Source organism: Hypanus sabinus, chromosome 30 (genome assembly GCF_030144855.1).
Source record: "Hypanus sabinus isolate sHypSab1 chromosome 30, sHypSab1.hap1, whole genome shotgun sequence".
Classification (NCBI taxonomy): Eukaryota; Metazoa; Chordata; class Chondrichthyes; order Myliobatiformes; family Dasyatidae; genus Hypanus; species Hypanus sabinus.
In genome coordinates this window covers 9,304,484-9,448,662 of record NC_082735.1, presented here as the reverse complement: position 1 = coordinate 9,448,662, position 144,179 = coordinate 9,304,484, and the positions used below count along the sequence as shown (strand labels likewise).

General features: G+C 39.6%; 1 protein-coding gene across 6 annotated transcripts; it reads left to right on the top strand.

Moving 5' to 3' along the window:
* The first annotated feature begins 38,969 nt into the window (after nt 1-38,969).
* Nucleotides 38,970-136,342, top strand: LOC132383395 (protein tyrosine phosphatase type IVA 2-like). 6 transcript variants are annotated; one of them, XM_059954290.1, is made up of 6 exons: nt 38,970-39,128; nt 100,073-100,606; nt 104,417-104,509; nt 129,931-130,061; nt 131,306-131,380; nt 132,101-136,342. In XM_059954290.1, exons 2-6 carry the CDS (start codon nt 100,511-100,513, stop codon nt 132,210-132,212), a joined length of 507 nt encoding a protein of 168 aa, XP_059810273.1. In that variant the 5' UTR covers nt 38,970-39,128; nt 100,073-100,510; the 3' UTR covers nt 132,213-136,342. The 6 variants fall into 6 exon arrangements, with proteins under 6 accessions (XP_059810273.1, XP_059810276.1, XP_059810274.1 ...); XM_059954293.1 differs by lacking the exon at nt 38,970-39,128 and adding an exon at nt 39,208-39,226; XM_059954291.1 differs by lacking the exon at nt 38,970-39,128 and adding an exon at nt 39,275-39,452.
* The last annotated feature ends 7,837 nt before the right edge of the window (nt 136,343-144,179 follow it).

Below are 144,179 nucleotides of genomic sequence, written 5' to 3'. Positions count from 1 at the left end.
CACTTCATGAAGAACTACAGATTCTGCCTGACCTGCTGAGTTCCTCCAGTATTTTGTGTGTGTTACTCTAGATTTTCAACATCTGCAGCTTCTCTTGAGTTTGTTAAGCAATTTTTTGGGGTTTATCTTTGTTTTTGAGGTGTATGGATTTGTCAGAACTCCTATAAGATCTTTACTTCTTTAAAAAGAATCATAGAATTTGTAATATCAGGTCAGACAGATCATTGTTTTAAGTCCAGTTCAAAGTTGGGCACCTGAAACAAGTACGGGCCTGTAGTGGAAGATGAACCCAGATTCCCTGAACACAAAGGGACGACTGGGCAGCTGGAGCAAAATCAGACTCCTGGGGAAACTCAACAGCTCAGGCAACATCTGTAGAGGCAAAAGGATGTTGGGCTGGAACCCCGTATCAGGCTGAGTACAAGGAGGCGGGTGGGAGGGCAGAGGTAGGAGCTAGCAGGTGATAGGTGTAACCAGGTGTGGAAGATGATGGCCAGATGGGGCTAGTGGGGGTGGGGGGGAGAGGGAGGGGGGGTTGAGTGGTAAGTGGAAACTCAAGGAGCTGCAGATGCTGAATCTTTTAAATAAGGAAGGTGGTAGTTGGACCCAGCTAAGGGAGGGATGGGAGCCAATGGAACCAGCATGAAGGAGAACCAGAAGGCATTATGAGCGGGTGACAGGAGGTTGGACACTGGTGGAATGAGAGGCTAGCCACAAAATCCTGGGAACTACTGTGACTGCTCTCCTGAGATGAACAGGTGGCCACCTCACCACTCCCAGGCCTGGGGGCACAGGTATGCAATAATCTTTTTCTTTCTGCCTCCTTTACCCAGGCTGTTTCACAAGGCCATTTTACAGATCACCCTAGTCACTTCGAGCCATTTAAGAGTTAACAGAAGTTCTGCTGCGGCTGATAATCCCAGTGTTTCTTGCCTTTACAGCATGAAGTTTGCTCAGTTCAGACCAGAGGCACACACATGCCCAAGTAGCAGAGATCATGAGGTCCACGCCAACTTCTTGACTTGATTGATGAATACATACATACACAGAATCCCCAGACAGGCTAATAACATAGAATTTATGTAACTATTTGATCTAGGTGCTGCTCATTATAGTCAATAATACGGTATGGAGACAGTGATGGGGGAAAAAGCTCTCAACAACAATTAGTAACTTTATTGGTTGCTATATAATTTGAGTAAAAATCTTTCTGGGTATCCATTCTAACCTGGTCCAACTTGGAAAAAGCTGATCTTCGCATAATTACTTAGAGCTGAGAATTAATATAATACACATACTAGAGCAAATGGTGCCTTGCCTCAGTGTGTCTATCACACCCATACATTACCATGGTTACAATTATGATACTAGTAATTGAGTTCAAATCCCACCACGGGTGTTTGAATACTTAAATTCAGTTTATACGAGCTGGTAAAAGTGACCTTAAAGTGGCCTTAAGTGATCTTGAAAGAGATAATTCTGTATTACCAATTTATTCTATTCCTTAACCTTCTTTTTACCCTCCTTTCCCCCCAACATGGCGAACTTCAACCATAGGAATCTTCATCTGCACAATTTGATTAGACGTCAGTCATGAATTCAAGGATGGAGTGGGTTGCAAGGGTAAGATGAAACCTGTGTGGGGACAAGAGATCAGTTACTTGCTGGCAGCAAGGCCAGTGTAGTCGCTGTCCCTGGCTGTTAACAGCTTAATTTTACAAATATGGCTGGTTGCGTTGGCAGGGTTGCCCGCATTTTACCTGTCCAAGAGCAAGAAGCTGGAAATCTGAAAAAAGAACAGGAAATTCTCAGCAGATCTGGGGTAAAGAGTTGATCTTTCACCAGACTGGAAAGAGTAAGAAATTAAACAGGTTCAAACTGGAAAGGGATGGAAAGAACAAAAGAGAAGGTCACTGATCGGGTGGAAACCTGGAGAGATTTAATCTTCTCTTGAATCTACACAGACAGAGCTAACCTATTTCAATTTTATGAATGCATTTGGTGTTGATTTTGTTTTTCTTTCAGGTTGTGGGCTTTACTGGGAACCCTAGTTACCAAGAGAAGGTGAAAGTGGGTTTTTATTCTAAATTACTGCAATTTATTTAAGAGGAAAATTGGGAATTAATTGTGTTGGTATAGGGCTGGAATTATACATAGACAGAATCAGTGACAACAGGAGGTTTCCTAAAGGGAGTTAGACAATCAATTTGACAGCCTGACAATTCCATGGAGCAACATGCAATCTGCTGGAGGAACTCAGCATCTGAAAGAAGAAAGGAATTGTCAACACTTCAGGTTGAAAACTGGCATCGGGATATTTTTCTACACAGGCAACTGTATTGCTGCTGAAAGCGGGTGGTGAACGCGTGTTAAGAGGATTCATGAACAAATGAAATGTGAAGTATTACAAGAGGAAAAATTGCCACATATTTCAGTCTCTAGAGTTAATCTTTCAGAGTTCGAATTCAGATTATACATATCATTCATTTTTGTGGAGAAATATTGTTTAATATTATACTTTGCCTAATTTACCACTGTGATATGCAGTTAAATATGAATAAACTCCTGAATTCTTTTTAAAATCTGGCTAATAGAAGGGACAATTGTGAATACACACATTCCAACCTTTCATTCTTCAATCAAAAGAAGCATAGGGTGTTCATCATCACACTGAGCCTTTTAATTACTTTTAAAAGTGTTCAGCTACAGAAAAAAATGGCTTCGAGTATTCTCCTTCTTCGAGTACACTTTGAGTATTCAAGGAAGTGGAGAGTGCAATAACATCCATGCTGGGTCAGTTGAGTGACAAGAAAGGTAATATTTTCTCCACATCACTGATGAATGTTGGCAAGTTGTTAGCAGTTAGACAATGACACATCTGTTGTTCAAAGTTCAAAATAAATTGATTATCAAAGCATGTATGTGTCACCATATACTCTGCTAATGCTCTCGCAAGTATTCACAGTAAGACCATAAGATATAGGAGCAGAAATAGGCCATTCAGCCCATTGAGTCTGCTCTGCCATTCAATCATGGGCTGATCCAATTCTTCCAGCCATCTCCACTCCCCTGTCTTCTCCCCATACCCTTTGATGCCCTGGTCAATCAAGAACCTATCTGAAATGCACCCAATGACGGCCTCCACAGCCACTCATGGCAACAAATTCCACAGATTTACCACCCTCTGACTAAAGTAATTTCTCTGCATCTCTGTTCTAAATGGATGTCCTTCAATCCTCATGTTGTGCCCTCTTGTCCTAGACTCCCCTACCATGGGAAATCTAATCTGTTCAGAACTTTTAACATTCAGAATGTTTCCATGAGATCCCCCCTCATTCTCCTGAACTCCAGGGAATACAGCCCAAGAGCTGCCAGACATTCCTCATTGGTAAGCCTTTCATTCCTGGAATCATTCTCGTGAATCTTCTCTGAACCCTGTAGAACAAAGAAATACAATAGAATCAATGAAAAACTACACACAAGGACTAACAAGTAACCAATGTGCAAAAAATTTATTTATTTATTCCACCCCCCCTCCTTTTTTTCCTCTCTCTGCTCATCACTCGTTGCCTGTTCTCCATCTCCCTCTGGTGCTCCCCTCCCACTTTCTTTCTCCCTAGGCCTCCCGCCCCATGATCCTTTCCCTTCTCCAGCTCTGTATCCCTTTTGCCAATCACCTTTCCAGCTCTGAGCTTCACCTTCTCCTTTCATTTCGGATTTCTACCTCCCCCTCCTACTTTCAAATCTCTTACCATCTATTTTTCAGTTAGTCCTGACGAAGGGTCTTGGCCCGAAACGTTGACAGTGCTTCTCCCTATAGATGCTGCCTGGCCTGCTGTGTTCCACCAGCATTTTGTGTGTGTTGCTTGAATTTCCAGCATCACCAGATTTCCTCATGTTTGCAAAAAAGACAAGCTGTGTAAGTACAAAATACAACAAATAGTGAGAGTAAATGATTGAGTCAATGAATAATACCCAGAACATGAGTCACAGGGACCTAAGGCTCCCATACCGTCTTCCTAAATACAGCAGCGAGAAGAGAGCATGGTTCACTACATTGAGCATCCTTGAAAATAAAGTTGTTTTCTAAGGTATATTTCTTTGTCAAAGCCAGACTGTTAATCAGTTGGCACACAATTACATAGAAAACCTACAGCACAATACAGGTCCTTCGACCCACAAGGTTGTGCTGAACATGTCCCTACCCTAGAAATTACTAGGCTTACATATAACCCTCTATTTTTCTAAGCTCCATGTACCTGTCTAAAAGTCTCTTAAAAGATCCTATCGTATCAGCCTTCACCACCTTTGCCGGCAGCCCATTCCACGCACTCACCACTCTCTGACTGAAAAACTTACCCCTGACATCTGCTCTGTACCTACTCCCCAGCACCTTAAACCTGTGACCTCTTGTGGCAACCGCTTCAGCCCTGGGAAAAAGCCTCTGACTATCCACATGATCAATGTCTCTATCATCTTATACACCTCTATCAGGTCACCTCTCATCCTCTGTTGCTCCGAGGAGAAAAGGCTGAATTCACTCAGCCTACCCTCAAAAGGCATGCTCCCCAATCCAGGCAACATCCTTGTTATTTGATTTCTTCCAAGAAAGAAAGGGTTCCTTATTTTTGAGTGAGTTAATCTAGGCAGTTATTTAATCTGTACCTCAGTGTATTTTAGATTGTGTTGGACAAAGGAATATTGCAAACCCTTGCAATATTGTTCAACTGTCAGTTAAAAGATGAACATGACCAAAACAATATAAAAATGCTAAAATCTAATGATCTTTTTAACTAATACATTGTAATACACGAGAGATTATCCCACAACTACTTTTCTAATTACAAATACTGCTCTATTACCTTCTTGCCAACTTCTCCCCTTTTCTTAGAGTCCCTTACCTTCATTAGGGCTTTGCTCCACACTTAATAGAGATTACTGTCCACCTACTTAATCTAAGGATCCATTGTTTACGTGGAGCTGAGAGATTAAAGCATTTATGATGGTCAAAATGTGATCCTCTTTAACCCAACAGCCATGTGCACGAACTATTAGGCAAAGAAAAGTCCACCTTTTCCACCCTAGCAGTCACCTATTCACCAAACTACCATCAGGGAGATGCTACAAGTCCATCACCACCAGAACTTCACATTACCTCTGAAGTTTCCTTCCAGTAGCTCTCCAGCTTCTTAACAGAACTCACTCAGGTGGAATACTCTCTGTTCCTGCACAACATCAGTGAAACAGTCTTTTCTGATTTCCTTGTTCTGTCTATAATTATCTCCTCTGTTCATATGTTCACGCTTTTTGAATATCACAGATGACCTGACTTGGTCTAACCAAGCAGAGTCCACTGCCAAGGAGGTCCACCAGCGCCTTTGCTTCCAGAGAAAGCTGAAGAAATTTGGCCTGTCCCCTAAAACCCTCACTAATTTTTATAGGTGCACTGTAGAAAGCATTACGTGCTTTCAGGTGCATCACAACCTAGTATGGAAGTTGTCCTGTCCAAGACCGGAAGAAGCTGCAGAAGATCGTGAACATAACCCAGCACATCACACAAACCAATTTTCCATCCTTGGACTCACTTTACACCGCACGCTGTCGGAGCAGTGCTGCCAGGATAATCAAGGACACGACCCACCCAGCCAACCACCTTTTATCCGTCTTCCCTCTGGGAGAAAGTTCAGGAGCATGAAGATTGGTACGGCCAGATTTGGGAACAGCTTCTTTCCAACTGTGATAAGACTGCTGAATGGATCCTGACCCGGATCTGGGCCGTACCTTCCAAATTTCTGGACCTGACTTGTACTACCTTACTCTCCCTTTTCTATTTTCTAATTATGATTTATAATTTAAATTTTTATTATATTTACTTCGATTTGTACTTCAGCGAGCACAAAGCGCAGAATCAAATATCACTGTGATGATTGTACACTCTAGTAAAAATTGTTCAGTGACAATAAAGTAAATATTAGTATTAGTGAGAATAGAAATAAAGCCATGCGGTAAAGTATTAGTATTGAGATTTGCACTAATTGTTGACTGCTCGTGGCTGTTTGCACTATTGTCTTGTAAGTTGTTGGTTGCTGTTGTGCTGTTTTTTATGGTATTATCCTGTTTTTTATGATTGGCGCCGAACCACATTCAATTCCGGAATGTTCCACTATCTGGCAATAAAGTGATTCTGATCCTGGGAGAAAGTTCTAGAGAATGTGACTAGATGCAAAGTCACATTTTTTTTTCACATGCCCACAATGTTGCTGGCATTGTGTAGGTAGACACAATTGATAAGGAAACAGAATAGGACTGATTTTTTTTCTCTTCCCAGATAGCAGGCACAAGGATTGGTGCCAGGGCCCCAGCTGTTCTCAAAACACCGACAGTATAGTAATTAGTTGGATAAGGAAACTAGAAACAGGTGGGATGTAAGCAATGTAGAAGTTCCAATGTGAGTTGGACAAGTTGCATGAATTGGGCAGGTACATCACAGGTGAAGTACAATATTAGGTTCTCCGTTTTGGTTCAAGAAACAGATCTGCAGATTACTGTCCCGAAGATGATAGACTGGGACAGGAACATTGGGTATCCTTGTATCCAGGTGCATGAAGGCATCTGTTCAGGTGAAACATGAAGCTCACATGCTTTGTGGCAGGAGTTGCATATGGGAACAGCATCAAGGACATGGCGATGCTTCAAGAAGGTGGCAAGGACCCCCATTACCCGGACCTGCTCTCTTCATATCGCTACCATCGGGGAACAGGTACAGGAGGTGAAGACACACACTCAACGTTTTAGGAACAGCTTCTTCCCCTTTGCCATCAGATTTCTGATCAGACGATGAACCATCCCATGACACTACCTTCCTCTTTTTGAACTACTTATTTAATATTTTATATGCATTAAAATGTCTTATTGTAATTTATAATATACTTCATGTATTGCCACAGAACAAATTTCATGCCATGTGCCAGTGGTATCACGCCATGCTGCAGCTGCACAAGGCCCTGATGAATGCCCACCCAGTTCCTTGTGTGCAGGTTGGATGCTCTCATTTGGGGAAGGACTCACCTGCCACGGAGGGAGTGCAAGGGAAGCATGCTGGACAGATTCCTCAGATAACACAAACACGAGAAAGCCTGTAGAAACACGAGAAAGCCTGTAGAAACACGAGAAAGCCTGTAGAAACACGAGAAAGCCTGTAGAAACACGAGAAAGCCTGTAGATGCCAGATGCCTGCAGTGTGTGTTCCTCAGATAGCAGTCTTGATGTTGGTGGACCAACTGGGTTCATTAGGCTCATATTTATTGGTGTTAGTGAGGGGAATTACACGGTACCCTATAGAATTCCAATTGGAGGACCTGGCTGGAGAGTCCCAGGGTTATGGCATATGAGGATGCCACTTAGAATGGAGATCAGGTTAAATCTCTCCACCTTAGACATGTTATTTTCTCGCTCCATCTGTTTCCAGCTAACAGGGGTGGCACAGTAGTGTAGTGGCTAGCACATTGCTTTACAGTACCAGTGACCCTGGTTCAATGCCCACTTCTGCCTGCAAGGAGATTGTACATTCTCCTTGTGACCATGTGGGTGTCCTCCCACAGTCCAAGGATGTACCAGTTGGTAGGTTAATTGGTCATTGTAAATTGTCTGTGATTAGCCTCGGATTAAATGGGGAGTTTGTTGGGCAGCGCAGCTCGAAGGGCCAGAAGGACCTACTCCAAACTGTATTTCAATAAACAAATAAACTTTGCACCATAGCCAGCCCAAATTTACCCTTGGAGGGATATACCCACTTCCACCCACCCTGCAGTATAACAAGCTACTTGCCTCCTTTCCAGATGCGATGAAGGATCTTGTCCTCTTTGTATTTTAGTTCTTTGTGCAGATTCACCCTGACTCTCTGAGCATTAGGTTCACTTAGTGTGTTTCATTTCAGATTTGAAGCATCTGCTGATTGTTTTTTTTTCCATTTTGACCTTATATCAGGACGGGCCTGATCTGATACAAACAAGAAAATCCAGTTCTCCGAATGGTTGGATTCAATATTGTCCCAAGGGGTGGCAGCAGTTTTGAAGGAATATGAAATCATTTCCCTCAAGTTTTTGCTTAGCCTGGTTGGGTGGTTCAGGAGCCCAAAAGTACAAAGTTAGAGTGCGAGTGGTTTGTGGAATTGACAAGTGGATGCTCCCAGTAAATCTCACATGCCGAGTGGAAGTGTTTCAAAGTGGTCATTCAATACACATTTGGTATTGTTGTCAAAGTTACTTCAACCATTACCCAACACGGCCCTTTGCTAAGAGAAATAGGTCCTTTCTACTTATAATTTCAGGGAAGTCTCTCCGTAGACTTCTATTCCAAAGAAAACAACTCCACATAACCAAAATCTTTACTAGACTCACAGATTCAGGCTCAGAGTTATTTAGTACTTGTACCGTACATCAAAGCTCACAACAAATGGGTTGTTTGCGTTAGCTAGGGTTGTGCTGGGGCAACCCACAAGTGTCACCACACATTCCGTGCCAGCATAACACACCCCGCATGCTTGACAAAGCCACTATCAACACAACAAGCAACAGAACATCAATCCCCTTTCCTTCCTCTCACCCAGCCGCACGCACAGACGGTCCTCCAACTGCAGGGCAGTCCTCTAGTCTCCAGTCTTTGGCCATCAGGCTTTGACTTCTAGGCTTTCGATCAATGTCCAGGCTCTGATTTCCAGTATCTCCCGGACGGGCCGATGATGGGACCCCAAAACTCCAGGTACACAGACTGACCGGCTCCTGTGTCTCCTTGTACCGCCTGCTCGCGTGGACCCTTCCGGTCCTGGGACCCACTGACCTGGGACAGTCTGACCTCAGATGTTCTTTGTCACCCGGCCACATCATTGACCTTTGTGTGTGAAACAGGGTCCCGGACTCCTTCATCCATGTCCACATCAGAGAACTGAAACTGGCCAAGCCGAGTAGAAAAAGAACCAGCCATTCCATACACAGTCAAATCATGGCAGCCAAACTTCTGAAGTCATGTAGGAACTTCCTCGTTATAACACTGGCAGTAAACTCCACAGATAGCAGGTATGGGATATATTTTGGCCTTGCTGCCAACATGCATTGTTGACAAGAGAGTTCAAACACCTGAAAACCCTAAACCAGCTCCATTCCACTGCTGTGGAAATATTCCACCAGACCTGAGACATGAAGCCCCAGAAAGAGGCAGCCCACCCAGCACCTCTCCACAAGGATGGCCCCTCATGGTGCCAGAGCATCCCAGGGTCAACTTGAAGCGTCAAAATGCATTTGACGTTAGAGGCAAGTATGATTTTGCTGGATGGAAATGGAGGGATCTAATCTGATGGAGGTGAACTGTACAATGCTAAACAGGCACCAGCTTGCAGCTTTACAAGCAACATTGACTCCATTTTTAGAGGCACTGTGTACCGTATGGAGAGCAATGACCCTCCATCACCCCTCGGTTAGTACTACGTATTGACCTGTTGTCTGCAGGTGCGCTGTTGACCATGGATGCACTTTGCTCTCTCTCTTGTTGCAAGGTGAATTCACCAGTTAACGCCATCTCCTGCGTGCTTTTGTTTAATTGATATTTAGTTGTGTACAGACACAACAAATTGGCAACAAGTACGAACCTGAATGTCAGAGGATATCACGAACTGCACTGACAGTTACGGGACGAAACAGCGAGAGTTAAACCGCACGAGAAGGCCGTCAACAGACGCCAACAAATCTGCGAGTAACAGTGAATGACGCACTGAATTTAAAGTGAAAATAATGTGGCAATGGTTTGAGTCAGGAAAGCTGACGAATTTGATAGCACTAATGAAGGTTGAGAGTTGTATATTGAGAGGATAGAACTGTATTGTTACATGAACAATGTGGAGGAGCAAAAGAGAGTCCCCATGTTTCTTAACTCAATAGGCCCAAGAACATACAATCTCTTACACAACTTAGTAGCCCCTGAAAAGCCAGCAAGCAAGACATCCAACAAAATTGTTACAATTTTACAAAATCACGTGCCCTGAACCACTGGTAATAGCTGGGGATGTAGATTTTACAAGAGGAACCAGTCAAAGGATGAAAGCATTTCTGAATACATTGCAGAACAGTACAAACTTTCCCAGCACTGTGACTTTGGAGATGGACTTTCTGATGCATTAAGGGATAGGCTTGTATGTGGTATGCATAGTCAAAGCACTCAAACAAGGATACTGTCCGAAAAAGACCTAAACTTAGAATGGGCATTGACAATTGCAATATCATTAGAGACTGCAGCAAAGGATGCTGCACAACAATGGAAATTAAGGTTAGAATGTGAAATGCACAAAATTTGCCTGAATGGTGCAAAAAGCCAAAAATGTTATCAATGTGGCAAATGACTGTTGGTTCAAAGAAAAGGTTTGCAGAAAGTATCACATAGAAAGATTGTGCAAGGCAGACAAAAAGCACATCCAAGTGAAAATTCTCAAACACAAAACTAAGCAAATGCATTAAGTTACGGAATGTAAAACAGAATCAGACAACATAGAGTCTGACAGAGGTGAACTGTCATGCCTAGAACTGCATAGTATTACTGAAACAGTAATATGAATCATAATAGATGTGTCTGGTGTGGAGCTGGATACAGGGTCAGACTTGTCTATAATTCCAGTGACTGGCTACAACAAACTGCTTTCTGATACCATTAGAGAAGACCTCAGTGATGCTGAAGGCTTACACAGGTGAAAAAGTGCCCTCCACAGGCAAACTGAAAGTGAAGGTGACATACAGAGACCAAACACAGCAGTTAGAGCTTCATGTATTGGAAAGTGGAGAACGTGAATATTTGAGAAAAATCCAACTAGACTGGCACTCAATCAATGCTCTCAGTGTGTCATCAGCAGGCAATTGCAGCCCAAATGGTAGCACTAACTGTCACCGCTGCTTAATGCTAATGAGAAGGTGTTTGAGAAGCGAATAGGTAAACAGATTGAAGAATTGGCCAAAAGCTGTTCGAAATGCCAAAAAGTTCAAAATGCACCCCCCGTAGGATCATTACACCATGGCAAAGAGTGGCTGTCTTCACCATGGCAAAAATTACACATTGACTTTGCTGGGCCATTCATGGACTCCTTGTTCCTGATTCAAAGTGGCCGGAGGTTACACCGATGAAACCAACCACCTCAGCAAAGATGGTCTCCACCCTGAGACCATCTTCACCAGAAATGGCTTACCAGAAAAAATAGTGAGTGACAACAGACCACAATACCCATCAGTAAAATCAGACCGTTCATGAAGAAAAAAGGCATCAGACATTTCAAGACAGCTTCTCACCATGCTGCAACAAATGGGACAGCTGAAAGGTTAATCCAAACCTTCAGGAATTCCATTAAAATGATGGACAAGGAGGATATTTCTGCACAGCACAAGGTGGGCAACTTCCTTTTAGTATATTGGAACTCTGTTCATGCGACAATAAATCAAACATCTGCAATAGTGTTCGTGAGCAGGGATCTGAGATCTTGCATTGACTTCCTAAAACCAGACTTCCGGAGGGAAGTACAGAATAAGCAGTTCAGCCAGTTGCCAAGTGAAACAGCAAGGAGCTCCAAGATTGGACAGGAAGCCCGAGCGTGTGATTACCGAGAAGACAAGTGGACACTGGGTAGGATAGCTACAAGAAATGGACCACTGATGTACTCAGTGGATGCTGGAGATTGGACACGGAGATTGGATGCTCAACCGAAGAATACACCTGAGTCGATTGCATCTACCAAGACGGACACATTACAGTCACCAGGCTCACTTCTCAGTAATGATCATGTCACTGACAGCAACGGGACACTGGAAACCGAGAACAAGACAGCTACAAAACCTGATGCCACTTCACAGGTCCAGAGGCACCAACCAAAAGACTGAAACTTTTGAATTGTGAAATTAGTTATGGACTGTTATTGTGAAAGCATGTTAATTTGGAATATGGATTATGAAAAAGAAATTGAATGTTTTGTACATATACAGTTTTATGTTGTATTGAGGGGGTGTGTAATAGAAACATAGAAAACCTACAGCACAATACAAGCCCTTCAGTCCACAAAGATGTTCCAAACATGTCCCTGCCTTAGAAATTACTAGGCTTACCTATAGCCCCCTATTTTACTAAGCTCCATGTACATAGAATAGTACAGCGCATTACAGGCCCTTCAGCCCACAATGTTGTGCCGACCCTCAAACCCTGCCTCCCATATAACCCCCCACCTTAAATTCCTCCATATACCTGTATAGTAGTCCCTTAAATTTCACTAGTGTATCTGCCTCCACCATTGACTCAGGCGGTGCATTCCACGCACCAACCACTCTCTGAGTAAAAAACCTTCCTCCCCTTACCTTAAAGCCATGTCCCCTTGTACTGAGCAGTGCTGCCCTGGGGAAGAGGCGCTAGCTATCTGCTCTGTCTATTCCTCTTAATATCTTGTACACTTCTATCATGTCTCCTCTCATCCTCCTTCTCTCCAAAGAGTAAAGCCCTAGCTCCCTTAATCTCTGATCATAATCCATACTCTCTAAACCAGGTAGCATCCTGGTAAATCTCCTCTGTACCCTTTCCAATGCTTCCACATCCTTCCTACAGTGAGGCGACCAGAACTGGACACAGTACTCCAAGTGTGGTCTAACCAGAGTTTTATAGAGATGCATCATTACATCGTGACTCTTAAACTCTATCCCTTGACTTATGAAAGCTAACACCCCATAAGCTTTCTTAACTACCCTATCTACCTGTGAGACAACTTTCAGGGATCTGTCACATTTACCCCCCCCCCCGATCCCTCTGCTCCTCCACACGCCCAAGTATCCTGCCATTTACTTTGTACTCTGTCTTGGAGTTTGTCCTTCCAAAGTGTACCACCTCGCACTTCTCCGGGTTGAATTCCATCTGCCACTTCTCAGCCCACTTCTGCATCCTATCAATGTCTCTCTGCAATCTTTGACAATCCTCTACACTATCCACACCACCACCAACCGTTGTGTCATCTGCAAACTTGCCAACCTACCTTTCTACCCTCACATCCAGGTTGTTAATTCACGATAAGTAGGGGAACCAGAACAGATCCCTGTGGGACCACTTGTCACCCTTTGCCTTCTGCAGACAAGCCAATTCTGAATCCTATCCAAAAGTCTCTTAAAAGACCCGATCGTATCCACCTCCACCACTGTTGCCGGCAGCCCATTCCACACACTCACCACTCTCTGAGTAAAAAGCTTACCCCTGACATCTCCTCTGTACCTACTCCCCAGCACCTTAAACCTGTGTCCTCTTGTGGCAACCATTTCAGACCTGGGAAAAAGCCTCAGACTATCCACAAGATCAATACCTCTCATCATCTTGTACACCTCTATCAGGTCACCTCTCATCCTCCTTCACTCCAAGGAGAAACGGCCGAGATCACTCAACCTATTCTTATAAGACATGCTCCCCAATCCAGGCAACATCCTAACATCCCTGTAAATCTCCTCTGCACCCTTTCTGTGGCTTTCACATCCTTCCTGTAGTGAAGCAACCAGAACTGAGCACAGTACTCCAAGTGGGGTCTGACCAGGGTCCTATATAGCTGCAACATTACCTCTCGGCTCCTAAATTCAATTTCACGATTGAAGTCCAATACACCATATGCCTTCTTAACCATAGAGTCAACCTGCACAGCTGCTTTGAGTGTCCTATGGACTCGGACCCCAAGATCCCTCTGATCTTCCACACTGCCAAGAGTCTTACCATTAACACTATATTCTGCCATCATATTTGACCTACCAAAGTGAACCACTTCACACTTATCTGGGTTGAACTCCATCTGTCACTTCTCAGCCCAGTTTTGCATCCTATCAATGTCCTGCTGTAACCTCTGACAGCCCTCCACACTATCCGCAGCACCTCTAACCTTTGTTTCATCAGCAAACTTACCAACCCATCCCTCCACTTCCTCATCCAGGTCATTTATAAAAATCACGAAGAGTAAGGGTCCCAGAACAGATCCCTGAGGCACTCCACTGGTCACCGACCTCCATGCAGAACATGACCCATCTACAACCACTCTTTGCCTTCTGTGAGCAAGCCAGTTCTGGATCCACAAAGCAATGTCCTCGTGGATCCCATGCCTCCTTACTTTCTCAGTAAGCCTTGCATGGGATACCTTATCAAACGTTTTGCTGAAATCCATATACATTACATCTACTGCTCTTCCTTCATCAATGTGTTTAGTCACATCCTCAAAAAATGCAAGCAGGCTCGTAAGGCATGACCTGCCCTTGATGAAACCATGCTGACTATTCCTAATCATATTATACCTTTCCAACTGTTCATAAATCCTGCCTCTCAGGATCTTCTCCATCAACTTACCAACCACTGAGGTAAGACTCACTGGTGTATAATTTCCTGGGCTATCTCTACTCCCTTTCTTAAATAAAGGAACAACATCCGCAACCCTCCAATCCTTGGGAACCTCTCCTGTCCCCATAGATGATGCAAAGATCATCGCCACAGGCTCAGCCATCTCCTTCCTCACCTTCCACAGTAGCCTAGGGTACATTTTGTCCTGTCCCGGCGACTTATCCAACTTGATGCTTTTAAAAAGCTCCAGCACATCCTCTTTCTTAATATCTGCATGCTCAAGCTTTTCAGTCTGCTGCAAGTCATCACTACAATCAGTAAAATCCTCTTCCATAGTGAATACTGAAGTAAAGTGTTTATTAAGTACCTCTGCCATTTCCTCCGGTTCCATACACACTTCCCCATTGTCACATTTGATAGGTCCTATTCTTTCACGTCTTATCCTCCTGCTCTTCACATACTTGTAGAATGCCTTGGGGTTTTCCCTAATTCTGCCCACCAAGACCTTCTCATGGCCCCTTCTGACTCTCCTAGTTTCCTTCTTAAGCTCCTTCCTAGTAGCCTTATAATCTTCTAGATTTCTAACATTACCTAGCTCTCTGAACCTTTTGTAAGCTTTTCTTTTCTTATTGGCTAGATTTATTACAGCCTTTGTACACCATGGTTCCAGTACTCTACCATAACTTCCCTGTCTCATTGGAATGTACCTATACAGAACTCTACACAAATTTCCCCTGAATATTTGCCATATTTCTTCCGTACAGTCCCCTGAGAACATCTGTTTCCAATTTAAGCCTCCAATTTCCTGCTTGATAGCCTCATAAAACCATCTGCCATGTGCATGCTTTTATTTAATTGATATGTAGCTGTGCACATACACAACACACAGGACACATTATGAATATACAGCTACGCTGCAGCATTGTATACAATAGACCAGATGACAGTCTGATGGTGATATGCATTCCACTGTGCTGGTGTAAGGGTTGGAAGGAATGCTGTGTGAGGCGATGGCAAAGATCTGGTGATGTAACTTCAGGGGCAAAACCAGGTCAGAATCTGTAAACTCAATTATAGCAATTAATTTTGACTCATGTTTCATATCTTTAAACCGTGCAGCAAACATGAAACAAGAATATTGAAAGGATTGTCCAGAACAAGTACTGGATGATGGATATGGATCAATGCCAGAGCCTTATTGCAATTAAAGTGAACAGGTTTTGTTAATAAAGTTACCGCCTAAAGTTACTTGTGCCATTACCTTCACCTCCTGATGGGTGAATCAGGACTTGTGTATGCATAACTTAACAGTTTTCTTCTGAAGTGGTTACAGGCCTAACTTGTCCAACCATTCCAAATAAGACAATCTTCCCATTCCGGGTATCAGTCAGGTGAACCTTTTCCAAACTGTTTCCAACATATTTATACTGTTCCTTAAAAAGGATTTCAGTATTATACATAGTAGTGCAGATACTATCCCACTGTTATCCAACATATCTCCCTATTTTTTGTATTCAAGGGAGGCAGGGAACAAGAATGTGTGTGTGTGTGTGTGTGTGTGTGAGAGAGAGAGAGAATGTGTGTGAGAGGGAGTAAAGGATTCAGAGAGGGTATGGTATACAAAGAATAAGTGGAAGTGAGTGAAAAGAAGTCCAAGAGAGAAAGAGAGCATATAACAAGAGGGAGAGATAGAAAGGGGGGAAAAACAAAGAGAGAGTAGGAGAGTTACACAGATGCAGAGGAGGGGTGAAAGGCAGACGACAGAGAGGAGAAAAGGCAGTAGAAAAACTCTACTCCTCATTTAAAGTCCAGCAATGTGGATGGGTGATGACTGACATTCTCAGTCCAGGCCTCTGCTCCGTGGCCGGAGGCCAGTGACCACAAGCAAAAGGCCCGAGGGCCCATCGGCTGGTGTGTCCAGAGTTCGGTCTCCCACCATCCGCTGGTCCAGGGTTGATACTGAAGATCAGAGCCCAATGTTCAATCAGCAGTTTGGAAACAGAAGCCGGGAGACCGGAGGAGTGTGGATGGATAGGAGGGAGGAGGGAGACTTGTTCTATTGCATGTTGCGTTCTGTGCTGTCTGCCAAGCCCTGTGGACATGCGACATTGGCACTGGAATGTGGACAACAGTTGCAGGCTGTCTCCAGCACATCCCTAGGTAGTGTTGGCTGTTAACACAAAAAATGCATTTCACTGTAAGCTTCAATATACATGTGATAAATACATAAATCTAAGTCTAACTAGTAAAGTTATTATTAACAGAAACTGAAGTTACAATATAAAGAAAGGATGATAAGGAGGATTCTGTTAAAATTTTTGACAGTAGGAGCTAGACTGAAGTGGATGGACCCTTTGGTGAACTGTTATGCAACAACACTAGCAGTGAGAATCTTCTGTACAAATGTCACCTGTACGGCAAATATTCGGCAGTTTTTGAAAATGACTTGTTAGTACACTGAGTAATGGAAGAAAGATATTAATCATCCAGGTTGAAAGCCCTCGAGTAAATGGCAAACCATCTGCACAAAAATGGGAAGAATGCTGTAACGAGCATCATGGAAATTATGTGAGTGTGTAACTCCTTCTCTGCAGCTTGGATTAGTCCTCAGCACTTTCGAAACGTTGTGGACTAATTCTGCCAGCTGCATGCTGAAGCTCTTCTGTGTTTTGAAAGAATTGAGAAAATGATTGGAGGTTTGATTGTTTTATTAGCAATTAAAACTAACACCTGTTGATAAATACTGTACTGCTGAAAATGGAAAAACACTGAGAACTGCACAAAGCAGAAAATAGAAGAAAAATGGGAAATATCTTGAAGTTAAAGCTTTGATGAAATCTATGAGGTTATAAATAATGGGTAAGGCACCCAGAGATTGGATGATTGCTAAGTAGGGTTGTTAACATGTGCATGCTAACTGGGGTACAGCTCAGATACTCCTCTAGGATGCAACTGTGTTGTGACAGGTTGCACAAGTCATGGCAATAATACCTAAATTTAGTGCAGCTCATACTTAAAAGAGGAGCTGTGGACAGGATGTTTCCTATAGTGGGGGAGTCTCGGACCAGAGAGCACAGCCTCAGAATAGAGGGACGTCCCTTTAGAACAGAGATGGGGAAGAATTTACTTAATAGAGTGTGGTGCCATAGGTGGCTGTGGAGAACAAGTCATTTGGTATATTTAAAGCATAGATTGATAGGTTCTTGATTAGAAGAGGCGTCAAAGGTCTTGTTGGAGAAAGCAGGAGAATGGGGCTGAGAAGGATAATAAATCAGCCATGATGGAACAGACTCGATGGGCCAAATGGTCTAATTTGGTCCTATGTCTTGTGGTTCAGTGGCCTACTTTCTTGCATTAATTTACATGCTTTCTAATCCTTAGTGGGCACTTTCCCTTAATTAAACCACATAATCTCTGCACTGCTTAATTCTGATCAGAAGCTTGACACGGGGGGATTAAAGGGCAGGCAGCCCTCTCCACTGCCCATGACTTAGCCATCACTGTGAATGGAGAAGGAATGTCCTCCATACCTGGGTTGCCAGGTGGCCACTCAGAGCCAACACCAAGAGGAGCAGACAGAAAGTGGGCTCTGAACTTTCAAATGCAAAAGCTTCACGATGGCGCACAGTGGAAACTGGTTACACAATGTGAAAAGATACATCGTGATAGATGGTCTACACTCCTCACTTCACTTCAGCAGCAACTATCAATCCCCTCAGAGATCAAGCACAGACACAGATATCCATCTCTTTGTCTCATGTTCCCAATATTTATTCTCAATGTTTGCAGTTTGTTGAGGTTTTTATTTTGCACATTGCTTGTTGTCAACCCTGTTGAGTATAGTCCTTCATTGATTCTATTCTGTTGATTCTTGTACTTCTTGTGATTGCCTGCAAGAAAAGGAATCTCAGGGCTATATATGTTGAGATATACTGAAAGTACTTTGATAACAAATTTACTTTAAACTTTGAACTATTATAATGGCCATATCATCATGGGGCTTTCAAACTATTATTTCCCATTGTCTTCCTGGATAAAATCACTGAACACTAATACCTTGCCCAATATGAAAGGACTTTTCCATAGCCACAGATTTACCTGACTGGATGAGGGTCTCCTCTCCCTGATACTCTGTGGCACTACATACTCTGTAAGAGGACTGGCTTGGTAAAGGGCAGCATGGCAAGTGTAAGACGAACGCAACACTTTACAGATTGGGTCCAATTCCCACTGCTGTCTGTAGGGCACTTGTACGTTCTCCCTGTGGCCACATGGGCTTCTTGTGGGAGATCTGGTTTCATTCCACATTCCAAATACATACAGTGAGTTGAAGGCATGCAGTGTTGGCACCAAACGCATGGTGATATTTGTGGGCTTCCCAGCACGATCCTCACTGTTCTGATTTCATGCAAGTGGTGCATTTCACTCTATGTTTCCATGCACATGCGACCAATAAAGCTGATCTTAATCTATATTAATCTGCATGTCTGAGCAGTTGAAGAGATATAGCCAATCTTAGCAATAACATGGATCTGTGGTTCGAAGATTAGCGTAGATACGGTCTAAGCAGTTAGAGATCAGAAAGATATCAATTTTGCCCTCCTAGTGATTTGGTTTGGAACCGAGAGAAATATCTCACAAAACCTCACAATTATCACTGGAACAAATAAATATCCTATCTACCAGATAAGGAACCAAGTGTGAAAAGCAATTGGAAACCGAAGAGACTGCAGATGCTGGAATCCGGTGCAACAAAATGCTGGGACCAATGACGTGGGTAGGAAGAGTGAGGAGGTCCTGAAAGGTGAGTTTAGGGAGTTAGGTGCCAAGTTAAAGGTCAGGACCTCCAGGATAGCAATCTCAGAATTGCTACCAGTGCCACGTGCAGACAGGTTTAGAAATAGTAAGATAGCGTAGATCAATACGTGGTTGAAGACATGGTGCAGGAGGGAGGGCTTCAGATTTATAGATAAGTGGGCAGTTTTCCAAGGTGGGACCTGTTCCAGTGGGATGGTTTACATTTGAACTGGAGGGGGACAAATATTCTTGCAGGTAGGTTTGCTAGAGAGGCTCCAGTGGATTTAAACTAGATACAAGGGGGGAAGGGAACCAGAGTGTGGGAACAGATGTATGGGAGAAGGAAGAAAAAGAAGATAGTAAAGTTGTTTGCACCGTTAGTGATAAACATAGAGTAAGAAGTGGAGAATTTCTTAAATGCATCTATTTTAATGCTAGGAGGATTGTAAGAAAGGTGGATGAGCTTAGAGCATGGATTGATACCTGGAAATATGATGTTGTAGCTATTAGTGAAACATGGTTGCAGGAGGGGTGTGATTGGCAGCTAAATATTCCTGGATTTCATTGCTTCAGGTGTGATAGAATCAGAGGGACAAGAGGGGGAGGTGTTGCATTGCTTGCCAGAGAAAATATTACGGTGGTGCTCTGGCAGGATAGATTAGAGGGTTCAACTAGGGAGACTATTTGGGTGGAATTGAGGAATGGGAAATGAGTAGTAATACTTACAGGGGTGTATTATAGACCACCTAATGGTCTATAATGGGAGGAGCAAACTTGTAAGGAGATAGCAGATATTTGTAGAAAGCACAGGGTTGTGATTGTGTGAGATTTTAATTTTCCACACATAGACTGGGAAGCCCATTCTGTAAAAGGGATAGATGGTTTGGAGTTTGTAAAATGTTGCAGGGTAGTTTTTTGCAGCAATACATAAAGGTACCAACTAGAGGAGGGGCGGTGTTAGATCTCCTGTTAGGGAAAGAGATAGGTCAGGTGACGGAGGTATGTGTTGGGGAGCACTTTGGGTCCAGTGATCACAATGCCATTAGTTTCAATATAATTATAGAGAAGGACAGGACTGGACCCAGGGTTGGGATTTTTGATTGGAGAAAGGTGAACTTTGAGGAGATGTGAAAGGATTTAGTAGGAATGGATTGGGCCAACTTGTTTTATGGGAAGGATGTAATAGAGAAATGGAGGTCATTTAAAGGCGAAATTTTGAGGGTACAGAATCTTTATGTTCCTGTTAGGTTGAAAGGAAAGGTAAAAAGTTTGAGAGAGTCATGGTTTTCAAGGGATATAGGAAACTTGGTTCAGAAAAAGAGAGAGATCTACAATAAATATTGGCAGCATGGAGTAAATGAGGTGCTCGAGGAATATGAAGAATGTAAAAAGAATCTTAAGAAAGAAATTAGAAAAGCTAAAAGAAGATATGTGGTTGCTTTGGCAAGTAAGGTGAAAGTAAATCCAAAGGGTTTCTACAGTTATATTAATAGCAAAAGGATAGTGAGGGATAAAGTTAGTCCCTTAGGGAATCAGAGTGGAGCTAAAAGAGATGGGGGAGATTTTGAACAATTTATTTTCTTCGGTATTCAGTAAGGAGAAGGATAATGAATTGTGTAAGGGAAACAAGTAGGGAAGTTATGGAAACTATGATGATTAAAGAAGAGGAAGTCCTGGTGCTTTTAAGGAATATAAAAGTGGATAAGTCTCTGGGTCCTGACAGGATATTCCCTAGGGCCTTGAGGAAAGTTAGTGTAGAAATAGCAGGGGCTCTGACAGAAATATTTTAAATGTCATTAGAAACAGGGATGGTGCTGGAGCATCGGCGTATTGCTCATGTTGTTCCATTGTTTAAAAAGGGTTCTAAGAGTAAACCTAGCAATTATCAGCCCATAAGTTTGACCTCAGTGGTGGGTAAATTAATGGAAAGTATTCTTAGAGATGGTATATATAATTATCTGGATAGACAGTCAACATGGATTTGTGCATGGAAGGTCATGTTTGACAAATCTGATTGAATTTTTTGAAGTGGTTACTAGGAAAGTTGACAAGGGTAAAGTAGTGGATGTTGCCTATATGGACTTCAGTAAGGCCTTTGACAGGGTTCCACATGGAAGGTTAGTTAGGAAGGTTCAATCATTAGGTATTAATATTGAAGTAGTAAAATGGATTCAACAGTGGCTGGATGGGAGATGCCAGAGAGTAGTGGTGGATAACTGTTTGTCAGGTTGGAGGCCAGTGACTAGTGGTGTGCCTCAGGGATTTGTATTGGGTCCAATGTTATTTGGCATCTACATTAATGATCTGGATGATGGGGTGGTAAATTGGATTAGAAAGTATGCAGATGATACTAAGATAGGTGGCGTTGTGGATAACGAAGTAGGTTTTCAAAACTTGCAGAGAGATTTAGGCCGGTTAGAAGAGTGGGCTGAACAATGGCAGATGGAGTTCAATGCTGATAAGTGTGAGGTGCTACATTTTGATAGGACTAATCAAATTAGGACATACATGGTAAATGGTAGGGCATTGAGGAATGCAGTAGAACGGAGTGATCTAGGAATAATGGTGCATAGTTCCTTGAAGGTGGAATCTCATGTGGATAGGGTGGTGAAGAAAGCTTTTGGTATGCTGGCCTTTATAAATCAGAGCATTGAGTATAGGAGTTGGGATGTAATGTTAAAATTGTACAAGGCATTGGTGAGACTAAATTTGGAGTGTTGTGTACAGTCCTGGTCACCGAATTATAGGAAAGATGACAGCAAAATAGAGAGAGTACAGAGGAGATTTACTAGAATGTTACCTGGGTTTCAGCACCTAAGTTACAGAGAAAGGTTGAACAAGTTAGGTCTTTATTCTTTGGAGCGTAGAAGGTTGAGGGGGGTCTTGATAGAGGTATTTAAAATTATGAGGGGGATAGATAGAGTTGATGTGGATAGGCTTTTTCTGTTGAGAGTAGGGGAGATTCAAACAAGAGTAACTGATTTGAGAGTTAGGGGGCAAAAGTTTAGGGGTAACACGAGGGGGAACTTCTTTACTCAGAGAGTGGTAGCTGTGTGGAACGAGCTTCCAGTAGAAGTGGTAGAGGCAGGTTCGGTATTGTCATTTAAAGTAAAATAGAATAGGTATATGGACAGGAAAGGAATGGAGGTTTATGGGCTGAGCGCAGGTCGGTGGGACTAGGTGAGAGTAAGCGTTCGGCACCGACTAGAAGGGCCGAGATGGCCTGTTTCCATGCTGTAATTGTTATATGGTTATATGGAAGAACTTAGTGGGTCAAGTAGCATCTTTGGGGGGGAGACATTGAAGCCCTGCTAACCTGCAAAGTTCATCCAGTAGATTGTTTGTTACAAAAAACAATTAGTTATTTACAGGAAAATGTGATATTAATGCAGAGCCTGATCTTGCACTTGGATGATCAATTCTCCTTTAGTGCAAGTGAGTGTTGGCATGTCACGTAAAGTGGTATATTTAATGTCCCTGTGCAGGAAGCACAGAGTATCTAATGTATGCACACACACTTTTAACTGTGGCCCTGAGGCTTCTAGTAAGTTTCCACAATACAAGTAGTTTATTTACAATCGCAACCACAGGAATGGAGCTTGTTGGAAGCTGTTCTACCTAAATGTTTGATCAACCATATTTGGCAAGTGTTGTCATGGTGAATAATCGTAAAGCTCTATTTGACCCATATTCTTACAGTTCCCTCATTACTGAAGCTGCTATGTAGTTAAAACTTACAAAGGAAAGCAAATGTCATTGAAAAAAAAAGCCTGCAGTATTAATCAGGCTACTTAAAATCTTGCTGTTAATCTAAGTGCAAGTTTAAGATTAAAGATTAGCTTTATTTGTCACCTGTACCCTGTACATCAAAACATACAATGAAATGCGTCACTTGGGTCAAATCAAATCAGCAAAGATTGTGCTGAGCAGCCTGAAAAGTGCTACCTCATTTCCAGTGCCACAAGTTGTTAACACTAACCATAGGTCTTTGGACTGTGGGAGGAAACCAGAGCACCCAGAGGAAACTCACGCAGTCATGGAGAGAACGTGCAAACTCCTAAAAAAACAGTAGTAAGAATCAACACCCAAGCTTACAGCCGGCATTGTAAATCATTGTGCTAACCGCGACGCAAAACCTAACACATCAGTATTATTCACGATTGATAATGAGCACGAAGTCCTGCTTTGTTGTTAAGTTTTAGTTATTTATGTATAGTCTTCTTCTAAATGTTAATCATGAGGTAAACACTCAAGAGGATGGTTGCAAATCAAAAACAAAGCAGATGAAAAATGTGAATGCTTCGACATTTTTATGAATTGATACATTTTGGAAGGAAAGACAAGGAAAGAAAATTGAATCGTATAATTTTAAGGGGAATACTACATTATAATCTGAAATTCATTTTGATAAGGAAGTTCAGTTGAAAAGTAGAGTTCTGAATTTAAATAAGACAAAATAAAAGTATGATGAGGTTAAATAGGCTAAGAAAAATTGGAAAATTACATTAAAATCTTTGCCAATCAATGAAAATGATAAACTTTTAAAGGAATATTTCATCATAGTCAGCAACTATAAATTTTACTGACAAATAAAAACTTCAGAAGAAACGTCTATGGGTACAGGGTAATATTGGGACTAAAATCAGTGTACCATGTGCCCAGTTGAGAGAATTTTAGAAACCACGACATATATCCAAAATTGTAAACATACATCAGAAGATTTAAAGCAGCTGTGAAAGAAGTACTTTAGAAAGGATTTTCAGAATCACTGCAAGTATATAAGAAGAAATGGAGTACAAATGTAAGACTGAGTTTCTCAGAGGCAAGAAAAGTTATTATGGTAAATAAATAAATGACTGGGGAATTAAACAATTATTTTGCATTTGACTTTTGTAAAATAAGGGGGAGGGTGGAATTAAGGGTCAATAACAACGAGGAAAAGCCAAAAATTTTCTGCCCATGATAGGCAGTAGCCTAGGATTCTAGGATTGGTAGATGCATGACATTTGCATGATCTTCCTACATTCCAGACCAACATCAGCAGATTAGAGGAAAACAAATACAAAATTCCTACTCCAGAAAGCAGAGAGAAATTATAAAACAAAGGCCTGGACTTTTCATCAGGAGACAAGAATTCATATCCCTTTATAACAGTTGAAGAATTAATATTCACGTACTTGAATAGATCAGGAGTAAATAGCTACATTAATCGTGAAGGCTAGTTGTAAAAATTCAACTGTTTCACTGATGACCTTCAGGGAAGGAAATGTGCTATTTTTTTCCCTACCTACTCCGGCCCACCTTTGATCCTTGACACTCCGGTGTGCTCCACTTGAAGCAGCAATTTGTTCAGGTGGCAATTTGAAATGTGTAAGTAATACTAGCCTTGTCAATGTTAATCACATACCAGAAATGTTTGCAGACCAGATACCCATCCTGAAAATACTAGATTTCATTGTTATGGATATAAATCCTAAAGGCTTTGGAGCACCTTGACAATAGCAATACTTGTGTCTTATTGCTGTTTATCGATTACAGCTTGGCATTTAACACGATCATTCCCTCACTGCTAATCAATGGGCTTTATAATCTGGGCCTCTGTATCTCCCTCCACAACTGGATCCTTTACTTCCTCATCGGGAGATTACAACAGTTAGTGTTAAATGGTAATAACATCTCCTCCTCAACAATAATTATCATAGGTGCACGTCAAGGATGTGTGCTTAGTCCACTGCTCTACTTCTTCCACACTTGTGAGTGTGTGGCTAGGCGCAGCTTGAGTGTCATCAAAAATTTTCCAATGACACCAGTGCTGTAGGCAAAATCTCGGAAGGCGATGAGGGGATGTACGGGAGTGAGATAGTCTGCTGGCTGAGTAGAGTCACAACAACAACCTTGCACTCAATGTCAGCATAACCAAGGAATTGACTGTGGATTTCAGGAAGGGGAAGTCAATAAACACTCACACCAGAGAAAGCTCTGCTTTACTACATTCAGTGCTGAGATTGAAAACATTTTGAAGAATAATAAAACTAGAAAAAATGGACATTAGATGGTAGGCATAATTAAGTAGATGAGTAGTCTCTAGTGTCCGTACAACCTTGTCCTGTTTCTACTTTTTGTATTTTAGACCATAAGACAGGAGCAGAATCAAACCACCCAGCCAATTGAGTCCACTCTGTTGACTCTTCTTACTTGTTTATTGTTAACTGAAGACAAAGCGCTCTCCTGTAGGGAATAATTAAATGTGGTCAAAGATATTGTGTATAATTGCTACTGAATTGCAGTCTTCCTGAGGGTCTAGGAAGTATAATCAGGTCTCCATCAATTTGAGTGATGACTTAGATGTGACAATGGGAAATTTTCCATTGAGATGGGTAAGCAAGTGCATAAGAAGATAATCATTAGTGGCAGGAGTAAAACCATTTGGCTTTTCAAACCTGCTCCGCCATTTATCATGATGATGGCTGAGCTTCTATATCAACATCATTTTTCTGTACTACCTCTATCGCCTTCATTTTCTTTGTGAGCAAATTTCTTCTCATCTCAGTCCTAAATAGCCCCATGCTTTAGTCTGGGACAATGATCATTATTCTAGGTTCATCGACCATCTTCCCAGCCTGTCGAACTCAAGTGTACTGGTACAAGGCAGGGAAAGACAGAGGGGAATGGTATTATTACCAAGAATCTAACAACAGTAAAATTTCAGGTTTATATTTAGCAAGGTACTAATGTCTTTTTCTGCCTGTAGCTCAGTTCTATAAAGTGTATGCAGCATCATTCATTCAAATTAGTCAATTACTACTTTCTCTTGGCATATAATGAGACCATTTAGACCTACACATCACTACTGGCTCTCAACGCATTCACAGAAAACCTAATCATCCATTTATTTTCCCATAACCTATTCTCATCAACTCCCACCTAATTCTACAACTCCCCACCTACACTATGGGTAATTTATAGTAACTAATTGACCTACCAGTCAGCACATTTTCGGGAGGTGGGAGAAAACTGGAGCACTTGAGGGTAACCCACGTAGTCACAGGGAGAGCATGCAAAATCTGCACGGACCCTAGTCAAGATCAGAATGGAACTGAGGTCAATGGAGCTCTGAGACAACAATGTGCTGACCCACTTTAAACTTGCACATACATCTTATTTGATGACAAATGTGTGATAATCCAGAAACTTTTTTTTTGCATTTATTTTTATACTAAGACTGTCATTGTTTAAAAAGAAAATAACAAGTTAATAATCTCCTCCATAACATCTGTGTCAACATAAAGAAGATCAATTTAAAAGTTGTCAATTGCAAAATCAGGTTGTGAACCTACTAAAATATTCTGGAATAGGAAAACAATTTAATCCATGAAATCTGCTGCTTCAACTTTTGTCTGTATTTTCCATCATGACAGGCCATCCATACCTTTAGACAAATAGGGAGAAATAATCTCAATATTATCTTCTGTGGTTTGCTGAATAACACAGCATTTAGAAAAGCTGCATTCTTGTCAAGGTATAATATTCATCTGTGCCAGAGTATAAACAAAGAATGTCTGACCAAATGTAATACAGATTTTAATTTTCAAAATGATTAATGATTTTGAACTAATTTATGACCAAAATAGTGTAATTCTTGAGAAACTCTCTAATTAAGTATCAGAACTATTTCAATGCCTAGAGGATGTGGTTCTTCCGAACCTTACTGACACTCTTCAACAATCTTCTTGTTCAAGAACACACTCTTCATCTTTCTTCACTTCAGTTTTTATCGCTTCGCTATTTAATTTCACAGATAGTTTCATTATTTCCATTTTTATGTTAGTTTAGCTTGCTCTGTTTATTTGTTTTAGAGAATGCTAACATATTTCATGTTGAATGCCTGAAAAGTAATTGGCAATATTTAGAGAAAGGTTGAATGGCTCTTAATCCAAGCTATAAACACAGCAGCTCAACTAAAGCTGGATAAAATTTAAAAATCACTTGTTTTAGAACCTACTATACATTTTGTAGATGATAGGTTCCATGTACCAATTTACCTGCTAGCTTCAAAGGATACTTCAATCAACATCTCAACCTGCACAAAACTCAACTGCCAGGACATGACATAATGGGCAATTTTATAAGTTATTAACTTGTGCCAATTGGAAACAGGCCAATCTTAAATAATTTATAGTCATTGCACCTTCTGTTGAAATATATTAGATGTTTAGATGTTTAGACTCATTCCTCATCCTGTAATGTTTAGACTTTCATTTCAATACTAATACTGGTTAAATCAGATGTACTCTTTTCAAACACACCTTTTTTAATATATTTAATGCTGGGTGAAAATGTTAGTACTCACACCTTTCAATAATAAACATTTCATTTTTAGATAAGAAGATATTACATTGTGTTTAATGAATTAATTCACACTGAGCTTTTGCTACATTCAAAAGTGATTACCAAAGAAAATCTCAAGATAAAGAAAAAAAAGGTGATAAATGTTAGCTTGTCGCATGTACGTCAAAACATACAGTGAAATGCATCGTTTGCATGAGAGCTGTGCTGGACATCCTGCATGTGGCAGTATGATTCTGGCGCCAACGTAGAATGTCTACAACCTGTGTGTGTCTGGAATGTGAGAGGAATCCTGAGCACTGGGAGGAAACCCATGCAGTCATGGGGAGAAGGTACATACTTCTTACAGACAGCGGTGGGAGTTGAACCCGACCTTACAGTGGTGCTATAAAGCATTGCACTAACCACTGTGCCATCATGCTGCCTTAATCTCACAAATTATTGGATATTATTAGATTAAATATTCTATAAGAATATTAAGTATTTGAGCATAAAGGATGAGTGTGCTTGCAGACTAGAAGCTTCACATCAGAAGATTCATAAAAATATGGAGGTGCTACCACAGAAGTGCAAAGAGCAAATTTGCAAGGTAAGACCTTTACTAACAGATCCTTAACATTCAGGCAAAATGAAGTACTGGACTGTGGGACTTAAATGATCAAGAAAATATGCTATTTGCACATTTACAGGACGACAAAAGTAGACTTTTTGCACATTTATATTTTTAGGACAAACTGAATTTGGACCAATCTGATTGTTAGAGCAGATAGTCAAGAACAGACTATGACCAGCATCTCTGATCAGGTGAAACTAAGCATCAAATTATGTGGAAAACTTACAGTATTTGCCTCCAATTAGAAAACCATGTGCAGAGCAAAAGTACAGGGAAGATTTGTTACATAAAGGTATGGTTAAAATATTGATCTCTATGATTGTACAGAAGGGTTATCCAATAGTAAAATGTTCAGTTGTGTGATCATACCATCCATGGCATATAATTACTTCCAGTGTATTGTTTTCATTATATAAGCTGGATGGTTTTCAATGTGACACATGTTCAAAGTAGAGAAGATTATATTCTAATGCAAATCAATTGGCCTAATGTTAGTTGTTGATAAACTCTCAAGAATGCATGATCTGAGAGTATTTACTGATTAATAGAATAATCAAAGATAGCCAGATTGTCTGGGTAAATATAAATCAAAGTTCTTTCTACTATTAAAAGAGGCCAGTACACCTGGTTGTTAATGCAAATATCTAATCATCAACTCAATGCAAAAAAAGCATGCAGACATGGTCAAAAGGTTCAGTTGTTGTTCAGACCAAACATCTGATTTGGAAAAAAATTTGATCTAAGTGACTTTGACCATGCAATGATTGTTGGTGCTGGATGGAATGGTTTGAGTATCTCAGAAACTGCTGGTCTGGAACTTTCACACACAACAGTCATGAGATTACAGAGGATGGTACATAAAACAAAAAACAAAATCCAGTGAATTGCAGTTCTGTGGGTGAAAATGCCTTGTTAATAAGAGAAATCAGAGGAGAACGGCCAGACTGGTTCAAGCTGATAGGAAGGCGACAGTAACTCAAATAACCACACACTAAAACAGTGGTGTGCAGTAAAGCATCTCTGAGTGCACAACACATCAAACTTTGAGAAGACCATCAACATACACTCAGTGGCCACTTTATTTGGTACATTCGTTTGTTATTTGCCATGTCATGCATTTGCCATTGCCTTCTTCTGGGCAGTGTCTTTACAAGACAGGTGACCTTTGCGATTATCAGTACTCTTCAGAGATTGTCTGCCTGACATCAGTGGTTGTATAACCAGGACTTGTGATATGCACCAGCTGCTCATATGACCATCCACCATCTGCTCCCAAGGCTCCACGTGACCCTGCTTGGGGGTGTGGGGCTAAGCAGATGCCACATCTTGCCCAAGAGTGACCTGCAGGCTAGCAAAGGGAAAGAGTGCCTTACACCTCCTTTAGTAGAGATGTACCTCCACCCTGCCAACCTGCTATACTTTTATCAGGTATAGCAGGTACCTAATAAAGTGATCACTGAGTGTAGATAAAATATATCCTAAAACATGGTGCATAAAAAAAGTATCTCATGGAAATAAATTACAACAATTCAAGTATACTGTATGAAATAAAATCTAAAAGAAACATAGTAAGTAAAGCGATCAAAATAGTGGAGATAATGTAAATGTGTTAATAGAATATGCTGGCAACCCTCAGCAGATCAGGCAACATCTCACAAAGGCATACAGTATAGAAACAGATCCTTCTGTTTCATGCCAACCATCACACATCTACTAATCCCATTTATCAGTACTTGGCCATTGCTTTCAAATGACTGATGATTCAGGTGTTCTTCTAAGTACTTTTTAAATGTTGTGAGATCACTTGCATCCACCACCCGTTCAGACAGAATGTTCCACATTCCAACGACCCCTTGGATGAAAAAGTTCTTCCTTTGATTCCATCTAAACTTCTTATTCCTTAATCCTTACTCAAAGCATATTTCCTGCAGTAGTAGATAGCTCAGCCACAGGAATAAGCTTCCTACTATCTACACTATCTATGCTCTTCATAATTTTGTATACCTCTGTCAGATTTATCTTTAGCTCTTTACAGTCTTTTATCAAAAAGACCTTTTCAGTCTTGCTTCATAACTGAAATGTTCCTTCGCAAGCAATATCCTTGTAAATTTCCTCAGTCATCTCTCCAGTCCTCCCTATGGTGGGTAGCAACCAGAACACAATACTCCAGCTGGAGCCTGACCTGATATGTTTTATCAAATTGTACCATGAAGTCCATGTAGATATTCTATGGTCTGACTACAGAAGCCCAGCATTCTGCTTTTCTTTGCCAATGTACCCATCTGTGCGTCCACCTTTAAGGTCCTATGGACTTGTAAACCAAGGGCCCTGTCATAGGGATAAGCCTAGTAATCATACCTCTTACATTCATATTCAAAATGTTGATGTACATAATAAACAGAAAAGGTCTCAGAATTGATTATTGTCATACTATAATGGTCACAGGTTTCCAATCAAAAAACAACTATGTAAATCAATCACACTTTGCCTCCTATTACCAAGTCAATTTTGATCCACTTTGCCTACTTACTCTGGATCCAAAGGGTGATCATGTGTGATTTTATCAAAGATTTTACTGAAATTCATGTAGATTAAATCAATCATACTGCCTTCATCAATACATTTTGCTATCTGATACATCACAAAAACGTACAGCACAGAAACAGATCGATTCAGCCAACTCAACTATGCCAACTATGATGCTTATTCATGCATCAATTGGGTTTATTATCATCTGCTCTAGTACATGAATGCACAGGTGTATTGAAAAATTTACTTGCAGCAGCATCACAGGTACATCAAACAATATGAGCAGCACAGATGAAAAAAAACTAATGAATGTAAATTAAAACACAAGAAAATATGCAGGTGCTGGAAATGCAAACAACACACAAAATGCTGGAGGAACTCAGCAGGCCAGGCAGCATCTATGGAAAAAAGTAAATAGTTGAAGTTTTGGGCCAAGATCCTTTATCAGGACTGGATCCCCTCATCAGTAATGTAACTTATACACAAGACAAGAAAGAACACAATGAGAACAAAAAAAAAACGTCGACTTTAGTGCAGTGATAAAAGTGGTATGGTGTTGCTAAACTGTACTGATTAGAGTTGTGCTCTCTGGTTCAAGAAACACATTGCTGAAGGGAAGTGGCTCAGAATCAGAATCAAGTTTAATATCACCAGCATATGTCGTGAAATTTGTTAACCTTGTGGCAGCACTACAATGCAATATATGTTAATTATAGAAAAAAATGAATTACAGTAAGTATATACAGTAAATTACAGAATGAAGTTACCATAACTAGAGAGAAGGTTCTTGGGAAATTGTAAGTCTGAAGGTAGGTAAATCACCTGGACTAGATGATGCACACCCCAGAGTTCTGAAAGAGGTGGCTGAAGAGATTGTGGAGGCATTAGTAATGGTCTTTCAAGAATCACTAGATTCTTGAATGGTTCCGGAAGACTGGAAAATTGCAAATGTCACTCCACTCTTCAAGAAGGGAGAGAGGCAGAAGAAGGGAAATTATAGGCCAGTTAATCCGACCTCAGTGGTTGGGCAGATGTTGGAGTTGATTATTAAGGCTGAGGTCTCAGGATACTAGGAAGTACATGATAAAATAGGCGATAGTCAGCAGGTTTCCTCAAGGGAAAATCTTGCTTGACAATTCTGCTGGAATTTTTTGAAGAAATATCAAGCAGGGTAGACAAAAAAGATTCGGTGGATGTTGTGTACTTAGATTTTCAGAAGGCCTTTGACAAGGTGCCACACATGAAGCTGCTTAACAAGCTATGAGCCTATGGTTTACAGGAAAGATTCTAGCATGGATAAAGCAGTGGCTGATTGGCAGCAGCCAAGAGAGGGAATAAAAGGAGCCTTTTCTGGCCGGCTGCCAGTGACTAGTGGTGTTCCATATTGGTCTGTGTTTGGACCAATTCTTTTTACATTATATGTCAATGATTTGGATGTTGCAATTGATGGCTTTGTTGCAGGGTTTGCAGGCGATATGAAGAAATGTGGAAGAGCATGTAGTTTTGAGGAAGTAGAGAGACTACAGAAGGACTTAGACAGATTAGGAAAATGGGTAAAGAAATGGCATATTTACAGTGCTGGGAAGTGTATGCTTATGCACTTTGACGGAAGGAATAAAGTCATAGACTATTTTATAATGGGGAGAAAATTCAAAAATCAGAGGTACAAGGGGACCTGGGAGTTGTTGTGCAGGATTCCCTAAAAGTTAATTTGGAGGTTGAGTCTGTGGTGAGGAAGACAAATGCAATATTAAAAGAGGTAGAATATAAAAGAAAGGATATAATGTTGAGACTTTATAAAGCACTGGTCAGGCCTCACTTGGAGCAGTTTTGGGCCCTTTAGCTTAGAAAGAATATGTTAAAACTGAATAGGGTTCAAAGTGGGTTCACAAAAATGATTCCAGGATTGAATGGCTTGTCATATGAAGAGTATTTGATAGTTCTGGGCCTGTATTCACTGGAATTCAGAAGAATGAGAGGTGACCTCATTGAAACCCATCAAATAGTGAAAGGCCTTGATAGAGTGGATGTGGAGAAGATGTTTCCTATGGTGGGAGAATCTAACACTAGAGGACACAACCTCAAAATAGAGGGTGTCTTTTTAGAACAGAGATGAGGAATTTCTTTAGTCAGAAAGTGGTAAATCTGTGGAATTCTTTGCCACAGGCAGCTGTGGAGGCCAAGTCTTTATGTATGTTTAAGGAAGATATTGATAGATTCTTGGTTAGTCGGGGCGTGAAGGAATATGGGGAGGGGAAGCACGATACTGGAGCTGAGAGAAAAATTGTATCAGCCATATGAAATGGCGGAGCAGAGCTGATGGGCTAAATGGCCTAATTCTGCCCCTATATCTTATGATCATATATGTATATTAAACAGTTAAACTAAGATAAGTAGCTCAAAAACAGAAATTTAGAAAAAAGTAGTAAGGTAGTGCTCATGGGTTCAACGTCCATTTAGAAATCAGATGGCAGAGGGGAAGAGGCTGTTCCTGAATTGCTGACTGTGTGCCTTCAGACTTCTGTACCTTCTTTCTGATGATAACAATGAGAAGAGGGCGTGTCCTGGGTGGTGGGAACCACTTATCCGAGGCTCCATTTCTTGAGGTGCCTTGGATTCTACAGAGGCTACTATCCATGATGGAGCTGACTAATTTTATGTCTCTGCAGCTTATGTCAATCCTGTGCATTAGCAAGCACCTCCCCCCCCCCATACCAGACAGTGATGCAACCAGTCAAAATGCTCTCCACAGTACATCTGTACAAGTTTTTGAGTGTCCTAGGTGACAAACGAAATCTCCTCAAACTCCTGATGAAATATAGCCACTGTCTTGCCTTCTTCATAGCTGTATTGATATGTTAGGAGAGGCTAGATCCTCAGAGAAATTGACACCCAGGAGCTTGAAATTGCTCATTCTTGCCACTTCTGATCCTTCTATGAGGATTGGTTTGTGTTTCCTTGTCTTACACTTTACAAGGTTCACAATCAGCTCTTTGGTCTTAAGTGCAAGGTTGTTGCTGTGACACCACTCAACTAGCTGGTATATCTCACTTCTGCATGCCCTCTTTTCATCATCTGAGTTTCTGCCAACAATGGTTTTATCACCAGAAAATTTATAGATGGTGTTTGAGTTATGCCTAGCCACACAGTAATGGGTGTAGAATGCAGAGCAGTGAGTTGTGCCAGTTGACTTATCAGTGACATAGAGGTGTTATTATCAATCCGCACAGATTGTGGTCTTCCAGTTAGGAAATCAAAGATCCAATTGAAGAGGGATGTTAAGAGGTCCAGGGTCTGTAGCTCTATGATCAGGACTGTAGGAATGATGGTGTTAAATGCTGAACTATGGGCAATGAACAGCAACCTGACGTCGGTATTTATATTATCCAGGTGATCCAAAGCCGCATGAAGACCCATTGAGTTCCCATCTGCTGTAGGCCTATTGTGACGATAGGCAAGTTGCAGTGGGTTCAAGTCCTTGCTGAGACAGTTGTTTATTCTAGCTATGACCAACATTCAAGCATTTCATCACCGTAAATGTGAATGACGGTCTATAGTCACTAAGGCAGCTCAGCCTGCTCTTCTTAGTTACTGGTATAATTGCTGCCCTTTTGAAGCCATGGGAACTTCTGATCATAGCTGTGAATGCTGTTTTTGAACCTGGAGGTTTCGGATTTCAGACTTCTGTATCTCATCCCATTTGCCTGCATTTAGCCTGTATCTCTCTATGTCTATCCTATCCAAGCACCACTGCCTTTTCAATGTGGGAACTGTATCTGCCTCCACTACCTCTTTGAAAATTCAAATTGGTCAGACAGGAAAACCACGTTGATGCTCTTTGCTTAATTCCAGCCTCTCCAACTGCAGATGAATCATCTCTCAGATGTTTTGCATAAATGCCCTACTGCTAATGTTAGACTCGCCTGCCTATATTTATGGCTTACACTTGCTGTCTTTCTTGAATAAGTGTATCATATTTGTTATTCTCTGGTCATTTTGTATGGCAAAGATGCCAAAATCTCTGAAAGGGCTCCAGCAACACCTTCCCTTTCATTATATAGCAGTCTGGGATACATCTCATCAAGCTCTAGGGATTTACTCACCTTTAAGTCCATTAAGACATCTGTTACCTCCTTTTTAATGATAATAATCTCTTTCCATTGTATCTTTGAAAGAAATCAAGCTAGTTTTAAGTTGCAGAGAAGATGGAAGACAGATGGTTAAGACCAAGGGATTGTCTTTGTTAGGATGAGCTGTTGAAGCCAAATCGTTTGAAAGTTGATTAAAAATAGGAATCATGAGACTCGTGGCAATGTACATGACTCTAAATAAGCAATTATTGGAAGAGGTGTAGTATGGAAATCAAAGATGTTTGATTTACGTAAGTGGAATGTGATATACAAATCGTCTTATGATGGTTACTAATTGAACCAAATACTTGAGCAGCAACTAGGGATAAATAAAGTTTATCCCTGAGGAATATTACCAAGATATGGAACAAGTAGACTGGAATGATGCCCAGCAAATTTTAAACAGACTAGCAAAATGGGTCAAAGCAACAATTCATATGGAGAAGTGAGGCAGCAGATTTTGGAAGAAAAACAAGGATGAAATTGAATGGCTAATCACCAAATAGTGTAGAGAATCAAAGGCACAGATCTAATTCCTGCGAAGTTTTCTGGTAGAAAAAGCATTAGAAAAGGCTTTTATATGTTTTACTAAGTAGGGACCAGAAAGAGACTATAATAACATGATACACCATAAATTTAATGTGATTTTATAATTTCCTTATTATAAAATAACATTAAAGTCATAATGTGTTGATTCGGTTTGATCACACTTCGCATGAGAAAATTATGATAACTGGTAACTGAGAAATAAAGAAAAATGAGATTATTTTTAACTTTATAAACTCTTTATTTTAAGTAAATAGGGTTTTATAGTAGGAACCTGAGTCACTGAGGAATGATGATCTATGAAGACATTGTTAATAGGGAGAACACTGATTAACCTGAAATCTATTGAAAACTAAGATTTAGGTTCCAACAGCAGACAAATAGGTTTGGAGATAATGTGAAATTAGGAAGATTTTTTTTAAGGATAATGGTTTGTAAAACCCAGCTTTGATCTAGTAAGGACTAATGCATTTGGTAACAGTCTAACTACATATGACAAAGGCCAGGACAGATAGAATCAGTAGCACAGATGATTTGAAGTGGAAGTGTAAATTCACATCTTCAGTTTTCACTAGAGAAAATGTTTGCTAACCTGACTACAAACAAGTTCAAAGTTCAAAATAAATTTATTATCGAAGTACATGTATGCCACCATATACAACCCTGAGAATTGTTTTCTCGCAGGCATACTCTGAAAATCCAAGAAATGCAATCGAATTAATAAAAGGCTGCACCCAACAGGATGGACAAACAACTGACATACAAAAGACAACAAATTGCAAATACAAAAGAAAGAAATATAAATAAGCAATAAGTATTGAGGACGTGAGATAGTCCTTAAAAGTGAATCCATAAATTGTGGGCACAATTCAGTGATGGGACAAGTACGGCTGAGTGAAGTTATCCCCACTGGTTCAAGAGGTTGAGGGGTAATAACTGTTCCTGAACCTGATGGTGTGGATCCTGAGGCTCCCGTACCTTTTTCATAATGGCAGCAGTGCAAAGAGAGCATGGCCAGGGTGGTAAGGGTCCTTGATGATGGATGGGACAGCGCTCTTTGTAGATGTGCTCAGTGATCAGGAGGGCTTTACCTGTAATGGACTGGGCCATATCCACTACCTTATGTAGGATTTTCCATTTAACAGTATTGGAGCTTCCATATCAGGCCATCATGCTGCCAGTCAATATACTCTCCACCACACATCTGTAGAAATCTGTCAAAATTTTAGATGCCATGCTAAATCTTCACAATGAGTCAATATATTTTCCACCACACATCTATAGAAATTTGTCAAAGTTACTGATCCTCTCCACCGCTGATCACCCAATCAGGACTGGCTCATGGCCCTCGGGTTTCCTCCTCAAGTCAATAATCAGATCCTTGGTCTTGTTGACACTGAATAAGAGTTAATGATGTCATAGGTGTAGTTAGCTTAAAAGAAACAATACATCGTCAGCATCCTTCTAAAATCTACTTCAAAGGGTTTGGATGACATTGTTGATGGGATACATGGAGAGGTGATGCTTCCCCTGACTGGGATATCTAGAACCAGAGGACATATTCAGAGTAAGTTGAAAAGCAGAGGGTAGTGATTCATTGGAATTCTGTGCTGAAGAGATTGTTGGATGGTCATTGTAGAGTACATTAAAGGCAGAGATTAATAGATTCTTCAATATAAAGTGGATCAGGTATTAGATATTATGGACACTAGATGTACGGGCTAATGCATGCAAGTAGCACTGTGATATAAGATCAGCCAAGATCTTTGAATAGCAGAGTGGGCAGTTTTTTTTGCAGTAAGATCAGAAGATGCTGGGAACAATCAACAGGTTAGGCAGCATGCTACCAAGGTTTGGGTATGGCCCAAGTGCAGAGTGAGAGACCCTGAAGTGGGTCAATAGTTCACATAACTTTAATGTGATCAGTATTCAAGGGAAAATAAAACAATAAACACTAGGCCAAACAGGACTGTTAACTAAAACTCTCAAGCAGGAAACAAAGCCTATGCTACAGCTGAAAAGAACATCTAATTATTAAAGAAATACCGTGAGTCTTCAGAGTCAGTTGACTCCACAGTCCAATTTCTCAGGCAAGGCCGATGCAAAACAAAAGCGAAGCATTGCCGTGCTCTGTCCAAGACTCGACAAGCACTACAACAACAAGTATGGAGTTAAATACTATCATGATTATATAATAATTAGTGGACGGACATATGCAAATTCACAAGCGCAATTGCCACATCTACAGTGCTGCGAATCCGTGGTTGTGATACAGCATCTATGGAAAGAGAAACAAGTTTTTTAGTTGTAAAAGGGACAGAACAGCTGATAGGATAATGGCATGAGGCCAGATTTGACACGAGTTAAGTTTTAGGCAAGGTTATCAGTTTGATGGATTAATGATTAAATTAATGGGAAGTTCAAGAGGACACAAAGATACACATTTAATAGAGAAATGCCTCGCAGATTGAGCCAATGTAATGGAGAAGTAAAAACTGAGATAGATAATATTATGACAGATGCATGACCTGCAGACGACAGCAGAACTGACAGTTTTGATAGCAATAGATGGTTACCTAAAATTGAGCAGTTCAATATTGAGTCTGGAAGGATTTCTGCAAAGCAGTTACCAAATTATCATTTGGTTTCTCTAAGGCAAGAGACCATACCATGAGCATCAAGCGCAATACACTCCGTTGAAGACATTTCTTCACCTTGGGCTATTTGGGTCCCTAGGTGGTAGAAACCAAGAGATTGAAGGACAAGTGTTACATCTCCAGCAGTTACAAATGTACACTGTAATGGGAAGTGGAATGGTTGCAGGAGATGGAAATGCCAAGGAGATGCGAAAGTATATCGGAAGAGGAAAATTGTATCTAGTTGTGGATTATCATTTAAGTGGTAGAGATTGTAAGGATTGAATGCAGAGGCTGAAGCAATGAAAAACAGGCCAAGCGAACTTTATCCTTGATCTGTCCAGAAGGCAAATGGGAGGCAGCAGAGGTGATGAAATAAATAGATGAGAAGTGGTCACTTTGGTAAACATTTTAAAGGAACGTGCGTGAAATGCCTTATCATCAAACCAGTTTGGGCAGAGACGTAGGAATGGGAACAAGGAATGGGTCTCTACCAACAGTCAAGGACGGATCTTGTGTTCTGTATTGTGCCAATATTGATTCTGACCCAAGAATTTCAGTCAGCAAAGAAGGTTGAAGAAGTTAAAACATCAGCAGCAGCACATTGCTAGCCAATGGCCACAGATGATGTCTACGATCAATGAGCTAAAGCAGCCTGAGCCGTGACAGGCGGGAAAATTAGCTTTTGCCTCGGGGAAGAATCATCGGCGCCATTCGAGTGGAGCACGAGAAAGGGCGGACGGACGCAGTCCTGCGTTAGAAGTCTTAAAACATCTTTCCTCGTTATAATCTCATTTTTTTCTCCCAATCAGCATTACATTGAAATGAGAACTGGTAATCCAACTCAATCCCTTCTGAAGGGTGCACGGAGCCGCCTGGCGACGCTCGCAATCGACAAGTCAAATCCGCGCACTGCCCTCGCTCGACTTCGTTAGCATAGCTCCGCCCACCCAGCCGAAGGTGTTCGGCGTCATTCGGCCACGCTCGGCAGGACTCGGCGTTGTTCGTCAACCTTCTGGGGAAGTCGTGAACTTTCGGAGATTTGGACCCGCCAGTCGCCCTGAAACGGTGTGACGCTGCGTACGAGGCGGTCTGTGTCGGAATCGCTGCTCGGAACCGCACGGCTTTTAGTAGTTTTCAATGAACGGGCTGGTCGCTGTAAGTATGCTAAGCCTTCGTGCGGTGATTAAAGTGGATGGAAGTGAAGGCGGAACGGCCGTTTGTCCTCGGGCACGTCGGCTCGTGTGCGCGCTCCGGTCAGTGGCTGAGCCAGACCCTTTGAGGCGAGTTCTGGGGCCGGCGGCGGCGGCGTGACTCCCGGCATGCTGGCCGCGGAGATGTGGCCGGGGTATTCGGCTGCTGCCTGGGCCCCGATTTAGTGGAAGGCAGAGGGGAACGCGGCCAACACAACAGGCAGGCCTAGGAAGGCACCAGGCGGCATCTGGGCCGAGCTGAGGCTGGCAAGGCACCGGCCACATCAGAGTAGGTCTGAATTGGGAGTAAAATGCGAAGTAGACCGGGGAGTGACTCCTGGATTGTTTCCGGGTTACTAAGGGAGTTAGCACAAGCTGCGGCTTGGCCATGGAAGAGGAAAGGGATGCGAGCTGTTGTCTGGTTGATTTTTGTAGGTATTTGAATTCTTTTGTGGAGTGGGGTGGAGTTAGATACAGCAAAGTTCATCACATTGTCTTGATTAGAAGCATGGGGCTGAAAGCTAGAAGAATATAATGTGCTCAGGCGGTACGAACTACTCTGGGTCTCTTTCCAAAAAATCTAGCACGTAACTTTTTCTGCCTGTCAGAGCCAACACTAGCCGACTATCATGATCTTAGACGATTAAACAATTCTTACGTATTGGGGGCACGTAGCTTTGTGGAAGAAATGAAACATGGTGGGTCTGGAGGCGAAGCAAGGCAGAATTATAAATGACTTCTATGACTTTCTTGTCGACCGTCATTGAAATTATATATCTATGGAATAATAGAAGTGCATCTGTGGAAGTGGAGAAACATTTGATCTATCAATACAACCAACTCAAGATCATTCAGTCAGCATTTTTTGTCAATGTGTAAGTTTTCCCTCAAGTGCTTGTCTAATTTCACCTTGAAAGTCCTTATTTAATTGCTCTTGATTTACCCACTCTTCTGAACAGTTCCATTCTGTAAACAAAATGGGTTCTCCTTCACCTTTGTCCCTAACTTTTGTAGTTTGTCTTTGCTTGCATGTGTCCCTCATACATAACACTATTCCTCATGCAGCCAGCCATAATGAAAATGGCCTCTCTGCAACATTTGAAACCCATTAAGATCTTTTTCACCTCTTCAAATTCTGTTTGCTCCAAGAACAACCACACTTTTTCTAGTCTAACTTTGTAGCTGAAAACCCTCATCCATGGAGCCACTCTAGTCAGTCCTTTCCTCACTCCCTCTTGGATTATCACACATTTCCTTTACAGGTGTCCCCCGCTTGACAAATGTTAGCTTTACGCCACTTCACTTTTACAAAAGACCTACATTAGTAACCTGTTTAGCATTACAAAGAGGAGTTTTGCTTTTACGAAAATTCCCCCCCCCCCCCCCCCCCCCCGTATAGATCAATGGTTCTTCACTTTACACCATTTCAGCTTAAGAAAGGTTTCATTTGAACGCTCTATCTTTGTAAATGGGGGAAACACCTGTAATCTAAAAACCATGCAGTCTTCCAGTTATGACCTAATTATTTTTCCTAAAGTGCGAAGAGTAGGATTTTGGATTAAAGAATAGTGGAAGGAAGAAGGGTTGCAGCTATGCTGTGATCCTGACAGGGCAGGGTAATTTGGAGTCCCTGCATCATCACAAAAGCCAGATAAACACAATGCTAGAGGAAAGAGTATTCACTGAATGATAGCCTTAACAGCCATAATTTCTAAGAAATCTTGGGAGTGAGCAGAATATAGTTTGACAGTATCGAGGTGAACTTTTACATTGAGCATTTAAGAGGAAGTTCAGAGCCTTAGAAGTTTAGTATGTAGTTAAGAGTTAAAGCTTATCTTTCTTATAAAGAAACAAATTTTTTTTATAGTATGATATTTTTAAGTTTTAAAATATTTAGCTACACATTTCAAAGTGATATTGGTGATTTTTTTTCTCTGAAGCTACTGTTGTGACATTGTGCAGATGAAAGTATTTTTACCCATGAAAGTTGCTTAAACTTGCTGTTCCTATGGTTTAGTTATGGTTTAGAAATTCTATACGTTTAAAGATGCATCCTATTATATTGCAGAAAGCTCTTGTGAAAACCAAATGTCATAAGTTCACGCTTTCTGTATTTTTTTTGGGTGTTCTGTGAACTGCAGTTCAGGTTTTGAATCTACTTTGTGGTATAGATCTGAACTCGCAACTGCAATCCATTGTTTCTGACTACTGGAATGCAATCTTAGTTCTTGTCAGATAATCAGGTTATAGTCTTTTATCCTGGTGGCACTTGTCCAGTATTTTAAATGAGATGTGCTCACTAGAATGAGATGCCAGATAGGCTTTCCTGAGAATTGATATACTGGATGTCAGGGCAGAACTTCTTTAGAAATGAAGATGACAGACTGAGGAGCAAGTATTGCTGAAAAGTAAAAACAAATTCAAAGTCAGAAACAGATTCTTTAAGGAGCTATCAAAAATGCTACCCAGTGAGAATAAGAACAAAATGTAATTATTTTGGGTGATTGTAAAACAGAAGCTAATGGTTTAAGTAAGAGTTATGTATTTGTATAACTTTCATATCCAAGGAACTCCCTAGTAAATATGCAGACAACAAAAGTAATATAAACAAAATTTAGGGTAGTATCTATGGAAAGAGAACAGGTGTCGAAACGGTTAATATTTCAGGTCAACAGTCCTTTGTCACTTCTCATGAATGGTCAGCAACTCAAAGTTCCAAGTAAGTTTATTACCAAAGTACGTATATGCCACCATATAGAACCATGAAATTCATTTTGTTCTGCGGGCATGCTCAGTGAATCCAATAATCATAATAGAATCAATGAAAAACAGCATCAACAGGACAAATAACCTGTGTGCAAAAGATGACAAACTGTGCAAATACAAAAAGGGGAAAAAAATGGAGTCCGTGAAAGTGAGTCCATAAATTGTGTGAACAGTTCACTGGGGTGAGTGAAGTTATCCCCTCTTGTTCAAGAGCCTGGTGGATGAGGGGTAATAACTTTCTGAATCTGGTGGTGTGAGTCCTGAGCCTCCTATACCACCTGCCTGATGGTAACAGCAAGAAGAGAGCATGACATAGGTGTTCTTAAAAAGTTGTGTTGCTGCGCCATCTAATGATGATCATATATCCTTTTTTGAGAAGAAAATAATTCAGAAATGTAGTTCATCTGATAAACATTGCAGCAATAAATGGAGAAATTTATATGCGCTGTTACTAGCTAGGTTAACCCAGTGCCCTGGTCAGTCACCAATAAACACATTTCTTTTTACCTTTTATTACTTTTTACAAATTACCTTTTTTTTCTGAATTTGAAGGATGAAATTGAAGTGGCACGATTCAGCATTTTAAATTTTTACTGTGTCATCTTTATGGTGAAAATATTTTCTTTATGATTTCCTCAGAGGGAAAGATGAATGTGTTGTCAGAATAATTTTACGGTACAGAAATGGATTATGTGAAAAAATCATGTCTAATTCAAGATATGTATGGTATTTCAGCATCGTCTGAATTCAAGCATTTTTCATGCTAGTCATTTCATAGAGTTGTTTCTTATATTTGACATCTGGAAATGACATAAAAACTCAACTTATGCAAAATGTGGAATATGCATCGCGATTCTGTGTTGGATTCAGCCATTTTACAATATATGTGAGGTTCAAGTTGTATTGTGCCTTCTGGTCATGGGGATGAAGCAGGGTGCTATTGACTTTTTTTAAGAACATTCTAAGTGGCTCAATGTAGTCATGTTTTGGGTGTGGCTGTATGTCTTTCTCAAAAGGAAACTTTAATGCATTGGGCCTGGGATGATTATTTCTTTTGGGGTACCTCAGGAGGCTAACCTGGAGCAAAGTGATCTTTGATTGGGAGACCTACTCATAAGATGCCTGTTTCTTGTACTAGATTGTGAGATTACTGATAAACTGCATTTATAGTGGGATTGAAGAGAAGCTGTGATCAGATCTCTTTCATTTGGCTGTGCCCTTTCAATTAGAAAACAACTAACAATATAATGTATGAAATACAGATTTTGAAAGCTTGTTTAAAAAAAGTTTTCAATTTTATTGCAATCCCTGGTGTTTTATTTCACTAAATTGTGAGCCAAGGTTTTCGATTAACCAATCAATTCCTGAAAAATGGTTGTACTTTGAAAGGGAATCAAGACCTTGTGAATGAAACGATTTTTAATGCTTTGGTAGACTTTTATGCTGAGTAAGATTTGTGGGTAAAAATGATGAAAGTCCTTGTTCATCAATTTAAATGGTGAATATTCAAAAATTGTGTATTTTTGAATGCGGTTCATTGTTGAAGACAAATTAGTCTCTAGAACATGTGAATCTTAAAAGATTAAAGAGACTGTATCTGTAAAACTCTATGTATGTGCCATTGTAATTTTTTTTTGGCAAAGATGCAAAGTACATCTGGGGGCTTATAATGACCTATTTCCCAATGGGGATAGAAAGTTGTTTTCGTGTTATAAAGGAAGTGAATAGCAAACATGATTTGGTTCTTGACAATGCTGCAATAAAAGTCGAAGCTAACCGACTGATTTTGATCAGATCACATGCTATCAGCTTCTGTGTTGGCAGTAATCTCCAGTGGATCACTGCTGATATTCAACGTGGCATGGTGATTCTAACATTAAGGATTTATGCCTGAGTAGTGGGATGTTGGATTGTGGTGTAGAATTATTATTTATTCAACATTCAGTCCAACAGGTGGAAATAGAAATTCAAATAAAAAATTTGGAAGTTTTTCACAGGACGATGTTTCCTGTCTGAATATGAAGCATTGATGTAGCCAGTATGAAACAGAATAAGTTGCTCAATTAAAAGGATCACCTGTTACAACTGGCACTAACAAAAACACAGTAAACATATAAATCAGAAAGTTGCTTGTTAATAATGGCATTTTAATAGGCTTTCTGTTGGTATTTTAACTTTGAATGCTGAGTTCTCAAAGGCACTGTTTTGAAACCAAAGATACTTTGCAGCCTGTTCTATTGTGCTGAAGTTATTGAGAATTAATGTATTGCTTTTAGGAACCAGTGATTGGCATGTAACAAAAGCTGTGGGCCAATTTTAAATTTGTTATTTGCAGTTACAGTTTGTACAGTGTTACAGTTACACATGGGAAGGCTCTGGTTTAATTTTGGAAGTGTTTTTTTTTATAAATCTGTGTGAATATATTTGCAGGGAGGGGAACATTTGTATCTTTACCATGTTACAGCAGTTCCATTTTTGAGAAAAGTGTATACTATTTTGTAGATTTATACATTATTTGCTTTTATGTATTTAAGCTATTTCAAACTTTACGCATGATTAATAGGAGTAAGAACTTTTACAGTTTTTGATAATTATCAGTCAATGGAAAACAGATAATGATTTTTATTTTTAGAATGTGCAACTGTTGGATGATTTAATTAGTTTAGATGGAGAAGTACCATGTGCTATGCTGTTATTTCTTTGAGGGTTGGGGGGGGGAATGATCTATTTCTGATGGATTGGATTAGCCTTTCGGTGGAATAACGCCATCACTTTTTTAGCATATTATGTGAAAATACTTATATGATATGAAAAATATAATTTAAGATTATTAAAATATAGAAACATAGAAAAACTACAGTACAATACAGGCCCTTCAGCCCATAAAACTGTCCTGAACCTTAGTAGAAATTAGGTAAATAGAATATGATTAGGAAATCTTTCATACAGTATGTACTTTTTGAATTTTGATTTGAGGGTGATGAATTTCTGGAATTCTTTACTAGAAGGTGGCATTGGGTGCTGGAAAGATGTGGGATCTGTGGCCTATAGAGAGCTGCTTTGGTAAAGATACTGAGTGGCAGGACAGTCTTGAAGACCTCTGCTCTTATCTTGTGTTCTTGAGGTCTGAATTTATGTTCTCTTCCTTTCTTAATATCCCAGCTTGAGGAAAAAAAAACTAATGCAAGACTTCCAATGATTTTTGTTAAGTGTACACTGAACTTGCATGCCCTTAGTGAAAGCTTTGCACATAAGTAAATGAGTCACTTCTTGGAATGTGGCCTTTTAAATATTCTTATTTATAAGCCTTGTATTTGACCCAGAGTCCACTGCGAACGTATTGCAGCTGCATACTCAGGAAAAGTTGTAGGGCTGTAAAACAAGTATCTCTGCAAGTTTGTGGAGCTGCAAGTTGTCTTCTTCATTTACTGCTTGACCTGTACAGGCTCATTATGAAGTACAATTAATACAGATGTTTATATTGTCTTTTTACTCTTCATCATTAATTATATTCCATCAAAAAGTTAAAGAATATGTAAACTTTTTTATGCTTAAATGCATTTCTGAAAGTTTCACTTCCACCCTAGCTGCCTTTGCTTGCATATCTCACGTTTCTATCTTTGCTAATATGGAAGTTCAGAAAATATCACCACTACATCAGAATAGATCAGCTTAATAAACCACAATGTCTTACAAGGCATTTCTTTTGCTACCAGTAGTGAAATACTTTGATGAGCTGTTGTGTACCAAATGGATTCTGTGCAGTGTACGGAAGCAAAGTATGATGCAAATGATTGTCTTGGATGTTTTCCTTGTAATTGCAAGATATTGTTGGATGTTGGTAATGGAGAATACTGCAAGCCCTGTTCACTGGTTTATTGGTGAGACCTGCAGTATTTTTATCAGCCATGCACTGGATCTGAAATTGTCATGTACATAGTGAAAAGATAGGCAGAGTAAACTGAAAATTTTAGGTTAAGCAGACTGTTTGGTGAAATGCAATTCCATTTATCCATTGACCACAAAGTACTACATTTGAAAGTAGGGGATTTGTTAGGTTGCTTTTCAGAAAACCATTGTAATAATTTCTAAATCTGCAACTTGATCACGCACAATGGAATAATCAGAAATCATGTCATAAAATCCAGGCCTATGATCCAAGGTGTAGCGGTGGTCCCTTTAAGTATTTGATTAAATGACGTGTACTCAAATTTCAGAAGTTTAAAATATCAGTGGTATGGTGTGCTCATGAAACTTTCTTTCCAAAAATAAGACCCAAGTTGAACAAACCTGACTGCTTTCAATTTTTACTCCATTCAAAACAGTCATTAATGCTATAAGATCTGACCTCATTAAATCTATTTCAAACTCCCTTATTCCATGGCTTTTTTTTTGCCTGTTGAGTCAGTAACTCTAAATATGCAAACAGGACATAAGGTGGTGTATCATTAGTGGCTAGTTCTATATCATTTGAAATTTATTATTTGGTTAATAATGTGAATATTTAGAGCTAATTTTTTGGGGAAGGGAGATGTCCCTGGAAGTTCTGGTGAAGCTGAAATTTTTAAGGATTCTGTCCAGAAAAAAAATTTATTGAGCAAAATTAAAGGAAAATATTGTGGTTGCTGAACTGTTTGTTTGGGGATGAGTTTAAACTAAGCCCTAGGTCACTGGAACTGTAACCAGCAGCACCAACTGTTGCACCATTTTACTACTCTTAATTGATCTGCCTAATATGTGATGCCAGACTGCTGACTATTGGTGAACTGCTTTCTCAGATAACCTGGCAAGCTGCTCAGTCCAGAGTGGATAACTTCGCTCACCCCAACAATGAACTGATTCTACAACTTATGGACTCACTTTCAAAGACTCTACACTTTGTCCACAAAATTATTACATTATTATTTCTTTTTTGTATTTGTAGAATTTGTTTTGCACATAGTTTGCAGTTTTTCATGAATTCTATTGTGTTTCTTAGTATTTGCTGTAAATACCCACAAGAAAATGATTCTCGGGATTGTGTATGGAGACATTTATGTACTTTGATAATATTTACTTTGAACTTTTGGATTTTTAAGTTAATGCTGATTTAAGTTAAGTGATGCCTGCTCCTGAATGTTGGCCTCACTAACGACATGCAACTCTTTATAGAACAAATTGGGAAATCCTCATGAAAGGTACATGTATATTTGAGGGAAATTTACTTTGGGAATTGAGCCTGGGACCTTCTGGTATGATTTAATGTTATCCTGGACTTGTCTAGTAGGGTAGTGCATAAATGACATTATCTAACAGTTTAATACACATTTCATTACATAAATGTGTAATTTTTGCCAAAACTGGATAAAGCCTGTGGGTGGATTATTGATTGAGTGTGTCTGAAATCAAAATGTTCGATGAATATTTGGCTGCTCACTGGAATTTAGGGAAATGATTTGGGATCAGTTTTAATGTTAATTTTTCCCTCATTGGATATTTTTCAATCTTTGAGTGAAAAATACATAAAAAGAAACTCTTAGAATTTTGATTGGTCCATTGATGGAACTTGGGGAAGATGCATGACAAAATGGAAACATTGTGCTCAATAACAAACTCTTCCCTTTATATATTTGTCCAAATGCTCCCCCTTTACCGTGTCCTTACAATTTGAAAAGTACTTTTATTAGGTTCTGTTCATATTATCTGTTACCATGAACAAAAAAAATTAAATGAAGTGATTTTTAAACTTTTGGATTTTATAATGGTTCTTTCAAAGTTCAAAGTAAATTTATTGTCGAAGTATGTACAGTGGTGCTAGAATGTTGGTGAACCCTGTAGAATTTTCTTTCTGCATTAATATAATCCAAAATGTGAAGATCTAATCACATAAGCCCTAAAACTGGATAGAGATCTCAACTAAATAGATAACAAAACATTAATTTGTTTATTGAGAAAAATAATCCAATATTACATGTGTTAGTTGGAAAAAGTATGTGAACCTCTGGTTGCCTTTGACAAAATCTATTTGCGGTCAGGTGTTCTAGTCAATGAGATGGGACTGGAAGTGTTGGTTGTAGAGGTGCCCTGGCTGATAGAAAAGACACACGGTCAGGTTGCTGACAGCCTGCTCTTCTCAAGAAAGATCTGTTTATGTGCACCATTCTTCGATCAAAACAACTTTCAGAGGATCTTGGAGGACGAAGAAGAATTGCAGAGATGCATACTCAGAAATATCTGGTTAGAGAAAATCGGTTATCTTTACCTTGAATTCAAATGATCAAGATTTGGTAAATGTTTCAAATCTTGCAGTGGATTTGTCTGTGTGTTATGCTTCTAATTTGGGAAATTTCCATGTTTGGATGTAAACATTAAATCTATTCACCTAACTTCAGAGGAATTCAGCAAGGAGATTGAAATGCACTTTCCAATGATATAGACAACTACTTCATGGTTAGCAATTTACCCACTCCCTTTAATTTTGGCGGGAGTTCTTGCTTCCTGTAAGAACTTGGCACTAAAAATCGAAATTTACGATCCTTGTGTAATTGCTCACAGCGCATGATGTTCGTGCTGCTTGCTGCACACATCGTGTGCTTGGGAATAATTATCCAATTATAATCTTGAAAGGGTTTCATTCCAACAGAGAATGTTCCAACTGTGTTTTGCAAACAGTCTCGCAACAATTATCGTAGGGAGCTTTACTTCCTTCTCCTCCTTTCGGCATATTTTCCAATTTTTAGTAGTTTTATTCCAATAAATAAATTGCACTTTAAAACGAGATTAAAAGGAATGCAGGAACCAGGGTGGCAGTGAGTGGACAGTGTGGTAGCAAAACAGTTAGTGCATTGCTTTGCAGTGCCAGTGACCTGGGTTCAATACCCAACGCTGTTTATATGTCCTCCCTGTAACCATGTGGGTGACCTCCGGGTGCTCAGGTTTCCTCCCACATTCTAAAGACATAAGGATTTGTAGAATAATGAGTGTAAATCGGTGACATGGACTTGTTGGGCCGAAAGGGTCTGTTACCGTGCTGTATTTTTTTAAAATTAGGCACCGTGTCTTGTCAGTGTCTTGGTCTCACCAGGGCTGTCGGTCAGTCATAACTAAGGCAGTCAGCAGGCCAGTGAGTCTTATTTCAAGGGCCACATTGGGCCATATGTCTCATTTGTGCTTTCTTCAGTCCAGTGTGAGGGGAGACCAAGTCCCAAGCTCCCTGCTATCAATACTATTTCAAGCCATGCATAGAAGTAAAACTGTAATACTGTTAAGTTTCATCAAAGCTCTATATGACCTGTGTGTTCCAGCGCCTCAACAGTATAGCATTTCCTGTCTAATTTGCCTGCTACACCTGGATAAACCTTTCTTCAGCATGTGAACTAGTGCACCATGATCCCTCTAGACCAGAATTTTGTGGAACCCATTAGTGCAACAATCTTCCAACTTTTTAACTCCTAATTAATGTCTTTTTCTTTGAAATTTTATTATTTTCATGTAGTTTCTTATCAAATGCCCTTTGGAAATCTATATACATTATGTTCACAGTATCCCAGGTAGGCACACTGTCCTGTATATTCATGTTTTTAAACATTTTCATTTCATAAAACCATGTTGACTTTGCCCATTATCATGTTTAGCCTTAGTAATGTTGAATTCCAGGCAAGCTAATAAAGCAATGATTTTTAAAAAAATTCTCACACTTCTTTAACAATGAAGTTGCATTTGCTTCCTTCCAATTGTACTTTCCGGTAAGATGGTGGTGCAGTGAGATGCAGCAACCTCTCGGTGGCAAACCAAAGGTGTTTCTGTTTTTTTTTGTTGTATGCCTTTTTGCAGTCTCAAGTCAATGTTTGGCTTAAGATGCTGCTGGTCTAAGCTATTAGTGAGATGCTTGTTGGTGGAGGAGCTGGACTTGGTGCAGACTGTGTTACTGCCTACTACAGGAGAATGTTGGAGTTAGTGCAAGAAAGCAATATGTGCTGTAACTGCAGATGATAGTCTTGGATGTTTTTTTTGTAATGAAAAATTTTGGACATTGATAATGTAAGATGCCACAGGCCCATTTCTCTATAGATGGTGGAGAGCTGTGTGGCCTCAGTTGTAATGAGGACTAGGCCTCAAATTGTGGGCTTGCCTGAAACTCCAGTTCAGGAGAGGAGACGTCGGAGGTGGTGTAGCATGGTGTCCTTGCTTGGTTGAGGGCTGGCTGTCCTCCACTGTTGATCAGTGGAATGCTAAGTTCGAGTGTGTCCATTCATCTGCGGACTGCCAGGAACTGCGCCATCAATTTGTAAGCTGTGTCAGTCGGGCATAGGGTATATATATTTTAAGACTGCATGTTTGCTTGCTATCTTGATGAAGGATCTCAGCCCAAAATGTCCACACTTTACTGTTTTCCGTAGATGCTGCTGGGCCTGTTGAGTTCCTCCAGCACTTTGTGTTGTTGCTTGGATTTCTAGCATCTGCAGATTTTCTTGTGTTTGAGTATGCAGTTTATGTTTCGCACCTTGGCCCTAGAGGAATGCTGTTTTGTTTAACTGTATTCATGTGTGGATGAATGATAATTAAACTTGAACGTCCAATCTGTTTATGACTGTTCTAGAACCTGGTGAGCTTGGAGTCATTTGCTATTTCCATAACTGCCTATTTTAGAACACCACTGGGCATCCCATCAGGTTTGGGAATGTGTCTAGTTTTACAACAGTTAATATTACAATATTGAATTAATTAATTCCTTAAGGTCATTGGATACTTTGTTTTGTACTAATTTATGTGCATTAATTGACTTCTGCAGTGAAGACATAATGTCTTTAATGCCACTTGCTTTATAGTTTTCCTGCCATTATATTCATGAGGCTGATAATTAGTGCTGCTACTGTGTTTATGTTTACAAATTATTTTTTGCCATTGATCTGTCAGTCTTGCATCACTTCAACTTTTGAAAATATCTATCTTCATTTGCCAAATTCATTAATGAAGTCTTTACATCAGAACGCAAGAAAATAGAAGCATGAATAAACCTTCGGGCCTGTCCCACCATTTAATATCATTATGGCTGATCATTGCTGGCCTCAACTTATCTTCTGTGCTGTTTCCCCATGCCCTTTTGTTCTTTAATCTATTAAATCGTCATCTAGTTCCACTTTAAATACTAATTATCCAGCTTTAACATCAGGTTGATGTCAGCCTTGCATTAATCTAGAATTGTAATAGCTCCTTTCGAAACAATGCATTAAGCTTGTATTGAGACAATTAAATATCAGTGTACCATTGGACATTCAAGTAAATCTAGCTCATAACTAGATCAATATATTGTTGGTTCTAGTGCAGAATGTTGCAGAAGATGTACTGATCATGACCCAGGAAATCACTTGCTTTCTGGTGACTAAGCCTACTTATCTCATTCAATATGAAAGTGTGGTGAATAGGGAATCCTTTTATTTAAGAAAGACAGGATAAACCAGGAAATGTTTAACCTGCTGAGACTTGCGTCAGTGGTAGGGAAATTACTGGTAAAGGTGCTTCGGGGTAAAAATTTGCATCTGGAAAACTATGGATTTAGTCAAGCCTGCTTAGTTTTGTGTGGGTTAAGTCATAGTCATACAGCAAGGAAACAGTCTGTTCGGCCTAGTTCTTCCATGCCAACCAAGGTGTCTACCTTTGTTAGTCACATTTTTCTATATTTGACACCTGTTCCTCTAAAATTGTTGTGGATTTGTTATTTTGCAGCTGCAGTACATTGCGACTTATAAATTACTATAAGTTACAATAAGATATATAGTGCAAAGAGATAGTAGTGAGGTACAGTTCATGGAACATTCAAAAATCTGATGATGAGGGGACGAAGCTGTTCCTAAAACATTGAGTCTGTCTCTTCAGGCTCTTGTACAACCTCGTGATATTACTGAAAAAGCATATCCTGAATGGACAGTGTGAGATGTTGTACTTTAGATCAAATGTAAGAGGAAAGTGTACAATAAATGGTATCACACACAAAACGTTGGGGGAACTCAGCAGGCCAGGCAGTATCTATGGAAAAGAGTACAGTCGACATTTTGGGCTGAGACCCTTTATCAGTCCTGCCGGAAACGTCAACTCTACTCTTTTCCATAAATGCCTCCTGGCCTGCTGAGCTCCCCCAGCATTTTCTGCCTGTTGCTTGGATTTCCAGCATCTGCAGATTTTCTCTTGTTTGTCAATAAATGGTAAATTAGTTTATCATCGTCACATGTACCAAGATAGAGTGAATAACTTAGATACTATCCGTGAAAATCAATTCATTACGATGGTGCATTAAGGTAGTACAAGGTAAAACAGTAACAGTATAGAGTGTTACAGTACAAAGAGTGCAGTGCAGGTAGACAGTAAGGTTCAAGGTCATAGTGAAGTAGGTTGTGAAGTCATGAGTCCATCTTAATTTTACTAGGGAAATATTCAATAGCTGTGTAGAAGCTGTCTTTGAGAATGGTGGTGTGTGCTTTCAGGCTTTTGTATTGTTTGCACAATTGATAGGGGTGGGGAGAACAGAGGAGGGGTTTAGAAAAGAGCACCCCTTCAGTGATGCAGGCTTCTTTACTAAGCAGTAAGATAGAGTCCAGAGAGAGGGGGCTGGTTTTGGTGACATGGACATAACTCAGCACAACTCTGCACTTTCTTGTGGTCATGAGCAGAGCAATTGCCATACCACACACTGGTGCATTCAGGTGGCAGGACCCAAGGAGCATTGATGTATGTCCATAGTTTCCTGTAAGTAGTGACACAGTTAGATAGGGTGATAAGGATGGTGTGCAGCATATTTGCCTTTTAGTCAGGGCACTAAGTGTAAAAGTTGGTCAGTCATGTTATAGCTGTACAAAAACTGTGGTTAGACCTTATTTGTTTTATTGTGAGTCTTGTTGCTGTTGCTGCATAACAGGAAGGATGTTGAGGCTTTGTAGAAACTCTAAAAGTCGTCGTACCAGCTTGTCATGTTGACTAGAGTAGATAAGATACTTTATTGATCCCAAAGGAAATTACAGCGTGCCAGTAGCATTAAAAATGCACAGATATAAAAATATACAAATATTAGACAAGAACTAAGAAAGAATAAAAAAAATAAGTTACAACAGTCTAACAGGAGGGGTTGTCAATTCTCTGGCTGTAGCTTGACTCATTATAGAGCCTAATGACTGAGGGTAAGAATGACCTCCTATTAGCGTCCTTAGTGCAGTTGTGTTAGTCTATTATTAAAAATGCTCCTTTGTTCAGCCAAGTTAGCATGCAGGGGGTGAGAAACATTTCCAGAATTGCCAGGATTTTCCGTAGGGTCCTTTGTTTTACCACAGCCTCCAGTGTATCCAGTTTGAGTCCTATAACAGGTCCAGCCTTTTTAATCAGTTTTCAGCCTGTTGGCATCACCTTTGTTGATGGCATTGCTCCAGCAGACTACTGACGACAACAGACTGGTAGAACATGTGAAGGAGAGGCCTGCATACTCCAAAGAATCTCGGTCTCCTTGGGAAGTAGAGGTGACTCTGACCCTTGTATGCAACCTCTGTGTTAGAGCTCTATTCAAGTCTGTCATCCAGATGCACTCTCAGGTACTTGGAGTGTACAGTCGGCCCTCCGTATCCGCGAGGGATTGGTTCCGGGACCCCTCGCGGATACCAAAAAACGTGGATGCTCAAGTCCCTTATTCAGCCTGTCTCATTATGGTGGAACTTAGGACCCAGCGGAACCCCAGACCTTATTTAAGCTGTCTCATGTGGTGGACATTAGGACCCGGCGGTTCAGCTCTGAATCCGCAGTGATACTGTTCACGAAAATAATCACGATTGAAAATAAAGTGGAAATAATAAAGCGATCGGAAAGAGGTGAAACACCATTGGTCATTGGAAAAGCATTAGGCTACAGTCTGTCAACGATTGGAACAATTTTAAAGGATTAAGTGAGAAAGGCCCTGCCCCAATGAAAGCTACAGTTATTACTGAACAATGCAGTGGTTTAATTATTGGATTTTGGGGTTTTGGGTTTTTGATCCTCCACAACAACCCGGCACGGTGGAGAGCACGCTCGTAAGTGGTCTGTCACTGGATTGAACTCGGGAACTTCCTGAGCCTGGCGCTGAAGCATACGTTTTTAAGTGTTTTATATGCATAGAAAAGTAAAATATATACTATATACTAAGACAAACGTTTGACTAACTGACGCTAAATAATACTGGATGTACCTGTTCCGACTTGCATAGTAAGAGAACTTCCGATCTTTTTTCAATCCTGATCTACGGTACCCTATGCACATCCTCCTGTATACTTTAAATTATCTCTAGATTACTTATAATACCTAATACAATGTAAATGCTATGTAAGCTAGTTGTTATACTGCATTGTTTAGGGAATAATGACAAGAATAAGGTCTGTACATGCTCGAACAACAAGTGCTGGAAGAGCACTTCTCGGTTTTCTTGATTCGCGGTTAGTTGAATTCGTGTATGCGGAACTGGCAGATAAGGAGGGCTGAATGTATTAGTTATAAGGAGAGATTGGATGAGCTGGATTGTTTACTCTGGAGCATTAGAGACTAAGTGTGGTGCGTGGCCAAGTGGTTAAGTTGTCAGTCTAGTGATCTGAAGGTCGCTAGTTCAGCCTTTGCTGAAGCAGCATGTGGTGTCCTTGAGCAAGGCACTTAACCACACTTTGCTCTGTGACAACACCGGTGCCAAGCTGTATGGGTCCTAATGCCCTTCTTGGACAACATTGGTGGTGTGGAGACATGCAGCATGGGCAACTGCAGGTCTTCCATACAGCCTTGCCCAGGCCTTAGTCATCATCAAAAATTGATGGACAGCCGAAGAAGAAGAGACTAAGGAGTGACCTGACAGAAGTATATCCATTTTGAGGGGCCTAGATAGGGTAGATAAGTCTGCCTCTTCCTCTCAGGGTGGAAATGTCAAATACAAGGTAATGTTGCAGCTATATAGGACCCTGATCAGAACCCACTTGGAGTACTGTGCTGAGTTCTGGCCGCCTTACTACAGGAAGGATATGGAAGCCATAGAAAAGGTGCAGAGGAGATTTACAAGGATGTTGCCTGGATTGGGGAACATACCTTATGAGAATAGGTTGAGTGAACTCGTCTTTTCTCCTTGGAGTGACAGAGAATGAGAGGTGACCTGATAGAGGTGTACAAAATGACGATTGATCATGTGGATAGTCAGTGGCTTTTTCCCCAGGGCTGAAATGGCTAGCACGAGAGGTCACGTAGGCTCTGAGGAGATGTCGGGGTAAGTTTTTTTACAGAGAGTGGTGAGTGGATGGAATGGGCTGCCGGCAATGGTGGTGGGGGCAGATACGATAGGGTCTTTTAAGAGACTCCTGGATAGGCACATGGAGCTTAGAAAAATAGAGGGCTATGGTAACCCTAGGTAATTTCTATGATAAGGACATGTTTGGCATAGCTTTGTGGGCCGAAGGGCCTGTATCATGCTGTAGGTTTTCTATGCTTCTAAGAGTGCAGAGATTTATAGCAAGAGGGGGAGGAAGATTAAGGAGATTACGAAGTTTTTTTATGCTGGTAGGTGCATAGAATATGCTGACAGGGAAGTAGTATAAGGAGATATAATAGCAATGTTCAGAAAACGTTTTAGACAGGCACATGAATAGGCAGGGGATAGAGGGATATAAACCATGTGCGGGCAGAGAGGATTAGTTTGTAAGTTGCTATCATGCCTAGAGACATGGGCCAAAGGGCCTATTCCTATGCTATATTCTGATGTAAAGTCTCTATAAATTCATCCTCTGTTGCTAAATTCATTCCTAATTCCTTCCATTTTGTTCTTTTCCACCTCACAGCTGTCAGCAGGGACCAAATTATTAATAAAAATCCTTGATTGTCTTTAGTGCCGCCTTTTCTCTGCTTTTTGAGCTGTAAAAGGTCTATAGGGGTGTTAACTTTTCATTCTCTGCCTTTTATAATTAAATTATTCCAATCTAAATCTCTAAAGTTTTTACTTTTCTCCAGCATTTTGTATAGACATTTACTTAAGAGTGTTACACTTCCAGTTTTAACACAATCTTAGCTGTAAAATGGTCATGATTACTGTTTGATGTTATACATTTTGATTGCTTACTCAATCTGACTTGTATCTTGACTCAGTGCATTTATTATCAGTCTTCTTGCAGGCAGGCAGCCACAAAACAAAACACCATGTAACCCATTGTGAAACACAAACACACACAATCCAATGTGCAAGGTGGGGGTGGGGGGTGGAGAACAAATTGTACAAACAATAAAAAAACATATAAATAGCACACAGAACATTAACTGTAGAATCCTCAAAGTGAGGCCATAGCCATGGAGCCAGTTCAGTATTGAGGCAGTGAAGCTGATTCAGGAGCCTGGTGGCCATGGAGCCAGTTCAATGCTGAGGAAAGTGCCGATGGTTGCAGGGCACAGCTGCGGAGTCATTTCAGGGTTGAAGTAAGTAAACAGCACGGAGTAGTGAGCTGAAAACCAGTTTATCCTCTGCCTTGACGCCTTGATCAAATTATGCAAATAGTAAAAAGTAAACGAACAACACATGGAACATGAACTGCAGAGTCTGCGAAAGTGAGTCCACAGCTGTGGAGCCTGTTCAGCGCTGAGTGAGTGAAGCGGGTCCAGGAGCCCAGTGGCTGCAGGGAAACTACTGCTCAAACCCGGTGGTGTGCGACCCAGGACTCCTGCAGCTCCTGCCGGGTGGTAGTAGCAGGAAGAGGAGGAGACTGGTCAAATACATGCCAAGAGCGCTGAGCGCCTATTTGTTTTCCACTCTCTTACTCTGATTTTAATCTTGCACAATGCTTTAGTCAGTGCCAAGTAATGTGGCCAACCATGGGTTTGTCTTCTGCCACCAATGTCCACCCCCAGTGATAGCCACCCAGCGGTACCTGCATTCTTGAGTTGAAGTTTGCAGAATCCTCCAGGAGATTGCAAAAGCAACAGATCATTTGGTCAATTAAAGGAACATTCTTAAAAGCAAAATTGTAGGCTGCAGTGATTGCAGTCCAGAAGAAGTAATATATTTACTAGAGTATCCAGTAGTTTAGTGAATTGTCTGGAAAACATCACCTTTGGTTGCTGGTGTCATCTCTGACTCTGTGATAAAGTTGGGAATAACTGCCATGTCATGCTATTCTTGAATTTACACCTGCTCCTAAAATTCTTAATGTCCGAGTAATCTACGGTCTGGGCCTTAAAATTATCTTCAAATCTAGGTGGGTATTGGTAAGGATTTAATTTTGTGGAAGAGCTATCTCTTGAAATTATGCTATATCCTACCACCCTCTGCTGATTCAGATCAACCTTGTGGGGGGGGGGGGAAAGATAGGAAAATGTTCCACTTTTTAAGTGTATTATTCAACTGTGTTTAACATGCAGTTCAGTGCTTGGGCATTTGCTTTGATTCACTTGCGTTAAATGCAAAAACACCGTCACATTAGTTCATATAGATATATGGCCATGTATTGTTTGTACTTGCATTGCTCTAATGCAAAGCTGCAAGTAGCATCCTGTATACGAGATATACTTTAATTTGCTACAAGTCAAAAGTAGACACTTGGAACAAGAAAGAAAGGGGGCAGTTATGAGTACTTAATGTATCTGAGGACATAAGAAATAGAGACAGAAGTGGGACGACTTGCCCCGTATGTAAGATCCCAACAACTCATATCCTTTCATTCTGTTGGTATCTAGAACACTTTTAAATATATTAATATACTGACCCTCCACAACCCTTGACAGTAGAGAATTCCAAAGATTCATCAACCCATTGGTGAAAAATATTCTTTTCAAACCTTTCCTGAATGAGTGTCTCCTTATTTTGAGGCTGTGTTCCCTGTTTCTAGCCACTGCTGTAATGCGAATCATCAACTCCACATCTACCTTGTTAAATCCCATAAGAATATTGTATGTTTCAATAATCGTAATAGTGATTTTTTTTAATGGAACAGCTAATTCATGTATGCAAATGAGTCCTTTTGGAGTTGAAAATATGTGTATAACATTTTACTGGAATATTTTGAAGGTAGCTTTTTTAAAAATAATTGTTATTGTCAAATTTGACTGGCAACTTGAAACCACCATCCCTTCTGCCAAATCATTATGATAATGAGTTGTGAAGGCCACTTTAAGCAGGACTCCAAGATACGCTGGACTCTGGTTAATTGGGACATCGGGACCTATACATTTTTTGGACAATTAAGCAGTTGCTCTAATTAGCTGGTTTTATGGAAATATTTAAAAGATATTTTGCAAACTACCTTTTAACCAAATAACAATTTATGTGTTCAAATGAAATATTGTACAGAACAAATTAGAATGTTGCATATCTGCATAATACTGTAGAACTGTTTTAGGTCCCAATGGTTATCGAGGAATTCATCTGCTGTGTTCTTTTGATTTCCTGTAAATGAAGACTAACAGTGCAAATAATGGACTGCCTTCATACAATGTTTTAGGTAATTGCATCCTCCAAATCTTCATTTTCATCATAACATTTGAGATAGTTGTTGATACCTTCGTAATACCTAACTTGTTGAAGTAGTGAAATGGTTTCATTTTCACTCCCAGCCGTTTCTGGCATCTCAAAGCCTGAATGCTTGAAACTGAGTAATATAATTCTGAATTATCTTGCTGCTTATTTGTCACCAACTATAAGTGACAAAACTCACTGCTTTTTGAACATGCACAGAACTGATGCTATTTAAAAACTGATCACTCTACCCACTGTGCAGTGTCTCATGGCCACACAAGTCCATGCAACTGAGGCTAGTTAGAAGCTCTTTGGCAACAGTCTCCTGCCAGAATTAAGTGGCATAGAGTCCAAAATAGATAAAGGGAATCCTGGCCATTTTCCTGATTTTTAGTTTTTGTTCTTTAAGAGTTGTACCAGATAAATGGTGGGCCCAATTAACAGATGACCCAATTAATCAGAATCCACTGTATATGATATCATCTAACTGGATAATGAAGTTACTGGGCTGGTGACATTCACATCTTGGGAATGGATTTAAAAAGTTGTAGCGTATAGGTCCTCGGGGTTGATTCCTGAGAATTCTTCAAAATCTTGACAGTTTGCATGCCAGAGATGCAGCAGCTAGGTAAAATATTTAAATAAAAACATATACCAACCAAGGGCAACCTGTAGTCAAATGGTTGTTTTTCTGAAGCAACCAGATCTGTCTACAAGGTGCATTTATATTGCCATGAACTAAGTTCTTGCATGCCAGAACGTACCTGCAATCCCATGGTAGTAAACAAATCCATCCTGCCAGTATCTTAAATGCTCTTCTCTTTATGGGTTGTGTATATATGACGTATATAAATCAGAAAGTTATAACGCGGGAGTGAGGTGTCTTGTTTGTCTTCTATTTTCCTTTTGATTTCATTGTCTCTGTGATTGAATCTTGATAATGATGGTGAACAATTTCACTTCAAGTCCTGATTCCAGTTACAGCTGCTATTATACGGGGTATTCCAGCAGTGGTGGACATAAGGAGGTAAGGGTGACAGATGTAACTGGTTTGGGCATCCCTAATATGGGGAATCCAACTCTGCAGCATGAATTTTGGCCAAGTCAGCCGAAGCAATAGGTCACCACGTTCGGGGATTTAAACTGGTCTCTTTCCAAATACTCTAAATAGCTGAGAGCTGGAAACTCTACCAAAGAGTCATTTGACAGCTGCTTATTGGTTTCTTAAAAATTCTGCAGTTAAAAGTCAAATTGAAGGACAAATGGCATAATTACAAAGATTAGTTAGTTCCGAAATCAACAACCTCATGGAATTGTCCAGTTGCAGCTCCCTAAATGTTTTATTGTTCACATTAAATGTACTGTGTGAAGTTTCCTGTTAGAAAATGTATTTGTGCAAGCATTGTGACCTTGAAAGAATGGATATGATGCTGTTATGAGATTATATCATGGTCTGCTTCAGTAGCCTGCTTAACATAATGGGAAATGACTCACCAACAGCATGTGCTATATCTTGTGTCCAACCATTTGGAAACCTGTTTTGAACTAAGAGCCATGGAACTGATCTTAATATGTTGAGAGGAAAATAAAATCTCTTGATCTTCTTCGTCTCCTTGATCTTTACACATTTTCCCATGTCCATGCCAGCACTTAATCCTAGTCACAAACAAGAGAAAATCTGCAGACGCTGGAAATCCGAGCAACACACACAAAATGCTGGAGGAACTCAGCAGGCCAAGCAGCATCTGTGGCAGAGTAGATAGTTGACGTTTCGGGCTAAGACTCTTCAGCAAGACTGTCCTGATGAAGGGTCTCAGCTGGAAATGTTGTTTGTACTCTTTTCCATTGGTTCTTCACTGCAAAGATCAGGAGGGAACTCCATTGCTGTAGGACTTTACTTCCTGCCTGCACTGTGTAGGTTTATAGTGAGGGTCGGCATGTGTGGACCGATTCTGCTCTTTAAGCCAGGGAATATACAACAATGGCACAGTGAACTGCGACAATTGCAAGGCTGTAGGTTGATTGTCAGTTTTTCTTTTTTCAAGACTTACTACCTGGTAAGGCTAATGAATCCCAACTACCTAGGTTTCAAATCAGAGTTGTCCTTCTCCTAGGCTGGCTGCCAGCCAAGGCTGATGAGCCCAGCCTGCCTGCCCAGTTATACCGCTGGATACTCAGTTGCGCCATGTCTTGGCAAACATAGTAAAAACATGGATGCCACGTGAGGATGTTGTTATGGGTACAGTAGTGTAGGAGAGGCCATATGCGAGTGATTTCCTGAATGACAAGCCGAACAGTGGTTCTGTGGTGATCACCAGACCTGGGAAGGAGGTTATGGGAGAAGCTTCACCTTCCTTAAGTGAGCAGGACGTCCTGCCTATGATTCACCTGTCCCCACATTTGTTAAGCCTCCCTTCAGTCTCATTTGTTCCACAATAAACAAACTCAGCATGCATTACCTCCACAAACAAAAAACTTTACAAGTATGCTGCCAGTCTGTATATAATGCCCTCTAAAATTTGCTCCTCTCACATCTTTCCTCTACTCTAGCTTGTAGGTGTAGTCTCCACTATATTGTTTATTCCTAGCATGACTGCATTAAGTGCCTCAGCCAAAGATCCCATAGCTCTATCTTCAGCAACTTAACTGCATGCCTTGATATGTCCAGAGGTATTTGGACATGAACAACAAATTCTTTCTTTTACTCCACACAGACAGCATCTGTGTGAAGAGAAGCAAAGCTAAAGCTTTTGGTCAAAAACCCATTTGGGCGTGTATGTCTATCTCCTCCCATAGATGCAGTCTGAACTGCTGTGAATGTCCAGATTTCTGGCACCTGCAGTTTTATATTTTTCTGTTTTTCTTCATTTTGTGACTAACAATTCATTGTGTAATCCTTTGTCTTGCATACTCTTCCCCAAATGTATACCTTGCATTTCTTGAGATTAAATTTCATTACTGACCTTAACATGTTCCTGCAGCCTGGAATCACTATCAATCTTGATCACTTTTACATTCGTCTTAACACAGCTGAATCTTTCAAATTTAAATACACCATGAACATCAAGGGACCTGCTGCAAAGTTTTATGGAAACCTGCTGTATTCATTCTTCCAGTTACTGAAATGCCTCTGAGCTATTTTTGAATCATTAAAAGGATAACCTGGAGGGAATGGCAAAGAAGTTGTATGTGTAGAGTTTGTGACTAAGAAATTGGTGGTCACTTGGTGTTATAGGCCTCCCAGTAGTCCAGTTGGAGTTAGTGGAGTAGATTGCAGATAAATGTAAAAATACTAGGGATGTAGAAGGGAACCATAACTTTCTAAACATTAACTGCGATTGCCTTCATGCTGGATACTTAGATAGGAAGGAATTCATAAATTTCATTCAGAAGGGCCTCCTGCAGCAGTATATAGAGTCCTATTGGGGAGGAGGCTGTGTATGATCTTAGGAAATGAGGACAGGCAAGTGTGGTGTCTGGGGAATCTTTTGGGCTGTGGCAGTAGTTCATTAAGCTTTTGGACTGTTGTAGAACCAGATAAGAAGGTTGGTCCTCAAGTTAGGCTGCAAAACTAGGGGAATGATGATTTCAATAGTATAAGATAAGGCTTGGAAAGGTAGATTGGGAGTAATTTATGTGGGGGGGGGAAGTGACATCAATTAATTGGAAGGCATTTAAAAGCAAGGTAGTGAGAGATCTGTTGGGGGTGATTTAAGAGGGCAAAAGGAGATCCATAAGATTATATTGACAAGCACAAAGAACAGAGCAGCACAAAAACAGGTTTTTCGGCCCTGATATGTGGTGATATTCCCACCTGTCTACACATGGTCTGTTTTCCTCAATTCCCTGCCTGTTTAAATGCCTGTTCAATGTTGCTAACATATGTTTCCACTAATTCTCCTGGCAGCACATTGCAGACACCTATTGGGCCTCTTTCTTTAAAAATAACAAACTCACTCCAAAACTGATGCAGGGGTTCAACCCGAAACAATTCTTTTCCTCCAACAGATGCTGTTTAACCTGCAGCCTCTTGTAATACCATGTGCTCTAACCTGGTTGACCGAACAGTGTGGGACATTATTGGAATCCTTTTGAAATATAAAAAAAAGCACCCTTTATCCACTCTATTTGTTACGTTCTCTAAGAATGAATTGACATGATGCCATAGCATTCTGTATGGTTGAAAATTGTAGTTGTATTTAAAGATACCTCAAAGACCCTTTTCTTAGAATGGAAAAAAGCAGATCTGTGCTCTCTAATGAAGTGATAGTAGAAGTAAACTTTACAGGAAGTTATGGCCCCAAATGTACATTACACTGCAATACATAATTTGTTCCTCATTCTAATTGAGGAATTAATTTGAATTATGCAAGCATAATTTATATTGGTTCTTCATCTTAAAGTGCTGGACCAACATAATTTTACTGAATAGACTTTAATACTTTATTTAGGACAGAACATTTTTCAAGCAGATTAGTATGGGTGTCTATTTGCAAGAAATTTGTAGTGCCTACTTCAAGCATAAAAAGGCACAATTTATATTATTAAATTTGTATTAAAAATTCAAAAGCTAAAAAAATGTCTGGCTTGGAAGAGATGACTGAAAGATCTTAAGTTGGTGGAAGGCAAAGAAACGTGTTTCTTTCTAACAAATACATTATTCTATAATTGCTAGAATCTGCAGAGAAAAATGAGAATGTTGAACAGCATCTCTGGATGAGTTAGTGTTGTGGATTGAAATGTTATGTTTCTCAATTCAAGGATAATGTTTGATCTGTCGAGTGTTTGCAGCACTTTTAGTTTTTATTTCATTTTATTAAAACTTTGAATAGTATATCTCGCAGTTGTACTTGCATCTACATGATGAATTGCTTTGAGAGGTTTGTCATGACTAGAACCATCTATTGCATAAGCAAGGATTTGAGGCAGTTTGTAGATCTACAGTGAATAATATTCCACTGGTTCTCCACTTAGCCTTTGATCACTTGGACAATAGCAACAGCCTTTGATCACTTGGACAATAGCAACTGTTTGTTGATCACAGTTTAGCATTCAACACCATTAGTACTAATCAACAAGCTCCAAAATTTGGGCTTCTATACCTCCCTCTGCAACTGGATCCTTGATTTCCCCATCAAGAGACCACAGTCAGTGCTGATTGGAAGTAACATCACCTCCTGCCTAACAGTCAACACTGGTGCACCTTCAGGATATGTGCTTATTCTGTTTCTCTACTCTTTCTACCTCACAACTGTGGCTAAGCACAGCTTAAGTGGCACCTATAAATTTGCCACTGACACAACAGTGTCTTTGAAATGTTGATGATGAGGTGTACAGGATTGAGATAGGTCAGCTGGTTGCGTGGTCATAACAACCACCTTGTGCTCGATGTCAGTTAGATCAAGAAATTGATTGTGGACTTCAGGAAGGGGAATTCGAGGGGATTCGAGGGAAGTCCTCATTGAGGGATCAGCAGTGGAAAGATGAGCAATTTCAAGTTCCTGGGTGTCAATATCTCTGAAGATGTATATCCTGGGACCAACATATTGATGTGGTTACAACGAAGACACGACAGCAGCTATGTTTCATTAGGAGTTTTAGGAGACGGTATTTCAACAAAGATTCTAGCAGCCAGTCCACTGCACAGGATCAGACAAAGCTGTAGATATCTACAAACTTAGCCAGCTCCTTCCTGGGTACTAGCCTCCCCAGCAGAGAGAACATCTTCAAATGGTGATTCATCATTAAAGACCCCAGTCACCCAGGACATGCTCTCTTCTCATTGCTACCATCAAGGAGGAGGTACAGGAGTATGAAGACATGCACAACATTTTAGGAACAGCTTCCTCCTCTCCATTTTAAGATTGTTGAATAGATAATGAGTCCATGTATGCTACCTGACTTTTTTGATCTCTTTTTGCCTAATTAAATATTTTATTTATATATTAATTTATAGTCTTATTATGTATTGTAATGTGCTGCTGCCACAACACAACAAATTTCATGATATTTGCCAGCAATATTAAACCTTATTCTGATTTGTGAGACACATGATCAGTCGCTTGCTCTACAAGGCCATGTCGCTCTGTCCAGAAGTGGGCGGACTGTCTCCCAGACTGCATGATTATGTCTAAATGGGTTGGTAATGCATATCTGGATTACACCATGAGCTTGAATCTGAATTTGTCTTGAGAGACAAGCACAACAAGCAGTTTGCCAAAAGTTTCAAGCCTTTTAACAGTTGGAGACATATTTTCTTTTGCACCTATGATAATGTTTTCCAATGTGCCAGCTACTCTTAAATTCTATCATTGACTGATTAACTGCAGCACCCCCAGCTACAGTGCCAATCTTAACTTGTATTATGAAAACCGATGCTGCTGTTACCAAATGCTGAAGTTCCTTTCGTCAAAATGTTTAGCTGTACAATCTCTTGAAATTTAAAAATTAAGCTTTGCTCTTTAACAAGATTTTTAAAATTTTGGGGTAGCTTTCTTGCACAGTTTTCCTAGGGAAAAAATTCTCCCAAAAATTCATTATATTTCACAGTGTAATATATAAGTTACTCTGGAAAATTTAATTTTGAAGTGCAAACTATTTTATTAATTTTGTGGCAGTTTTTTTTCCTGAATTTCGAAATCTAAGCGTTATTGGGAAATGTAGCCATATTGCACTGGTGTTTCAAATCCACAGTGAAATCATATGAAACCCTAACCCTGATGTATGCAAAAGTCTTAGGCACCTTTAGATTTTTTATATGGATCTTGTTTTAGATGTTTTTTTTTGTCTTTAAATTAGTGTGTCAGTATAAAAGAGCAAAGTTTAGATTTCCAAACATTCATTTTCCAAAAAAATTAAATTTTAGAGAAATTCTTGTATTTTGTTTAAAGAAACATAGTAAGTAATAGACCACTTTTAGAGTGAGACATAGACAAGTGCAACATAGAAACAGGGTCTTTGGCCCATCTAGTCCATGCCAAAACCATTTAAACTGTCTACTCCTATCGACCTGCACCAGGATCATAGCCCTCCATACCCCTACAATCCATGTTTCTATTAAAACTTGTGTATTGAAATTGAGCTCGCATGTACTACTTGTGCTGGCAGCTCATTCTACACTCTCTCGACCCTCTGAGTGAAGAAGTTTTACATGTTCAACTTAAACTTTTCACCTGTCACCCTTAACCCATGATCTCTGGTTGGAGTCCCACACAACCTCAGTGGAAAATTTCTGCTTGTATTTACCCTATCTATACCCCTTATTTCAAACAAACACTTGATCACTTTGTAGATACATAGCCCAGTGCCTGATGAAATAAAGATGACAAAGCTGCTAATGATCAGTGATGTAATGAGTTGAATGAATGAAACTGAAACAGAAACAGGTATAGAAGGAATCAAAGTGGGCGAAGGACAACCAAACTAAAAGGTGAAGCTGTGGTAGATGTGACAGTTTAATCTTTAAGTCATCAATTCTTATACCAATGCAGGAGTGAGCACAGTAACAAGACAAGGTGGTTAACTTGCACCAGAGAGGTCTCTCCCAAACAAATTTCGCATAGACAGGTGTTTCCTTAGACAAATGAGCTCTATGTACAACCTTAAATTGTATTAGGGCATGTTTAGCACAAATAGAGGATGAATTTACCAATAATAAAATTTTTTCCCATTGCTCAGTAGATATAGGACAATGCAACTCTTCTTGCCATTCCTTCTTAATTTTTTCTGATACATCTAACTGTAAATTCATGATCATATTATAAATGATGGCTACTAAACCCTTTTGATAAGGATTAAGGGCTAAAATTCTATCTGTAATGTCCAATGGACATTCTTTCGAAAAAGACTGTAACTCATTATACAAAAAATTTCTAACTTGCAAATATCAAAAAAAATGGGTTTTAGGTAAATTATATTTATTAGATAGCTGTTCAAAGGACTTAATGTTATCATCCAGAAACTGATCACAAAAACATGTTATACCTTTTGTTTTCCATAAAAGAAAAGCTTGATCCATAGATGAAGGCCGAAAAAAATAATTAGATATTATAGGACATGATAAAATAAATTTATTCAAACCAAAAAATGTCTAAGGATAAACTGGCTTGATTTTATTCTCATCTTAACTCAACCTGCGATAGATGTCATTCTGATGTTGCTTCATTGACTCATATGTTCTGGTCTTGTCCTTGTTTACAAAATTATTGGTAAGATATTTTCAGTATTATTTCAAAAGTCTTAAATATTAATTTTCAACCACATCCGCTTACTGCAATTTTCGGTTTACCAATGACGGATAATAATCGTTTATCTGCTTCATCTCAACGAATGATTGCATTTGTTACATTAATGGCTAGAAGATCTATTTTATTGAATTGGAAAGAAATTAATCCTCCAACTGTATTTCAGTGGTTTTCTCAAACTATTTCTTGTTTGAGTTTAGAAAAAATTAGAAGTGTGGTTTTTGAACCTTCAGTTAAATTTGAAGAAACTTGGAGACCTTTTATTCAACATTTTCACATGAGTTGAATTGTCTTTTCCTAAACCTATGTTATCCTTAATCAATTGGATGGAGGTTCGGAGTTATTGGCACTACTGTATATGTACTTAATATTATTCAATGGCCCTTGTTGGTTAGTGGTTTTTTTTTTTGCTTTTTTTTCTCTTTTTTTGGGGGTTTTTCTTTTTTTTTCTTTTTATTCTTTGTTCATCAATGTTCTGGGTTTGAGAGGTTATATATTTTTATTATTACATATCTAAATGTCTATTTAAACTATTAATTATGTACTCAAACATTTTGTATTCATGTTTCATTTATGTTTGTTTAAAACTAATAAAAAGAGTTAAAAGAAAGAAAGAAAGACAGGTGTTTCAAGATGTGTTGTCTCGGCTCTTCTGAAAAAGCACAAAGAAACAGACAAGGTTGAGGACCTAAAATGCAGTGGTTGGCCATGGAAACTGAGTGCAGCAGATGAGATGATGTCCCTTCTAAATCGGAAGAAGTCCAGTGGTTCTATCAGCTTTGAACTCACAGAAACCCAAGTAGAACCCAAGTAGAGCCTTCTGTGGTCCAGAGAAGTCTTGTCAAAAGTGGTTTTTGTGGAAGAGTTGCTGACAAAAAACCATTCCTTCAAAGAGGAAACAAAGCCAAGAGACTCACCTACAGACAAAAGACAAAGAATGGGGTGCTGAACAATGGCAGCAAATACTCTGGACTGATGAATCAAGATTTGATATTTTTGGCTTAAACAGGAGGCAGTTTGTCCATAGAAGAACTGGAAAGTGCTTCGTGGATGAGTGCAGCCAACAGTGAAGCATGGTGGAGGTTTCCTGCAGGTTTGTGGCTGCATTTCTGCAAATAGAGTTGGTGATCTGGTAAGGATGAATGCAATCCTCAATGCTGAGAAGTACAGGCAGATTCTCATCTGTCACAATGCTATCTGGGAGGTGTGTGATCGATACCAACTTCAGTTTTCAGCAGGACAGTGACCCCAAATACATGACCAAGGTCATAAAGAACTATCTTCAGTGGTGGTGGGGGGGCGGGGGGGAGAACAAGGAGTTCTGCACAGGTGTTATGGCCTCCACAGAGCCTTGATCTCAACATCATCGAGGCTGTCTGGGATTACAGAGAGACAATGGCAAGTTCTCCAAGATGCTTGGAACAGCCTACCAGCTGATTTTCTTATAGAATGCACAACAGTATACAGTTGAAATCAGGTTTACATACTCTTAAGATGAAGTCATTAAAGCTCATTGCTTAACCACTCCACAGATTTCATATTAGCATATCAGACATTTACTTTGTGCATGACATGAGTAATTTTTCCAACAATCGTTTACAGACAGATTATTTCACTTTTAATTGACTATATCACAATTCCAGTGGATCAGAAGTTTTCAAACAAAATCAAAAATCAGCCAAGACCTCTGGGGGGGAAAAAAATTGTGGACCTCCACAAGTCTAGTTCATCCTTGGGTGCAATTTCCAAATACTTGAAGGTACTACGTTCATCTGTACAAACAATAGTACGCAAGTATAAACACCATGGGACCATGCAGCTGTCATACCGCTCAGGAAGGAGACGCATTCTGTCTCCTGGAGATGAATGTACTTTGGCGCAAAAAAGTACAAATCAATCCCAGAACAACAGTAAAAGACCTTGTGAAGATGCTGAGGAAACAGGTAGCCAAATATCTATATCCACAGTAAAACGAGTTCTATATCGACATAACCTGAAAGGCTGCTCAGCAAGGAAGAAGCCATTGCTCCAAAACCGCCATAATAAAGCAAGACTACAGTTTGTAAGTGCACATGGGGACGAAGATCTTACTTTTTGGAGAAATGTCCTCTGGTCTGATAAAACAAAAATTGAACTGTTTGGCCATAATGACCATCGTTATGTTGGAGGAAGAAGGGTGAGGCTTGCAAGCGGAAGAACACCATGCCAACCGTGAAGCATGGGGGTGGCAGCATCATGTTGTGGGGGTGCTTTGCTGCAGGAGGGACTGGTGCTCTTCACAAAATAGATGGCATCATGAGGAAGGAAAATTATGTGGATATATTGAAGCAACATCTGAAGACATCACTCATGAAGTTAAAGCTCGGTCACAAATAGGTCTTCCAAATGGACAATGACCCCAAGCGTACCTCCAAAGTTGTGGCAAAATTGCTTAAGGACAACAAAGCCAAGGTATTGGAGTGGCCATCGCAAAGCCCTGACCTCAGTCCGATAGAAAATTTGTGGGCAGACCTGAAAAAGTGTGTGCGAGCAAGGAGGCCTACAAACCTGACTCAGTTACACCAGTTCTGTCTGGAGGAATGGAACAAAATTCCATCAACTTATTATGAGAAGCTTGTGGAAGGCTACCCAAAACATTTGATCCAAGTTAAACAATTTGAAGGCATTGCTACCAAATACTAACAAAGTGTATATAAACTTCTAACCCACTGGGAGTGTGATGAAAGAAATAAACGCTGAAATAAATCATTCTCTCTACTATTATTCTGACATTTCACATTCTTAAAATAAAGAAGTGATCCTAACTGACCTAAGACAGGGAATGTTTTCTAGGATTAAATGTCAGGAATTGTGAAAAACTTGAGTTTAAATGTATTTGGCCAAGGTGTATGTAAACTTCTGACTTCATCTGTACCTAAGAAAAGTGATACAGTTTTAAAGGCAAAGGATGATCACTCTAAAAGTTGATTTAATTTAGTTTTTTCCTGTTTACTGCTCTGTATAGTAATATTTTTGCTATTTAGAAACTTCATTTCATTATTTTTGAAAGCATCTTTGTAGATTTTTTTTACATTTGTGTAGTACTATATGCAAGTAACAATAAGTAAGGGAAATAGCTCTGATTTTAAACCTTTAGCACAAACTAATTAATGTTTCTATTTATATAGCAAAGACCAGAGTAAATTTATTATTGAAGTATGTATATGTTACCATATTCTACTTTGAGATTAATTTTCATGCAATCATCTACAGGAAAAATAAATTGCAATAGAACTTTATGAAAACCTATACAACCAATGTGCAAAAGAAGATAGATTGCAAATAAAAATAATATTGGGAGCGTGAGTTCTAATGAGTCCTTGAGAGTGAGTCTGCAGGTCGTAGAAGCACTTCATAATAGTGTTGAAAGAAGTTATCTATGTTGGTTCAGGAGCTTGATTATTGTGGTGTTGTAACTGTGCCCGAACCTTCTGGTGTTGAACCTAAAGTTGCCATACCTCCTACCCAATGATAGTTGGGATAAGAGGGCATGACCTGCGTAGTGGGGGTCTTTGACAAATGCTGCTTTCTTGTGACAGTGCTCCATGTAAATGTGCGCAATTGTGGGGAAGGCTTTGCCTGTAGCACTGTGCAGTTTTTTCTGGAACCATTCCCATTCCTGGGCATTGGTGTTTCCATGATGCCGTATTGAATTCTTCAAATCACTAAATAAATACCTCCAATGGAAGGTAATGGAAACACACTAAAAAGCTTTTTATTAAATGCAGCTTTCAGGTGAATTATGATATTAAAAATAAAGGAGTAAATCCAATTAATTTAAAATGTTAAGTTTTTAAATTTAGAGTAGCTGTGTCTTTTCAGACTTCAGCATACTTCACTGCCTTCTATACATAATGGATTCCGGTTAATTGGGCCATCAGTTAATTAGGACAATGGCTTATTTGGGACAACTCTTAAGAAACAAAATCTAATTGGGGAAAATAGCCTGAATGCCCTTCATTTATTTGGTACAATGTGCTAATTAATTGGGACAGGTGACTTGCCAAACAGTTTCTAACTAGCATCAGTTGTGTGTACTTGTGTGACCATTGGACACTACACCATGCTTAGCGACCATCAGTTGTCATGATAGTTGGCGAGAAATAAGCTGTAAGGCAATCAGAACAGTTTTGCTCATTGCATTTTCAAGCATTCAGACTTGGAGATGCCAGGGATAGCTCGGGTTGAAAATGAAACTATTTCACTTCAAGTTAGAAACTGCGAAGAATTTGAAGGTATCGAGAATCGCCTTGAATGTTGCAATGAAATGATTTGAATGATGCAACTGTTAAAAGCATTGTATTAAGTCAGTCCATTATCTGTACTAGGGGTCTGTGTCAAAAGAACATGGCAGCATACACTGGATGAATTCCTCTGTCAGTAACTATTAAGAACTAATTCAGAGTTTTATTTTACTGTAGTAGCATTGGGAATGTTCTAATTTGTTCCATGTTTCATTTAACTGCATAATTTGTTTATCAGTTAAATTGTAGTTTCTTTTTTATACCTTTTTAATTGCTTCCATAAAACTTCAGCTAATTGGGGCAGTCACTTAATAAAGCCAAAATGTACTGTTCCTGATTTGTCCCAGCTAACTGGAATTCACTGCATTTGTAATCTCTGTAGTTTTGTTTGAACTGAATACTCATTTGGAATTAATAATAGGGTCGGAGAATATTGTTATTTCTCAGCTCAAGCTGTTAAAACTTGAGGTGTGGGCATAGCCAAGGACGCTCATTTGTCAATTGCTAGGAACATTTGGACTGTTCTAGTATTGTATTGCTTTAGTATTGTGGCTTTCTGAAGATTTACGCAGATGTTACTGTGAAGCCTCAATTGTTTAATGCTGTTGTGCAGTGCCTTTGGGATGACAGCAATAGTAACTATTACTGTCGGGACGATGTATACCCTGTTCATGTTCCAGTGTCTTTCAATTTCCTCTTTAATTCAGCATATTTCTGGTGTTTTTAACTTATTGATTTCTGTATGTTATGGGTGTTTGGAATTTCTATATCCATTAAACAAGTTGTTCTTGTTTATCCTGTATTATTCTATCTGGACGATGTTTATGGATTATCCTATCTGTAATAATTAATCAGTCATGATATAATTTGTGGTATTCTGACTCTGAAACTGGATCAGGCTTATATTTATAGTAACACACACAAAATGCTGGTAGAACACAGCAGGCTAGGCAGCATCAATAGGGAGAAGCACTGTCAACGTTTTGGGCCGAGACCCTTTGTCAGGACTAACCGAAAGGAAAGATAGTAAGAGATTTGAAAGTAGAAGGGGGAGGGGGAAATGCAAAATGATAGGAGTAGACCGGAGGGGGTGGGATGAAGCTAAGAGCTGGAAAGGTGATTGGCGAAAGTGATACAGAGCTGGAGAAGGGAAAGGATCATGGGACGGGAGGCCTCAGGAGAAAGAAAGGTTTGCCTAGATTTCATTTTTTTTAGATATTTACAGATTAGGAATTTCTTAAATACTGTACTTCCTACTTCTCCAAATTTTGTGTCTTCAGGTATTTTGGAGAATTTGTTTGAACAATATCCTTCTCAGAAAGGGCTAATATCAAAATTTTACAATATAATTATGAAGATATGTTCAGAGCCCTTCTATAAGATTAAAAATGATTGGGAAAGAGAACTTAACCTTACTATCCCTATTGAGAATTGGGATAAAATTCTTCAATTAGTTAATACATCATCTATATGTGCTAAACATTCATTAATACAGTTTAAGGTTGTGCATAGGGCTGATATTTCCAAGGATAAATTGGCTCATTTTTATTCCTATATAAATCCTATTTGTGACAGATGTCATACTGAGATAGCGTCTTTAACTCATATGTTCTGGTTGTGTTTGCTTTTGAAAAAATATTGGAAAGACATTTTTGATATTATTTCTATGGTATTGAACATTGATTTACAACCTCATCCTATTACTGCATTTTTTGGTTTACCAATGATGAACTCACTCCATTTATCCTCTTCCGCTTGTCGAATGATTGCATTTCTTACATTAATGGCTAGAAGATCTATTTTGTTGAATTGGAAAGAAATTAATCCTCCTACCGTATTTCATTGGTTTTCTCAAACTATGTTATGTCTAAATTTAGAAAAAATTGGAAGTGTTGTATTTGATACTTCTATTAAATTTGAAAAGGTATGGAGACCATTTATTCAATATTTTCATATGATGTAATGTGACCCTGTTCCAAGCCTATTTGTTTTTCCAGTTTTGATTTTATATATGTTGAGAGGATCGGAGTTGATGACACTGATGATTTTGTATTTTTGTGAGATATTATAAACAGCCTTTTTTTTCCATTTTTTCTTTTTCTCTTTTTTTCTTTTTTGTTTTCCTTATTAGTTATTAGTTTAGTTTTTTTGCATAATTTTTTCTTTTTCTTTTTTCTGTTTTTTTAATACATATATTATGATATACCTAGGTTTGCCTTGTTTATTTGTAAATTGTATCGTCCATGATTTGGGAATACTCATTTATACTGTAACCATTGCTTATGTATTCTTTCATGTTCAGTTGAAATGTGTATGTTTGTAATCCCATTATCTATGTATCAATTTTATTTTGTTGATATTAATAATATTAAAATAAAAAGATTGAAAAAGAGAAAGAAAGGGGGGGAGCACCAGAGGGAGATGGAGAACAGGCGAACAACTAAATATGTCAGGGATGGGGTAAGATGGGGAGGAGGGGCATTAACGGAAGTTAGAGAAGTCGATGTTCATGCCATCATGTTGGAGGCTACCCAGCCGGTATATAAGGTGTTGTTCCTCCAACCTGAGTTTGGATTCATTTTGACAATAGAGGGGGCCATGGATAGACATATCAGAATGGGAATGGGACGTGGAATTTAAATATGTGGCCACTGGGAGATCCTGCTTTTTCTGGCGGACCGAGCGTAGGTGTTCCACGAAACGGTCTCCCAGTCTGCGTCAGGTCTCGCCAATGTATAAAAGGCCACACCGGACCGGACACAGTATACCACACCAGCCGACTCATAGGTGAAGTGTCGCCTCACCTGGAAGGACTGTCTCGGGCCCTGAATGGTGGTGAGGGAGGAAGTGTAAGGGCAGGTGTAGCACTTGTTCCGTGTACAAGGATAAGTGCCAGAAGGGAGATCGGTGGGAAGGGATTGGGGGGGGGGGGGGAATGAGTGGACAATGGAGTCGCGTAGGGAGCGATCCCTGTGAAAAGCAGAAGGGGGGGGGGGAGGGAAAAATGTGTTTGGTAGTGGGATCCTGTTGGAGTTGGCAGAAGTTATGGAGAATTATATGTTGGATCTGGAGGCTGGTGGGGTGGTAGGTGAGGACAAGGGGAACCCTATCCAGAGTGGGGTGTCAGGTGAATGGGGTGAGGGCAGATGTGCGGGAAATGGGAGAGATGCTTTTGAGAGCAGAGTTGATGGTGGATGAAGGGAAGCCCCTTTGCTTAAAAAAGGAAGACATTTCCTTCGTCCTGGAAAGAAAAGCCTCATCCTGAGAGCAGATGCGGCAGAGAGGGAGGAATTGAGAGAAAGGGATAGCCTTTTTGCAAGAGAGAGGGTGGGAAGAGGAATAGTTCAGGTAACTGTGAGAGGCTGTAGGTTTATAGTAGATAGGCTGTCTCCAGAGATGGAGACAGAAAGATCAAGAAAGGGGAGGGAGGTGTCGGAAATGGACCAGGTAAATTTGAGGGCAGGGTGAAAGTTGGAGGCAAAGTTAATGAAGTCGACGAGCTCAGCATGCATGCAGGAGGCAGCGCCAATGCAGTCGTCGATGTAGCGAAGGAAAAGAGGGGTATAGCCTGGGAACATGGACTGTTCCACAAAGCCAACAAAAAGGCAGGCACAACTGGGACCCATACGGGTGCCTATGGCTACACCCTTGGTTTGGAGGAAGTGGGAGGAACCAAAGGAGAAATTATTGAGATATTATTTTATAATTTATAATTATATAATTGTAATTATAATTTTATAATTATTTTATATTTATAGTAAGGTGTGATTTCATTGGTGAGTTTGTATTTTAAAGCAAGGTTTTGATGAAGAATGTTTGCCACTTGATTGTTCTTGTGTAAGTAATCAGATTGCTTGAAGTAATTAAATTGCTATAGGATGCTGTGATGTATTGGATTGTTTCTGGTTTTTCTTGGTACTTTCTGCATTTATCATATTGAATTTGTTGGTCTATTATTAAGTATTTTTGATAATTGTGTTAATCACCTGGTCCTGCAATGCCACAAGGAATCCTTCTGTTTCTAGGAAGAGGTCTCCAACTCTGAGCCAGGCATTTGATGCTTCCTTGTCGACATCTAGTCTGCTCAGATCATGGGGAGGTTTTCCTTGGAGGGTCATGTTCTTCCCTTGGTTAACTTTTTCTTCAATAGCGATAATGTCTTCCAGTTTTCTGGGTTGTGCTCTCATTTAAGTTTAGCGGTGTATACTTCTTATCAGAACTGCATATGCTTGCGTGCTGTGCTGATTCCTGCTTTCATTGATGAAAGTATATCCTTAGAAGTTTTATCTGACTGTTGTGTAGATTTTTAATGTCTGTTATTCCTCTTCCTCCTTCTGTTTTAGGTAGTTTTAATCTAAGCACATTTGAGTGTACATAATGTTTTTTTGAAATTTGTCATTTCACTTATTTTTGTAAACTTTCCATATCAGTTTCAGACCAAGATATAATGCCAAAAGATATATTAATATAGGTATAACGTGAGTGTTTATTCCCTTTGTTATACTTTTACTGTTGAGCTCTGATTGGCAGATTTTCTTAAGCTTTGAAGTAAATTTTGTCAGAAATTTTTTCCTTTACTCACTATGATCTTTCTTCTTGATAAGTATGTTTCATATTCATCCTGTGGCTGTATTGTATACTGTTGCTCTGTCTTGTATTCTATAAGCTCTATTGCACCTCCATGTTTAATATTCTGCATTTATCCAGACCAAAGTTCATGTTTATCTTCGGAAAATAGCTCTACTATCTAAATTAATTGCTTTAGCTTAACTGATGAAGGAGCATATAATTTCAAATCATCCATGTATAAAAGGTGTTTTAAGGTATGGTTCATTTGGTTGTTTCTGATTTGATACTCAATTTTCATCTGATTCAGTAAATTAGAACGGGTTTAAAGCTAGACAGAACCATAGTGAACTTGGAGTCGCCTTGGAAATGTCTCTGTTTATTTTGATAACGGTGGTTGTTCTTTTCTGGTTGTTAATAGATAGGGTGATTACAGTACACAAATGCTTCATCAGATGTTGCAGGAATTTCACAAGTTTTGAGTGTAGTTGATATATATTAAGAATTTCTATTAACCATTAAATATTATTATTGCTTTTATTGAAAGGAGCTGGCTAAATTATTGCCATTGGTTGATTACATCAATCCACAGTGAGTGCCCAGACAATTCTTTAGATACATTTAATTTCTGTCTAGATCTGTCTAGGCTATATTTGTGCTGGCGAAGAACTCAATTTAGCCTGTAATTTTGCTATTTTTGTCCCTCGTTCTGCATGGCTGCAGTCTGTGGATTAGTTAGTCTATTGTACATTCACTAGTAATTAGCAATCTATTCCCAGTAAAACAAAGTTGTTGCAGCGGCAGAATTTTAAGCAGGTTTTCTCAACACTTTGGGCCCTGTGTTGCAAGTGAATGTTTCTTTGGAAGTGTGATAGATCCAAATGAACTAGTTAAAGATTACCAAACATAGATGCGTGAATGTAGTTATTAATTGTACAAGGTAATGTTGAAAAAGAGATTTCAGAAATTTGCAACGGAAGCCTGTGCATTTGTGTAAAGAAACTAGCTGTGCCTGCATGCAGTGAGATCTAGATAATACTCAGACATGGGCTGTATAAGTAATGTTAAATCATAATACCACAATAGGAGGCCATGTACCCATTGAGTTTAGTAAAGAGATTATGGGATGTGCCTCTTGGTTCTTGAACACTGTTTCCTCTAAGCTGCCAGGGTGTGTGGCCATGCAAGAACTGAAATGCTTCCATGCACATAACCTTTGTTACTGCAGAGATGAAATTTCTTTTCTATAGTGTTAATTTAAAGTGCTGTGCTGTTTTCAGGCTGTGTGGAGAAAATTCTGCTCAGAGAAATGTTTGGTCCATGCAGCGTTAAAAAAATACAGAGAAGGTTATTTATTCTTGAGTGTCCACCTTTTTATCTTATCTAAACTGGTCTTGATCTTGTAATTCTGTTAAATGTACTTACAATGTTCCTCCAAGACAAACAGCCCAACTTCTCTAGTTTAGTCTTGTCCCTGAAATCCCTTATCTTTCGAACTGTTCTAATAATCTTTGCTGCACTGATGTGATAGGTGTATCATATCAGTGGAACATAATAATTCATCCAGCCAGTAACTTAAACAGGTTTCACATAACTTCCCTTATTGTATTCTACTTCTATGAATTCCAGGATTCCATATGCTTTATTAACCACTCTTTCAACATACTTTACTACTTTCAAATACCTGTGCACGTGTGCTTGGAAGTCCCTCTATTCCTGCATGACCTTTTTTAGTCAATGTTGTCTTGCCTTGTTCTTTCTGTGGTAGGATATCAATTCAGTTTTTCTTTCTGTTAGAATATATGTGATTGCTTTGCCAAGCTCCAGTGTTTCAACTGCCAGGGCCATCTGGATCTCTGGGTTGCTGGCATTTCAATTGCCCCATCCATTCACACACTGTCAGGGTGAGTCCAAATACAAACTAGAGGAAAATCAAAGTTGTTGCAGCAGTTTATATTAGCACTTCCTAATTTCACCTGAATAATCTGATGTATGACATGAACAATTAATCCCCCCCCCCCACCCAGTTTCCCGTCACCCAGTATCTTTCCTTAACTACTCCACTCTTTCCACTGGGGCCTGTCCCACTGTCAATTCCCATCTTCTTAACCCACTTCCTTTGGTTCTACACTTCACCACTTTTTCCTAACCAATTCCATCATTTTCACCTCTTTGTTACCTCTCTGCCTTTGTCACTGTCTCCCACTGACTTTATCTGCTAATGACCCCTCTCAGCTGGTTCCACCTATCACTTGCTAGCTCTTGCCCCACCTCATCTCTTCATACTGGCTTTCCCCTGTCTGAAATGTTGACTGTCAATTTCCCTCTGCTGATGCTACCTGTTACACTAAATTCCTGTAGTAGTTTATTTTTTGCTAATCTAAATTCAATACAGTGTTTTGGTGTTAGAAAGCACTGAACATGGCAAGTGAGAATATAGTGCTTAAAATACAAAATTTGAATCACAGACCTATGTATAATTGTATGTAGTTAGTGGAGATTGTGGTACTTGAACTTCAATCCACTGTAATTTTGACATTTAATGATAGACAACAAAAGAAAATGGAACATACTAAGTTTTATCCTTGGCTCAGATGTAAAACTTCTGCATGCAAGTCGGAAGGTTATGGATTTCTCTTATTCAAGAGACCTGAGGACAATATCCAGGCTAATACCCCAATGTAACCTCCTTTGGAGCTTGGCATGTAGATCTGACATTAAACCAAGATCATCAGGTGTCTTTTTTTAAAAAAAAAGAGAAATCCTAAGACATTGAAGAAGAGCTTGGATGTGCTGAATCTGCCTACTGCTCTTTGTCTATGATTCTGTTTGATCTAAGGATATCTGATCCCTTGTTAGAGTCTCATTACTTTTAATCTGGAATGTACCCAATTATTTTCATTAAAATGGTCTCCAAGGACTTTAAAAGTAAATCATATTTAAAATGTTTTTCCTCAATTTTCTTAGTGACAGTGGATAGAAGTTTGTTTTCAATCTTTGGTTATGGTTTGAAATTCTTTGCTTACTTTCCCTTTTAAAGCTAAAACTGCAAGATATTTTGAAATGAGCAAAAGGTTTTGTGTTCCAATACAAATCTATTGATGGATCATCATCATCAGGTGCCATGTCCAGTTTGAGCTTTGACTGCCTTGGCCCACACACTCCTGTTTCAGGTCAATTCATTGATATTCATTTCTAGTTCTCTGGCTGCTGTCTCCATCATTATTTGTCTTTGCCTTCCTCTTGCTTTCTTCCCTTCATTCTTTCCGTATTTACCGTGCATTCTAACTCCTCTTTCCTAATCACATGTCAAATGAAGTCAAGTTGCCTTTTCATGATCTCATACATTATTTCTCTTTTTGTGCTTGCTCTGTTCTTGACATCCTCGTTAGATATTCGTTTTGTCCATGAGATTCTTTGCATCCTCCTCAGAAACCACATCTCTGCTGCTTCAATTCGTTTCCTCTTGTTACTAGATATTGTCCAACATTCTGAACCATATAACTGGATAAACGTAACATTTCAGTACTCTGAGGCGGGTTGTCATGCCTAGTTTAGTGTTGGTCAGTATATTCTTCATTCTCGTAAAGGTGACTTTTGCCATCCCTATTCTTCTTTTGATGTCCATGTTGCACCTGCCATCTGATGTCACCCAGCTTCCTAAGTAGCACCTGCTTTATGAAAGTTTGCTTTATGCCACTTCACTTTTACAAAAGACCTACATACCTGTTTTCACTAACCAAAATAAATCCGAAGAGGATTTTCGCTTTTACGAGAAAAGGCGAAAAGTGAAAATAGTATTCACTGTTTGTTTTGTAGCGAGTCGTTATAGAGGCAGCATGCACCCCGAGTGGCAGAAAGCAAAAATAGCGTTCAGAGTTTGTTTTGCTCTCAGCATCAAGCCGCCATAGCTTTGAACTGCGGGAAATTTTCGCTACGATTGACAGTGCTGCAATGATTGCAGAAAAGTGTGACTTTAATTTTGAAAGGGCACGTAGGTTTAGGGCAGGTTTGCAGAATGGTTTGAGTGCTTACAAAGATCTGTATAATAGAAAAATGTGTGAACCTTCTTGTGTGCTTTCTGTCTTCCCAATTCCAGTAAGTGGAACTACATTGTACATACATTATTTCTACTTTATATAGGCTGTGTATTTATCATATAATTTCTACTTTTACTATATGTTAGTGTTATTTTAGGTTTTATGTGTTATTTAGTCTGATTTGGGAGGTTATTTTTTGGGTCTGGGAATGCTCAAATTTTTCCCATATAAATTAATGGCAATTGCTTCTTTGCTTTATGACATTTTGGCTTACGAAAGGTTTAATAGGAATGCTCTACTTTCGGATAGCGGGGGAAACCGGTACTTGTTTATGTCTTCCCCGTTTATTCTCAGCCTGCAGATAGGATTCTCCTTCTTTTTGGATATCACCATACATTGTCTTTTTGCAATTGATAGATGTGCAAAAAATGGGTCTTTCTTCAACAATTATATGTTAAGTTTTGTAGTTCTTCCTCCGTACTTGTAATTAACACAGTGTCATCCACATACGGGTGTCCCCTGTTTTTCGAACATTCACTTTACGAAAGACCTACATTTGTACCTGTTTTCGCTAACCAGAGGATTTTTGCTTTTACGAAAAAAAGACGCTTGCTTTATATGTGTGTTTACCCTGAGAAAGACTATAATGACCGTGAAACCTTGTGTGAGTAGTTTGCGCATGCAAGTACGTGCTGATTTTTTTTCCTCCAAATAGTCTTTGGCTCGCTGTCTCCCAGATTTTGATGTGAAACTACACCATATTTCTACTTTATATAGGGTGTATATTTATCATACCATTCCTGCCTTTACTATCTGTTAGTGTTATTTTAGGTTTTATGTGTTATTTGATATGATTTGGTAGGTTATTTTTTGGGTCTGGAAATGCTCCCATATAAATTAATGGTAATTGCTTCTTTGCTTTACGACATTTTGGTTTACGAATGGTTTCATAGGAATGCTCTACCTTTGGATTGCGGGGGAAACCTGTATCTGAAATTGATGTTTTCACCGCCAACTTTGATTCCCAAGATGTCTCATATTTTTTAATATTGTTTCACTGTACATATTAAACAAATCAGGGGAGAAAACACACTCTTGTCTAACACCTCTCTTGATTTTTGTAAACTGACTTCTTTCTCCATCTATTCTCACAGTGGCAGTTTGTTCCAATTACAGATTTCTGATTAGGCGGAGGTCTTTCGAATCCAGATCTAGAGTTTCCTGTAATATTTCAAATAACTTGTTGTGCTTCACTTTATCAAATGCTTTTGTGTAGTCGATAAACAAATCTTTTTGCACTTGAATAGTTTGTTCTGATAGCATCTTTAACATCAATATCACGTTTCTTGTACCTTTGTCTTTCACAAAACCACAGGAACTCTTGCAGGTGCTACCGTTCAGAGTCAGAGTGGCCCTGGGAGCAATGAATGACTAAAGGGTAACTCCACTTCCCCAAAAGCTCTGAAAGTCCCCAGTCAGAGCCTCATCACGGGTTGCAGTTTAGAGTCATACCCAGGACTTATGGATATTTAATCATTTATATGCACAGGATGGCAGAGAGTTAATGAATGCATAGTTTCCAAACTGGAGCGACATAAATAATGGAGTGCCTCAAGGATCAGTCATTGGCCCTCAGTAATTTCCCATTTATTAGGTACCAAGTTAGCTGATGGTGGGATGGCATGATGCGATGTAAGTATTTGGATTCCATAAATGGGTGTAAATTGAGTGGGCGAGAAAGTTGGTAAATGGAGTTTAATGTAGGAAGTCGTAACACTCTTCAGTACGAGGAATCAAAACACTGACTAATTTAAATGGAAGAATACTGCAAATGTGCAGAGTAAGCAGAAAAGCACAAAATGTCCATGTACAGGTGCAGCAAGTAACCTAAGAAAATGGCTTTTATTGCAAGGGAGTTGGAGCTTCTTAAAAAAATAACACATTTTTTCGGTTGTACAGCTTATTGATTCCACACCTGGAATACTGTGGACAGCTTTGGTCCACTTATTTAAGAAATGTCCTAGCATTAGAAGCAGTCCGAAAAAAAATACACTGATTACTGGCATGAGATTATAAACATGAGAAAGTCTGCAGATGCTGGAAATGCAAAGCAACACATACAATACTCAGCAGGAGGCTGACATTGCAGCTGACACCCTTCTGCAGGACTGAGAAGGAAGGGGGAAGGTGCTCGAATATAATTTGGGGAAAGGGAAGGAGGCTAGCTGGAAGGTGATAGGTGACGCCTGGTGGGTGGGAAAGGTCAAGGCCTGGAGAGGAAGAAATCTGACAGGAGAGGAGCATAGACAATAGGAGAAGGGGAAGAATGAGGAGATCCAGGGAAAGTAATAGGACAGTCGAGAAGGTCCACTCTTTACTTTCTTGCAGAATATGGCTAATATCTAGGATTCTCTATCCTGAGATGTTGTGCAGAGTAAATCTCGGAGATATTGAAAGAAGAGGAAATATTTTCTCAAAGGTCAGGCAACTGAGAGCCACATGGAAGTGACATAGAAAGGAAGTTGAAAGAAGCTAGATCAACCAAGAGGCTGACCTGAGGGCCTAATAGCTCCTGTTCTTGGATGTACTGGGCTGTTCAATAGCACTTGTGTGGTGATTCAGGAAGATACTTAGCTCCAAGCATCATTGACTATCAAGACAGGCTTCTAAAATATCAGGACACAGTGCACAGTTAAACAGCTACAGCACGTAATGTGACAAGTTATGGCATCAAGTATTGTTATAATTATTTTTGAGGAGAAGTTAGAATGATCATGTCAAGTGGCTCATATTTGGTGTTCTGTATTTGGGAATGAAGCAGATTTCTAATAGGACTGTATATTATCTTAGCTACTTTGTCAATATTGAAGTTGTCCGTGCCTGTCTCTAATCTAGAGCACTAAGAAGTTCATTTGTTCTCAATTTTTCCCTTATTTTGAATGTAGGACAGGAGGAGTAAACCTCAGCAAGTGACTGAAGACCAGATGACAAACATGATTGATCCTAACTATTTTTTAAAAAATCATCCTCTTTGATTGTGTGCCCATTTTGGTTGCACACCAATTTACTTTTTACTTGAAAGCATTTGTTTTAATATAAACGAAAGATGCCATATCTTTGGAGTTGATTTGTTTAAGTTTGTTTACCATTTTAATTCAGGTTTGTGATAATCCTAGATAAGGTGAACAGTAAAGTAGAATATAATTTTCAGACTGAAAGAAGTGAGGGTGAAGACAAAGCAAGGGGAAAAGTGAGACAGATTTGGAAGAGCTGGTTCACCATAGCCTTGAGAAGACTCGAAGTTATTTTTTTGCTGCTGGTTAAAATTACAACTTAGCAGTTCCACTGCAGTAGATATTTCTCTGCTCCAGAGAATACTTTGTGCTTTTGGCCATTCTCCTACTTGTGCCTGTGCATGTTTAAAAACAGCTTGAATCTCTCAGGTACCCAGTGGGATGCTAATAATACCTTGATCATGTGCATGGTATTTGTTTTTCTCCTGTGTTTCAGGTAGTTGTTGGGGCCCTATTCCTTTCATTGAACAGTTGTCAGAACAATTTGGTTGAAACAATTACTTCCTCCCCTACCTTCATATCCACCACCACCACTTCTACTGTGAACCAATAGCCTCTCCACTTATAGCCGAGCACAGAACCGCTGGATCTCTTCAGAAAGCCTTGAGAGATTTCAGTTCCTCACTTGGTGCTATTCAGGCATCAGGAGGTTATGGTCTCCCAGTGCTCTTGTGAGCATATTGGTGGGTCCTAGCACGCAATTTCCCATTTGTACAGTACATGGTACAAAACTTGGAGCATAATAAACTGGAAAGAAGTTAGTAAACAACCTCAAGAACATAGGTTACTGGAAAGGCAGCTAAGAGATAGCTGAGATAAATTACGGAGAAATGCAGTGTGACATTTTGGTGAAAAGAAAGAGGCGAGGCAATATAAACTAGAAAGCACATTGTCAAAGACGTATAGGAATAGTGAGGGAGCTTGGGTTGTATGAGCATAGCTTGTGAAATTTGTCAAGACAGGTTGAGACAATCAGGAAAAAGTATTCAGAATAAATAAAAACATTTGAGTGCAGGAGGAAGAAAGATGTGAAGAATTTTTCTAAATCCTCGATTGGCCATAATTACAATATTGTTCTGCTGTGGCTGTAGACAAAAGGTGTAAATAGACTTCCTGCCTTGAGGTGAGTCGTGTGGCAGCAGAACTCTCAATGGATACGATTAAATATTCTCGTTTCAGCCTGATACAGCTAAAAAGTACAATTACTTCCATGGTCAGTGCAATAAACAAAGGTGCCCTAATACGATTCAACAAACTATCGCTGCTTAAAACTGACGGAAACAATGCCGATTGTGGATGTACCCCTCACCAAATTCCATGCAGGAAATGTGGCTCCAGGTCAGGGATACAAGTGCTTAAGGAAACGGGGTTTTAAACTCCCAGTGGCAACTATCTTGCTGGCAAGCATGCAGTCTCTGATGAATAAAATTGATGATCTCAGAGCTAGGGTGCAAAATCAGAGGGACATTAGGACCACGTGTTTCACAGAATTCTGGTTAGCCCCTTCTGAACCAGATGCGGTGATTCAGATCGACGGGTTTACTATACACTATCTGGATAGATCTCTTAAAAGCAGAGGTACAGGAGTATGCCTCATGATCAACTCTTCATGGTGTACATATCAGTGCTGTTCCAATTCTTGTAGTTAAGTGACATCCATTTTACCAACCACAGGAGAATTCTGGGATTATTTTGGTAGCTGTATACATTCTACCTCAGGCCAATGTCAATCAGGCTTTAGATGATCTGAGCAATGGGATCAACATGCACGAAACAGCACATCCTAGTTCCTTCACCATCATTTTGGGGGATTTTAACCGGGCCAGTCTGAAAAAATCACTAAGCAATTACCATCAACAGATCACTTGCAATACCAGTGGAAACAACACACTGGGCCACTGTTACACCACCATCAAGAATGCCCTCACTTCAGGAAGTCTGATCATCTGGCTGTACTTCTACTCCTGAGTATAGGCAGAGACTGAAGACTGTAGCACCAGTAGTGAGGACCAAGAAGAAATGGACGAGAAGCACAGGAATGCTTACAGGACTGCTTTGAATTGGTGAACTGGACTGTTTTCAGGGATTCATCTTCAAACTTTGTTGAGTATGTTGCAGGTGTTACCAACTTCATTAAAACCTCTGTGGATGAGTGTGTGCCTACTAAGACTTGCTGTGCATTCCCAAACCAAAAGCTATGGATGAACCAGGTGGTACATCGTCTGCTGAAGGCTAGATCTGTGGCATTCAAGTCTGGCGACCCAGGTCTGTATCAGAAAATCAGGTATGATTTGTGGAGGGCTATTTCAAGGGTGAAGAGACAATTTTGAATGACGTTGGAGGCGACATCTGATGCACGGCAACTCTGGCAGGTTTGAAAGACATTACTTCCTTAGAATGCAAAACCCAGTAGCATGAATGGCAATGATGCTTCACTACCAGATGAGCTCAGTGCCTTCTACGCCTGCTTTGAAAGGGAGAATACAACTACAGCTGTGAAGATCTCTGCTGCACCTGGTGACCCTCTGATCTCTGTCTCAGAGGCTGATGTTAGGCTGTCTTTAAAGAGGGTGAACCCTCGCAAGGCAGAATGTCCCGATGGAGTACCTGGTAAGGCTCTGAAAACTTGTGCCAACCAACTGGTGAGAGTATTAAAGGACATTTTCAACCTCTTACTGCTATGGACGGAAGTTCCCACTTGCTCCAAAATGACAGCAGTTATAAAAAGAATAATGTGTGCTACTTAATGGCTATTGCCCAATAATGCTCACATCTACAGTGATGAAATGCTTTTGAGAGGTTGGTCATGACCACACTGAACTGCCTTGGCAAGGACCTGGACCCACTTTAATATCCCTATCGCCGCAATGGGTCAACAGCAGATGCAATCTCAGTGGCTCTTCACACAGCCTTAGACCACCTGGACAGTACAAACACCCATGTTGGGATGATGTTCATCGACTATAGTTCAGCTTTAACACCATCATTCCTAAAATCCTGATTGAGAAGTTACAGTACCTGGGCCACTGTACCTCCCTCTGCATTTGGATCCTCGACTACCTAACTAGAGGACCACAATCTGGATTGGTGATGATATCTCCTCCTCACTGATGATCCACGCTGGTGCACTTCAAGGGTGTGCACTTAGCCCACTGCTCTACTCTTGTCTATACCCATGACTGTGTGACTAGGCATAGCTCAAATGCCATCTATAAATTTGCTAATGATTACAGCCATTGTTGGTAGAATCTCAGATGGAGACGAGAGGGCATACAGGAGCAAGATATGCCAACTATAGCAGAGTGGTGTCGCAGCAACAGCCTGGCACTCAACGTCAGTAAGACAAAAGAGCTGATGGTGGTCTTCAGGAAGGGTAGACGAAGGGACACATACCAATCCTCAGAGGGATCAGAAGTGGAGAGAGTGAGCAGTTTCCTGGGTCTCAAGATCTCTGAGGACCAAACCTGATCCCAGCATATTGATGCAGTTATAAAGAAGGCAAGACAGTGACTATACTTCATTAGGAGTTTGAAGAGATTTGGTATGTCAACAAATACACTCAAAAACTTCTATAGATGTACGTTGGAGAGCTTTCTGACAGGCTGCCTCACTATCTAGTATGGGGGTGGTGCTACTGCGCAAGACTGAAAGAAGCTGCGGAGGGTTGTAAATTTAGTCAATCAGTTACAGTACATGTATAATGAATATATTAACATTGCAAAAACAAATAATGTATATTTTAAAAAAGTGAGGTAGTGTTCACGGGATCAATGTCCGTTTAGGAATTGGATGGCAGAGGGGAAGAAGTTGTTCCTGAATTGTTGAGTGTGTGCCTTCAGGCTTCTGTACTTCTGTACTTCCTACTTGATGGTAATAGTGAGAAAAGGGCATGTGCTGGGGGTAATGAACACCGCCTTTATGAGACACCATTTCTTGAAGATGTCCTAGGTACATTGTAGGCTAGTACCCAAGATGGAGCCGACTAAATTTACAGCCCTCTGCGCTTCTTTCAGTCCTGTACAGTAACCCCCCATACTTGACAATGATGCAACCTGTCAGAATGCTCTCCATGGTAAGGGTTCTGATTATCAAAAACTCTTTGTTTTTGAAATCCCAGATTTCAGGTGTCACTTTAGAAATGGCATTAACTTTACTTTCAAGGTATTTATTATTTGTATAGATTGTAGTACTTGTGTCACCATTTTCAGTCCAGACCATGTCATTCCATTTATTGGATTTCCATTATATCATCATGTCATTTACTTTTTCTTTGTGCAGTTCTTCAAGCAGAGTGTGAGATTCCAGGCCCGTTGTGTGCAATGTGTGGAATCTGAAACTGTAGGCTTCCTTCTTGGAGCCTTTATAGCAGCTGCATAAAGCTTTGTGATCTCAGCATGTATTCCTGAATCTTGGAATGTGCCAGTCTGCAAAATTCAATTGTGGACTGTTCATTGCACTGGAAGAATAACAAATGACCTTTCTTAACACAAGGCTGGCAGATCACGAAGGTGAGATGTCTGCTGTTTAAAGGCATTTTTTTTGTCTATGTTTGGTTAAAAGCAGTTTGTCTGCCAGTTCTAGTTGGTGGGGAGAAAAATCGTTTGACTTGTTTATGCTATACTTCTGACCATTGCTGATTATGTATTCTGGTTAAACTAACATTGATTTGGGGAATGTTGGAACACGTATATGACTTGTAAAGACAAATATCAATGTAACAGTCTTAAGTGAACCACCAGTTCAAAATAAAGTTTCTTAAAGTTATCTTCAGTTCATCTTGATGTGGTCTGGTCACAAGTTGTTGCCTGTTACTCATGGATGAGATATAGTGATTGGCAGGAAGCATAGGTGTAGAAGCATCATGAAAATTAAATATTATTTCAGTGCCTACAAACTACCACCTATGTCATTATAAGTATAAAACATGAACTAGAATTAAGTCTTCAATCATTTCACACTTAAATGTTTGCTTTTCTCATTCACGTATGTTTGCACATGCAGATTTTAAACTTCACTGCAATTGAGCCGCATTGATTTTCCATTTTTCCTTTTTGATGCCCTTATGTTGTATAACTTTTTGTTACTTCTCAAGCCATTTAGTCTGGTTTCTATATCAGTTCTCAGAACAATCCCATCAATCCTGTTCATCCAGTTACAGGTATTAACCTGTAACCTTTCGAATCCATCCATTCCACCCTGTTCTACTATCCACTTATTTACAAGGGGTAATTTACTGTGGCATTTAACCGTGAATACAGAAGATGACATTAAACAATACATTCAGTGTGCTGGAAGGGGCTCAGCAGGTCAGGCAGCATCTATGGATGGGAATAAACAGTTGACATTTTGACCGGAGACCCTTCATCGGGTCCTAATGAAGGCTCCCAGCCTAAAACATTGACTGTATTAGTCAGCTCCAGGATACTTGCATTTTGAGTGAGTTTTGTGTAACTACCATTGACTTCAAGGTTAAGTTTGTATCCTTTAAGCCTGATGAAATTAACCATTGAAGCAATGACTATTGAGGGGAATACTCCCTTTGCAGGAATTGTACCTTACAGAGTTAATCTTGAATTCTTGGCCCAACTACAAAGGACCTGACATCCTGATGAAGGGTCTCGGCCTGAAACGTCGACGGCGCTTCTCTCTATAGATGCTGCCTGGCCTGCTGTGTTCCACCAGCATTTTGGGAGAAGTGTAATGAATTGCCTTTCATTTGACTGGATGAGTGTAGTTCCAACAATGTTCATTACAATGCAGAAGAAAGAACCTGGTTTAAAGCAGCATGGTCATATTTATAAGTTCCATTTCTTTTGCCACCCGTGCACCATAATTATTCATAATGTAATATTACAGTTATTGTTGTAGGATGCTCTGGTTTTCCCAACCTACAAAATCAGCAAAAAAGACTAGAGCTGTAGGCATCAATGGGTCTAAATCTTGAGCAGCTCCAGTGTTTCCCACAACCAGCTTCCCCACTACCCTATTAACGTGTATAATTTGTTAGAGTACACAGATGTATTGAAGGGTCAGAATCAGTTCTGTTATCATTGACATTTGTCATGAAATGTGTTTTTCAGAAGCAGTACAGTGTAAGATATGTAAATTTTAAGTTAGAAAATAATTTGTGCAAAAGACAAATAAAGTAGTTTTCATGGACTGTTCGGAAGTCTAATGGTAGAATGAACAAAGATGTTCTTAAACAGTCTTCAGGCTCCTGCATCATGTCTCCAATATTGAGTGAAGTTAGCTGATTCTCCAACAATCTGCAGCTTCTTGCTATCCTGAGCTGTGATACAGCCTTGAATGTTGCCAGAATGCTCTCTGCTGTACACCTGTAGAAATTTGTAAGTCTTTGATGATATACCAAATCTCCTCAAACTCTTAATGCTGGCCTTTGTGATTGAATCAATGTGTTGTGCCCAGGAAAGAACCTCTGAGATGTTGAGCCCCAGAAACTTGAAACTGCTCATGTATTTGCACTACTGACCCCTGAATGTGTCCTAGTGTGTGTCCTCTTGACTTCCTGTCCAAGTCCACAGTCAATTTTTAGTCTTGCTGAGGTTTATTTTACTTAATATAGTGTAGAATAATAGACCCTTTCAGTCCTTCAAGCCACATTGCCCAGCAGCCTAACCCTAATCATGGGACAACTTACAATGACTGGTTTATCTACACACCAGTGCGTCTTTGGACTGTGGGAAGAAACTGAGGCATCCGGTGCATTCCACAGGGGAAGTTACAAACTCCTTAGGGGATGCTGGGATTGCACTCTAGATTTCACCCTGAGCTATAATAGTGTTGTGCAAACCACTATGCTACAGTGATGCCCAGGTTGTTGTTGCAACACCATTCACCTAATCTGTCTCACTTCTGTATCCCTCCTGTATCCCTCGTCTCCATCTAAGATTTCGACAACATTGAATGATGCCGAGCCACACAGACGCTAGTGTAGAGAGAGTAGAACAGTGGGCTAAGCACCTATCCTTAAGGTGTGCCTGTGTTGATCGTCAGCGAGGAGGAGACTTTATTACCGATCCATATAGGTTGTGAGTTTCCTATAAGGAAATAAAATATCCAGTTGCAGAGAGAGGTACAAAGGCGTGGGTCTTGAAGCTTGATGATTAGTAGTGAAGGGATGATGGTATTGAACACTGGGTTGTAATCAATAAACAGATGAAATATTGTATGTACAAACCCCATTTCCAGAAAAGTTGGGATATTTTCCAAAATGCAATAAAAACAAAAATCTGTGATATGTTAGTTCACATGAACCCTTATTTAACTGACAAAAGTACAAAGAAAAGATTTTCAATAGTTTTACTTACCAACTTAATTATATTTTGTAAATATACACAAATTTAGAATTTGATGGCTGCAACACACTCAACAAAAGTTGGGACAGAATTAAAGTAAGATTGAAAAGTGCACAGAATATTCAAGTAACACCGGTGTGGAAGACTCCACATTAAGCAGGCTAATTGGTAGCAGGTGAGGTATCATGACTGGGTATAAAAGTAGCGTCCATCAAAGGCTCAGTCTTGCAAGCAAGGATGGGTTGTGGCTCACCCCTTTGTGCCAAAATTCGTGAGAATTATTAGTCAGTTAGTCAGTTCAAACGGAACATTTCTCAATGCAAGACTGCAGAGAATTTAGGTCTTTCAACATCTACAGTACATAATATTGTGAAAAAATTCAGAGAATTCAGAGACATCTCAGTGCGTAAAGGGCAAGGTCGGAAACCACTGTTGAATGCGCGTAATCTTCGAGCCCTCAGGCAGCACTGCCTAAGAAACCATCATGCTAATGTGTCAGTTATAGCCACCTGGGCTCGGGAGTACTTCGGAAAACCATTGTCACTTAACACAGTCCGTCGCTGTATCCAGAAATGCAACTTGAAACTGTATTATGCAAGGAGGAAGCCATACATCAACTCTATGCAGAAACGTCGGCGAGTTCTCTGGGCCCGAGCTCATCTCAGATGGACCGAAAGACTGTGGAACTGTGTGCTTTGGTCAGATGAGTCCATATTTCAGCTGATTTTTGGAAAAATGGGCGTCGAGTTCTCCGTGCTAAAGATGAAAACGATCATCCTGATTGTTATCGGCGAAAAGTGCAAAAGCCAGCATCTGTGATGGTATGGGGGTGCATCAGTTCCCACGGCATGAGTGAGTTGCATGTATGTGAAGGTACCATTGACTCTGAGGCATATATTAGGATTTTAGAGAGACATATGTTGCCATCAAGGTGGCGTCTTTTCCCGGGACGACCACGCTTATTTCAGCAGGACAATACCAGACCATATTCTGCACGGGCTACAACAGCGTGGCTTTGTAGGCACAGAGTGTGTGTGCTTGACTGGCATGCTGCCAGTCCAGATCTATCTCCTATTGAAAATGTATGGAGCATCATGAAGAGGAGAATCAGACAACAGAGGCCACGGACTGTTGAGCAGCTGAAGTCTTATATCAAGCAAGAATGGACAAAATTTCCAATTGCAAATCTACTACAATTAGTATCCTCAGTTCCAAAACGATTAAAAAGTGTTATTAAAAGGAAAGGTGATGTAACACAATGGTAAACATGCCTCTGTTCTAACTTTTGTTGAGTGTGTTGCAGCCATCAAATTCTAAATTTGTGTATATTTACAAAATACAATTAAGTTGGTCAGTAAAGCTATTGAAAATCTTTTCTTTGTGCTTTTGTCAGTTAAATAAAGGTTTACGTGAATTAACATATCACAGATTTTTGTTTTTATTGCATTTTGGAAAATATCCCAACTTTTCTGGAAATGGGGTTTGTAAGGGTTATCAGTGTTTCATGTCTGAGATTCCTAAGCAGTTTGTTCAAAATGTATATTTTGCATACACGTAGTCTGTAAATTTCATGACACAGAAAATTGTATGATGTTTGCCACTGTCTAGTTGATTAAAATATTATAACTTAACTGTTCCTTAACTATGTCATTTTCTATGAATAGACTTAAATCTGTATTCAAGCAATTGTTTTGAATTTTCCTACATTTGTGACAGTTCATAGGATATTAACCACTTAATTTAGTGGTTTTGTTGTGAGCTGTTTGTAGATATAATTATTAAAATATGTTCAGCCTTTATTTCCAAATTTGCAATGTGCAGGAGTCAGATACATTTCAGTATAAGCGGTTAGTGAGGAAGAATTATGAGAAACAGCCCAAAGGAACTTCCAGTGTTGTGCTCTGCTTTAACATCCAGGGAGTTCTGTCCAGACATTTTTAAAGACTACCTCCAACAATGCTTGTCAAGTACAGCATGTACATTTCTATAAGTTTTCAATTTTTTTGTTGCCAGACCAATGATTTAATTTTCCTTTTAAACTCTGCAGTGTTAACTTTTGGGTTCACTTAGTTTACTTAGCCATGGTCTTATGGAACGCTGCTCACTGGATTGAGAAGTAGAGAATATCAATTATTTTAAAATAATTTGAAAATAACTTGAGAAGGACAAGTCTGATTTGAGATATGGCTTTCTGTGTATTTGTATTTAAAGTGATGGTAACAGAAAATCCTCATCTATCAGATTAATGCACAGACTAATTGATCTTCTTTAATGTGTTTATTTTTATTTATTGAGATACAGTGCAGAATAGGCCCTTGCCTAACCTAGGTAAGTAAAGTCACACAGTGGGAAGTGTGAGTGCCCTTTTTACCATCAAATACCCATTTGCACTAGTTCCATTTACGAGCATTTCATCCAAAGCCTCTATGCCTCAGCAACTCAAATATTTGTCTGGATGCTTCCTACATTTTATGAGAGTACCACTTCCATCACCTAATCAGACAGCTTGTTCCAAATTCCAACCACCTACTCAGTGGGAGAAAAAAATTTCTCCAGGTCCCTAGTGAACTTTCTCCAACCCTACATCTGTGTCTTGCAGTTTTAGACACCGCTTTTATGGGACAAAGTTACCTACTGTCTATCTTGTCTATCCTCCTCATAATATTCTGCACCTCCGTCATCTGTACTTGACTGCCTCCACTCAATATATGATTACTGTTAAAGAGAATACTGAATATACATTTTGGCAACTTTATTTTAAATCAATAGCGCTGTCATTCCAATGCTGATTATTAGCAAATGAGAATATCAATTTAATGCTATAACAAATCCTGACCTGAAGTTTTTTCAACTCTGCAGGCTGTATTCTGCGTTTGTTCCTGCTTTCACTTTCTTACTATTTCTCTCTCCCCCCCCCCCCTTAGCAATAAATTGAGATGAATCAAGTAACTGGAAAATATTGTCCAATTCACATGGATATTAAAATAATATAGAATGGAAAAAAGTTACTTCGTTCATGCCAGCCAAAAATCAAAAGTAGATCATTATCTCCTCCTAGCACTTGTTTCATAGTCCTGCAAATAGTAGCCCTTCAAGGATCCATTCACAGTATATCAAACATTACACCGTGGTATACATTGAAATATATACACTGAAATATACATTTCAGTACATGTATACTGTAATTGATTTTCTTATTATTTTATCTTTGTTCTATATTATCTATTGCATTGAACTGCTGCTAAGTTAACAAATTTCACATCACGTGCCAGTGATAATAAACCTGATTCTGATTCAGTCTTGTCAGTAGTCTGTGTTTAGGGGAATAAACCAGCAGAAAAGACCTACAATTCAAATAAATCACCACTCGTTAACCTTTTCATTTTTTGCCATAACTAGTTCTTGAAAAATACAGAAATAACTGGTTTTACTCAAATGCTCTGATAAAACCTCACTCTTCTGAAACTGATTTTATTGTGTGTGTCTCCTGCGCTGACCTTCACCACCATCTGCTGTATTTTACTTTTGGATAATAATTATCCAGCACTGACATGACAAACTATTTCTATACTCTCTCATTCTATATAAAAATTTCTTGTAATATGATGACCAAAAGTGTATATAATTGAATTCATGTTTGATGCAATTTAATGTTTAGCAAGTATTCAATTCTTGACTGCTACTGCTGCTATAATTTTTGTAAGAAAGCACATTAAATCTATTTTTTAACATTATTTATCCTCTCACAAATGCTGTTTTAAAAATACAAATGTCTTGATTGGCATTATGGTTGATCTTCATAGTTACCTGGGTTATTGTGTTGCTAACGGTGAAATGGAAACCAGCATTTCATTTATACTGCACCAAACCTCACCTCTTGCTTAGGAAACTGAACCTCCGTGTGAAATGTTAAGTGTAACACTTATGATATTGGCAGTTTTGAACAAGTTCACTACAATGCTTTGGACTTTTTCCAGAGAGGCAACTGCAGGCCTTTTAACATTTTGACAGTCCGAAGTAATATTTCTAATTTAATCTGAGCATTACTATGGAAGAGAGTTCAAGGAAATTTTGTTAGGAATTCTTAACCACTCATGTCAGTTGTAGTAATAGCCTCATAATTTGTTTCTATTGAAGAATGAATAGGATAAATTAATAACTTCACATTTCCTTCTGATGAATGCTCTTTTATAGTATGTGCGTGCTTGAGGAATATCATCCATTATGTCTTGCTGCTCTCCAAAGCTATACTCCTTTTTGCAGTGTTAACAATTTTTAAAAAAAATATCTGCTTGAACGAATTTTCACAAAGCAAGTTTCTACAGTGTACTGGAAACTTGCAATTCTCCATTGCAGTTGTCTGAACTTTTTTAAAAACTGAAAATACATTGTGTCACAATTTAAAGTGTTGATCTACTTGGATTTTTTTTAAAATTTGGGATGTTGCTGTTGAATGTCACCAGGCCTTAGATCTTTTGAATAATTCTATTTCTTAATTTTGCATTTTAGAGTAGAAACTCGACTTCTAATTTTCTCTTCCATTTCACTTGTGTGGTGTCCAAAACAAAATCTACAAATAATACAACATTACATTTGGGGTTATTTCCAGAATCTATTCAAGCAAAAGGTTTGGGATTGGTGGCGGGCAGGATTATTATAGACTAAACAAGACTTTGGGTTAGGGCTGAGATTTGGGAGTATCAAAGAGAAATGGCAATAGAGGTCATAATGCCTAGACTCAAAAGGCCCATAGAGAGGTTGGTCAGGAAACCTGTTGGATCTTGTTAGGGAGGAAGAACAATTAAGTCTGGGCATGCTGAAGTGGGAGGTTTGCATCATATTTATGTGGGTGGTTTATGGAATGGATAAAAGTTGGTAGGAAGCACACTAGGATTGAATTTTCTATTATTAACAAAGATTATATGTGGTTGCTGTATATTGTTCTGCAGATTCTAAGAGAAGATTCAGGATATGCCTGTTTCCAACAATTGGGTTTTGTCAGGAATGATGGAACATTGATGCAGCAATAAAATCAAACAGGAAAAGTGCAGGCATGCTGTTGGTGACAAATTCAGGAGATTTGATTATATCTGTCTTGACCAATTTGAAGTAATAGTTGCAACTTGAATTTTTATTCAATGAATCTTGTAATGTTGCCAGAAATTCTGTATTCCCTGAATGAATAACAATCCTTATTAGCCATAAGCCTCCTTTATCAACTGCTTGTGCTCAGGGAACCAAGCATGGTATATAAACAACAAACTAAATATTTGACCTTGGAAATTACAGAGTAAAGTGCTGAGCTGTCAATATCAAGGAAGCTAAGTATGATGCACATCTACATTGGACGTAGCAGTGTGATAATTTAAATAGTGTTATTAATGAAACTTGAAAGATTTGAATATAATTTTAAATAAGCAAGGTATGAGTTTTATTTTTTGCAAACCTAGTTTTTTTTAAAAAAAGCTGTGTGAATATTGTTTCGGATGATGTTTTCTGTCTTCTAGAATAGCATTTTGGGAATTGTTTTGCATATAGCCAAGATGTGCCCACAATTTAATGTCACATCCAAATGGTAGTATCACTGATGGTGCAGCATTCTCTCCGTCCTACATTGAGGTGTCAAACTAGAAAGCCTGCTTAATATCTCCCAACAGGTTTTGTAAAGATGCTACTATTGAACCAAGCCTGAGCATTACACTACACATGAAGTCTCTTTACTGTGAACACTGAGGGGAATGGGGAATGTGTAAAGATCAATAACAATGTAACTCTTATGTCAGATGTAGAAAGAAAATAGATACGTACACTGAAAATGATTCTAATACTTTAATACTGCAATGTATTTGGATCTTTTAAAGATCTTTTGTTCAAATGTACCATTTTTAAATTTCAAAATGTACATCCTTGTATGATTTTTTAAAAAATAATCACACAGGAAGGCTTTCTGCATTCATATAATTTTTATTCTGCCTCAAGAATACTCATCAGTAGAAAGAATACTTGTGTAACATTCCTCTGTAGTATAGATTTCCTCCTTCAGACTTCATAAATGTTCTGCAAATTTATAGATAATTTTTTATAATAGTAAACTGTGTCAAATTTGGAAGCTGTCACAACTGTATGATAACATTCAGATGATTAAAGAAATAAAAGTTTTGGTTGAACTATAATTTGAGACAGACATAAACAAAATCAATAAAAGACCATCCAATTAGGGTGTTCAACCAAGAGTGCAAAGTCAACAAAGTAAACAAATGTGAAATAGGGAACAATAATAATAAGCAATAAATGTCAAAAACATGAGATGAAGAGTCCTTGAAAGTGAGTCCACGGTTGTGGGAATGTTTCAGTGATGGGGTGAGTGAAGTTATCCCCTTTGGTTCAAGTGACTGATGGTTGAGGGGTTGTAACCAAATGGTGCTAGTCCTGAGGCTCTTGTACCTTCTTCCTGATGGCAGCAGTGAAAAGAGAGCGTGCCCCTGATGATGGATGATGCTTTACTGTGACAATGTTCCGTGTAAATGTGCTCAGTGGTTGGGAGGACTTTTCCCTTGTTCAACCGGGCTGTATTTGCTACTTTTTGTAGGATTTTCCATTAAAGAGCATTGATATTTCTGTATCAGGCTGTGATGCAGCCAGTTGATATACTGTCCATTTCACATCTATAGAAGTGTGTTAGATGTCATGCAGAATCTGCAAACTCCTAAGGAAGCAGAGATGCTGCTGTGCTTTCTTTGTAATTGCACATCCGTGCTAGGCCCAGGACAAGCCCGCCAAAATAATAATACTGAGGAATTTAAAATTGTTGACCCTCTCTAGCTCTGATCCCCTGATGAGGACTGGCATATAGACCTCCTGGTTTCCTTTTCCTGAAGTTTCTAATCAGCTCCTTGGTCTTGCTGGCATTGAGTAACTAGGGTTTTCAGAAATGTGGTGCAGTGGTCTTTTAAAAAGTATTTGAGGCATATAAATGTTGCTGCTAATCTGTTAAAGTTGATTTTATTGTCATATGCACAAGTATGTGTATGCACAAGCACAAAAATATTTCTAATTTAATCTGAGCATTACTGTGGAAGAGAGTTCAAAGAAATTTTGTTTGGAATTCTTAACCACTCGTGTAGTTGTAATAGCCTCATAATTTCTTTCTATTGAAGAATGAATAGGATAAATTAATAACCACATTTCCTTCTAACATCACAAACATAAATTGTACTCAGTTCCTACAAGAAAGAACACAAGTCATTTTATACAGTTTTATAATCCATGTACTGAGAGGTGAAACTAATAAGGAATACCTGAGCATTGAGTAGTAAGAACTGCTGGTTGCCCATGTCTTTGAACTGGGTGTATTTCAATGCTGCCGTTTAGTTACCAGGAAAAGCATAATTTTTATGAACTGCCAGATTACAAATACCCAAGGGCGGACACATTTTTTATTCAGGACACAGGTCATTTTATAGTTATTTTCTGTAAGTTTCAAAATTTCAGTTATTTTTGTTTCATGATATGATTTTGTGACCATGTTGTGCAATTATCCACCTTTTACTATTGATGGTCTGAGATAACATCAGAGGAGAGAGAAGAAAAAAAAGTCAGATTCCTCGGAAATCTTATTTGGAATGTGTCATTTTACCACCCTCCAGTCCTCACAGTAAAACAATCCATTACCATCAGCCCATATGGGAACACACATGTAGGCGTCTGGGTGAAATACTGAAGAACTACTACATGTTTTAAATTCTTTTTGATTTTCTGAAGATAGAAATGTGTCAGGGTGAAGATGTATGATGTAGTCAGACTTTGTGCTGTCATCCTCCTGGTTAACAGCATACTGTTAGGTCGATATTGGAAGGCTTTTTAAACATAAATACAGCCAACTTCTCAATGTCCATAACATAAGAAAGTGAAACAAGGAACTTTTAAAGTCAGAAGTCTAACAAAAGGAGTGGAAATTCAGATGACTTGGCCTCTAGTTGGACATGGACCTGTGCTGTTACAAAAAAATTCCGAATATTAAGACAAGTATATCTTGTGATACTTACAAAAATGCCATTGATGTGAATGGAATGTGAGCTGGCGTCAGGCTTGATTGACGCATTTCTTTTGAAGTTACATTAATAGTTAATATTCTAACCACATTTAAGTGGAGGTTGCTGCAGATTTTGGTGTGTACTGTGGGAGGTTTGTACACATAGCGCATAATATTCTGTTCTGAAAAATGTCTGCTACACAACCAGAGCGGAATGATGTAGGAAATAAATTTGGCATTTAGTAACCAGAGAAAAGCTAAATTGCAGGTTACAGTAACTGAGCCAGGATGTTCTAGGGTTGTGGAGGGAAAGGGAGGAACAAAGTGGCTCATTTATAGCAACCAGTTCGAGCTTTGCTAGCCCAAGGACAACAGTAAAACAATGTGTACAAACCTGCAGCTGCAGGTTTTGTCACTTATTCCAAGGTGTTTTACTTTTCTGATAGAAATCAGCTGGCTGATTTGGTAACTTAATCTGTCTGCAAATCAGGTTGCCCTGTTTAAACGGTCATAGTGAAAATACGGTGGTCTATGCTGTGTGTAGCTGCATTTTTTTTGTTTCTGTTACTTGCAGATGGGTAGCAGTTTGGGGATCCCTTGGGCTTTGAAGGCGATAAGCATTTTACTTTGCCACCATTCTTGGAAAGAACGTTTTAACCCAGGTGCAGTCTAGTCTTCAAGTTGTCATTCTTTAGACATGTTCCATATTTTTACTTGGTTATCAACAGTCCTGTTTGATGCTGTACTTTGATAACTATTTTATACAAAAAATTTCAAAACTAACTTATGACCATCTATTGATTTTAAGTATGATGTACAATCTTAAATCTTTCATTTCAAATTTGGGGTAAGTATGTGCCTGGTTATTAAGAGATGTTTAATCTGTAACTTTGCTTAGGTGTGCAGATGTTTTTGAAAGCTGCACTTTGTAACTTTTGAAAGCACTGATGTACTCAAACATTATATATAGATACTGTTAGGCTTCATACTTTTTGATTTCAAGTTAACAACTAATGCCAAAAGGCTGTGTGCAGTAAGTGCGTTACATGATTTCCATGTAATTGTAAAACTTAAGCTGCTTTTCTTTAAATTGAAGTTCAAGTTGATCCTAGATGGTTGGTGTAGTTTATTTTTAATTTGAACAATTCGAACTGCTGCCAGTATACGAACTGAAGCTTCCTGTCTGCCTGGAGCTCATGGGCTGTTTTGATTATTTTGAGGCAAACACTGCCAGTTTTATTTCTTTCCTTCTCCTAATTTTGGTTAAGGATCCCCCACCCCATTTGCTCTTCATTGGAAGTTTGTTTGCCTTTTTATCATTGCAGTAGTGGTTCTGTATATCATTCACTACATTTTTAAGCATACACTGGAAATGGTGAGGAATCGTGACAGAATTTTGGATTGTGTGTTTCTCCAGTGGCACAGCTCAATTTATAAAGCTACACAGGGGGTGATATTCTACATTCATTTCACCAGTTGCTGTCGACAAACATGACCTTTTATTGCTGCTGAAAAGAATATTCATTTGTGGTGGGGACAGTATTGGCTTTAAATGTAATGCTAGGATGTGTTGCTGACTCTTGGCAAGACTAACTGGCTTGCTAAGTTTGTACATGAAGAACAACCAACTTGGATGAAGTACTACTAGAGGAAACCTTGTAGAGCCCCAAGAGTCATAATGATTCCAAGGGAAGCTCAGGGGAGGAGTTAGAGTCTGGACATATTAAGGAGAGGTATATATTTTCCAAATAACTTTTCAGTTATGTTTTATTGAGTAACAGAGCCAAACTCAGTAATCCAAGTTGTTGAAATGCATTTAGAATTTCATTGGAAAACCCTGAGAAAAGTAACTTTGTCAGGAATTGGGTAAACTGTTTAAAATGTTTTGATGTCCACTAAATGACATTTTTGGAAGAAGTTGAAAGAGTAAATACTGAAGTGATACTGGGTTGGGATGAAATTTTTTTACACAACTAACAAAGGGTTGAATGCTTTGGTATGTTTCTTTATAGGTGATATGGAGTATATTACGCTTTAGTGTTATATCAATATTCAAGACTTGAGTATATTTTTGCATGTATTTTAAACAAGATGCACTCATGAGTGATTCTTTCTCTTCAACAGCAATTCAGCGGTATTTCCGGTTGCTCATTTATGGAGTTTCTGAAGGGCAGCAGTGATTATTGCCAGGCACAGCACGGCCTCCTTGCTGACAAGTGAACTTGGGTCTCTTTCCTACCATTCCACTGGGAAACGACCTTAAACGGAAAATTGACATCAACAAACTGGGATTCCTCTGGATACTGGATTTAAAAATTAGATAATTTGTGAGAAGAAGAGGGCAGTTGTTCTTCCAGTGACCTTGTCTGGATGGGGTAAATCTACTGGTGTTTTGTGCACTTGGATGCTTTAAGTAGCACCATTGCACAGGGACACCAACCTTCTGCGTTCTATATCTAGCTGTCAGTGGAGGTTTAAAAGCACAAGTACCAAGAGTGAAAACAAACACAGTTCTGCTTCGTCTCCCTATTTTTAAAACTTGAATTAAGTATTGCAGCCACAATGAACCGCCCAGCCCCAGTAGAAATACGTTCCGAGAGTATGAGATTTCTCATCACACACAACCCAACTGATGCTACGCTCAACAAGTTCACAGAGGTAAAAACAAATTTGTCTTCTAAGCCAATAAATAAATTATCAGAGCAACTAATTTTTTTTGATGTACTCTTGTCCTTGCCCAGTTTTATGGTTGATAGCTGTTTCTAAAAGAGAGTTTAGAAGGAAATGGTAGTTAGTGATAACTTTTCATCCTGTAAGTTTCAAATCCAGCTTAGATGGAGGAGAAAAAGCAGGATTTCTAGTGGCCAACCATTCCAATTCCCATTGCCATATCACATAAGTATGCATTTATATTGTATAGTGCTTTGAAGTCCAGCAAGTTTAAAGTAAATATTGAAGTAATGACAATCAATTTATAAGTTGTTTTGGGTTTCAGATCCTCAATTAAAGATGTTAATCTTGAATAAGAAATGTATAATGAATTGGCTTACTTTTCTAAATTCATCACAATTTCTAAATTGTCAACGTGTAAAATTTTTTGAAAAGTTTCAATTATATGTGTTTTGGGCTTTTGCTCAACAAATCTGTTTTCTGAGCTAAGCACATCTCATGGAAAAGCATGTAAGAATTTGCTTGCTTTATGTTCTCTATAATGACACACCTGCATATATTTTGCACAATGTAATGAAATTGATCCTAGGTTTATCATGTTGGTAAATGAGATTTTAAGTAGCTATATTAAGCTCAATTTGTAGTTAGTCTGATGTTCCATTCACATACTGAACCAGCAAAGAAATAATGCCTCCAAGAGTAGTGTCTCTGGAAGGAAGGATGATCTTTGAAAAGAAGGAATCCTTTGCCTGATGGTTTAAATTGTATAAATCTCTAGTTTGAAAGATATAGTACATAGCAGAAAACAAATTGAACAGATGTATCAACAGAGGTGAAAATTGGTTGAGTTATGAATAGCGATAAAGATTGTCAAAGGGTACAGCAGAATATATAGTGCCTTGTCAAAGTATTTAGCTCCCAGCCCTTTATTCACATAAATGAGTATTACAACCAGTGATTTTGATCAATTCAACTGAAAATTTTTATTTATGAATCATATGCTCCTTTTTTTCCCCCACAGTAGAATAAAAAAAACAAAATTGTAAAGCATGAAAAACTAAAAATTCAAAAACTGAAATGCCAGTTGTTGAAAATTATTAATCTCTTCCTCCCTCCGGGTTCAGTACTTAGTTTAACCACATCTTGCATCTATTACAGTCTTTTTTGATGTTTGTATTTTGCACAACATGATGGAGCAAGATTTCCCCATTCCAGGGTCTTACCAGAGATATTCGATCAGGTTAAGGTCAGGACTGACTGGTCTACTCAAGGACATTATTCTCTTCATTTGAAGCCCTTCATGGTTGCCCTGGCAGTGTGCTTTCAGTCGTTGTTCTCCTGAACAACTTGCAGAGGCTAACAAGTTTTTAATCCAGGATCTCTCTGTATTTAGCAACATTCATCTTCCCATCTATACTGACCAGATATCCAGTCCCTGCTGCTGAAAAGTATCTGCAGACCTAAAGTCTGTCACCACCGTACTTTACATTAGGGATGATGTTGCCTGGGTGATGTGCAGTGTTGGTTTTATGCCACACTTAATGTTGAGGTCAAAAAGTTACATCCAACCTCAAGACTGTCCTCAACATCTTTATAGTATCTTCTAAGTGACACTCTGCAAAGTCTTTACAGGCAAGGATATGTTTTTTTAGCTAGGCTACTTCCTTACCACGCTCCCATAAATGCCCGTTTTGTGCAAGACCTTAGACCAGGGGTCGGCAACGTTTACCACTGAAAGAGCCAATATGGACCCATTTCCCACAGAAAAGAAAACACTGGGAGCCACAAAACCCGTTTGACATTTAAAATGAAATAACACTGCATACAACGGGTTTTTTTGCCTTTATGCTATGTATAAACAAACTATAATGTGTTGCATTTATGAAATTGATGAACTCCTGCAGAGAAAACGAAATTACATTTCTGCATGCAACAAAAACATTTTGAACTCCGAAAAAAAGACGTTGGTTTGAAGGTTACTCCATAGTTAGCCTACCTTGGATCGAAGTATTAAAAGAAAGCGCGCACTGGCGGGTGTCAGGCATTGGCAGTGGTGATGTATATCAATAGCGATAAAAAACACGTTGTAGCGGTGTGCTACACGCAGCGCTAAAATAAAGACACTGCAGTCAAAGGTAACTTTATTCGAACTAAACAGCCTTGCTTTAAAGCCTCCCTCAACCCGTCCCCGTGGGCGCGGATGCACCAAAAGACACGTACTCACAAACCCCCGTAGGCTATCTCCCTTAGCCGGAACGGTGGCTAATTGCGAGCCGGTTCGGATGTGCCAGGAAATGGGGTCTCCACAAAGTTTTTAGATTGTACAAGATCACCATAATCTTCAAATTTCGAATTACATTTCAAAAGCTAACAAACCACGGGGAGCCGCATCACAGAGATGAAAGAGCCGCATGTGGCTCCGGAGCCTCAGGTTGCCGACCTCTGCCTTAGACATTATGGAGTCATGAACTTCATTTTTGCAGCTCACTCAGAGTGACTGTTGCCGCCATAGTAGACTCTCCTGTAAGTGCTATTCTTCTCCAGTGACTAAGTTTAGAGGGATGGCCTGATCTAGGTGTGAGTGGTTTTGTATTTTTTCCACTTTTTCGTAATGGACAGCTCTGAGGTATGCTCTGTGCATTTGAGATGATTCTTGTACCCTTCCCCAGATTTCTGTTTCTCTATTATTACTTCTCTGACTTTCCTTGAGTGCTCTTTTGTTTTCATTTTGGTTTGGTCTGTTGAAAATCATACTGTTGGACCTTACAGAGAGAGGGGGTATTCTTATAAATTCATTGAAAATAGGTGATCATCCATCCAATATTCTGCATCAGCAAATTGAGTTGGTAAGGTAGAAAAGCTAGCATAGTAATTACAAAGAGGATGAATACTTTTTCATCCTCACAATTTTTGGTTTAACTTTCAGTAAATTGTTGAGAGGTTTTGGTTCATAGACAGATAGGATTTGTTTCATTTGGCATCATGATTGTCACAGACATGTTGGGTAAAAGGGGCTGTTCCTGTGTTGTACTGTTTTGTAATCCATTGAGTTGCATTGAAATTATGCAGATAGTCTTCTCTTGTATACCAGAGAATCGAAACATTCCAGATACTGGAAATCAGAAATTATCATGTAGCTTGGTGAAGGGGTGAATGTCAACTGTTAGAATAGAACTGACTGTCACAAATAGTCGAAAACAGAAATGTTTAACCACAAACCCCCACTCCCCACCCTTCTACAAAAATACTAAGGGTCTTTAGCATTGTTTTTTGCTTTGGGAGGGTTGGTCCACCAGAATGATTTTGGCAAGTGCTTGGTATGTTCTCTTTCCTATCAGAGTTTTATACCCTGTAGATATTACAACCACTTGTTTCAGTGATAACCTAAAATCTGTCTTCATTTGTTCATTTTACTCCTCCAACAATATGATGTCCCTCTTATCCAGGCCTAATTTCAAAAAGTAAAATGCCAAGAAGGACCCATAGACTTTCATGGTTTTGTAATCCTTAGTTATATGCATTCTTTCTCTCTGTTTGCCCACATGATACATCTGTAAATTTCAGTTTAACTTGATTTTCTGTTTTAGGTTTTCCCTTTTCTCTTTACTATTTTGGAGAAAACAAAACTAAACATTTCAGTTAAACTTGCAATAACATTAATTTATCAAAAAATCCAAAATTCTAAAGTCTTTGGTTTAGTAGTAACATGAACCACAAGATTTATTCTTTGAATCTCATTTAAGGTAGTATTTGGTCAGAGACACTTGTTGCAAACCTCTTTCACGTGAACCATTACAGGAGCTCAAGAAGTACGGTGTTACCACGCTGGTTCGAGTTTGTGAAGCAACCTATGACAAAGCTCCTGTTGAAAATGAAGGCATCAGGGTTTTGGTGAGTAATTATTGAAAATGTTTGAAATTTGTTGAAGTGCAGAATTTGTCCTAGATGCTCTGGAATTGCAAGTTACTATCTCATTTTGAATGCCAAGGGACTGAACCTTCTTGACCAAGCTCCCATGCGAGACCTTGTTAATGGCCTTGCTGAAGTCCACGTAGATGACATCCACTGCCATGTCTTCATCAACTTTCTTGGTAACTTCCTCAAGAAAACTCTAAAATTTGTTAGACAGGACTTGCCATGCACAAAGTCATGATGACTATCCCTAATCAGTCCCTGCATCCACTTATATATCTGGTCTGTTAGAATACCTTCCAATAACTTTACTACTGATGTCAAGCTCACCAGCCTATAATTTCCTGCCTTATTCTTAGAGCTTTTCTTAAACAATAGAACTGCATTAGCTCTGGCACCTCACTCATGGCTAAGGTTATGTCTGCTAGGGGCCTTACAATTTCTGCATTAGCCTCCCATAGAATCAGAGGATGCACCTTGTCAGACCCTAGGAATTTATCCACGCTAATTTGCCTCAAGACAGCAAACACTTCCTCCTCTGTAATGTGTATAGAGTCCATGACCTCATTGCTGCATTGCCTCACTGATTTTTCTGATAGTTCGCCGAGGTAAGAACAATGAAAATTGAAACATCTAAGACTTAAGAAAATATCAGTTAGGTGTAATAATTTAAGGTATGCTTACTTGACTTCATCGTTCTTGTGATCCCTAGGTGTAATACTTAATAACTCCTGAGACGGAACACATAGATTCAACATTCCAAATTTGTCAGCAAGTACCAGGTTTACACTTTTGATTGCATATGCATGGTAGTCAATGATGCAACTACAATTTAATATCTGAGTACCAACTATTCTGTATATAACTCGTCTGCATTTTCACCTAATTTGAGTTGAATGAATATTTTGTTTCAAGTAGGAAATAACATGAAAACAAATTATTTTAGCTGCTAGAAACATTTAAATGCTTGCTGGAAATGTTGGAAGGATTCTCATAAATCATGCAAAAAATATCATTTTTGAGTCAGTGATATTCACTTTCAGAAAAGGGGAATTGATGTCATGTTAAATTGCATCAACTTTATTCTTTGCTTTCAGCAATTCCACAGTCATTCTGTTTAACAGTGTGCCTCATTACCTCTCTTCTAGTCATTTATCCCACTTAAGTAAGAATATTATGAAAATCTTAAAAATTGTTAAATTTATCCAGTGTGTCCAGTTCAGGACACTACATTTAGGGAAGATCCGTGGACCTAAGTGAGGGTACAAAGGAGACTTACTAAATGATTCAGTGATTCCTGAAGAGGGTTTAATTGCATGGTTATAAATGAAGAAGCTGACATTTGGAGGCAGTCTATTAGATGTATATAAAATTGTGGAGGGTTCTTGACACAGTAGGTGGAAACTGCTCCCATTGTTTTAGGACCAGACAAATGAAGGTGATTGACAAAAGAGCACAGTGACATCATGAGTAACATTTTGCACAGCGAGTGGTTATGGTCTTGGATACACTTTTAGAGATACCAGTGAAGGCAGGTTAAATAACTGCAATCAAGGAAGCTGAATGACGTGAATGAACTTGAAAGAATTTGTGGAGTTGCAAGGAGAGGGCAGGGAAATGCAACTAATGGGTTGATCTTTCCATTGAGCCAGAATGGACTGTTTGTGCTGAACAGTCTACTAAGATGTAATTTTTTTGTAAAAGACTATTTTTATGTGTGTATTTGAATTTACAAATATGTTGCATTTTATTTTATTAAATGGAAACAGCACTAACTGGATCTAGAGTTTGTGTGTGTGTGTACACTCTAAAACATTCTGACCATCTCATAGATGTTGCTTTTACAATAAAGTTGCTCTATATCAGTTGGACAATAAAAGCTGTGGCGCTTTAATGAACTTGCTGAAGATCAACTCTTCAGTGCTTATTACTAAACAATCCTTGAACTTCCCCCTCTGTTACATGAATTTTGTCAGATTTTTAACCCTTTTTGCAATGTTTACTTGAGATGAATTTGGTGGGTCAGTTGAATTGGTGTTGCTTAGGTATTTTGTGAAGGACGCTATGCTGCAATGTGCTGAAGGCACACATGTTTATGGTTGTTGTTTCACTCCTAGTCAGGGATTACTTATTGCAGAGTCTGAGCGTTGTTCAAGTATTTGAACAACTCTGGTCTGGGCAGCACATGATACAGCAGGTAGGGCCACTGTCCCTCAATGCTGGAGAGCTGAGTTCAATCCGGACTTTGGTTGCTGTCTGCATGTTCTCCCTGCAATGAGCTTCCTCGAACATCTTAAAACTGTGGGTGTGGGTCATTTAGCTGCTTAGTCTAAATGGCTCCTGAGTGATAGAATGTTGCAGTGAGTTAATGAGCTTATTTATGGTTTCACAGCAGAAGCCAGAGAGCGGTTGTAGGATGGTTGCTTCTTTCTGGAAGCCTGCGATTACAGACAGACAGACATACTTTATTGATCCCGAGGGAAATTGGGTTTCGTTACAGTTGCACCAACCAAGAATAGTGTAGAAATATAGCAATATAAAACCATAAATAATAATAAGTAAATTATTCCAAGTGGAAATAAGTCCAAAACCAGCTTATTGGCTCAGGGTGTCTGACACTCCGAGGGAGGAGTTGTAAAGTTTGATGGCCACAGGCAGGAATGACTTCCTATGACGCTCAGTGTTGCATCTCGGTGGAATGAGTCTCTGGCTGAACGTACTCCTGTGCCTAACCAGTACATTATGGAGTGGATGGGAAACATTGTCCAAGATGGCATGCAACTTGGACAGCATCCTCTTTTCAGACACCACCGTCAGAGAGTCCATTTCCACCCCCACAACATCACTGGCCTTACGAATGAGTTTGTTGATTCTGTTGGTGTCTGCTACCCTCAGCCTGCTGCCCCAGCACACAACAGCAAACATGATAGCACTGGCCATCACAGACTCATAGAACATCCTCAGCATCATCAGGCAGATGTTGGACCTTAGTCTCTTCAGGAAGTAGAGACAGCTGTGACCCTTCTTGTAGACAGCCTCAGTGTTCTTTGACCAGTCCAGTTTATTGTCAATTCGTATCCTCAGGTATTTGTAATCCTCCACCATGTCCACACTGACCCCTTGGGTGGAAACAGAGGTCACCAGTGCCTTAGTCCTCCTCAGGTCCACCACCAGCTCCTTAGTCTTTTTCACATTAAGCTGCAGGTGATTCTGCTCATACCATGTGACAAAGTTTCTCACTGTAGCCCTGTACTCAGCCTCATCTCCCTTGCTGATGCATCCAACTATGGCAGAGTCAACAGAAAACTTCTGAAGATGGCAAGACTAGTGGTGTGCTGCAGAGATTGGTGCTGGGTCCTTATCTATACCAGTGATGTGGATGATAATGTGGTAAACTGAATCAGTAAATTAGCAGATGACATCAAGATTGGGGGTGTTGCGGACAGTGAGGAATACTAAAAACGCTTGCAGTTAGATCTGGACCGGTTGAAAAATGACAGATGGAATTTAATGCTGGCCAGTGTGAGGTGTTACAATTTTTGGGAAGACCAGTTAGGTCTTGCATGGTGAGTGGTAGAACACTGAGGAGCATGATAGAACAGAGGGATCTGGGAATACAGATCTGTAATTCTTTGAAACTGGCGTCACAAGTAAATAGGGTCATAAATAAGAGCTTTTGGCACATTGGCCTTCATAAATCTTTGTATTGAGTATTGGAGTTAGGATCAGCACACACAAATTGCTGGAGGAACTCAGCAGGCCAGGCAGCATCTATAGAAAAAGAAGTACAGTCAGGTTTTGAGCTGAACCCCTTTAACAGGACTGGAGAAAAAATGCTGAGGAGTAGATTTGAAAAGTGGGGGGAGGGAGGAAGAGGAAGGCCAGGTAGTAGGTGAAACTTGGATGGGAGGGGGGAATGCAGCAAAGAGCTAGGAAGTTGATTGGAAGAATGTAGAAGATTGAGAGGAGATTTGATAGTATATAAAATTGAGGGTCATAGATAGGGTAAATGCAAGTAGGCTTTTAACACAGGTTGGGTGAGACTACAACTAGAGACCATGAGTTAAGAGTAAAATATTTAAAGAGAACATGAGGGGGAACTTTACTCAGAGGGTTTGAGAGTGTGAGGTAAGCTGCCTGTGCAAGTGGGGGATGCAAGGTCGATTTCAATATGAGAACTTTGGATAGGTAGGTTGAGAGGGGTGTGGAGGACTGTAGTCTGGGTGCAGATTGATGGGAATAGGTAGATTAATGGTTTGGCCTGGACTAGATGGGCTGAAAGGGTCCATTTGTGTGGTTTTGCCCTCAGTAAATATTTTGGTTAGAGAGCAGAGAAGGAGCGGCAGCCCCGAATCCTCATTTGATGAATGTCACACAAAGATATAAGCTGTGACTAGAAGCCCAAATCTCTTGAAGAACTTAGGTTGTCTTGTGCCACCATAAAGAGGAAGAACATCATTGCTTACGTAAATTTGATTTAATTAAATCTGATGTACCTATATGGTGACAGCCTACCAGAGTAATACTTGTCTCGATGTAAACACTATCAGCCCAGAGTTGAAAGTTCAAGTAAATTTATAATCAAAGTACTTGTATGTCACCATTTACAACCCTCAGATTAATTTTCTTATGGGTATACTCAATAAATCCAATAACCATAATAGAATCAATGAAAGACCACACCAACAAGGCAGACAACCAATGTGTAAAAGACAACAAACTGAAAATACAAAAAGAAAGAAAATCAGAATGATAAATAATAATTATGAGATGAGTTCTTGAAAATGAGTCCATAGTTTGAGTAACAGTCAGTGATGAGGAGAGTGAAGTTATCCCCTCTGGTTCAAGAGCCTGATGGTTGAGGGGTAATAACTGTTCCTGAACCTGAAGGCTCCTGTACTTCCTTCCTAATGGCAGCAGCGAGAAGGGAGCATGACCTGGGTGGTGGGGTTCCCTGATGATTTTGCTTTCTAGTGACACCACTCTGTCTAGATCTACTCAGTGGTGTGGAGGGATTTGCATGTGATGGACTAGGCTGATTCCACTACCTTTCTTAGGATTTTCCATTTAGTGGCATTGGTGTTTCCATACCAGGTCATGATGCATCTAGTCAATTTACTCTCCACCACGTGTCTGCAGCAGTTTGCCAAAGTATTGAATGTAATGTTGAGTCTGCAAACTTCTAGGGAAGTAGAGGCATTGCTTTGCTTTCTTCATAATTGCACTTGCTTGCTGGGTCCAGGCCAGGTTGTGTTAAATGATAACAGTGAGAAATTTAAAGTTGCTTATCCTCTCCACCTCTGATTTCCCCTAATGAGGACTAGTTCGTGGACCTCTGGTATTCTCCCACTGAAGTTGATTTGTCACAGTCTTTGATGTGGCCCGTGACAGTGGTGTCCTTAGCAAACTTCAATATGGCAGTGAAGCTGTGCTTAACCACACAGTCATACTTCAGGATCATAGTTTAAATGCAGTAATAAGGGAATTGAGCAATGACATGCTTTGGGATGTGATGGTAAATAAGTTGGTAAATCAGTTTGTACTGTGGTTCATTTGGGGTGGGGGGGTTAAAAAGGGCATAAGTTTTGTTTCATTTCCCTTTTAATTGGGTTGGTCTTCTAAAAATAGCAAATGTTGTTTTAGACAATTAATAATGTTTTACTTTAAATTCTATGTTTCTGAAATTAGTCCAGTTATTCCAGTTATTCCTGGTTATTCAGTTTGGGTTCTTTGGCAACCGCATTGATGGAAGGTGTTCGTTCTCTTAATAACCTGTGAATATTATTTCTGGAAAGAGGATTGTCAGTTAAGTAACTTAGTTAAGAACTGTGCTGTGATAAAGGACTTACTAGTTGTTTTCATTTCCCTAACAATTTTGTATTCATATTCAGTTGAGGCAATTGTTAATCAGTAAGAACGATTGAATGGTTAGTTATCTTGGGTTATGTGATTTGCATATGGGGGAGATTGGATACTAAATTAGTTTGCCTCTTGTGTTCAGTTAAGAATGTCTGCCGTTAGCCAGGAAGAACAAAGTACAACTTTGCTACAATAAACATTTTTGTACAACAGAGCAGTTGCTGAGGGTTACACTGAATGGAATATCACATGCGTCCTTCCTGATTCATTCACAGTTATACCAGTAACGCTATACTACCTGAACAAGTCACCCTCTGGTATTCAGTGGAAGGTTGTTTTTCAATGGTTTTGCATGAGAATGACATTAAATTGACAGAATATTGACAATTATCTATTAAAACCGAGTGCTGTTAAATTTCTTAACGGGGGTCTGAAATTTTTCGCTTCCATTTAATATTAGAGCGCTCATAGAAAAGAGAGTTGACATATTTAATGCTACTATATCAGAATCAGGTTTAATATCACTGGTATATGTCATGAAATTTGTTTTGCAGCAGCCGAAGATTGCAATACATAATTTTTAAAAAACTGAACTTGCAATAAGAAATATAAAAATTAAGAAGTGCAAAAAGAGAGCAAAAGAATTATTGTGAGGTTGTGTTCATGGGTTTATTGTCAAATAAGAAGTTTAATAGCAGAGGGTAAGGAGTTGTTCCTGAAATGTGTGTGTATTCAGGCGCCTGTACCACTACCTTAATGGTAGCAATGAAAAGAGGGCATGTCCTGGGTGATGGGGGTCCTTAATGGTGGATGCTGCCTTATTGAACCGTCGCCTTTTGAAGGTATCCTTGATATCCGGTTTTCAATTTTTGCAGCTTTTTCTGATCTGTTGGAGTGGTTCCCCTCCATACCAGATGGTGATGCAATCAGAATGTTCTCCATGGTGCAGCTGTAGAAATTTGCTAGTCTTTGATGCCATACCAAGTCTCTTCAAACTAATGAAATATAGCTGTTGTTATGCCTTCTTTGTAACTGCATCAATATGTTGGACCCAGGATAGATCTTCAAAGATGTTGACACCAGGAACTTTGGAAGTTCACACTTTCCACTGATCCATCAATGAGGACTGGTGTCCCGTTCCCCCCCCCCCCCCCCAACTTTCCCTTTCTGAAGTCCTCAGTCAGTTCCTTGGTTTCAAAGAGCAAACACGAGAAAATCTACAGATGCTGGAAATTCAAGCACCACACACAAAATGCTGGTGGAACACAGCAGGAGAGGCAGCATCTATAAGAAGGACTGTCGACGTTTCGGGCCGAGACCCTTTGTCAGGACTAACTGAAAGGAAAGATACTAAGAGATTTGAAAGTAGGGGGAGGGGGAAATGCGAAATGGTAGGAGAAGACTGGAGGGGGCAGGATGAAGCTAAGAGCTGGAAAGGTGATTGGCGAAAATGATACAGAGCTGGAGAAGGGAAAGGATCATGGGACGGGCGGCCTCAGGAGAAAGAAAAGGGAGAAAGAGGGGGGAGCACCAGAGGAAGATGGAGAACAGGTAGAGTGATGGGCAGAGAGAGAAAAAAAACAACTAAATATTGTCAGGGATGGGGTAAGAAGGGGAGGAGGGGCATTAATGGAAGTTAGAGAAGTCAATGTTCATGCCATCAGGTTGGAGGCTACCCAGCCGGTATATAAGGTGTTGTTCCTCCAACCTGAGTGTGGCTTCATCTTGACAGTAGAGGAGGCCATGGACAGACATATCAGAATGGGAATGGGACATGGAATTAAAATGTGTAGCCACTGGGAGATCCTACTTTCTCTGGCGGACCGAGCATAGCTGTTCAGCGAAACGGTCTCCTAGTCTGCATCGGGTCTCACCAATATATAAAAGGCCACACCGGGAGCACCGGACGCAGTATACCACACCAGCCGACTCACAGGTGAAATGTCACCTCACCTGGAAGGACTGTCTGGGGCCCTGAATGGTGGTGAGGGAGAAAGTGTAAGGGCAGGTGTAACACTTGTTCCGCTTACAAGGATAAGTGCCAGGAGGGAGATTGGTGGGAAGGGATGGGGGGGGGGGGGGAATGAGTGGAAAAGGGAGTCACGTAGGGAGCAATCCCTGCAGAAAGGTGGGGGGGGAGGGAAAGATGTTCTTGGTAGTGGGATCCCGTTGGAAATTCCTTGGTTTTACTGATGTCGAGTGCAGAGTTGTTGTTGTGACACCAATGGGTTGTACGCCACCTCGTCAACACCTGAAATTCTGTCAGCAATAGTTGTAATCAGCAAATTCATCGATGGGATTTGACGTATGCCTAGCCACACAGTCATGGGTGCAGAGAGTGGAGCAGTAGGCTGAGCATGCATCTTTGAAGAGTGCCAGTGCTAATTGTCAGTGAGGTATTATTTCCAATCTGCACTGACTGTGGTCTCCTGTGAAGTCAAGAATCCATTTGCGAGGGAGGTACATAGGCCCTGGTTTTGGAGTTTGTTGCTTAGAACTGAGGGCAAGTTTGTGTTGAATGTTGAACTGTAATCGATAAACAGCAGCCTGAGATAGGTATTGCTGTTGTCCTGGTGATCCAGTGTCATTGCACCTGCTTTCAGTCGATTGTGGCAAGAGGCAAATTGCAGTGGGTCTAGGTCCTTAAGCAGGAATTGATTCTAGCCATGACCAACCTCTCAAGGTACTTCAGCACAGTAGCGGTGAATAAAACTGTGTGGTAGTTGTTGAGGAAGCTCACCCTGCTCTTCTTCTGCACTGATATAATTAATGCCCTTTTGAAGCAGGTGACATTCTCTGACTGCAGCAGTGAAAGATTGAAGATATCCTCAAACACTCCTAGTAGGTTGGCACAGTTTTTCAGTACCCTACCAGGTACACCCTTGGGCTAGAAGCCTTGCAAGGGTTGAACCTCTTGAAAGATTATCTGTCATTGGCATCCAAGCCAGAGATCACAGGGTTACCAGATACTGCAGAGGTTCACACAGGTGTAGCTTTATTCTCCCTTTCAAAGCGTGCGTAAAAGGCATTGAGTGAGTGAAGCATCACAGCCATTCATAATGTTGGGTTTGGCCTTGAAGGAAGTAATGGCCTGCAAATCCTTCCGGAGCTGACATGCATCTGATTTTGTCTCTTAACTTCAAGCAGAATTCTTTTTTCACCCTTAAAATAGCCTTCCATAGGTAATACCTGGACTTCTTGTATAGTTCTGGTTCACCAGTCTTGAATGCCTCAGTCCTCAGCAGACTATAAATCTCCTGGTTCATCTCTGGCTTTCGGTTTGGGTATGCCCAGTATGTTCTCAAAGGCACACACTCATCCACACAAATCTGATGAAGTTGGTGACAACTGTGGCATATTCATTCAGACTTGAAGGTGAGTTCCTGAATATTGTCCAGTCACCAACTAAAGCACTCTCTTGATGATAGATTCTTGGTCCTCACCAGTGGTGCTGTGGTCTTTAGTATTTGCTTATACACTGGGAGTAGAAGTACAACCAGGTGATCGGACTTACCGAGGTGTGCCCGTGGGATGGTATGGGAAGCATTCTTGATAGTGGCATAACAGTAGTCAAGTGTATTGGCTCCTCTGGTTCTTAAGGTGATATGTTGATTGTAGTTGTTCAGAGACTTCAAGTTGGTCTGGTTAAAATCCCCTGCAATGATGAGGAAGGCATCATGGTGTGCTGTTTCATGACTGTTGATTATGATGCTCAGCTCCTCCAAAGCCTATCCGACACTGGCCTGAGATTAAATGTATACCACTACCAAGATGATAGCTGAAAACTCCCTCGGCTGATAAAATGGATGACACTTGATCACTGGATGTCCAAGGTCAGGTGAGACATGTCTATGTACCATGACAAGTTATTGCCAAGAGTCTAAAACTCCAGTTGTCAATTCAGCCTGTCAAGAATTTGACCCATTAATAGCTTTACAAGTGAAACTCTTCAAATTTATTAAGAAACTCATAGTATTTACAAAGCAAGAGTCAATGTAATATGATTCTCCTCCAATCTGTAAATAAAATATAAACTGAATTTTGCAGCTGGTGAGAGTTTCAGATAAAGTTTAGGTTATTGACTGCAGCAGTGATACTTTAGAGAAAGGAAGACTACAGTATGACTTGTTCAGTGACCCATTTAAAATTCTAAGACAAAATAGAAGTTCTGTATAAAAGGTATTTGCCCAATGGGTATTCCATTGAAGATAATTTAATGTCTCATGTTGAATCTCCAGATTCTGTTCTCAGTAAGGGTATTAAGAACTAAGGTTGTTACTGCCTGCTCAATGCTGTGTTAGTGATGTTTTGTAACTAAGAAGTGGGCCAGGATGAAATCAGCCAGATACAGTTCTTCTTTGTTCGTTTTTATTGCTAAATGTCTATTAAATATAAATCCTTAGTCTTTGAGGAATAAAGGTATTTAAGTGCAAGTATATTTGCTGCAATGTTAAATTGATAAATATTTGCATGTACCAAGATACAAAGCATGTCAAGATAGTATAATGGAAAAGCAACAACAGAATATAGCATTACAGTTGCAGAGAAAGTACAGTGTAGTTAGACTGTAAAGGGTGCAAAGCCATGCTGTAGATTGTGAGGTCAAGACCCATCTTGTCATACAAGAAGTTCATTAAATAAGTCTTATAACAACAGGATAGAAGTTGTTCTTGAGCCTGGTGGAACGTGCTTTCAGGCTTTTGTATCTTCTCCCCCTCCCAAAAGGTAGAATTTCTGGGTGGGAAGAATCTTTGATTATGTTGGCTGCTTTCCCAAAGCAGTGAAGTGTAGACAGTCCATGTAGACATGCACATCTCTCTGCAGTTGCTTGTGGTCTTGGCTGGAGCGGTTACCATACCAAGCTGTGTTGCACCCAGATGGCTGTGTTTCTGTGGTGTGCATATGATCCTTATCTGTTATTAGTGGGGACATACCAAATTAAGAGTATTTTGTACTTAAATCTTACCTACTCCCTTCACCTTTTAGCATTAAATGGGTATGTTATAGTTTACCTGATGTGGTCTGTTTTTTCGCTAATTACTAGAGCTCACTACTTGTAAATTCACAGCTGTTGTTGATTACTTATTACCGCATTGTTAAGCAATTAGCCTTTAACATTAGGTCAGCCTTTATATAATTGTTTGTACATTTCATTTAGTAGTTCAGAGCACTTGTTAGATGTCAAAGGAATTTGAATCAATATTTGAATCTGCATTTTATTAGTACATCAAAAAGTACTGTCTTTTTACACCAGCTCCTAATGTACTGTATTGAGTTGGTGAATAATAAAACCGCCTTCAACTGTAGCTACACCGAGACTGGAATTATCTATCTGTCTAGCTTGAGAAAACAGGGAAAAAACACTTGAGCGAGGGCAGAATAGGGTAACTTTTCATAGATGCCTTAGCATTAATACCTATCTATCCAAGCATTAATTATAATCAAAGCAAGGTCATACAGCTGAGTTCCTTGATAAAGACCCTGAAGTTTTTTGTATTTGGAAACTGCCTTATTTTGAAGAACTGGGTTGATAAGAGTGTATGAGGTGTGAATCTCTGAACAACGGTGATGGTCTGAAAAGTTGCAGTCCACATGAATTGCCAGAGATTTGGTACTTTACATTTTGCTCTCCCTGTCTGACAATGTTTGATAGCAGCTTTTTAAATAAACAATTTTTTTTTAAAGACTGTCTTAAAATGCCTCTGCTAATGTTTCTGGAACAATGTCACTAAGAAACAGTTAACTAAATATTGCATTATTTTGACTTTGTGCTAATAAGGTGCTGATATGCTTTTTGAGTTTGTGTAATTATCTAATATTTATCACTAGTTTGTGGGATAAGGAAGCATGTAGACAAATCGGCTTTAGCTCAACTTTTTACTTTAATATTATTCTGCCTGCAAATTCTTAATTTTGAATATTTATAGCGTCAAATTCTGAGAATTATATTTGAGCCACCTTTTACAAACTCTTGTTCTTGTGATTTTGGGAGCCAGAAAGACTGGGTAGAGATTTGGTGCACATACCATTGACAGTTTAGAACAAATAGGTATTTTTTTAAAGAGATGCCCAGCATGATTATAAATGAGAAGCAAAGCTTAAGTCAAACCATCTCCCCAAAAGATAAACCATAGAAAAAATAATTGTTATTCACAGCACTGCAGGATCACAGCTCTATACACTCTGAGAACATGATGTTGATGAAAGATGGGAAAGAAAAACATCTTTAAGATCATTGTCTAGTCTGTGAAAGAATACAAGAGATAAGAAATTAGAACTATATGTAATGTTAATTATACCATATTACATTCTGGTATGATTTTTAAAAAACTAATGGAGTTGTGACTAAGATCGAAACCACACTGAAGCTGTTGATATACAGTGCCTATAAAAAGCATTTCTTCACCCCTGGAAGTTTTTCATCATTGAATCACATTGGATTTAATCTGGCTTTTTTCTTTTTTGACACTGATCAACAGAAAAAGATTCTTTATTGTCAAAGTGAAAACAGATCTCTACAATGTAATCTAAATTAATTACAAATGTTAAACACAAAATAACTGATTGCATAAATAATCACCCCCCCCCCCCTTAATATGGCACACCAAATCATTATTGGTGTAGCCATTTGGTTTTAGAAGGCATTACAGAGACTTGGATGTCTCAGGAGCAGGAATGGCTGCTGAGTGTACCAGACTTTAGATGTTTCAAAAAGAACAGAGAGGGAGGCAAAAGAGGTGGGGGGGGTGGCGTACCTACTCAGGGATAGTGTCACGGCTGCAGAACAGGAGGAAGTCATTGAGGGTAGCCCTACTGCAGTCAGTGTATGTGGAAGTCAGAAACAGTAAAGGGGCAACAACTCTACTGGGTGCTTTTTGTAGACCCCATTCCAATAGTAACAGGGATATCGAGGAGCAGATAGGGAGGCAGATTCTGGAACGGTGCAGTAATAATTGGTTTGTTGTGATGAGTGAATTTAACTTTCCTAATATTGATTGACATCTCCTTAGTGCAAGGGGTTTAGATGGGTTGGAGTTTGTTAGGAGTGTTCGGGAAGGTTTCCTGACACAATATGTAGATAAGCCAACTATAGGAGAGATTCTACTTGATCTGGTATTGGGAAATGAATCTGGTCAGGTATCAGATCTTGGTGAGAGAGCATTTTGGAGGTAGTGACCACAACTCTTATCTCCTTCACCATAGTGCTGGAGAGGGATAGGAGCAGACAATTTGGGAAAACATTTAATTGGGGTAGAGGAAAATATGATGCTATTAGGCAGGAACTTGGAAGGAGATATTCTCAGAGAAATGCAGGGCAGAAATGTGGCAAATGTTCAGAGAACATTTGCATGGAGTTTTATATAGGTATGTTCCATTGATGCATGAAAAGGGTAGTAGGATTAAAGAACCATGGTGTGCAAAGGATGTAGAAAATCTAGTGAAAAGAAAACCTTAAAAATAGTTCAAGAAACTAGGGAACTAGGAGAGCTCTAGGAAATTACAAGGTTGCTAGGAAGGAGCTAAGAATGGAATTAGGGCAGCCAGAAGGGGCCATAGAAGGCCTTGATGAGCAGAATTAAAACCCCAAGGCATTCTACAAGTATGTAAAGAGCAAGAGAATGAGCTATGTGAGAATAGGACCAAACAGGTGTGATAGTGGAAATGTGTGCATGGAGTCGGAGGAGGTGGCGCAGGTACTTAATGAATACTTTGCTTCAGTTATCACCAGGGGAAAAAGACCTTGGCAATTGTGGGATAACTTACAGTGGACTGAAATGCTTCAGCATATAGACATTAAGAAAGAAGATGTACTGGAGCTTTTGAAAAGCATTAAGTTAAGATAATTCACCAGGCTACTGAGGGAAGTGAGAGAGGAGATTGCTGAGCCTCTTGCGATGATCTTTGTGTTATCAATAGGGACAGGAGAAGTACCAGAAGATTTGAGGGTTGCAAATGTTGTTCCCTTGATCAAGAAAGGGAGTAAAGATAACCCAGGAAATTGTAGACCAGTGAGTCTGACTTCAGCGATGGGGAAGCTATTGGAGAAGATCCTGAGAGGCAGGATTTATAGAAACACAGAAAACCTACAGCACAATACAGGCCCTTCAGCCCACAAAGTTGTGTTGAACATGTCTCTACTTTAGAAATTACTAGACTTCCCCATAGCCCTCCATTTTTCTAAGCTCCAAAGTCTCTTGAAAGACCCTATCGTAGTGACCTCCACTGCCTTTGCTGGCAGCCTGTTCCACGCACTCACCACTCTGAGTAAAGAAAAAAACTTAGCCCTGACATCTCCTCTGTACCTGTTCCCCAGCACCTTACATCTGTGCCCTCCTGTGGCAACCATTTCAGCCTCGGGGGGAGGGGGGGGAAGCCTCTGACTATCCACACGATCAGTGCCTCTCATCGTCTTGTACACCTCTACCAGGTCACCTCTCATCCTCTGTCACTCTTAAGGAGAAAAGGCCGAGTTCACTCAACCTGTTTTTATAAGGCATGCTCCCCAATTCAGGCAACATCCTTGTAAATCTCCTCTGCACCATTTCTATGGCTTCCACATCCTTCCTGTAGTGAGGCGACCAGAACTGAGCACAGTACCCCAAGTGGGGTCTGACTAGGGTCCTATATAGCTGCAACATTACCTCTCGGCTCCTAAATTCAATTCCACGATTAATGAAGGCCAATACACCGTATGCCTCCTTAACCACAGAGACAACCTGCGCAGCTGCTTTGAGTGTCCTATGGACTCGAGCTCCAAGATCCCTCTGATCCTCCACACTGCCAAGAGTCTTACCATTAATACTATATTCTGCCATCATATTTGACCAACCAAAATGAACCACCTCACACTTACCTGGGTTGAACTCCATCTGCCACTTCTCAGCCCAGTTTCGCATCCTATCAATGTCCCACTGTAACCTCTGACAGCCCTCCACACTATCCACAATACCTCCAACCTTTGTGTTATCAGCAAACTTACTAACCCATCCCTCCACTTCCTCATCCAGGTCATTTATAAAAATCACGAAGAGTAAGGGTCCCCGTACAGATCCCTGAGGCACACCACTGGTCACTGACTTCCATGCAGAATATGACCCATCCACAACCACTCTTTGCCTTCTGTGGGCAAGCCAGTTCTGGATCCACAAAGCAATGTCTCCTTGGATCCCATGCCTCCTTACTTTTTCAATAAGCCTTGCATGAGGTACCTTATCAAATCCCTTGCTGAAATCCATATACACTACATCTACTGCTCTTCCTTCATCAAATGTGTTTAGTCACATCCTCAAAAAATTTAATCAGGCTCGTAAGGCACAACCTGCCCTCGACAAAGCCATGCTGACTATTCCTAATCATATTATACCTCTCCAAATGTTTATAAATCCTGCCTGTCAGGATCTTCTCCATCAACTTACCAACCTCTGAAGTAAGACTCACTGGTCTATAATTTCCTGGGCTACTTCTACTCCCTTTCATGAATAAAGGAACAACATCCGCAACCCTCCAATCCTCCGGAACCTCTCCCGTCCCCATTGATGATTCCAAGATCAATGCCAGAGGCTCAGCAGTCTCCTCCCTCACCTCCCACAGTAGCCTGGGATACATCTCATCTGGTCTCAGCGACTTATCCGACTTGACGCTTTCCAAAAGCTGCAGCACATCCTTTTTCTTAATATCTACATGCACAAGCTTTTCAGTCTGCTGCAAGTCATCACTACAATGACCAAGATCCTTTTCCATAGTGAATACTGAAATAAAGCATTCATTATGAGCATTTGGAGAGAGATAATTTGATTAGGGTTAGTCGGCATGGCTTTGTCAAGGGCAGGTCATGCCTTATGAGCCAGGTTGAATTCTTTGAGGATGTTACAAAATGTAGTGTACAGGGATTTCAGTAAGGCCTTTGATACGGTTCCCCATTTAAGACTCCTTTAGAAAGTAAGGTGGCATGGGATCCGAGGAGACCTTGCTTTGTGGATCCAGAATTGATTTGCCCACAGAAGGCAAGAGTGGTTGTAGATGGTTTGTATTCTACATGGAGGTCAATGACCAGTTGTGTTCTTCAGGGATCTGTTCTAGGACCCCTTCCCTTTGTGATTTTTATAAATGACCTGGATGAAGAAACAGAAGGGTGGGTTAGAAAGTTTGCTGATGACACAAAGGTTGGGGGTGTTTTGGATAGTCTGGAGGGTTGTTAGAAGTTACAGTGGGGTATCAATATGATGCAGAACTGGCTGAGAAGTGACAGTTGGGCTTCAACCCAGATAAGTATGATGTGGTACATTTTGGGGGCATAGTTTTAAGGTGCTTGGAAATAGGTACCGAGGGGATGTCAGGGCTAAGTTTTTCACACAGAGTGGTGGGTGAGTGGGATGAACTATCGGTGGCAGTGGTGGAAGCGGATACATTATGGTCTTTTAAGAGCCTCTTAAATAGGTACATAGAGCTTAAAAATTTGAGGGCTATGTGCTAGGGAAATTCTAGGCAGTTTCTAGAGTAGGTTACATGATTATCCCAACATTGTGGGCTGAAGGGCCTGTAATATGTTGTAGATTTCTATGTTTTATGTTCTGAATCACATAATTAGCTAAATGGAGATTTCTGTGCAGTCAGGGTGTTTCAGTTGACTGTAGTAAAACACACCTGTATCTGGACAGCCCAACTGCTGGTGAGTCAGTTTCCTGGTAAAAACTACACCATAAAGACAAATGAACACTCCAAGCTACTCTGTGAAAAGATTATTGAAAAGTACAAGTCAGGAGACGTATACATGAAAATCTTCAAGTCACTGAATATCCCTTGGAGTACAGTTAAGTCAGTCATTAAGAAATGGAAAGAATATGGCACAGCTGTAAATCTGCCTAGAGCAAGCAGTCCTCAAAAACTGAATGACTGCAAGAAGGAACTAGTGATGGAGGCCACTATGACAACTCTGGAGGAGTTACAAATTTCAGTGGCGGAGATGGGAGAGTGCCAAAGAGAAAGCTACTATTGGGGGGCGGGAGGAAACCTGCATTAAATCTCAGCTAGGGTTTGCCAGAAGGCACAAGGGAGATTCTGAATTCAGCTGGAAGAAGGTTCTATTACCTGCCGAAACCGAAATAGAGCATTTTCACATTGGACTAAACGCTAAGCTTGGCATAACCCAAACACTGCACATCATCAAAAACACACCATCCCTACCATGAAGCATGATGGAGGCTACATCATACTGTGGGCATATTTCACTGCTGCAGCCCTGGAAGGCTTGTGAAGGTGGAGGGTAAAATAAATGCAGCAAAATACAGGGAAATCTTGGTGGAAAACCTGATGCAGTGTGCAACTTGGGAGAAGATCTAATTTTCAGCAATACACTGACCCCACGCATAAAGCCAAAGCTACATAGGAATTGCTTAAAAACAACAGAGTTAATGTCCTGGAGTAGCCAAGTCACAGTCCAGTCCTCAATCCAACTATGGATTTGTGGCTGGACTTGAAAAGGGCTGTTCACTCATGATCACCATGCAGTCAATAGACAATAGACAGTAGGTGCAGGAGTGGGCCATTCGGCCCTTCTAGCCAGGACCACCATTCAATGTGATCATGGCTGATCATACACAATCAGTACCCCGTTCCTGACCTCTCCCCATATCCCTTGACCCCGCTATCTATAAGAGCTCGATCTAACTCTTTCTTGAATGCATCCAGAGACTCAGCCTCCACTGCCTTCTGGGGCAGAGCATTCCATATATCCACCACTCTCTGGGTGAAAAAATTTTTCCACATCTCTGTTCTAAATGGCCTACCCTTTATTCTTAAGCTGTGGCCTCTAGTTCTGGACTCACCCATCAGCAGGAACATGCTTCCTGCCTCCAGCGTGTCCAATCCCTTAATAATCGTATATGTTTCAATCAGATCCTCTCTTATCCTTCTAAATTCCAGTGTATACAAGCCCAGTCACTCCAATCTTTCAACATATGACAGTCCTGCCATTCCGGGAATTAACCTTGTGAACCTACACTGCACTCCCTCAATAACAAGAATGTCCTTCCTCAAATTTGGAGACCAAAACTGCACACAATACTCCAGGTGGGGTCTTACCAGGGCCCTGTACAGCTGCAGAAGGACCTCTTTACTCCTGTACTCAATTCCTCTTGTTATAAAGGCCAGCATGCCATTAGCTTTCTTCACTGCCTGCTGTACCTGCATGCTTGCTTTCATTGACTGATGTACAGGAACACCTAGATCTCGTTCTACTTCCCCTTTTCCTTACATGACTCCATTTAGATAGTAATCTGCCTTCCTGTTCTTGCCACCAAAGTGGATAATCTCACATTTATCCACATTAAACTGCATCTGCCATACATTTGCCCACTCACCCAACCTGCCCAAATCACTCTGCATTCTCATAACATCCTCCTGAGATTTCACACTGCCACCCAGCTTTTTGTCATCAGCAAATTTACTAATGTTACTTTTAATCCTTCATCTAAATCATTAATGTGTATTGTAAACAGCTGCGGTCCCAGCACTGAGCCATACGGTACCCCACTGGTCGAAGCCTGCCATTCCCAAAGGGACCCGTTAATCGCTACTCTTTGTTTCCTGTCAGCCAGCCAATTTTCAATCCATGTCAATACTCTGCCCCCAATACCCTTGTGCCCTAATTTTGCCCACTAATCTCCTATGTGGGACTTTATCAAAAGCTTTCTGGAAGTCCAGGTACACTACATCCACTGGCTTTCCCTTGTCCATCCTCAAAAAAACTCCAGAAGATTAGTCAAGCATGATTTTCCCTTCATAAATCCATGCTGACTCGGACTGATCCTTCTACTGCTATCCAAACGTGTCATAATTTCCTCTTTTATAATTGACTCCAGCATCTTTCCCACCACTGACTTCAGGCTAACTGGTCTGTATTTCCCTGTTTTTTTTTTCTCTCTCTCTCTCTCTCCTTTCTTGAAAAGTGGGACAACATCAGCCACCCTCTAATCAGCAGGAACTGTTCCTGAATCTATAGAACATTGGAAAATGATTACCAATGCGTCCACAATTTCTAGAGCCACCTCTTTAAGTATCCTGGGATGCAGACCATCAGGCCCCAGGGATTTATCAGCCTTCAGACTCAACAGTCTATCCAACACTGTTTCTTGCCTAATATAAATTTCCTTCAATTCATCCATTACCCTAGTTCCTTTGGCCACTATTACATCTGGGAGATTGTTTGTGTCTTCCCCAGTGAAGACAAATCCAAAGTACCTGTTCAACTCATCTGCCATTTCCTTGTTCCCCATAATAAATTCACCTGTTTCTGTCTTCAATGGCTCAATTTTGGTCTTAACTATTTTTTTGCTATTCACATACCTAAAGAAGCTTTTACTGTCCTCTTTTATATTCTTGGCTAGTTTACCTTCGTACCTCATTTTTTCTTGGCATATTGCCTTTTTTGTTATCTTCTGTTGCTCTTTAAAAGCTTCCCAGTCCTTCGGTTTCCCGCTCATCTTTGCTATGTTATACTTCTCTTTTATTTTTATACTGCCCTTTACTTCCCTCGTCAGCCACGGCCGCCCCTTAGGATCTTTCTTCCTCTTTGGAATGAACCGATCCTGCACCTTCTGCATTATTCCCAGAAATACCTGCCATTGTTGTTCCATTGTCTTCCCTGCTAGGGTATCGTTCCATTGAACTTTGGCCAGCTCCTCCCTCATAGCTCCATAGTTCCCTTTGTTCAACTGTAATACTGACATATCCGATTTTCCCTTCTCCTTCTCAAATTGTAGGTTAAAACATATCATATTATGGTCGCTACCTCCTAATGGTTCCTTTACCTCCAGGTCCCTGATCAAATCCGGTTCACTGCACAGCACTAAATCTAGAATTGCCTTCTCCCTGGTAGGCTCCAGTACAAGCTGTTCTAAGAATCCATCTTGGAGGCACTCCACAAACTCCCTTTCTTGGGGTCCAGTACCATTCTGATTCTCCCAGTCTACCTGCATGTTGAAATCCCCCATGACAACTGTATCACTACCTTTGCAACATGCCGATTTTAACTCTTCATTCAACTTACACCCTACATCCAGATTGCTGTGTGGGGGCCTGTGGATAACTCCCATTAGGGTCTTTCTACCCTTAGAATTTCTCAGTTCTATCCATACTGACTCTACACCCCCTGATTCTATGTCCCCCCTCACAAGGGACTGAATATCATTCCTCACCAACAGAGCCACCCCACCCCCTCTGCCACAGTCTGTCCTTTCGATAAGACGTATATCCTTGAATATTCATTTCCCAGGCCTTGTCCGCTTGAAGCCATGTCTCTGTTATTTCCACAACATCGTACTTGCCAATTTCCAACTGAGCCTCAAGCTCATCTACTTTATTCCTTATACTTTGTGCATTCATATATAATACTTTTAATTTGTTACTCCCCTCTCCTTTCATATCAATTCCTATTTCACTTGGCCATACTGTATGATCTCTTCTTGAGCTTTCTACTCCATTGATTCTGTTGTCTTTTTTAACTTTTCTTATTTTCACTTTCCCTTTAACTCCATATTTCCAGTTCATCCCTTCCCCCACCACACTACTTAATTTAAACACATCCGTGTTGCAGTGGCAAACCTGTCTGCCAGAATGCTGGTCCCCCGCCTGTTAAGGTGCAACCCGTCCCTTTTGTACAATTCATCCCTACCCCAAAACAGATCCCAGTGGTCCAAGAATGTAAATCCTTGCTTCCTGCACCAGTTCCTCAGCCACACATTCAGATCCATTATCTCCCTGTTCCTGCCCTCTCCAGCACGAGGAACTGGAAGCAAACCAGAGATAACCACCCTGGAAGTCCTGCTTTTCAGCCTTCTTCTGAGTTCTCTGAAGTCCCGCTGCAGAATGTCCTTCCTCTTCTTCCCGATGTCATTTGTGCCAACACGCACTACCACTTCCGGCTGTTCATCTTCACCCTTGAGGTTTCCCTGCAATCGGTCTGTGATGTCCTGAATCCTAGCACCAGGGAGGCAACACACCATCCTTAAATCTGGTCTGTTGCCACAGAAACCCCTTTCCGTACCTCTTACTATGGAGTCCCCTATTACCACGTCTCTTCTGACTTCTCGGCTCTGCTTCTGCACCAATTTTCGGCTCGCAGTCCTGTCCGCCTCTCAGACTGGCAGTATCTTCTGTCCTGACAGCTTCCAAGAGGGTGAACCTGTTTACGAGAGGTACATCCCCTGGGGTCTCCTGTACTTCAAGCATCCTTTCCTTCCTCATCACTCAGAGTGTGAGCAGTTTTGTAAAGAAGAATAGGAGAAAATCATAGTGTTCAGATGTGCAAAGCTGATAGACACCTTTCCACACAGATTCGAGGTTGTAAGTGCTGCCAAAGGTGCAGCAACTAAATACTGTCTTGAAGGGGTGAGTACTTAAGCAATCAATCAGTTTGTGTTTTATATTTGTAAATAATTTAGATCACTTTGTAGAAATCTGTTTTCACTTTGACAAGGCAGTCTTTTTTTCTTTTGATCAGTGTCAAAAAAGGCAAAAAAGGCTGTTACACGCAGCGCTAAAATAACGACACGGAGTCAGTAAACTGCAATTAAAGAAGATTTTATTCGAACTTCACAGCCTTGCTTTAAAGCCTCCCTCATCCCGCCCTCCCCGGGCGTGGATACTGTAAGGGGCACGTACTCACAAACCCCTGCACGCTTTCCCTTTGTTGGTGAAGCAGACCTGGCCTTTGTGCCGGTGCGCTGGCTATTTGTGAGCCGGTTCGAGTGCGCTAGAAAGTGGGTCACCACAAGTGACTAAATGGTGTAGAACAATGAAACATGAAAACTTCCAAGGGGGATGTATACTTTTTATAGGCACTATTAAGCCTATTCATCATGACAAGTAGGTATTCATTTGGAGACCCCCTCTCACAAGCTCGAAAGTACATTGTATCTTTATAACTTTAAGTAGGTGATTCAGTGCAATTTCAGAAGTTACAATGACAATATTTTCTTCAATACTTTGGGTTGATAATGCTTCCCTTGAATTGCAGTGGGTCTACTGAATGTACAGTGAGAGACATCTCTGAATGTTCAAATACCTTTGCTGGGACAAACTAATTGATACAGATATTCTAAATACATCTGAGGACAAGAGAGCCAGACACCCAAAATTAGTGTTGAGAGAGCTGACTCTCTCAAATCTCCCAACCATTGATAGATCAACTATTTATGTGCTAACTGATAGTATGGTCTACAGGCTTCCTTGAAATTGTTTACAATGATGCAAATTACTTAACTCCATAGCTTCCTGGGTAATTAACACAAACCCATTGTTTTAATGTTTGGCTGATGCATCTGTAAGTCATCGTGGTCACTTTTGCAAGCCATACTTGTTAGTCTGTGGGCCAGCCTGTGCTCCTCAGATAGTATTAATTATATGCAAAGGTGTGCTTTTAATTTCAACTTACTGCTTGCAGTTTACAATTTACTGAAAACTAGTTCTTACTAGAGTTCATATTCACATGACTCCAGAATACTCCCTAACACAGTTATAACTAGAATGTAAATCAATATTTTGACGTTGCCAGGGCTAGTGTATAAGTTATGAGGAGAGGTGGGAAAGGCCAGAATCGGATTTATAATCAGTGACATATACCTGTGTGTGGGAGGTTGGGAAAGGGGCTTGTTTTGCACTTGTCTGTTTTGTGTTGTTGTTGCTTATATTTTACTGAGCATTGTGGGTTTTGGCGCCAGAATGTGTGGTGACCCTGTGCACTTGCCCTAGCACGTCCTTTAGTTTGTTGTTTGTTAATGCAAGCACTGCATTTCACTGTTTGTTTTGATGTATAATCTGAATTAGTTCTCTCTGGACATTTAATTGAAATCATATAATTATGTGTGGCCTAAATAAAATGGGAAGGAAAGACCTATGATTTAGCAGAAACATGAAATGATGCTAGACACGCAGATTCTGATCAGTTTTTGCACAGTTACCATCTTAACTCTTATCAAATTCCCAGATGTAGGCATCTTTGGTATTTTAACCATTTTTATTTAGTGCCCACAGTGGCCTAAAAATCGGCATTTTTCTCAAAAGTTTATCGTGATCATAAAACGTTATGGTCATTGTTACCTAGGTATTTCCCTCCTATTGCTTATTTCAGTTTAGCTCATTCCTCACCAACATGTGTTTTCTTATCAAATGTTTTCTCTTTGTAGGAGCACCATTCCGTTATCCCCTTTTACCTAACTCCTGTAGCCAAGCAATTTTGGAGTAGTTCAAATTTCCCATGGTTTTTCCTTTGTCATTTTCCTAGCTTACTTAGATTTTTTACACTTTGTTTTCCATTTTCATGGCATGTGGACTGGTGCTTTTTGTTTTACAGGTAAACACTTTGTATCCCTGTCCTATTGGAGTTCACATCAATTTTTTCTACTGTTACTCTGCCATCTGAATACAACTGTTCCATCTCCCATTTTTCCCAAATGTGCTACATTGTGTTCAACTCCACATTTGATTTTACTGCAGCATCATTTTGATAATCCCAAACATGATTCAATTAGCAGTGACTAGTGGGGTACCACAAGGCTCAGTGCTGGGACCCCAGTTGTTTACAATATATGTTAATGATTTAGACGAGAGAATTAAATGCAGCATCTCCAAGTTTGCGGATGACACGAAGCTGGGCGGCGGTGTTAGCTGTGAGGAGGATGCTAAGAGGATGCAGGGTGACTTGGATAGGTTAGGTGAGTGGGCAGATTCATGGCAGATGAAATTTAATGTGGATAAATGTGAGGTTATCCACCTTGGTTGCAAGAACAGGAAAACAGGTTATTATCTGAATGGTGGACGATTAGGAAAAGGGGAGGTGCAACGAGACCTGGGTGTCATTGTACACCAGTCATTGAAAATGGGCATGCAGGTACAGCAGGCAGTTAAAAAGGTGAATGGTATGTTTGCATTCATAGCAAGAGGATTTGAGTACAGGGACCTTGCTTTGTGGATCCAGAACTGGCTTACCCACAGAAGGCAAAGAGTTGTTGTAGATGGGCCATATTCTGCATGGAGGTCAGTGACCAGTGGGGTGCCTCAGGGATCTGTTCTGGGACCCCTACTCTTCGTGGTTTTTATAAATGACCTAGATGATGAAGTGGAGGGATGCATTAGTAAATTTGCTGATGACACAAAGGTTGGGAGTGTTGTGGATAGTGTGGAGGACTGTCAGAGGTTACAGCAGGACATTGATAGGATGGAAAATGGGCTGAGAAGTGGCAGATGGAGTTCAACCCAGATAAGTTTGAGGTGCAAACACAAGGAAATCTGCAGACGCTAGAAATTCAAGTAACACACACAAAATGCTGGTGGAACACAGCAGGCCAGGCAGCATCTTTTGGAAGAAGTACAGTTGATGTTTCGGGCCAAGACCCTTCATCAGGACTAACTGAAAGAAGATAGTAAGAGATTTAAAGTGGGAGGGTGAGGGGGAAATCCGAAATGATAGAAGACTGGGGGGAGAGGGTTGAAGCTCAGAGCTGGAAAGGTGATTGGCAAAAGGGATGAGGTGTGAGGTGGTTCATTTTGGCAGGTCAAATATGATGGCAGAATATAGTATTAATGGTAAGACTCTTGGCAGTGTGTAGGATCAGAGGGATCTTGGGTTCAGAGTCCATTGGACACTCAAAGCTGCTGCGCAGGTCGACTCTGTGGTTAAATTGGCCTTCGCCAACTGTGGGATCGAGCTTAAGAGCCAAGAGGTAATGTTGCAGCTATATAGGACCCTAGTCAGACCCCACTTGGAATACTGTGCTCAGTTCTGGTCACCTCACTACAGGAAGGACGTGGAAACCATAGAAAGGGTGCAGAGGAGATTTACAAGGATGTTGTCTGGATTGGGGAGCATGCTTTATGAGAATAGGTTGAGTGAATTTGGCCTTTCCTCCTTGGAGCAACGGAGGATGAGAGATGACCTGATAAAGTTGACAAGATGATGAGAGGCATTGATAGTGTGGATAGTCAGAGGCTTTTCCCCAGGGCTGAGATGGCTAGCACAAGAAGACATAGTTTTCAGGTGCTTGGAAGTAGGTACAGAGGAGATGTCAGGGGTAAGTTTTTATAAATGCAGAGAGTGGTGAGTGCGTAGAATGGGCTGCTGGCGGCATTGGAAGCAATAGAGTCTTTTTAGAGACCCCTGGATAGGTACATGGAGCTTAGAAAAATAGAGGGCTATGGGTAAGCCTAGGTACTTGTATGGGTAAGGACAAGTTTGGCACAGCTTTGTGGGCTAAAGAGCTTGTATTGTGCTGTAGGTTTTCTATGTTCAGTAAGAAGTGATGTGACAAGAATGTTACTGTTTTTCCTTATGTAATTTAAGTGTCTGATTCAGAGTAATATGCTTCTAATTGCAGGTTTACTTTATTGGCACTTTTATGTCTGTGAACTGCATTCATGTTAAGCAGCCAATGCCAAGTTATCGATCTACATTTAAGATGAGACCAGGAGTAGGCAAAGAATCCTTTCAACTGCAATATATGCTGTATCAATTGGTCTGCGGAAATCTTACACCTCTTCTGTTTTAGGATTGGCCTTTCGATGATGGTGCTCCACCTCCTACCCAGATTGTGGATGACTGGTTAAATCTGTTGAGAGAGAGATTTCATAATGATCCTGGATGCTGCATTGCTGTGCACTGTGTGGCAGGACTGGGACGGTAAGAAAGAGACTAGTTTTATAGTTCTCTGGAAGCAAAGCCAGCCACTAATCATAGATCTGTACTGCCTCAGCTTTGTATACTTTGCTATTCTGTTTTGTGGGGAAGTGTTTGTCCCAACTATTGTTCAACCTGATCAAACCAACCAAAACTGGAAATCTTGCATACCAACTAGATCATGTCCTTGTGGGTGCAACGTTTTATCAATAGCTGTCTTCAAATGTTAAGTGGTCTGTTTTGGTATCAAGTGCTATATTCCAGAGTTTTGTATCCAGTTCCATAAAAAATCTTACAGATTAGTAACGGATGCTGGTATCATCAAAAATTTTGAAGCAGTCTTCTCATTCCTGCTTGCCTTTTTTAAAAATCCTGATGAAGATAAGTATGCACCATTAAGTAGTCAAAATTCTAAGGCTTTGTCAAACTTCTCGAGTTTGGGAATGATCAGCTATTTACAATGTAGTTTGGAAAATGTGATTAATGACATTTTAGTAATATGTTTGATTGAACCATTTTGTGACCAAGAGTACCTGTAAAAGGCACACGAGACATGTATATTTTTGAAAGAAAAGATCAACAGGAGCTTGAGGAACTAAAATTAACTGAAGACTGATGAAAAACAACATAGAACTGCAGTTTTGAGTTTTGCATTATTAGCAACAATCGAAGAATAGATTTAAGCTAACTGTTCTAACAATTATTTCTTGGGAAAGTTCAATAAAGGAAATTTCTACAAATAATCCACTAAAATTAGGGAAAGGGATCTGCAGCAAGTACATTAGCAATTTCTTTTAAAACATTTCCAAGTACTATTAGAAATGCAGAGACCCTGAAGTACACGTAGCTGAAGATAATATAATACTAAATTTCAAAGGAAATTATGAATTGAAGAGTGGATTAAAAAGTATGAAACATTGTAAATTTGTAATATTTTAGCTACTTAAAATTTTAGTTTGATCACTGCGCCACTTGCAAAGAAAAGTGAGAGAGAAGGAATGAAGATGGGTCCCATTGGAGAAAACAGTTAATCTGACACTTCATAATAAATGTATAAATTAAATAGAAATGTTTTTTAGGTAAAACAGTACATAATTGGATAGAATAATAGATGGTGCAGTTTGTGGTGTAATAGGTTCATCGGGTTCTTGCCATTTTCTTTGTTCCTGTTCTCTGTTTTTGATATAATACTAGAGCCTCACTGAATAACTACCAGCATTACCCAGTTTACCCATTTTGCTTTGCAGAGCTCCGGTTCTTGTTGCACTAGCACTGATTGAATCAGGAATGAAGTATGAAGATGCAGTTCAATTCATCCGGCAGTAAGTAAATCAGAGTTGTTACTTGTTGGATGTTTAAAGGTTTTGCTTATTAGTGGTAGACTACAGAATTTAGTCTGAGGGAGTGTTTAATTTCAAAACTGAATCTGAAGTAGGTTGTGCCAGGAAATAGAAATATAATTTCCTTAAGTATTAAATCTGTCCCCAAATAATTGGCGTATGTATGATCACAGCTATTTGTACGTCAGTAGTGAGCAGCTTGTAGGGATTTGGTTGCTTACTCTGCTATCAAAGTCATATTTTATCATGTTACTAGAAAGTTGCTAAACTTTGCAGCGGTTTTATTCAACTACTATGCGTATGCAGCAACTCGGAAATCTGACCTGTGTCCAAATTATCAAACTGCCTGCAAAACTAATTTCTATTCAATTGATGCGGCAGGCGATTAATGTATTAACCACAGCAGCTGTACTTTAACATCTCAGGGTAGAAATTGCAGTTAAACAATCAGAGTGCAGGGTCCTGGGGTTTTACTCTATATTGTTCCCAAAGGGAATGTGGAAATTGACTTCTCTGGTTATAGGAACAGTCAGTTGTGAAATTAAGTAACATGTGCAGGTTAAAATTTAATGTTGCATCAAAAAATGTCAATTGCAGAAAAGGGAAGGCTGTTTTGGGGAGGAGAAAATTATAATTATGAAGTTCAATTCACTTGTGTTGTAAATCTGCTGAAACCATATTGTTACACTTTTTGCACTTCAGGAAAAGACGTGGAGCTTTTAATTCAAAGCAACTACTTTACCTCGAGAAATATCGGCCAAAATTACGTTTGCGCTTCAGAGCGTCTAATAGTACCAGCTGCTGCATCCAGTAGCATTCTAGGACCAGACTGTAGACATCCTGGTGACACGAACACACAATTGAGATGTATCCACGCTGTGGTGAAGTCAAGATCGTCAATCTTGGAGTGAATTTTTAAAAAAAGAAATCTGTCTTTTGTGGTGAAGGAATTGTGTATGTTTCATATTATGATTGATCTTATCAGGGAGGTTTCAAGGAGTCTATAGAAAGGAATTCATTACCTCTGTGAACAGGAGGTTAAGATTATGTCTGTGCAAAGCCCCGCACTCTGTCACCTCAATTTGTAAACCTCACTTGTATTGCACAATAACTTGATGAGGATATGGTTTGATGCAATAGTTTATCCTTCTGATTGCTACAGGTAGGCAAAATAAAGGTGGAATCTGGCACTGTAATTGTTTTGTATTTGATTTCGGGGAAATGATGCCATCCTTTAGAAGTAATCATTGTTTTGATTTATATATTTACAGAACCTAAGAATTAAATCTGGAATAACATCTGTATTTTAATCTCTTTTTAAATCTGCCAACGCTTTTGTCCAAAATGTTTGAGAAGCAAGAAAGGATCTGTCCTTTCAACAAAAGCCGAACAATTTTTGGTTTGGAGTGCCTATGCAATGGTACTCTAGTGTACATGAAACATTTCTCAAAATCTGAAAAGTGTTTGTTAGATTTTGTAGCATTGGCTTTGAGTTCCATTTCTAGGAAAGGTCCACCTAATATGACTTAGAATCTTTATGGTCAACTGGATAATGTTTCACGCTTCATTCATCCCTGGGTATTCTGACTTGACCAGAGGAATAGAGAAAATGATCACACGGGCTTCTGTGGGGAAACAAAATAGTTAAGCGTCACTGGGTCAATCACTTGTCTGTATTAGATATCCTTGCAGCAGTGTTGTAATTGGGAAGGAGGATATTATCCCAGGTGGATATTTTGCTGTTAATGCATTTTTCTGTGGTCTTTGAACACAGAAGAATGATGCCACAGTAATGTTATTCTTTAATTATTGTTACCAATTTATTCTGAATAGGAAAATAATGGTAAGTGAAGTGGATTGAGACAGGCAGTGTGCTGGTAGTATAGGAGGATCGATCCACTTTATATCTGCATAACGTGCAGCCTGAATAGTTTTGCCAACCAGCTGAAGGAAGCTTAGAGGAGACTGATTAAAAAGTGGAATTATTATTACAGTGAAAGCACATGTCTAACAATGGACATCCATTTTGTGCTCCCATTTAAATTCATATTAAAGCTTTGTTTGTCTTTAACATTCATTCACCTTAAAAATTAGATTTATTGTTTTATGAAACTTTTCAAGCCATTGCAAATCAGAAGGCCAGTTGAACTGGATTTAATTTTTATTCACTTCCATTTTAGCATAGGGGCAGGAACTTAGTGAGATGGCTTGTGTAAAATGAAAATTGTTTAATCTTTGGGGAAAGGAGGCACTTGTTAGTTGTGTCCAACAATCATCTTAAGGTGAAATTGCTTCTGAGTTGCGGTTTAATTTTTTAAAGTTTTTTTTAAATGCTTTAATTTTTATTTCTGTACGGGAACTTCTTTTGTGTTACGGAAAGCATTGCTACTGGATGAACAGCAGTAGGTGTACCAGCCCAATGGTTTCAAACAGCTTGAAATGTTGCTTCAGTAAACTGTTTTGTGGTTTTATTGTAATACTACAGGTGTGGCTGGTGCAAGAGCTTCCAACACTCGTGGCCAAATATGCAAAGTTGCACTGCAATGCATGTACAATGCAGAATCTGCAGAACCAATGGGCAGCTTTTTTTTAATATAATTTTTAAAAAATCTTTATTCAACTCTGTTGGGTCTTAATTTTAACAGAAGGAGCTTCAATGTTCCTCACTAAGTGTGAGGCTGAGCTGGTGATTAGCTTTGCAAGATAAACTGACCAGAGTCTGTAGCTAAAGTAACACATTTGATGGAGGGCTTCCTGTTTTTGTAACATTTTAGGATCCTGCATACTGCCTCTTGCTGCCATCCTTTAGCCATGACTTGTATGCTCAAAATACATGGTTATAGGGATACAGTCCAGTACAGAAATGTGTAACAAATTTAAACCCACTAAAAGTCCCTGAAAAATGCTTATAATTCTGTTTCTTCTATTGGAAGCACTAGTTTTGTGGCCAACCTCATGTCAGCTATCTTGTGTAATATGAAAAATGTCTCACATTATGAGAAGAACTGTGTAGCTTAGATCATATCAGTTAGATTGTCTAAAGCCTGGCTAATCGTTAACTGTACTTACAGTGTTAAAACTAAGTGTTAGTTTTAAAATTGTCCATTACTAATTCATGGCTCTTCTGATTTGCCTTTTTCCCCAATGCTAGGCAAGCCTCTTGCAGAATTTTCTGAACCGTTTATTATATTTTCAACATTTAAGTGTACATCACAGGAATTTGTTGGAAGGAAAACTTCCATACGTCTCCAAAAAAAAATCCAAAGGATTTTGCCTTAATTTGCAGCACAATGAATGTGTTAAAATACTGATTCCATTTAGTCTTAGATATACACACTATTAAATGTCAGTGGGAATGACTTCAGAAGTAGCTGCATGGTTAAGAAGCACACAAACTTGAATCAATTAGACTACATGTTACTGAGACAAAAGTCTAATAGCATTGCACTCTAACTTGGGCATTCAGGGTAGCTTTATTATTAATATGTTGTTACCCATGGGCTTATTTGAAACATCAGTTACACAGTAAGCAAAATTGGGCTCTTAGGGTGCCTTGTATTTACTGACTTAACTAGGGAATTAATGTAAGCCAGGAAGGGGGCCTTTGTAGGACCTATAACACAATCTGCATTAGGTCAAAATGGGCAAGCTGTTTTGCACTTTCAGTGGAAGGGCAAGATCAAGATCTCCTGTATTTGAGTATTACAAGGGCCTACAAAGTTATGCCACATTGGACAATTAGCTAATGATTCATTTGTTATACTTAAACACTGATTGAACTTCACATGGTCAAATTTGCCTCCATCTTCAAGAGCCCTAACCAGTAAGAATTTACAGGCCCTAACATTGAGAGGGTTTAGTTTGGTGCTGCACCAAGTACATCTTGTGCATTGGAAATGAATTAGGTTCTTGGCGAAAATATTTGCAAAGCATTCATGAGCACTGATGTGCAGGTTTTTTTCTCTATTTCTTTGAGCTAGTTTGTATTTTTTGTCTGCAGCCATCAGCTGGGTACTATTTTATTTGTGTACATCTCATGACAGTTACTAATGGAGCTAAGAACAGTAGGAATAATGGACTGGCATTTGCAAGTAAGGTACTGCAACCACCAGCTCATTGCTGAAATGCCTCAGTATATTTTACCCAGTCATTTCCAGTGAGGACCTTTGATATCCCAACTGCTATACAGATTTTTCTGTGAATTTTCATGTTACCGATCTTGTGCTTTCAGCTGCTAAGATACGTGCACGAGTGAAATGATAAGATTTCTTATCATGATTTCAAAAGGTTCACATGTAAGGCTAATCAATATTTTGTCATTTCAAAATGAATATACTATTCTAAATGGTGATTTTTTGAAGAACTTAGTGATGCCTGTCCTAGAAAGACTGCATTCCTTTCAATTGGCACATGCTGTTTCTCAAAGGTAGCTCAAATCGACAAAAATAGTTAACCAAATCTGAAACTTGAGCAGGCCTTGGAGTGTGGTATTTCCTGTTGAAAGTGGGCACCGAGAATGAGAGAGAGAAAGTGCTGACGTTCTGTTGCCTGTGATTTGAATTAAACTGAAGTGTCTGTAAAGTGACTGAGTGGCATGAATCTCATACCTATCCTAGGTAATTCTGTGTCAACACCACTGATCTGCCTTTTCTGTGTATGCCTGGGGTAAGGGGCTGTTTGTGTGTATGTGTGTGTGTATGTATACTAGCAATCACTCAGCTTTATTATAAAAAACTTAAGCCAATTATGTTCCAAGTATATATTTCTCATTTTGCAGAACAAAATAGCATTGGAACTACAGCTCATTGTTGCAGGAAAACTGTCCTTGCTGTGAGCTGTGTTTACCTTCTTTGTAGACCAAAGGGATTCAGTCTTTCTGGAATAGTATTTCTGGTATAAATACTGCTTTTATTGATTTGATATTAAAAAGATCAATTGACTTCAGCTTTAGAGCACTTTCACTGTTTTTGTTTCATTGGTTTTGCAACTTGGGCTAATGTTAGACAATATATTTATAATGTTGCAATTCATTCTGGATTTAGTAATCACTATACCAAAAATCGGATCTGTCATCCATTTATTTTCTCAATTTGTAACAAAAAATAGTTTCTCTCTTGTTGGCTGCTTAAAGACTATCAACTGATTGCCTCTATAGGTGGTCATGCTTGTGTTTACGCAGTAACTGATGGAAATGAAGGATGCATGCTCGGGTCTGATGGAGGTAAACTTATTCACAACAAGTAATGTTTGAATAGAACATGATGGAAAGAAAAATGCCTTTGTATAGCCCTCTGATAAGAATGACTTGAGTTCACATTCTCCTGACCTGGGCAGTTGCATTAACACTGAGCCATGCCTGATACCTAACTGATGTGGCTATATTGCTCAATTAGGTCAGTTGTTGTGGGGGAAAAACCCATATGAAGCCTTTGTATCAGGTGACTACTTCCATTGTTCTCGATACTTGTTGAAAACATTTTAATAAAATTAAGTACTTGTTTCCAAACAATTTTGTGAGCTTTACATATAATATTTCTAAGCTACAACCCAGTGTGTCAGTTTGGCCACCAAGTCACAAGTTTTGTATGAACCGGAACACATAACCCTTTTTATGTTTGCAAAATCTGGGCAATCAGCACTAGCCATTATTCCGTTAATTGGGCAGCTTCAACAGGAGAGATACTGTTGTAATAACCTCTATCAATAGAAAATGCTGGATACTCAGATCAGGCAGTGTTAGTGGAGAGAGAAACAAGGTTAGTGTTTCAGGTTGATCTTTTTATCTGAACTGGGTATTTACACAATTTTCTGTTTTCATTTCAACTATTACTAAGATCTGCATATGCACAGTTAAGTATAATTGGACGGCAATGGTCTGAGCTTTAATTTCCTCCTGTTACAGGCAGCATATCAGTTATCATATTTGGCAGTCAAATACAAAGATTATGTTACAAAGATTACAGTACTTAAAGCTCACTAAACATGAGTAGAAATTAGGGCTAGTGAAAGTGTGCCATTTTCTTTATGCCCAAGTCACCTTCCTGGGTTTGTACATTAAATGTTGTGTCAATGTATCTTCAACATTGGTCATTTTAAAAGTTACTATAAATTAACTTTTTTTCTGTCTCCTTTATCTCAATCCACTCTTCCCCTGTTCATTTTGTTTTTGTGTCCTTGACTTTGAATTAAGTCAATTATTCAAATTGCACTGAAAATTTTTAGGTTTGATTTAACAAAAACTACTTGTACTTGCCAAAAATCTCCAATGAAGTACTGTGCTAAAGCACAATCTCTTGGTACTCTAAGTTGCTATTCAATAGCCCACAAAATGATTGGCATTTTGTAATTTTAGTTAATGAGCCAAGTTCCTTTGCCATGCTGTCAAGTGTAACCCAGTGCTTCAGCAATATTACTTCAGTCTCTAGCAAAACACATCTCAGGTTATATAATCAAAGTCAATTGCCTGACTTTATAAATGCACAGTTCCACCACAGTATTTATAATTCTCAGATTTATTGACACTATCCAGTTTTGAGAACATTATTATAGTGAACAATTTGTGTTGATCAATTTTGTGTAATAGATTAGATCAGCGTGAAGTTACAAAACTGAAAACAACTTTCCTTTAATGATTCCTTCTTTCCTTTGATTATTTTAACATTTATACAGAATGATGCTGGTTGACTAAGTAACATTCACAGTATATTGCCATTGATTGTACAACTGACATAGAAATCAGTGCTTTAATCAGCCCCCTCAGGTTTGCTGCAGTTTGAGATTTGTCTTCCTGTTCCTCTGATCAGTGAGCAATAAATTCAAAGTTATTCCTTCTCTGCTTTCACATACTGAAGCAGGATAGAGTTCCAGCAGATCAGCAACCATTGTGCATGTTGAATATTCGTGTGAATTATCACATTTCAGAGTTCCTAGGTTTCGATCTCATTGAGACCAACTGAATTAAAATCAGGTTTAATATCACTGGCATACGCCATGGAATTTGTTGTTTTGCTGCAGCAGTACATAATTTCAATAATAAATATATTTACAGAACAAATTCAAACAGTACCAATACAATTGCAATATTATAAAACTGCATTTGTTCCTAATAGTTACCAGTGGAAAATTTATTCACTGCCATGTTCTTTTGATAGTAAATAAACAAAACCAGCGCAGACATCTAGTGCAGATGGTTGACTGCTCTTGTACAAGTTTTCAATGATTACATCCTCCAAAACTTCATTTTCATTATAACATTCGAGATGATTCGAGTATTGTCAATACTTTCAAATTTTTCATTATTCCTAACTTGTTGAAGAAGTGAAATCATTTCAATTTCACTCATGGTCGTTTCTGGCATCCAAGCCCAAATGATTGAAAGCACAATAAACAAAACAATTCTAAATTGTCTTACTGCTTATTTCTCACCAACACTCAGTGAAAAAGCATCACTGATTTTTGAACATAAATATGCCTCTGATGCTATTTAAAAACTTTGGTCTAAGCACAGTGTATTGTCTAATGTCCACACAAGTTCATGCAACTGATGTTAGTTAGAAACTTGGGCAACAGTCTCCTGTCCCAATTAAGTGGCATAATATCCCAAATAAACAAAGGGAATTTTCCAGACCCTTTTCTCGATTAGTTCTTGTTCTTTAAGAGTTGTCCCAAATAGCGGCCGCCCCAATTAACTGGAGTCTATTGTGTATAAATTAAGTAGTGCAAAAGAGCAAAAACAAAGTGCAGTAGAATACAATGATTCTTTTTCTGTTCGGGAATCTGATGATGGAGGGAGAGGAGCTGTTGATACAATGTTGAATGTGAGTGTTCAGGCTTCTGTACCACCACGTTGATGGTAGCAATAAGAAGTGGACATGTTCTAGATGACGGGGTCCTTAAAGATAGATACAGCCTTTTGAAGATGTCTTCGATGCTGAGGAGGCTAATGCCCATGATGGAACTGGCTGAGTTTTCAACTTTCTGTGCAGTGACCCCCCCCACCAAACACCAGACAGTGATGCAACCAATTAGAGTGCTGTCTCTGGTACATCTTTCTTTCTTTCTTTCTAAATCTTTTTATTAATATTAGTAATATGGACAGAATACAGATGATATATTGATAAAGAAATTACCAACATACACATTCCATTACATATGGAAAAAAAACATGCATAATAGTTACAATATAAATGAGTTTACCAAGACATAAGCCATAAGATATATGTATGGACATAGTAAATCTAAATATTTCATAATGTATAATATAAAAAAACCAGAAAAAGGAAAGAAAAAAAAACAAAAAAAAAAATTATATAATGCAGAACTAGCTAATCTAATCTAATAACTATAACTAATAAGTAATATAAAAGAAAAAAAACAAAAGAGAAGGGAAAAAAAAGCGGGCTGTTTATAATATCTCACAAAAATAAGTATTCATCAATGCCGTCACTTCCGGTCCTCTCAAAATGCATAAGCTGAAAGCTGGGAAATCAAATGAACTTGGCACAGGGTCATATTACATCATATGAAAATGTTGAATAAATGGTCTCCATAACTTTTCAAATTTAATAGAAGTCTCAAAAGTACCACTTCTAATTTTTTCTAAATTTAAACATAACATAGTTTGAGAGAACCAATTAAATACAGTGGGAGGATCAATTTCTTTCCAATTCAACAATATAGATCTTCTAGCCATCAGAGTTAGAAATGCAATCATTTATCGGGCTGAAGAAGGTAAATGCAGTGAATCTAACATTGGTAAACCAAAAATTGCGGTAATAGGATGAGGTTGTAAATCAATATTCAAAACCGCAGAAATAATCTCAAAAATATCTTTCCAGTGTTTCTCCAAAAATGAACATGACCAAAACATGTGAGTTAAAGATGCAATTTCAGAATGACATCTATCACAAATAGGACTTATATGAGAGTAAAAATGAGCTAATTTATCCTTGGACATATGGGCCCTATGTACGACCTTAAATTGTATTAGTGAATGTTTGGCACATAACGATGATGTATTAACTAATTGAAGAATTCTATCCCAATTCTCACTAGAAATACTAAAACTAAGCTCTCTTTCCCAATCCTGTTTAGTCTTATAAAGAGGCTCTGAACGTATCTTCATAATTATATTATAAAGTTTTGAAATAAGCCCTTTTTGAAAAGGGTCTAATTCAAATAAAATCTCCAAAGTATCTGAAGGCACAAAATTTGGAAACGTAGAGAGTACAGAACTTAAAAAATGTCTAATCTGTAAATATCTAAAAAAATGAAATCTCGGCAAGTTATATTTGTTGGATAATTGTTCAAAAGACATGAAACAATTATCTAAAAATAAATCAGAAAATCTTAGTAATCCTTTAGTTTTCCAAGCTGAATAAGCTTGATCTATAATGGAAGGGTGAAAAAAACAATTAGATACAATAGGACTGGTACATCTTAAAAATTTGCTTGTGACTTTGGTGATATACCAAACTTAGGATGAAATATAGCCTCTGTTGTGTCTTTGTAATTGTGTAAGTATATTGAGCCCAGCGTAGATCCTCAGAAATGTTGCCACCCTTTCCACTTCTGATCCCTCAGTGAGGTATTGTGTCTGTTCCCTTGACTTTCTCTTCCAGAATTTTACAATCAATTCCTTTGTCTTACCGACGTTGAGTGCAAGGTTGATGTTGCATCACCATTCAATCAGCTGATCTACATCACGCCTGTATACCTTCTCATCACTATCTGAAATTCTGCCATCAATAGTTGTGTCATTGGCAAATGTATAGATGACATTTGAGCTGTTCCTAGCCACACGGTTATGGCTGCAAACAGAGCAGAGCAGTTTTTCTTGTTGACTACCTGAAGCACATTACAGTTCCACAGCTAAGTTCATTGATCTTTGAGTCATTTACTGTGACAATAAACCATTATTATTATTTTCTGTGCGATTGAGTTGAGGGTAAGTAACCAGTGTCCTGCCTCATATGAATGCAAGCAGAGGTGTTTGTACAGAGTTCATGATGAAGCATTGATGAGTCATCTTCGTACAAGACCTAAAACTGCTTGAGTGATTGAATATTCTGATAGAACCACATATCATCAAGAAGTGATATATCTTTGGTTCTCTTTATCAAAACTGTTCTTGTAACATTCTATAAATTATGTGAACTCCCTATTAAGCTAATCCCAACATGAATCCATGCTAACAATATGACACCTGTTTGCGAGTGAAGGATGGTTGGATGTAATGGTTTCACTTTTAAGCATGAATGATAGTTTCCTTTTTATTTTCTTTTTGCTGAAATACAGGCTAATAGTGAAAGCTTTTAAGACAGGAGCCAAATCCCACTCTCAAATCAAAACCACCAGAATTTCAAAGCAAGCAAATCCCCTCCACCCACAACTGTATTCTGTATGTTTCTTCTTTAGTAGATTTAAATATGCAACTAAAATAAAAATCCTAACAAATGCAACACAAATTTTGCAAATAGAGGTCTGCTTTATCTGCCATGGAAGTGAAAATCTGGAAGAGAAAAGTGTGTGTGTGTACTCATTTTATCCTGTACACGCCAGTGCCTGTTTCTTCTCTTCACAGATAATGATTGTTGTGTTTCAATGGCATTTTTCCATTTATTCGTATTGGCTTTTGAGTCGAGTTTACAGGAACTTGCTTTGTAAGCTGGGCAGATCCTTCTGAGTCTTTGCACAGGAGATTTAGATTGTACACATTATATGTCTGAACTCTTTGATCTTTTTTGGATTCTAGAGTATAGATATTGTAAGTTCTAATGTGTGGTTGATGTGGCAGATGGGATATAACATGGAAAGATATGAGGTCATCCAAATTGGAAAAATTAGAAGTGGTGAGGCATGTTTCTGTTCTGATGGAGCTGGGTGTCCTATACAAGTCACTGAAAGGTAATTTACAAGCTTACCAAATAAATAGGATGACAAGTAGTGTGACTGCCTTTGTTGCCAGTGTTGAGAGATGCCTTACTACAATTGGAAAAGTGTGTACTGATCTCATGTTCCTCATAGAATGGAGGTATATTACCTAAATTTATGGTCAGATTTTGACCAGTCTGCATCACACGCCAGAGCTAACCATGATATTTCACAACATTCAGCAGAACTCAACACAGCAGTTGATACCCTCAGAGAACAGCTGAATGCATAGCCACTGAACCATGTTATTACTGGACCCAAAGTGTTAATTCTTATCCTGCAGACCCTTTTCATATAATGAAAAAGCAAATGTAAAACAGGTCATTTCAGCTTGATTGAACAGGTACCTAACAGAACTATCGGGAAGTAAATTGGTGCTTTCACAAAGCAACTTCTTGGCTTAAAACAAATATTACAACAGTTTGCTTTTAGGATATTGTGTGATGTCAGATACGGGAAGAAAATGTGTGTGTAAAGAGCTGTGAGCACAATACAGAATGTCACACAAATGCACAGGCACCCCCGTGTGTTTGGGGGGGGGGGGTGCCATAGAGGGAAAGAGAGGAGCCTCTTACAAAAAAAGTGCATCACAAATTACTATAATCAGAATCTATTTCTGCTGCATCTGTGTCAAGAAATGTAAGTTAAGAGCTTCCCCCCCCCCACAGATTATGTATTAATGAATGTTTATTCCACATCCTAGATTGGTAGATTGTGAACTCTGTAATGGAAAATTTCCATTACCTGCACTGCAGTAATGCAGGATCACCTGTACTGGCCTTTTTAAACGTAGCTATTTATTAACAAGTGATACAAACACAATTTCAGAAAGCAGAAGTATATATTTGAAAAAAAACATGGTATATTTAATCTCTGCTAGATGAATATAAAAAAATGAAAAATGCTCAACTCTCCTAGTTTCTCCTGTGTACATTTTCTGTCGTAAATTCAGACATGGGAATGTTTGCTGATGATTGCAACTCAAGGTAGTTTATCTCGCACAATTGCATTTCATAAGCGTCGAATGAGAAGAGTCTTCCTGTGATAGCAATGTTATGAGAGAACTGTACCCGAAGTGTTTAAGGCACGGCCGCCTTGAGCTTTTTATTCTCCAAGCTTCCCTGACATCTGTGGCTAACTTGGAGCCAACTGCTACACGTGGGATTTCATGAAGGCTCTCTACATCAACTTGAATAAGGCAGAGCACAGTTGGACGAAATCTATGCTTTCCAGGAACAAGCAGTTAAATCGATAAAGAGAAAATGAAAATGTGACGTCACAGGACGGTGAGGGGGAAATTGAAAACATGGAACAGTACATAATTAAATACATAACTAAACTAATCCTTTCTGCCCATACCCTTACACTTTCTGCACATTCATGTTCCTGTCTAAGATTGCATTAACACCATCAACCTATTTGCTTCCACTACCAACCCTACCAGTGTGTTCCTATGTACCACTCTGCATTTAAAAAAATGCCCTACATATCTCTTTTGAACTTGATTCCTCTCGCCTTCAAATGCATGCCCTCTAGTATTAGACAGCTCCCTCTTAAATTCCTTTTTAGCTTCATTATAGGGGCTCCATTTGACTCTGACAATTCCTGTAATCTGTCATGTCCAGTGATAACAGGACGCCTATGCGGGAGAGTGGAAGAGCCATTGAACTAGGGCAGTTCCAATCTTGATTTCAGAAGTTCAAGTCCAGTGGTACAAGTAAACAACACAAACTAGGGTCTTCCTTGGTTGTGGAGGATGACTATTACGTCTTCTGTACCTTGTCACATCCACGGAGTGCTGGAGTACTGCATTCCTGGTCATTGGATCTCATCTGCCCAGTCTGCTGGA

Excerpts from the sequence above, each read along its gene's own strand:
- LOC132383395 (XM_059954290.1), top strand. The coding sequence starts at position 100,511 with ATGAACCGCCCAGCCCCAGTAGAAATACGTTCCGAGAGTATGAGATTT. Across the intron at positions 130,062-131,305 it reads TGTGTGGCAGGACTGGGACG|AGCTCCGGTTCTTGTTGCAC; the intron begins GTAAGAAAGAGA and ends TTTGCTTTGCAG. Across the intron at positions 131,381-132,100 it reads GCAGTTCAATTCATCCGGCA|GAAAAGACGTGGAGCTTTTA; the intron begins GTAAGTAAATCA and ends TTTGCACTTCAG.